This window comes from Capsicum annuum, chromosome 10 (genome assembly GCF_002878395.1).
Source record: "Capsicum annuum cultivar UCD-10X-F1 chromosome 10, UCD10Xv1.1, whole genome shotgun sequence".
NCBI lineage: Eukaryota > Viridiplantae > Streptophyta > Magnoliopsida > Solanales > Solanaceae > Capsicum > Capsicum annuum.
The window spans coordinates 73,498,171-73,642,349 of record NC_061120.1 but is presented as its reverse complement, the minus strand read 5'-3'; the positions used below and the strand labels follow the sequence as shown (position 1 = coordinate 73,642,349).

The window sequence follows — 144,179 nt, the reverse complement described above, 5'->3', positions numbered from 1 at the left end:
TTATCTTCGAGTACTACTTGACAATCAACTAAAGGTCTTGGCTTGGCTAGCTCTGCTTGCTAAGCCAACCTGGTCTCCTCAGCCTTCCTTCTCTAGTTAGTAACTTCTGCTAATATCTACTTTATCTGTCTATTAGAAATATTTTGTGGATCACCTGGACCAAGGGGAGGTACTGCATTGAGATCATTCTAAACCCCTTCTAAATTGCCTACACGTACTGGTTCCATTATTGTATGATTAGGTTGTAACAGTCTCTCATGGTTAGGATTCAATGGGAGTAAAGGATTGTCTTGACTCCTAGTGTTAGGCATACACAAGCGTATAACCAACTATGAACAAAAAATAAAAACCTAAAAACTCCAATAAACATAAATTAACATATACATAGTCATCCCCAGCAATAGCACAAAAATTTTTATCAACGCCAAACTACACTTTAAGCTAAAAGATAAAATAGTCGCAGTCGAGTTTAATAACCAACTAGGTTAGAGGCAAACCCATGAGGAATATACAGATTTGTATCTCTAGTTTGTTAAACTCAATGGGCAGAATGAAAAGTAATGGCGGTTTTGTTGTTGTAATTTCAAACAAGTAGCAACGTGATCAACACTAGGATTATGTTCCCCTTAGCTTCTCAACTCAGTAGGCTTATCGTGCTTTATTGAAACAACCCAGTACCATGCATATAGAATCTGATAAGTTATGTACCATCAACAGTTTTATGGACTAATTAACATATTTTGTCTTTTACCTTTGAGTGTTAGAATGTCGTATTACTAAACCTTATACTTTATTCCAGTTAACTATTTGCTTTTGAATATCAAGTTATCAGATGATAGATAACCATCTAACATAGAATATTGATTAGCTTAGATCAATAGTTATTCTTCAAATTACTATTGTAATTACCTTAGTCACAACCATCTCCTGGAGTAAGTAGTGAGATTCTAGGTAGGATCTTACCATTTCCAACCGCTAAGACATCTTTTAAACCAAATATAACATAATACATACAATGATAATGGTTTAAAACAACTTAGAACTTCTCCAACTTTGTCACTATTCCCACAACCCTAGCTAAAGAATTTAGCCGTCCATGCTTGTGAAATGATAAACGAAATTCATAAAGAAAAGTATTAAACAATATCATAATGATCAGCAAGTAAAACCCAAAGCCAATAACTAAATTACAAACCAAAATCAAGACCAAAGTAATCCCAAGATCAAATTCAAATCTTGGAACCAAATATAAATTTGTAAGTGTTAAGAGTGTGTAACCTAACTACAAAATATAAAAAAGGTATTTATAGAATACAAGGAAAATATAAAAATAAAAAACTGAAATTAAAAAGGAAAATTGAGGTCTATGGCCACTTAATTATACCATATATGGACCATATGTGGTCCTAAGTTAGTAATAGAACTCCTGCACAACTCCTGCAACTCTCTGGACTTGGACCTCGGTCATATAATTTGGTCACATATGAACTGTATGTACTACATACAGATCGTATGTGCCCTTAGTAAGTGATAGTTTTTTCCTACTTTTAAGCCTTCGGACTTCAAGTTATGACACCTACTGTGGTCATCTACATCGGTAAATGGCGTATATGCCCAAAAATTCCTAAGTAAGTAGCCCAAAACTTCAATTTTCATCTTTTTCTTCAGTTTATAATCCAAAACCTAATTTCCTACAAAACATACTCAAAACACATCATATCTCACAAAGCCTAAGAAACTTGCATATTTTCATAGTTTTAAGCATCAAAAGTGTTATAAATCTATAGAACATCAGACAGATAGAACAATAATTGTTGACCGAAGTAATTATAAGGCCTTTTCACCCTCTAAAAAACACAATCTCATGCAAATCATTTCAAAATACATGGGTAATCGTATCAACTATCCCTATACCCCAAAAACAACACAGGGCAATCATGGGGATAGGAAAAATGGTCAAAACACATAAAATGGAAAAATTCATTGAATTAAGTTATTATAATATCCACCACTAAAAATCTCGTTCATTCTTGAAATAAAGGAAAGGGAAATACATTAATTGGTGAAAAGTTGGTGACAACTTCTATGCATGTTAGACTCGGCCGCCCAAGTAGCCTCATCTACAAAACATTCTCTCCACTGGACCTTAACTACCTGAATATCTCTAAAATATAGTCACCTAACATTTTGAGCTAACATAGAAACTAGTTCATCAACAAAGGACAACCTCTCATCTAAGTGAATTGTGTCCAATAAATAACGTGTGACTCATCAAAATAAAACATCGTAGCATGGATACATACAAAATTGGATGAATGACTGAAAGATCTAACAGTAGTTCTAACTCAAAAGCTACAAATCTAAAATGATCTAATATACCTGGGGCTAAGCTTTCCTTTCTTCTCAAATCACATCACTCCTATTACACAAAGGAACACTCGATCACTAATACTAAATACCAAGCCACGAAGTCTACAATCTACATAGATCTTTTGCATACTTTGAGTCGCTTGGAGTCTATTCTGAATGACCCAAACTCTATTTAAAAACTCCTAAAGCAAGTTTGAACCTCAGGGTATAATATTAGATACCTCAAACCAACTAACCCGAGAGTGACAACTGATATTCCATGGAAAAATAGTATATTTCATGCATAAAAGAAAGAATTTAAGCTTGGAATTAGGCTATTTTCATTAGATATGATGTGGTTATGTATGGTATTATAGGTAACATATGTTAATAGTGGTATTGGACTAAACAGAAAAAAGAAAAGTTATAAAAAGGGAATGTACTAGTCAATATATGAGTCATCAAGTCACTATATGACTCGTATCCTGACTTATCAGGATACCAAAAGAAAAAGTAAACCAGAGCCACTAAAGAAAAAGTGAACTAGAGACACTAAGTAATGTTGACTATAACTCATAAAAAGTGGATACGGGTCATTGGGAGCACTGGTAAGAAGACCAGTGAGCTATGCCAAAGTGCAGCATTGAAGTTAAGGAAGACTACGATTCATAAGATTAGACTATGATTCATAGTGACCAACTGTAAGGAGACCACTATGTAAAGCTATAAGGTACAAGGTTCAAGTGATAATGAGTAAAGGCCACGAGTCATAAAGACAGACAATGGTTCGTGGTGATAAGTTGTAATGGCACCAAAATCTTGAAGCCTTAAAGATAAAAGTTCACTAGAATGGTTACGACTGGCAATGTTCAACTCATAAGTAAACCTCATAATTTGTAAGGATAGTCGACCTAATTTTGTTATTCAATTTTTATTAGGATTTCATTATTTTTGAGATATTATAAATACCCAAGGGTTATTCTTTTATTAGGTTATGTAATTTTACTATTTTTGTAGTTACTTTCACATACTTTGAGGACTGATACTATTATTTTAGATTTTTTGTTTAGTATTCAATTAGAGATTTTGGATTTTACTCTTTTATCATTGTGCTATTAATTACATGTGTTCTTTATTAATTGTCATGGATTGTTGCATGAACATGAGCGGATAATTTCCTTGACTAGGGTTATGGGAACTCTGGTTAATTTGCTATATAAGGGAAGTGTTAGATTCATCTAATCTACTGTAGTTGTGTGTATTGCAACCGTCTTTATTTTTATTGAACCCAAGACACTGGAAAATATTTGGAATTGCATTGAGAACGTCCTCACAAGGAAGTTTGAGATTTGGTAAAGGAGGTGACAATAATTATTTGAGGTTATCAACCCCCGTCGAATCAGGTCAAGACTAAACAGTGTTGCATTGAGGTTATAGACTAGGGACAGCAAGGCAACACCCAAACACTCACAAGGTAAAGGGTAAAATTTATCAACACATTCACAAGATAGTTGATAGTACATAGCTTGTCAGCTTTGCATATAGAATAGAAGGTTAGGTGGATTGAACAGGAAAATATTACATAGTTGTGAAGCCAGGGGGATCACAGTCCTATTGTTCATCTGTTATTGCTTACAAACTCAAGCATTCAATTTTAGTTACTTACTGTTGACTTTAAATCCCCCCTCCCCCATTTACTTTTCTACACTACTTGTGAATTTCGTTAAATTTTAGATACTATTCAACATTTTCCCTATGGGTTCAACCCCAACCTTAGTTGGGTTACTATATTTGACATCGACCACAACATACTTATTTGGAGGTTAGTTTTGAGTGATATCAAATTTTGGCACCATTGTCGGGGAAGACGATGTAAGTTATTTACTAAAGTTGGTTAAGTTCGCAAGTCTTTAATTTATAACTTTAGTTGGGTATATGTTGGTGTATGCCTACCTTTAGGAGTTTAGGTAATCCCTTACTCCATATTATTCCAAAACTGGAGAGAATGTTACAAACAAGATGATGGATGTAAGAGAAAGTTTGTAATGGTATTCCTATAGGGGTTCAATAACCTCAGAATGCACCTAATCCTCAATATACTGATCTATAAAATGTTCCAAATAGATAGATAGAACAATTTTTAGCAGTGGGAGATGAAGAGAATATCTAGATTGCCCTTAACTTAAAAGCTGAAAAAGTGTCGCCTTTGATTAAAGGTCAACCCATGACTTGTAGCCAATCCTTATGACTCATCATCATGGATCATAATTATGATAGTACCACCAAAGTACCCAAAATTTTTATCCTTAATACTCAACAACAATAATCGTAATAGGACTCTATGACTCGTAGAGTCTAGTCGTAGTCAACATAGAATCCAAGTTGAAACTTATACAGGACACCCTAAGATTATACGTAACAAGTCGTAACATATTCTTACGTCTCTTAATGAGCCACTCATACTCAGAGTAGAGTCAAGCCACAAACTTACTGATTTGGTTATGACTCCTCCCAAACACTTGTCAGGACACCCTATGACTCATAGGGTCCAGTCGCAACTAGGGTAGTGAGCTAAAAGCTCAAGAAATTTCTAATGGCCAAAAATTAGAGGTGTTTCAATTCTCCCCCACTTGTATAATTCCTTCTCGTAAGATGGGACAAGGCATTTATTAGAATGTTCTCACTCCACATACCTCTACTCTTACCTTTAACAAATAAACAAAACAACAATGCTAAGGAAATCACCTTTTCCCTTAACAAAGTCAAAAAAACAAAGATGTAATGGAATATACGTGCCTTAAGAACAATTATTCGGAATGGGAAACAAGAATGGATAATTGGAATTTATGTCCTCTTTGGCTTCCCAAGTATCCTCTTCAACCTTGTGGTTCCTCCATAGAACCTTTACCAAAGGTATTTCCTTCATCCTGAACCGATGATCTAGCCGATCTAAAATGAGAACCAAGACTTCCTCATAAGATAAGGAATCCAAAATACCCACATCTTCTAAAGGAACAACCATTGAAGGATCACCCACACTCTTCCTCAATATCAAAACATGAAACACTTAATGATTGGAACTCAAATTAGAGAGCAACTCTAATTCATATGCAATGTTACCAACCTACTTCAACACTAAGTATAGACCAACATATAGGGGACTGAGATTTCCTTTTTTACCAAAATACATCACTCTCTTTATGGGAGATACCTTTAAGAACACCCTATCACCAACACTAAACTTAACTACCTTTGCCTGACATCTGCGCAGGACTTTTAGTGACTTTGCGTAGCTTTAAGTATATCTTGAATCACCTTCACCTTCTCTCTAGCTTGGTGAACCCAATCAAGACCAAATATCTCTGCCTCACCAATCTCAAACCACCCAATAGGATATCTACACCTCCTACCATACAATGCCTTAAATGGAGCCATTCTAATATTAGAGTGATAGTTATTGTTATACGCAAACTCTATTAGAGGCAAATAATCAACCCAACTACCACCATAGTCAATCACACACGCTCGAAACATTTCTTCCAATGTTTGAAAATTCCTTTCTATTTGCCCATCTGACTGCTAGTGGAAAACAGTACTGAGGCTCACATTGGTTCCCAAATCTCTATGAAACAAATGCCAAAAGTGTGATGAGAACTGATCACCAAGATTTGACATAATAGAAACAGGCACCCTATGTAACTTGACAATCTCTTGGAGGAATAACTTTGCATAATTCTCTGTTGAATAATTAGTTATCATTGATAAGAAGTGAGCGAACTTAGTCATCCTATCCACAATAACCCAAATCAAATCACACTGACTCTAAGATTGAGGAAGGCCAGAAAAAAATTCCATATTAATCACTTCCTACTGCTATACATGAAACTAAATTTCTTGATACAACCCTCTGGGTCTCAATTGCTTAAACTTTACTTATTGACGCACCAGGCATTTAGCAACAAAACTAGCCACATCTAGCTTTATATTGTTCCACCAATAAATATCCTTCAAATCATGATCATATTCTTAAATCCAAGATAAATGGCATAACATAACTTATGATCCTCAACCAAGTCCTTCTTTTATAACCCATATATATTGGGAAACATAATCTACCTTGGTACCTTGAGATACCATCTCCACTAATCTTAAAAGCTAACATTTTATTGTCCTACATCTCCCTTAATATTCATTAAGATAGAATCCCATACCTGCTTCTTCTTTTTTCAGCAACAAGGGATGACTTTGCCAGTTGTTGCACAAACACACCACCATTCTCAGATTCTAAGAGACAAACTCCAAGGTTAGCCAAATAGTGAATATCTTTCACTAGTTTCTGCTTATCCTCATCCACATGAATTAGAATCTCCATTTATAACCTTCTAGGAGCATTAGCAACCATATTAACTTTATCAAGGTTATACTGAAGACTCATGAAATAGTATTTTATTAACCCAAGATACCTTATCTACCTGATATTCTACTCCTTCTGTGTGAACACATATTGTAGCTGATCATGATCAGAAAAGTTACCTACATGGACTCTATACAAATAGTAATTTCAAATCTTTAATCTCCCTATTAGGAGGGATACCAAGAAAATCGTCAAGGAAAACCTCAGGGAATTCATTAATCATGGGAATGTGTAATGAACCTTTATCTTATTTTCTATATTCTTTCTTATTTTATTTGTAGAGCTTATCCATAGCTTCCCCAAGTCATTAATGAATTTAAAAAACTGATATATCGGTTGCCAGGCGGTTCATTTATTTCCTTGAACAACTTTCTCAACTTGATGTCTTCATTGATCCTAATTAACCACCAAGAGAAAACCTCATAAATTGACTTTAAATGCTAAATCTGACTTTGCTAATATATCCAAAACATCAAAAAAAATGTGATTACATATCTTATTAGTTTGAAACAGAGCCTGAATATATCTCGAGACATTGGCCAAAGCTCAAAATCAAGTTCCAAGCTTCAACCATGCCTTGCATAGACTGAGATGCCAAAACTATGGAGGCTGGGGTGTGACCAAAGTATTGCGACAACGGCTAGGTGGAGGGCACAACTATTCTACCTTAGGCTAGGTTAAACCTATTTAAAGGCTCCTTTGTCCAAAAATTTTACCCATTTTTGCCTCCTTCTTGAACTTTAAAACTATAATGGAGTGTGAAATCTTTGAAATAAGTTTTGTGGATTGATTTGGATCTTAAACAACTGGTATAATCAAATCTTTCTACTAATCTAAGGTAAGAATCCATCTAGTTGGCGTTAAGTTGTTGATTTATAGACCCAAAACTTCTAAATTATGGAGGATCAATAATATCCCAATATGTGATAAATTTACTCAAATTTCTTAAGGGTTATAACTCCCTAATGATATGTGAGTAATGGGTTAGTCCCAAAAACTTAGTTTACCAAAGGTGGAACCTACTTGGGGGTTTAATTTTATTTTGAACCCATGGCAGAATGGTGCCATAATGGGAATTATCATCCTTTTTTTAATGATTAGATTGTATTATTGATAGCTTGGCTCGTGGAAGAAGAATCTTCGAGGAAAGAAAAGGAAAATCTTGTTAGTTCATGAGTTGCTTGGACTCAAGGTAGGTTAGGCTTACTTGTAGTTAGATTAAGCTTGATTGTAGTATAATTGTTTATATCTTGTGAGATTGGGTAGGGTTTAGATAATAAATGGTTGAATGGTGATATTGGGGATTATTGAATTCTTATAGGTTATTAAACTTGCAAGGAGTGATGCTTGACTTTTAGCCTAGAACCTTGGATAGTCTACTTGTAGTCTCATGATTAATATATGAATACTCTAGTTAATCTAATAGATGAGAATCATGCTACTTCTAAACCATAAGAGTATGTTAACCTAGCTATAGCTTAGTTAGGAAATTACCTTGGTGTTGGGTTAACTTAGGAGGAATACTTGAAGAAGATTTCCCCTATAGGCTTAGTATGGATTGATCGGCCCTTATGATATGATATAGATAACTTTGCCTAAAATCCAGGTTGACGTTAGTCTTATGATAGTGAATTTGGCATTCTTGGGATTTAGGAGTGGGACTTGTCTCACCTTTAGTTTGAATTACGAAACCCCTTAGAAACCTAGATACTTACAAAATGTCTACTTTACATTGTTAAAATTGTAATGGTTAAACTAGGTGGTCAGATTATGCATGTAGTCGATGGTTGGATAATATGTATACTTAATTAATTATCTCTTAGTCATGGTATAGATAGCCTTGAGAAGGGGAAGAATGTGTATATCATATGAATGCTCATGCTCATGCTTATACTCATATTTGTGTGGTTATTCTTAATAGAAAAGTAGGATGATATATGTTATTGTACATCCCTATTACTCTATTATTGTGGACTTATATATATTTATTAATTTGGCTATGTATGTGTATGTATGTTGATATCTTGGGTGGTGTGTAATGGTATGATGATGCCCAGTTAATTCAAAGAATATGTTGATGTTATAATAATACTCGATGAATCCAAAAGAGGTAATGATGTTATGATATTACCCGATGTATCCAAAAAATATGTTGATAATATGATGATGCCTGGTGAAATCCAGAGGATATGTTGTTATTATGATTATGTTCGATGAAATTTGAAGAATATATTGATATCATGATGATTACCAATGAAATTCGGAGGATATGTTGATGCTATGATGATGCCCGATAAATTTGGAGGATATGTTAATGTTATGATGATGCTCAGTAAATTTAGAAGATGTAAAGATGTTATGATGATGTGTGGGGAAAATTTACTTAAATAATTAAATACATAGTGAGGTACCCTGTATGGGGCCTACCCACTTCTGTATATGGGACATGATATTTTCCTTAGTAGATTGTTGTTCATTCCTTGTCCTTTTTTCACTAAATAAGAGGTGTGGCCCCTGTTGACTCTAATTAGTAACTACAGGTAATTTATGCCTATTATTGGGTTAATGCTAATTAGTATGCATAATCTTGTATAGAAACAAAGGCTCACCTAGTAAATCTACTTGACATGAATTAATGGTTAAGTTATTGTATTTCGCTAGTAAAGTGGATTATGTGATAACTAGTTATTTCTAATAAATGATTATGACTTGTAGGCTAGAAGCCTAGTCAACTAGTTGGTGGAACTTACTTGGTTGAAATATGAAAACTAGTCCTTAAGGTTGTAACATGCTCAATAATATTATACTTGGTATTGTTCGATGGATAGTTAAGTTGTCTTCTAGTATGTGATGTCATGGTGGCTTAATTGAGGGTTTATATAATGATAATGCTAACTAGATAATGGCCTTATAATGGATACATTAATAATATCATTTTTAATTTGTAGCATTTCCCTTAAGTGATGGCTAGTAACTATAAGACTTGTAATCTAGTGTCTTGTGGAAATGAAGGTTAACTAGTTTAGACTAATCTTGGAGTTTACTAATGAGTTAGAGAATAAGTAGCTATATAACTAGGTTATGTAGATGTTGGTTTCATTGTGATTAAATTGCGGTAATAATAGTGATTGTGAACCTCGGAAATAAGCCATGGAGGGGTTATGTTACCTGCGGCTTTGCTTACTTATGGTGTAATATTGACTTGATGTGTTGTAGTTTGATTCTTTTGGTGTACTCTCCAGTGGTATGGAATGCCGTGATGATTTATTTGTTGTGTTTTTTTGCATGTACTTCCCGACGGCATGGGATATCGTGGTAAGTTCTTGTGCTTATTATTCTAATAAAGGTTGATATTGATTATGGAAAATTCATGGTTATTATTGTATAAATGTGGCTTTATGGTAAATTTATGGTTGCTATTGTATATATGTGGATTTATGCTTCCAAAATGATTACTTATTTTTATGATGAATATGGTATGTATTTTATATGATATGTTATGCTATTGCCTTAGTAGTTTAAATATTTTATTTGGTGGTATCAAAGAATATTCAGGTTCGATCCTATACCTTGACTTTAAGTTATTGTCTTTCCTTATATCATCTTTATATTATAATTTAGCTCAGTCAGACGATGATGCCTACTGAGTACCCGTGTTTGGTACTCATACTACACTTTAGTTCCTTTTTGGTACAGACCCAAGTTCTAGTTACTATCGTAGAGTCGGGTTTGTACCACATTGACCATTTGGAGATAGGGTGAGCTCTTTGAGTTTGAGTTGTCCTTATTCCCTTCTACCTTTATTTGTCTTTTGTTTTCGAGACATATTTATGAGATTATTTAAGACATTTTTAGATTTGGAGTAATAAAAATTCTACTGTGAATATTACCAGGTCATGGGATTGGTATTTTAATATCAGTTATCTTTAGTTGTGGAATGTCATTGTTTATATTTTGTTCTATTATAAGGTCTATATTGGAAATTTCTACCAAGGTGACCCATTTTATTAGCTTCGGGTTACAGTATCGGCTTACTATGGTGGGATGTGGTAGGTGTCATTATGACTCAAAAATTAGGTGGTGACAAATTGGTATCAAAGCCTAGATTTCACTGGTATTATTGGTACAAGAGCAAATGATTAATAGAGTCCTGTGGATCAGCATATTGACATCCATTTTCTATCATCGGGAGGCTATGGGACATTCTTAGGAGTCATTCAATTATTTCACTCATATTGTCCTAAGATTCTAAGTTGGTATGTAGGATATTCTATTGACTTTACTCTTTCAAAGATGCCTAGGACACGTTCTTCAATGATATGTAAGGAGGGTCCAAAGACCTAGACTTATGATGTGTCCCTAGTTAGGGATCAGGGTGTACGTCTCCAGGATCCTATTCTTGTACCCGAGCCAGAGACTCCTCAACCTCAGCCAATGGTGGGCCAAGGACCAACCCAGGCTCCACCAATATTCATCCCCTCTTCTTTGCTTAGGGATGCTTTGGTTCAGCTGTTGGGTATTGTTGATAGTTCACAGTCCACGGGAGCCAGAGTGCAGCCGGCAGCTGTAGCTTCTAGAGTTGAGGTTCCTCCTACTCCAGCTGTTTTTTAGTTAACAACTGTTCAACCAATTATGACCAGCCTGCTATGTCTTCTAAGGAGCAGAAGACGCTTGATAAATTATTGAGGTTGGCTCCACCTAGATTTGTTGGTGCTCCTGGAGAGGATGCATTTAAGTTTTTAACTACTTGTGAGGGTAGGTTTCATGGGTTAGGTCTTGTAGAGACTCGTGGTGCAGACTATACCACATTCTAGTTAGACTTATCTACTAGACACTGGTGGAAAGTTTTTATGAGTTCTAGACCAATTAGATCTTTCCCTCTCTTGGGCTCAGTTCTCCATGAAGTTCTTAGAGAAGTTTATGACGTGTATCCTTAGAGTTCGTCTATGAGATTAGTTCTCTAGGTTGGAGTAGGGTTCTATGACAGTCGCCAAGTATAAGGCTCATTTCCATAAGTTGGCTAGACATGCGACATCTATATTGGAAACTTGGTATGAGAGAGTTTGCTGCTTTATGAGAGGATCTTATTTGAATGGCTACTTAAAGTATGGTTCTTGTGGGTAGCAAGTTTTCTGAGGTTGTTGATCATGCTAGGGTGTTGGAGGACATTTAACGTGAGGGTCATGATTAGAGGCTCAAGTATCAGGGTAGATTTGGTAGGAGCCGTAGTAGTTCCCAATTCAGAGGTAATACTCCATATGTTGGACGTCCTCCGCATCCCTTTTTTCAGCCTCAGGGTCAGATCAGTCGACCAATGCAGGTAGCTCTTCAGGCAGCAGATAAAGATCAGCTTATTTCTAGTTGGCCCCTAGTACGGGCGGTGATCAATCTGTGAGGGGTTCATCTGTGAGCCATGCTAGGGATAGTAGCTATGCCAGATCAGTCATATTTATGAATTTTGTTCATCTCATGAGTCTTGTTTTACTTTTGGACTTCCTGTTCATTTCTCTAGAGAGTGTCGTAGTCGTGGGGCATGATAAGTCATGAATTTGACAACTTACTAGCATTTTAAGCCTAAATTATCATGCTTTTTCATTGATTTGTTGTTACTTTCTTTCTTAATGCTCATTTATATAGGTAAAAGTGAAATGAAAATATGAGCAACGAGACTTGGTAAAAATAAGCTAAGGAGAAGTTAAAAGAGAAAAAATATAAGCAAAAAGAATAAAAGCCAAAATTGTAGGCCCAGGATTCAACCCTTAGTTACCGTGATCATGACCTGAGGGTCGCGATCGCGATCATTCAATAATTCAAGTAGAGTACGATCGCGATATGACTACTGCGATAGCGGTGTCGCAATCACGATCTAAAGATGGCATTCATGGTTGCTCGAAAAAGTTTCAAAGGCATTTTTGTAATATTTGGAAAATGTGGAATTGGGGCTTAAATAGGGGTTTTAAGTTTATTTTTTACATCATCTTTTATCTTACATATTGTCCTTTTCATAGTTTAGGGTTTTGAAATTTTCTTGGAGCTTGGTGCCTAAATTTGTACTAATTTGAGATAAACCTTAATTAGAGGAACTCCAAAGAGTGGATTTGGCATCTTCCATTGAAGATTCATTGGAGCTTAAAGTTTTGTTTGCCTTTTCTTTATTTCTTTATGAATAACTTTGATGGAAGTTTTGGTTTATATGTGTTTATCATGTGTATGATTTGCAAGATCTACCTCTTGGGGTTATGTTTGAATAGGGTGCAAGTGTGTATGGGCAGTGATATATTTGTGTAGATTCTAGTATTTGATGATGGGTTCTATCATGTTTTCATGTTAAAGAAATGCATTAGTGATCCCGCATCGATTGTGCCCTTAGAGTGTGTGGGTGTGAACGCTAGTCTACCTTATGATAATGTCTCAGTTGAGATTCTTGACTATCAGGTTCATAAGTTGAGAAATAAGGAGCTTGCTTTGGTAAAGATTCTTTCGCAAAATCAGTTAGTTGAGGGAACTACTTGGGAAGTAGAGGCAGATATGATGACCAAGTACCCCTATCTTTTCTCGCTGAACTCAGCTCCAGTTTGAGGTAATAGCTTCCTCTTAGTTAATTAATTCTTTAACTCATGTCACCAAGCTATTCTTATATCACAACATGCATTCATGAGTTCCTCTCAGTCCATGTTTCAATTATAGACTCAGTATCATGTCAGTATTGAGATCTTAGAGATTCAATATTGGGATTGTAGCTCTTTCCCTAACTTTTCATCTTGGTCAGCTTTCATTCAGAGACGAATGAGCCCCAAGGGGAGATATTGTAACACCCCAAAAATTTAAGATAAGATTAGAATCATAACTCAAGTACATATGGAATCGAATATCATATTTTTCTAGTATGAGTAGTGATTTAGAAATGTATTAAGTCCTCATGTAACTCCTATCTCATGGTCAAGTCCAAACATTCCTTATCGATTGATTTCTTGAGAAGAATATTGTTATAGTAAACTACAAATGAGAATAACTCCTAGATTATGAAGCATTTTTGCACTCAACATCTACCAAATGACAGATATTTGAATTATCTTTCTAACACATCTAGTTTTACCTTAATTCAATATCGGAGTATGAAGTTATGGATATTTTTGTGAAGCATTATCTAGTAGTGAAATATCATGAGCCAAACCATGACCGTGGTTATGTTGTACAACTGTAACGGTCTATTCTGGTCAAAATAACCCTAAAAACCTGAAACTTGACAAGTAGACCTTCCAACCACGAGTGAAAACCATGACCATGCTTTGAAACCACGATCTTAGGTACGATCGTGAGTCTTAAAGATGATTCAATTTGAACTCCAAGCTATGAACTAAGGTACGATCGTGGGGATGGATCATCTAATCATGAACAGAGAACCTCCAGTTCAGCCTCTCAACCACGACACCACCCATGATCATAGGTGGATCCCACGATCATGGGATGGTCCGTGCAACTCACTCTGCAGCTTTTTTAGTTATGAATCTAAAAGGGCACATCATTCGTTTTCCACTTTTTTAACACAAAAATTACATTGTTTAAATTATTTCAGGGGTGATTATTAAGGTTAGAATTACCCTAAGCCGTCACTACTCATAAAAACATTTGGCACTTAGTTTTAACGTAGAGTAAAAGGTGATTCCTTTTCCCAAGGCAGAGCTAGGGTTACTTCCAATTTTAAAGATTTATTCGGGTTGTCATCTCCAACTATGTGGGATTTCATCAATGGGTTTTCATTTTAACCATTGAGTCTTAAAGTTAATTCCTTAGTTTACTTCCTTCTCAAAGCTTAGGTTTCATAAATGTTGTAAAATCCTAGATATCTCAGTACCTTGGTATTATTGAGTTGTAACTCATGTTTTACCATGAATTTCAGTATAATTACATGTCCATGATCATAAATTCTATTTATATTATGAAATTCTATATTTTGAACTTCAGTTATTAAATTCTTTAAATTTACTCAGTTTATAAAATTGTAATAATAGTTGAATTCTTTTGAGATGGCAAATTATGAACACCCGATGACCAAGGATATCATGCATTGTTAGTTGAATACTCATTTTTTTATCTTCATAATTTAGAAATCATTCAGATAAAGTATCTGTCTTTCAGTTTCAGAATATCAATATTGTTGAGTGTTTCAATATATCAATTTATTTTCAGTCGGGAGTAGTACTTAGCATCGAGAGGAGACGGGTTCAGATAACCCAAATCTCAGAACTACATTAACATTGTAGGTTGGCATTATAGTTCTTTGGACATTAGATTAACGAATCCGCATCATCCAGTATTTGTACCCTTGACAAGGTATTGAACACTTATCCAATTGGGGTTACTTGTTGGGGCTAGTTATCTCAGATGGGATATGTCTATTAATAATAGCTACCATTGTTCATTCTTAAACCCATATGACCTTATATTTATTTATTTCAGTACATATTATTATTTCCTGATTATTATTGGATTATTGCATTGGTTTATAGTTTTTAGTTCATGTTCAGCTCCTCATGTTATTTTCAGCATTCTTAGTTTACATAGTGTAGTGCATATCTCACATGCTCAGTACATTTAGGGGTGGTTTGGTAGAGTGTATGGAAAAACTAATTCATGCATTAGTTTGATGTGTATTATTAATACCTTGTTAGGTATACTTTTGCACCCTATGTATAACTAATGTTTGCATTAGTTATGCACTCTATTGTGTATTAAGGTGTGTATTATTAATACCTCACAATTCAAGGTATTAGCAATGCAATGGATCCAATACATGCATTAACATAATTAAAGACACTATTATCCCTTAAAAAAAATTCACATTCTTTCCAACATATATATGGAGGATGTTTTTGTAAAAAAAAAAAAAAAAGAAATTATTTAATTCATGTTATTTTTTAATATATCAAACCAAACACTGCATGAGAAAAATACAAGCATAACTAATGCTAGCATAGCTAACACAAGTATTACTAATACAAGCATTACTAACACAGCATATTTTGATTATTCTTATACACTCTACCAAACGACCCCTTAGGGGTCGTTTGGTAAAGTGTATTGGAAAGTTAATGCATGTATTAGTTTAATGTATACTACTAATACCTTTTTGGGTATACTTTTCACCCTATGCATAACTAATGCTTGCATTAGTTATACACTCTATTGTGTATTGAGGTGTGCATTAATAATACCTCAAAATCTATGATATTATCAATGCAATGGATCAATTGCATGCATTAACATAGTTAAAGACACTATTATTCCTCAAATAAAAAATTGCATCCTTTCCAACATATATATGGACGATATTTTTGTAAAAAAAAATTTATAAATTATTTAATTCATATTATTTTTATTATATCAAATTAAATACTGCATAAGAAAAAAACAAGCATAACTAATGCAAGCGTAGCTAACACAAGCATAACTATTACAAGCATTACTAACACACCATATTTTGCATTATTTTTATACACTCTACCAAACGACCCCTTAAAGTATTGATCGTATGCCTTTCTTTGTGCTAAATTGTCTTCTAATATAGGTTAAGAGCTCAGCATTCAGACCAAGCATAGTACGATACCCCACCATATCAGTAGCAGGACATTGGTGAGTCCTCATCATTCGAGGACTAGTATCAATATTTCATTTTTCTTATTATTTCAGTTTTAGACGGTTAGCGTTAGCTAGGGGCTTATTTCAACAACTCATCTTATTTAGAAACTTTCAGACAGTCAGATAAATTATGTTTTTTACTTCATGGTTTCAAAATCAGATAGCGTATTGGTTTTGATCACTACTATATCATTCAGTATTGCTTCCCCACAGTATTATATTAGTTATTTTAGTATTGTTAGTGTCATGTAAGGTCATGCGTTAGCTTGGGATTACTTGTGACTCCAAACATCGTGTTATGACTAGGAGGTAGTCTCGTGTCGTGACACATTGTATCTTTTCTATTTTTATTTTTTAATATCTTCCTTTCTCTTATCTTTCTAAAATAATCCTCCATCGTAAATACAACTATACAAGCTACTTCTCCCCATTTCTTTTATTCCTTTCCCCTGTCTCTCCTCTGTGTGAAATAACAAAGTTTTGCTGAAAAAATAAATTAAAATAATAAGAATTAATATTTTTTCACATAATTTAAAAAGATTTATTAATAAATATGTAAAATAATGTCTCTCCAATAAACAATTCTAATAGCAAAATATGCTATGATATTTATCTATTTTCATAATTTGGTACTCAAAAAAGCTTTCTTAAAAATTGATGAAACATTATCTTATATGAAAAAAAACATTTCTCAAAGGAACAGATCAAAAACACAAATTATTATCTTCGAAAATATTTTTGAAAAAAATACTTCTCAAAATAATATACATGTTAAACAAATTGTAACAGGTAGATGAAATAGAAACAAATGAGCCCTAGATTGATTAATGATCAAACCGAAGGATGAACATGTTTCTATATAGGATCTGTTGCCAACATTAGGATCTGTTTTGAGTTTCTCCTCTGGGAAAAATCATTATTTTCACCCTAAACTATACCCAAAAATTCGAAGACACACCTAAATTATTGAAGTGACCAAATACACACATAAACTATTTAATACTAAATTTTTTTACACCCTAATACACATACAACCAGTCTTATGATGGTAGTTGTTCTGCACTCACCACACATCATCAACATGTCACTGCAACATTAGATATTATGTGAAAATTACAAAAAGTAAATTTCATGTCATTATTATTGCTTTTTCTTCACTATAAACCATGAATTCACCATTAAACAACCACCATTGAAGCTATCATCACCCACATATCCATCACAAATATTTTCGCAAAATATCATCAAATTCAAAGTTACATCAAAATATTGTTACTATTGAAAACTGCAGCAACGTTTTTACTAAATTTCTTAGATTGTGAAAAAAATTCATTTGGACCATAATTGTAGCTCTTTCATGGGAGACAACTTGTTTACATTTATTTTTCTCCTTTTATTAATAAATTAATTTTTTGTTCCATCACTATAAAATATACACAAATTTACTTAACAACTCCCATTTCTACCATAATAATGCTAAAAAGGCTCAAATCTTTACAAGAGAATTTTGAGATGACCCACAAAAAATGGGGATCAAAAGTCACATATAAATTTTCTTCACAAGATCCACCCCAAAAATTACACCACCACCATTGATATTATAGAAATTCACAACAACAATCACCACAAAGTTTTGCATTCACGATCAAAATCACAACATTATCATTTTCAATCATCAAAAACAAAAAATACTCACTACTAATTTTTTTTGTCAATCACTAATTCCACCACCAAACAATAAAGAATATGCACTCAATGGTGATATGCATATGTCCCAGACCTGAAGAGAAATCTTATTTCCTTGAGTACCCTTGATTCGAACAGATATAGGTACTCTGGTGAATGTGAAGTCCTGAAAGTTACTAAAGGTGATTTTATTGTGATAAAGGGATAGAGAAAGTCTATAAATTTATATGTCTTTCAAGGCTCTATAGTTATAGGTAATTCAGTTGTTTCTACCTCCTCTCTATCTAAAAGTAACGTTGCTAAACTTTGGCATATACGCCTGGGGTATATGAGTAAAAAAAGGATGAATGAACTATAAAGGAGGGGATTTCTTGATAGGCAGAGTATTACCAAACTGGAGTTTTGTGCGCATTGCATTTTTAGGAAGTAGAAGAGAGTCAGATTCACTAAAGGTATCCACTCAACTAAAGGCACACTTGATTATATTTATTCTGATCTCTGGGATCCTTCTAAAGTACCTTCTTGAGAAGGTGTGAATTAATTATTGACTATTATTGACGACTATTAAAAAAAGTTTGGGTGTTCTTCCTGAAGAAAAAGAATGATGTGTTTCCTACTTTCAAGGAGTGGAAGATTATGATTAAAAAGAAAATAAGGAAGCAGGTAAAACGCCTTCGGACTGATAATGGTCTAGAGTTCTATTCTAATGAATTTAATGCTCTATGCAAGTTAGAAGGAATTTTGAGGCACTTGACAGTTTGTCATACTCCACAGCAGAATAGTGTGGCTAAACAAATGAATAGGACTATAATAAAGAAGGTTCATTATACGCTCTCTAATACTGGTTTACCTAAATTTTTTTAGGCCGAAGTTGCTTCCACTTCTTGTCTTCTTATTAACCGTTCTCCCTCAATCACGATTGATAAAAATAATCTATAAGAGGTATGGTCTGGTACTCCTGCTAGTTATTATAATTTGAGGATATTTCGATGTCCTGTGTATGCTCATGTTGATAATGGAAAGTTGGAGCCTAGATTTGTCAAGTTCTTATTTATAGGTTATAATCCCGGTGTTAAAGGTTATAATCTTTGATGTCCAAAAAGTAGAAAGGTTATAATAAAAAGGGATGTTATGTTTGATTCAACTGCCATGCTGCTCCCTCCGAATCTAGTTCTTCACCTTCAGATAAGCTTAGTGACATGAATTAGCAAAAGTCAAGCAACCATATTGAATTTCAATTGGAGAAGAGTCTACACTAAAGCCTACTTCTCATTATAGCCTAGATATACAGAGTGGTACTATTTTTTCTTTACCACCAATGATGCCACAATATTCTATTACTAAAGACAGGCCTACAAAAGATATTAGACCTCCTCAAAAGTATGTTGAAGCTGATTTGGTTGCTTATGCATTGAATGTAGCTGAAGGTATTGATTCTAGTGAAGAACCTTTTTCTTACTCAGAGGCTATTAGTTGTGATGATTTCGGCCAATGGATGATTGCTATACAGGAAGAGATGGAATCACTTCATAAGAATGGCACATGGGATTTGGTGAGATTTTCTAATGATAAGATAGTTGTCCATTGCAAGTGGATATTCAAAAAGAAAGAAGGAACATCGGGAGTTGAAGATGCTAGGTACAAAGCAAGACTAGTTGCTAAAGGCTACAGTCTAGTTCCAGGTGTTGTTTCATAGATGTGTTTCACAAGTTGTAAAGAATAGCTCGATTCAAGCCTTTCTTGGTATTGTGTCCATGCATAATCTTGAGCTTGAACAGTTGGATTGCAAAACTGCATCTAACATAGAGAACTTGAGGAGGACATCTACATACACAACTAGAGGGTTTTATAGTTTCAGGAAAGAAGGACTATGTATGTTTGCTGAAAAAGTCTCTTTATGGCTTAAAATAGTCCCCTAGGTAGTGGTATAAGAGGTTTGACTCTGTTATGACCTCTCATATATTTCGGAGTAGTTATGATAGCTATGTATACTTCAAGTAGGTAAGTGATGGTTCATTCATGTATCTTCTTTCGTATATTGATGATATGTTGATTGCAGCAAAGGATATGAGAGAGATAATAAAATTCAAAGCCTAGCTAGCAAGGAGTTTAAGATGAAGGATCTAGGAGTAACAAAGAAGATTCTTACAATAGAAATTATGAGGGATAGAGATAAGTGTAAGTTATACTTGAGTTAGAAAAGGTATATTGAGTAAGTGCTTCATTGGTTCAATATGGAAAATGCCAAACCTGTAAGTACTCCATTGGCAGCTCACTTCAAACTCTTTGCCACTTTATCTCTAAAGACAGATGATAAGCGTGACTATGTCTTGAGTTCCATAATCTAGTGTCGTCGGGTCTCTTATATATACGATGGTTTGTTCCCGACCAGATTTATCTTATGTTGTCAGTGTAGCTAGAAGATACATGGAAAATTATAGCAAAGAATATTGGAAAGTAGTTCAATGGATTTTCAGATACTTGTATGGATCTACTGATATTTTTTTGTGGTTTGGGCAAAATAGAGATAGAGTAATCGGGTATGTTGATTCTGATTTTGCAGGATATCATGATAAAAGTAGGTCCCTTACAGGCTATGTTTTCACCATTGATGGTTGTTCTATTAGTTGGAAATCTACCTTACAGACTACGGTCACTTTGCCAACTACTGAGGCATATGGCTATTACAGAGGCTTTCAAGGAAGCTATTTGGTTGAAGGGTCTGTTTGGTGAACTTAGTACTAATAGATTACTACATTCTTTTACGACAGTTAGAGTGTTATATTCCTTATGAAAGTTCAGGTGTTTCATGAGAGGACAAAGCATATCAATGTTCAGTATTATTTTGTGCGTGAAATTATTTCTCATGGTGTTATTGTGGTGAGAAAGATTAGTACCCATGATAACCCTGCTTATATGATCACCAAGAAACTACCAAGTGCCAAGTTTGAGCATTTCTTAGACTTGGTTGGTGTTAGATGTTGAGATGTGCCCTTAGGGGCTTTTGTGGAAGAGGTGGAGAGTTTGTCTTGAAATAGATTTGAGTTATGAATTAGAATTCATGTCAAGGTGGAGATTGTTAGAGTTGTGACCCAAATTTTGTTGATCCGACCAAGAAAGTTTTACAGTGCGACCTATGTTTATGATTTTAATAGGGTCTGTGGTGGTAGCGTAGGGATTGGGCCAATAGACCCGATCCCAGAGCCCACCACTGATCCTGAAGAAGGTGCGAGGGCAAAACCCCTACGATATGGAGTTTTATGTTTTTGGCCCTAGGACTTATTTGTATGCACGTATTATATAAGTGCATTTAGTTGGTTGTTTTGGTGAGTCCTCATCATTCGAGAACTAGTATCAGTATTTCATTTTTCTTATTATTTTAGTTTTAGACAGTTAGAGTTAGCTGGGGGCTTATTTCAACAACTCATCTTATTTAGAAGCTTTCAGACAATCAGATAAATTACGTTTTTCGCTTCATGGTTTCAAAATCAGATATCATATTGGTTTTGATCACTACTATATCATTCGGTATTGCTTCCCCACAGTATTATATTAGTTATTTCAATAGTGTTAGTGTCATGTAAGGCCATGCGTTAGCTTGGGATCACTTGTGACTCAAAACATCATGTTACAACTAGGAGGTAGTCTCATATCGTGACACATCGTATCTTTTTTATTTTTATTTTTGAATATCTTCCTTTCCCTTTTCTTTCAAAAATAATCCTCCACCGTAAATACAACCATACAAGCTACTTCTCCCCATTTCTTTTATTTCTTCCCCTGTCTCTCCTCTGGGTGAAATAACAAAGTTTTACAAAAAAAAAAAAAGATAAATTAAAATAATAAGAATTAATATTTTTTCACATAATTTAAAAAATTTTAATAATAAATATGTAAAATACGTTCTCTCCAATAAACAATTCTAATAGCAAATTATGCTATGATATTTATCTATTTTCATAATTTTGTACTCAAAAAAGCTTTCTTAAAAAATAGATGAAACATTATCTTATATAAAAAAAAAAACATTTCTCAAAGGAACAGATCAAAAACACAAATTTTTCTCTTTAAAAATATTTTTGACAAAAATACTTCTCAAAATAATATACATGTTAAACAAATTGTAAAAGGTAGATGAAATTGAAACAAATAAGTCCTAGATTGATCAATGATCAAACTGAAGGATGAACATGTTTTTGTATAGGGTCTGTTGCCAACATTAGGACCTTTTTTGAGTTTCTCCTCCGGGAAAAATCATTGTTTTCACCCTACTATGCCCAAAAAATCGAAGACACACCAAAATTATTGAAGTGACCTAGTACACACATAAACTATTTAATATTGAATATTTTTACACCCTAACGCACATACAACCAGTCTCATGATGGGAGGTGTTCTGCACTCGCCACACATCATCAACATGTCACTGCCACGTCAGATATTATGTGAAAATTACAAAAAATAAATTCTATGTCATTATTATTGCTTATTCTTCACTATAAACATGAATTCACCATTGATCAAGCACCATTGAAGATATTATCATTCATATCTCCATCACAAATCTTTTCTCAAAATATCATCAAATTCGAAGTTACGTCAAAATATTGTTACTATTAAAAACTGCAACAACATTTTTACTAAACATCTTAGATTGTGAAAAAAAAAATCATTTTGACCATAATTGTAGCTCTTTCATGGGAGACAATTTGTTTGTATTTATTTTTCTCCTTTTATTAATAAATTATTCATTTTTTGTTCCAGCACTATCAAAAACACACAAATTGACTTAACAACTCTCATTTCCACCATAATAATGCTAAAAAGGCTCAAATCTTTACAAGAGAATTTTGAGATGACCCACAAAAAATCAAGATCAAAATTCACATATAAATTTTCTTCACAAGATCCACCTCAAAATTTACACCACCACCATTGATATTATTGAAATTCACAACAACAATCACCACAAAGTTTTGCATTCACGATCAAAATCACAACATGATCATTTTCAATCATCAAAAACAAAAATACTCACTACTAATTTTTTTCGTCAATCACTAATTCCACCACCAAACAGTAAAGAATAAGCACTCAATTAGTGAAAAAAATATATATATCTAACGAAGTAAAATGAAAAAATAACAAATAGGGAGAAGAAAAGTGGGATAAAATGAAAAAACAAGAGTAAAGGTTGTCAATAGAGGAGAGGAGGCTATGAATTTGTCTTTCTTTTTTCCTTTTTTGTTTTCATTTTATTCAAATGGGAATAAACAATGTTCATGGAAGATCTATAACTAATACTCTCCAACAATATCTATCAAACAACAAAGAGATAAAATTTCAAATATTGAGCTTAAATTGATTTTATTATTTTTTAGAAGATGAACTTTATCTAGAAACTTCTTTAATTTTTTTTTTGTTGGTAAAAAAGTCCATATGGCTACTTTTTAAAAGAAAAAAATAAAAAATGCACATGTTTTTTCTTTTTAGTTTTTCGCCACATCAACTTTTGGGTGTAAATAAATTTAATTTTAAATAGCATAATTATGTAATCGGTTGTCTCAATAGTTTTGGTGTATCTTTGAATTTTTGAATATAGTTTAGGATTGAAATGATGACTTTTACCTTTCCCCTCCCGGATTTCTCCTATACGGCCGGGTTCTAAAAGAAAAGAAGACACTTGAAAGAAGAACATATATTAATAACGTAACAAAAGGCCTTCCTTGATATTAATATCTTTGCTCGCGATAATTGTGCCGTACAATAAATAGCAGGAGAAAATAAGTAAATATATCGATGGTTTCAAATAATGAAGATTTACTGTAAGGAATGGTGAAAAAATGTGGTGGAACACGATACGTTAAAGTGGGTATTTGTAGGAGGAAAAGGTGGTGTTGGAAAAACAACATGTCGTTCCACATTGGATATTCTTCTTTCTCAGGTTTGATCATCAGTTCTCATCATATCTACTAATCCTGCTCATAATCTCAGTGATGCTTTTCAATAATGTTTCACCAAGCCTCCTACTCTTGTCAATGGATTCAGCAATTTATACGCCATGGCTCTTTCTTATGCTATAAACATATGTCTTTCTGTGATAACTGTGGTGTCCAATTGAAAATGTTGATTAGATAAAAGAGGTTAGCTACTGTGAGTATGAGGAGAAGTAGAGGTACAGTGAGTAAGTACCAAGAAGAGTTGATTAGATAAGACATGACATACCTATAGCTTATCGATGACATGATTCTAGATAGGAGGATCTGGAGGTCGATAGTTGTGTACTTTCTCTTTTTTTATTATTATTATTATTACTCTTTTATTATATGTAACCTTTGATTTTATTATTACATGTTTTTTCTTTTTCTATAGTGGTTGCTTTGGTTACTATTTGTTACTGTTGCTATTGTTTTCTTCTTCGTTCTTTATTTTAAATATGACAATTTGTATCAGAGCCATGTTATTTAAAAAATGTACAAGTAAATATGTGTTAATTATGAGAAATGTTGGAAATGTTAACTTAATTGTTAAAAATTATTAATTACGTTATCCTGTTAACTATGTTGTTATTTATTTGTTAAATATGAGAAGACCATTTAAAAATACACAAGCTTTTAGAGAAACTAAAGGAATTTTAACTAGTTATTACACAAAATATAAGCAGTTAAATAAAACAAAAGAAAACCCCAATAGATTAGCTTACTTAATTACCTTAATATCTAGCAATGAAGCAAAATTAATAATTCATTTAAAATCTAGAAGAATGAGATACATACCACCTAATTATGATAAAATTAGATTTCGGTATCCACCAAAATATTATAAATATTGTACAAATGAATAACATAACAAAATCACAAAAAATATAAAGAACTAAAACAATTAATATCTGAAAATCGAAGAGAATTAAAAATAAGAAAAGAAAGACTACAATATAACATGATTGTTGGAGTATGCCAAAAATGAATAAAAGCACAAAAAGAAGACATATCATACTTAGAATCAGAAATAGATAGTCTAGAATACATATATCAACATGATCTATACACTATCAAGTAGATAAAATGAACAAAGAAGAATTTATAATAGATGAAAAAACATATGAAAATCATGAAGGATTAAAGATAGAAATAGTATTTTCTAATCTAGGAAGACGATATAAGAAAATAGGTGAATATTTATATTTAATGTTAGAAAAAAGAATTAAAATTAAAAGATGAATTAACAGCTATGGTAAGAATAACAAGCGAAAACAAAGATATATATAGGAAAAAAGAAATAGATAAAATAAAACAACAGACTACAGAACAAATATGAAAAATAGAAGAAACTAAAAATAATTGGATTGCTGAATTAGAAAAAGAACTGCAAATGCTAAAAGAGTTGTATGAAAAAAGACATAAAGAAAAAGAAGAAAAAGATAAAGAACAAAAATTATTAATTGAGATAAATCAATTTAAAAAAATATGGAAAATAAAGAATTAGAAACTGATGAAATAGAAATAAATACAGTAGATGTTGAAGAAATAGATAATTATGATTCAGAAGATAGTGAAACATATACTGAAATCTTAACAAATATTGAAAAACTAGAAATTAAGGAAAAACAAGAAGTAATTAATAAAGAAAACTTAGAAAATGCAAACACGAAAATAAACACTCTTGATAAAAAAGACGATGAAAATATAATACCTAGTACATCAGAAATAAGAAAACCTACATTTTATTATAATGATAAGTTTCAAAGATACAACCTAAGGGATGAATATAACAAATGGACACCAAAACAAATAATTAATAAAAATTATAACTCCTTAGACTTAGACTGTGTAATAGCTGCAGATAAAACGATACAATTATGAATGAGATATATAACAAAACAATTATTAGATATTGGTATAAATGCAACAGATGCACCAGAATATATAGAAAGAACACTAATAGGAACAACAAAATTATGGTTTCCAAATTTAACTTAAGATAGTAAATAGGTATTAAGGGCTGATAAAAAAACGGAAGGAACAACAGTAACTAAACTAATACCTATAGACACATTGAACAAATATGAAATAGCTATAAGAGATGAATTTAGCAGTATGGCAACAGAAGAAGAAGAATAAAACAAAGAAAAAGATACAAATAGAAATTTAATGTTAAAACTAGCAATATGTAATATGTGCTATATAGATAAATATACGTGTGCATTTCAAGAATACTACTATAAGGGAGCATAAAATACCGAAGAAAGTAAAGAAGTAAGAAGATTATATTTTAGTAAATTACCTTAATCATTTAGTTCAAAAATAATAAAGATTTGGGATGAAGCAAAAATAGTAGATACGCTAGGATCAAGAATAAAATTTCTACAACAATGGTATAGAAATCTATGTGAAAAATACATACAAGAAATAAAAATAGAAAAAAACATTAATAAGGAATTTATCATGTTGCAACGATAAAATAGCACCCCAATTTGGATATGAAGAAAAATATTATAAGAAAAGGAAAAGACATACGAAATATAAAAAGTACAGAAAGTCAAAATATAAATATAAGAAATCAAGAAAAGATATTATGTAAAAAATTATAAATATAAAAGACCATATAGAAAAAAGAAATCTATAAAAGAATGTACTTGTTATAATTGTGGAAAACTAGGACATTTAGCTAGAGATTGTAAAATGCCTAAAGACCCAAAAAAGAACCAAATATCAGAAATAAAGATAGAAAATGCAGAATATATGCAAATAGATTATATAGATTATGAATTAGAAAGTGACGATAGTATATATGATATTTTGGAAAATGAAGCAGATAATGAAATAAATAGTAAATCAGATGAATCAATGACTGAAAGAGATATAAAAATAATAACAAAGGAAGAATATTTAAATGAAGAAGGAACAGATCAGAAAATAATATTTGATAATAATATATTTGACGAGACAAAAGGAAAATAATTAGATTTAAGTGTAGAAAAATATTTAAAATACCAACAATAAAAAATTTATTTAGTAGACAAAAAGAAGAATACTACGTAGTAAGCAAAAAAGAACATGTAATAGACTGTAGATATGCAAAAGGTAGAGCTAGTATACCACTAGTAACAAAAAGAATAATTAATAAAAAAATAAATGATATAAAAATTAAAGACCCAATAAAATACGTGCACCTTGGTGGAACGGAAATATTAATAAAAGCATGTTTTAGAGAAGGAACAGATACACCAATAGAATTATATTTAGCAGATGATAGAATTATAAAACCTATAGAAAAAAGTACAATAACTGCTATAATAGGAAATTTAATATACCAAAAATTTTAATTTATAATAAGTGCGAATTATTCAGTAGCAATAACAGATAAAAACATAGATAAATCATTAGTATCATATTGGAAAATATCAGGAATAGAACTAACCCCAAGAAGTAACATATTTACAGTAAGATGTAAAAAACTATATGTATTAACAATAAAACATAAAATAACGGCAAAAAATAAAATTAATAAAATACAAATAGAAAGTCCTTTTGAACAATTTGTACAAACAATTGATAACAATGATTATAGTTACAAAGACATGGATATAGAAGAAGATTTAGAAATAATAAATGATTAAATAAGTACAACAAAAAGGATAGCTTTTGAAAAACCAGAATCATCAGGATCATCAAAAAGAACAAATTATCAAATAACTTAAACAGTTAATTTAACTCAATACTATATAACAGAAACAATAATGAAATAGAATATTTAGTACTCCTAAATACAGGACAAGAAGAAAATCATAAAGCAAAATACCTAGTGAAAAATGAAGAAATAAAATCTAATAGTAATATATGCCCAGATCTACCAAGTAGTTTAATAACTATTAAAGATTCAGCAGAAAAGAAAATAATAATAGGAGTTAGAAAAATAAAAATAGAATTTGAAATAAAGGAAGATATGCAAAAAGCAGACATAATATTAGGAATAAAATGGTTAGAATAAGTAAAACCCTACAATATAGAACATACACAATTAACCATAACCTATAATAAGGAAAGATTATTAATAAAAAGAGCTTCAACATGAAAATATATGTACTTATGAAGATAATAGTAGAAGGATATTATAATAGATATTATACACCTATGATAGAAACAGGAGCAGAAGCCAACTTATGTAGATATAATAGTTTACCAGAAGATAAATGGGATAAGCTAAAAACACCAATAGTAGTCAAAGAATTTAATAATGAAGGAAGCTTAATTACCTATAAAGCTAGAAATATAAAAATACAAGTATAATTTAAGATATTAACAATAGAAGAGATCTATAATTATGAACTTACATCAAAAGATGTGCTTTTTGAAATGTTGTTTTTAGATAAACTATACCCACATATAATAACTAAAACACACTGATGGTTTTACAACACCATGTAAACGAAAGGTAAGAGCAAAAAGAGTTATTAAATAAAATAAGAAAGAAAACTGATTGGATAAAAGAAAGTGATAAAAACACACAAAAATTAGAAAATATAAAAAATACTTAAGACACAATAGAACTAGTTATATTTTCAATAAATAAAGAAGAAATGACTATATTTTCAATAGATAAGGTAGAAATAATAAAGAAAAAATTAAGACAACTATATAGTGAAGATCCATAAAAAGGATGGGAAAAACATAAGACTACTGTAAGAATTGAGCTAATAGATAAAAATAGTATAATAACCCACAAACCATTAACATATAACTTTGATGATTTAAAAGAATTCGAAATGCATATAGATGAATTATTAGAAAAACAATACATACAAAAAAGTAACAGTAAACACAATAGCCCAGCATTTATAGTAAATAAACACAACGAACAAAAAAGAGGAAAAAGTAGAATCATTATTGATTATAGAAACCTAAATGCAAAAACTATGACATATAATTATCCAATACCAAATAAGATATTAGAAATAAGACAGATACAAGGATATAACCATTTTAGTAAGTTAGATTGTAAATCAGGATTTTACCATTTAAAGCTAGAAGAAGAATCTAAAAAATTAACTGCATTTACAGTACCACAAGGATTTTACGAAAGGAATGTATTACCATTTGGATAAAAAAATGCACCAGGTAGATATCAATATTTTATGGATAACTATTTCAAACAGTTACCTAATAGTATAGTATACAGAGACAATATATTATTATATACATAAACTAAAGAGGAACATTTAAAATTACTAGAACAATTTGCAGGTATAATAGAAAATTTAGGAATAAGTTCAAGTGAAAAGAAAGCCGAAATTATGAAAAACCAGATAGAGTTTTTAGGAATACAAATTGATAAAAGTGGAGTAAATATACAACAACATATAGTACAAAAAATAATAAATTCAAAAGAAGAATTAGAAACAAAAAAGAAATTATAATCATTTTTAGGATTAGTAAACCAAGTAAGAGAATATATACCCAAATTACCAGAAAACCTAAAGCCATTACAGAAAAAATTAAAAAAGGATGTAGAGTATAATTACAATGAAGAAGATAAAAAACAAGTTCAGAAAATAAAAATACTTTATAAAGAATTACCAAAATTATAATTTCCAGACGAAAATAAAAAATTTACATATATAGTAGAAGCAGATGCAAGTGAATATAGTTATGAAGGAGTACTTAAATATAGATATGAAGAAGAAAAATTAGAACATCATTGTAGAAACTACTCAGAAACATTTAATGAAACGGAAATAAAATGGGAAATAAATAGAAAAGAATTATGCTCATTATATAAATGTTTATTAGAATTTGAGCGATATATTGTATATAAAAAATTTATTGTACGAACAGATAATACACAGGTACGATGGTGGTTAATAAGAAAAATACTAAATTTAGTTACAACGAAGGAAATTCAGATATTAGTATTGAATATAATAAATTTTATATTTACAATTGAAGTAATCAAGACTAACAAAAATGTTATTTCAGATTACATAACAAGACAAAGCTACCCAAACTGATGTTACAGAAGACTATACTCTAGAAAAGATACTTAAAACCCTAACTATGCTTTCACTGAAAGTGGATAGTATGGAAAATGAGATAGAAAAGCTGAAGGCTAATGAAGTTAAACTGAAGTCTAAAGCTATGACTCAGATAACTCAGCAGTTTGCAAAGCTATGTCGATCGGAAGACAATAAAATTTCAGAGATAAAAGAAGACGTTGGGACAATCCAAAAACCCATAACATTTATCAATCTACTTCTGCAGGTACAGGCAAAGGAGTTAGAAGGAACCCAAATATGAGCCTAACTAAAATATTTGATAAGCCATATATACCAAAAGTACCAAAAGACCCTTTGTTCATACCCCCACAAACTACCACATATCTAGAAAGCCTAAACCAAAAAAAGAAAGCCTATAATCACATAACCAGATCATATACTGAAAACATCCACAAAATACAAACACATTTAAACCTTAGACCTAGAGAAATAAATACAGATTATATAACCCAAAAGCTACAAGGATACAATAAGTTAATTTCATTATAAAAAATGAACCCAAATCTAGTTAAAACCTATTTCAGTTATGGGATACTCAATACTATATATACCCAGGATGAAAGTGAATTATCTGTTATACCATAAATATATAAAGAAATTACCACTTATAAAAAGATAACCAAAGGCAACCTATTTTTTGTAAAGTTCTATACGGCACCAGCAGAGATATTGCATGATGAAATTAAACCAATTATACATATTGTGAAGATAGGAATGACCCGAGATATGATCATACCTGAAGATATTAAATAGCAAGCTAACATACCCAAAATAGATATACCAGATTTTTATGATAATAAAAGAATTATTAGAATATCCACAATTATCCAAGAATTAGCAAATAACTACCTAAATTGGAATCCGATATGGAGTTATTATTCAAGAGATCATCTAATGATTTATTCAAAATCAAGAGATTTAAGACAAGCAAATATGGAAGAAGTTAAGCAATGGATTATCGCGTTGCTCAATCCAGAGAAAAAAAACAATTACCAGAGCAATTAGAGAAAAATTTATTTCAGTTGAATTATTGACTAGATACTGTAAAATGATAGGGCATAAATATCCAGATCATTTATGTTCAAAATGTAATGGAGAAAATAATGTAATTCCAGAAGTTCAACTAGAATAAAGGAGATAAGGACACCAGCTAAAAGAAAGACGAAAGATAGAAGGTAACGGAGCAATGGAAAAATAAAGACAAAAGAATAGAGATAAGATAGTAAAAGTTATGAAAGAAGAGTTATGAAAGAAAGTGACATGTGAATAGTTTTCTTGCCGTTAGACACGTAAATTATAGCATTTATTAGTTTTTGATAAGCTTTTTGACTTTTCTTTGGCAAAGTGCCATTATTGTACAGCTTTAGTCTTTATTAATTTTGTCTTTTTGTAGACTAGTCTTAAGATTTTTTGTAAAGTCTTTTGTAAAGATAACAAGTGTAAAGTAGGAACAGTATAATAGTATACAAGTTTTCTCTTTTTTAGGTTATAAATAGCAGAAGTATTTGCTAAGTTAAGGAAAGACTTTCATGTGTTGAAAGCAAGCCTTCTTGTATACAAAAATTATTCTCTCATATAATTAATAAAGATATTCAATTTTACACTAAGCTATGGATGATCAAAGCACATATTTATCAAATCTACCCGAAAAGGTATTTTCATTTACAATTATAAATAGCTAAATTCATAAATTCCTGACAATTATGATATAATAAAATAAGCTCATGTTAGTTACTTTATAGTAGAATTATTCAAAGAATAGCATGTTAAGAAGTTTATTAGCAAAGTGGAAAAGGAGAAAAATTCTCAAGAACTATGCCATCCTAAAAGTGAAACCGGTGAGGCAAAGAAGTCATGATGGGGGAGTAACCAGAGTAGAGGCGTTGTTTAGGAAAAAAGTATCCAGATTACCATCCTAATAGTGACCGAAGAACAGGTTATTTAAGAATAATCTAGTATATAGTGATCTAAAATGACTATATTTTGTTATGTATATGATTGGAGGGAATATTTTGAAAATAGTATCATATGAAGAATGAATATTTACTTATGTGATGAAATGATAGATAAATTTAAAATACTTGTTTTGTATATACTTAAGGATATAGAAATAGTAGATATAAGAAAAATTATGTACAAAAAGGTATTTCATTTTAATGAAGAGTTATTAAGTTCTATAGAAAACTTACACATATATAATGATAGCTACTGCTCATATTTAGATAGTTATTAGTCAGATGGATATTATACAAATTAAAAAATGTTAGAATATATTAAAAGAGTTAAAGAAAAACAAAGTTATCTATATGAAGAATTAATTACAGGAATCAGCTTAAAAGAGAAAAAAGACAATTAGAAGAAAGATTATTTAGAATAAAATTAACCTTAGAAAAAATATATACAAATGATAGTTTATATAATATTATACATGAACAACAAATGTTAATGAATCGCATAGATAACATAGAATCACATGTTAGATATAGTATGATTAGAATAAATTATTACACATAAATTTGTAAAATTACAACTACTATAGGATAAAATGATAAACTACGAATACTTAGAATCTTGGAGAAAAGATATGGAGCAAATAAGATTAACATAAATACTTATGAAAAAGAATCTACTTGACTACATAAAGACTAGAAATATGGAGCATATAGTATACCTTAAAATAATGTAGAATAATTAATAAGGTTAAAACAAATAACTAAGGAATGCTATGACATAGTATTATCAGAGCTATGTTAAGTTACCCGCACTATCCGCACCCCCTACAATTGGTATGACCCAAATTTTGTTGATCCGGTTCAGAAAGTTTCGTAGTGCGACCCATGTTAGTGATTTTCAATGCAAAGCCCCCGTGGTATGGAGCTTTATGTTTTTGTGCCTAGGACTTATTTGTATGCATGTATTATATAATTGCATTTAGTTGGCTGTTTTGGGAATTCAAAGAATACGTCATTGAGACAATTCATCTCCACGTTGTACCCTCTCTCTCCATTATAGTTAATTCCTCTACCTCTACCCGTGGTTTTACCCGCAAGGGTTTTCACGTAAATCTGTGTGTTCTTGTATTTCCTTTAGCTTGTGGTTTGCTTAATCTTCTTGATTCATAAAACTTTACTTGATCCAAGTATATCGGTAATAACCTCTCTACCTTCACAAAATAGGAGTAATGCTACACATACTACCCTTACCAGATCCTACTTGTAACAGTATACTTGGTATATTGTTGTTGAATTCAGATACTCTGGTATTTTAACTTTTATGTCTATATGCTTGTGAATATTAGTAAGTCAAAGAGTAGGTATAACTATGAGACTTTATAGAACTACTGGTTTTAAATGACCACTAATTTGTCTTGAAAAACAAATTGTTGATTATTGGAATGGGAAGGGCAGTGAATCAGGTTCAGAATAACTCCTTTAGCATTTTTAATGGTGTGCAATGACTTTAATTTTATGGCTTCAGTGTTTACTCCCTTTGAATTATGTGCAAGATATATCTTATTCACAGAACTTTGTATAAATATGCGTTAATCTATACACTTGGGTTCGTTTGGTGTGAGGTACAAAAGTAAATAATCCCAAGATTAAAATTTTAATGCATGTTTGGTTGGAAATATTCGAGATAACTCATCCCAAGACTAATAAATAGTACCGGGATAAATTATCCACACATTCAGTGGGATAACAATCCCACTATTATTTATTCTTGGGATAAAATTAGAAAAGGACAGAATTACCCCCAAACCTTTTGTCTCACATACAAGAAAATATCTAGGATTTTTCGGCTTATAGAGACAAATGCGTATAATTAAAAGAAATGACATATTTTATGTGGTTAACTTAACTACTTAATAGACAAATGAGAACACATGTAAAAAAAATTGAATGAAAAATGTATAATTGAATCTCTTTATCAACAGTTGAGGTATTGAATTAAGCGAATTGCGTTATATTTGTCTTGTAAAATATGTTACTTTTTTAAAAAAGATTATTGTGATTTTCTTCATTTTACTATTACAATTCAATCTGTACTGTGGCCTTTACTATATCACCCTTCAAAGAAAGTTTTTATTATATTTAATAACTATAAAAAAATATAACAATGTTGTAACGCCCCAAAATTTCCATCCCGAGACGACACATGGTGCTTAGGGCTACACGTAGCCCTAAGCTAACCCTCGGAGCCAGACACTACCTTAAGGAACCAAATTCAACAATAGTCATGCATAATAAAGAGATATATCACATTGGGTTCAAGAGAGGTACTGGAGAATGCTAAATTGTACAACCAAAATATATATTGAATGTTTGTACCTGCTATTCTTCTAGTCTGACAAAGCCTCTATACATTAAAATCAAGGAGCCTTTGGGATAAACCCCCAACTGACTCAATAGTACTAAAAGCCATAACAACAAAATGATATCACAAAAATATAGACACAGTCCTCGAACCATGAGGACTCAACACTGAGGAAACATAGTGAGGCACCGGAATATCACTAACGCGGTTTTGGCTGAGTACCTGAACCTACATTATGATAAAATATATCCCATAGGAAAATATATGGTTCAGCACTTTGGAATGTACTGAGTATGTGGTGGTGCATGCAACAATGTAAATATCATCATCAATTTCATGAAAATATGCATATGTACAATGATGGCTCACTTGGCTTGAGTTAAATTGAAACATACTTTTCATGATCTCATAGTAAATAAATCATATGATAAAAACTTCATAAATCTTCTTAAACAACTCAACTCTTCACAAGACTCGAAGTGACTCGGTAATTCAAGAAACTCAACTCTTATGGACATGGGAGGTTCTTATAAACGACATAAACCATGTGAGCTACATGGATTCCAACATTTTTCCCTCCTAAGGAGAGAACCCCACATTGGCGGGAGCGTTGTACTCTTGTCAGGGAGTACAATCTCAATTTAGTGATCACAATCTCATACTCGACCTCTGGCCCACAAATATCAATTCCAATCCTACGGTGGCATGTAGTTTTGGGGGAAATACCACATTTCCTGCTCGGTGCTAAATACTACTCTCAGACACAAGCTCAGAACGCATTAGGAAATCCACCATAAACATCACAGGGGTCTATCATGAAGACCAAATCAAATCTCTTTCTCATTTGTCAAATCATAATCAATTTGTGGATTCCTAACTCAACTCAAATCAAATCAATCTTTCTCAATATCAAAATGTATCAATTCATTAAATCATGGCAACATCTATAACTTTGAGGAAATATCAAGAATCATTGTAATAACTCAATCTCATGAATCAATATACTCAATAATCCAATTTGTCATAAGGAAGCTTAAAGCTTGACACATATCCTGAAAGCACTTGAAATATCAACTCATGGTAGAAATATGAAATTCACAATATTAAATATCAAGTCATAACTTGGGAATAGTAAAATAATCATGTATAACAAATCTTGTTCTTGATAGTTACCGTGTTGAGTTTATGGTAGTCAATGCACATACACAATGTACCATCTTTCTTATGCATGAATAGAACAAGTGCACCCCACTGGGAAATACTGGGTCTCATAAAGCCTTTGTGTAAGAGATCTTTAAGTTGCCTATTCAACTCTTTAAGTTCTACGGGAGCCATACAGTAGAGAGGAATGGAAATAGGTTGAGTACCGGGAAGGAGATCAATCCCAAATTCTATTTCTCTATTAGGTGGGACCCCTAGGAGATCTTTTGAGAAAACATTGGGAAACTCATTAAGAATGCTAACTAACTGAATAGTCAGAGTCTCGGACTTGAGGTCTTTAACTGAAACTAGGTAATAGATACAACCCTTGGAAATCAACTTCCTAGCTTTGAGGTAGGATATGAAATGGCTCTTCGGAGTTACAAAACTCCTGGACCACTCAAAAATGAGATCGTTAGGAAACTAAAACTTGACCACTCAGGTACTACAATCTATAGATGCATAGCATGACTGAAGTCAGTCTATACCCAGAATGACTTCAAAATCAACCATATCTAGCTCAATCAAATCAGCACATATGACCCGATAAAGGACACTGATAGGAAACTTCTTACACACTCACTTAGCAATAATAGATTCTCCTACCGGGGTAAAAACAAGAATAGGCTCAGGAATCCATTTAGGGTCCATCTCAAAATTTACAGCAGCCAGAGGTGTCACATAAGAGAAAATCAAATCGGGGTCCATCAATATATACAAATCAAAATGAAAGACACGGGGTATACCAGTGACAACATCTGGAGAGTCCCCCTTCTCCTGGCGAGGTGGTATGGCATAGAAGCGATTCTGGCGCAAACCGCCAGTAGTACTAGAAGAGGCGCCCTAAGGGGGAACTGGGTGGACTACAGGAGTGGGGGCACTAGTAGCCTGACTCTAGGGACAATCATCTCAACTCCTCTGTCTAGCATATGGGCAATGTCTAAGTCAGTAGCCCAAATTTCCACAACCAAAGCAACCCCCTGGTCAATAAAACACTTGCCAAAATGATCTCTACCACACTTGGCACATGAAGTAGAATGAGGTTTGTTACTTACACTTTCCTAAGACATAGATGGGATAGGCCTATTCCCCTGATCCTGACTGTTTCTAGGTCCAGGAGCAATAACTGAGAAAGGCGCAGGCATAAATAGACGTCTCTGGAATTAAGGGTGGTTCCCTCCATAGAATCTGGACTGACCGAATCCCTGCTGCTCTTATCTAGCTCTTTTATTCCCTTTTACTCTCTCCCTCTCTTTCACCTTATCAGCTTCAATCTGTTGGGCATATGTCATCAATCGAGAAAGGTTCATATCTTGGTGATCTTTCTCACTTCATCCAAGTACATCTATGGGTCTTTACCTACCTTCGACCCATAGAACTCAGGCGGATTCATCCGCATAAAGTCATGAACTCAAGATGTAGTAGACTTATTCTTTTGCAGAGGTAGAACAGTAGCCTGGGAGTTAGCTTGAGCAATGGTAGTAACTGCCTAGGCTAGCGCATGAAAAGCTACCCAAAATTCCGTATGAGACACATGCTCATTCAAAGGATCAATGGGTTGAGATTGATCATTATTTCTACGATCTTGACGAGGAGGCATTTTCTATTATAAGAAAGCACAAGTTAATTGCAGATAAAGAGACAGTTGTAGGCATGATAAACTTTAGAAAGAAAGAAATGACTTTTCCTAAAATGTCCCGTAGCTTCTTGTTCATAGATACGGCGCGCTACACACCGATGATCAAGACTCTACATAACGAGGCTTGTCAGACTCCCTAGGACCTAGGACTCCTTAAACCTTAGGCTCTGATACCAAGCTTTGTAACGCCCTAAAATTTTCATTTCGAGACATCACATGGTGCTTAGGGCTGCACTTAACCCCAAGCTAACCCTCCGATCCAGACACTACCTCAAAGAATTCAATTCAACAATAGTCATGCATAATAAAGAGATATATCACATCGAGTTCAAGAGAGATACTAGAGAATACTAAATAGTACAACCAAAATATATATTACATATCTATACATACCATCCCTCTAGTATAACAAAGCCTCTATACATCAAAATCAAGGAGCCTTTGGGATAAACCCCCAAATGACTCAACAGTATTGAAAGCCATAATAACAAAACGATATCATAAAAATATAGACATGGTCCTCGAACCATGACGACTCACCACTGAGGAAATATAGTGAGGAACCTAAATATCGCTAATGAGGCTACGGCTGAGTACCTGAACCTACATTACGAGAAAATGTAGCCCATAGGAAAATATGTGGGTCAGCACTTTAGAATATACTGAGTATGTGGGAGTGCATACAACAATATAAATATCATCATCAATTTCATAAAAATATGCATATGTACAATGATGGGTCACTTGGCATGAGTTAAATTGAAACATACTTTTCATGATCTCATAGTAAATAAATTATATCATAAAAACCTCATAAATCATCATAAACAATTTAAATCTTCAACTCAAGACTCAGAGTTACTCCGTAATTCAAGAAACTCAACTCTTATGGACATGGGAGGTTCTAATAACCGACATAAACTATGTGAGCTACATGGATTCCAACGTTTTACCGTCCTAAGGAGAGAACCCCCTATTTACAGGAGCGTCGTACTCTTGCCAAGGAGTACAACCTCAATTTACTGATCATAATCTCATACTTGGCCTCTAACCTACAAATATCAATACCAATCCTATGGTGGCAACTAGTTTTGGGGGAAATAAAATATTTCCTGCTCGGTGCTAAATACTTCTCCCAGACACAAGCTCAGAACGCGTTAAGAAATCCACCACAAACATCACGAGGGTCTATCATGAAGACCAAATCAAATTTTTTTCTCATTTATCAAATCATAATCAATTTGTGGATTCCTAACTTGACTCAAATCAAATCAATCTTTCTCAATATCAAAATGTATCAATTCATTAAATCATAAAAACATCAATAACTTTGAGGAAATATCAAGACTCATTGTAACAACTCAATCTCATAAATCAATATACTCAATAATCCAATTTATCATAAGAAAGCTTAAAGCTTGAGACATATCTTGAAAGCATTTGAAATATCAACTCATGGTAGAAATATGAAATTCACAATATTAAATATCAAGTCATAACTTGGGAATAGTAAAATAATCATGTATAACAAAGATTGAACCATTTATATTCTCATATTCTCATGATGAAGTAATTTGGGTATAAACCAACTTGCAAAATCATATAAATCCATAATAGAAATCAAAGCTTTGGGCACAAGAACGAAAGAATTGCTCTTGTTTAAAACCCCGCATACCTTAATGTTTGAAATTGGATGAATTATAGTGCTTGAGACTCTATCTGCACTTGTAATAAATGATTCTTGAAGCCCACACTATGAGGAACTTAGTTCTTTAAGAAATCTCAGAGGTTTATGGATGATTTTTGGAAGATTAATATTCTTGAATGAAACCCTAGATATATTTTCTTAAGAGAAATTGAAGAAATTGGGGTTTGGATGGGGATTCTCATATATATAGGGATGGGAAAAGACCAAAATACCCTTGAAAAAATGTCCTTTAAGTGCTAAAAAAAATAGCTGACGACATTTGTGACAAATCGTCAGACTTATGACAAGTTGTCACGAAATGTCATCACAAAAGGGTAGAATTTATGACTTTCTGCTTAAGGTGGCGACATTTTGTGACAAGCCGTCAAACTTGTGACAAGTCATCACAAAATGTCATGACACAGTTTACAGGCTGACACACTGGAGTAAAATAGGCAAAACTTTTCACTTCGATACCGGATTTGGGTGAAATTGGTACCATTAGAAAGCTAATTCAATTAACTATATGTTAGTGGGTCATGAGCTCAAAATTTCATAGTGTAAAAATAGATATGCTCATTTGAAGTTGAATATCCCAAAATCCTTCTCAAGAATTCAATCGGTATGGGAGGTTTTGATTTACCTAATCGCTAGGACATCTTTGAGGCCTTAATACACATCACCCTTGATCAGAAAACAACCAAAGAACTATAATTTATTTCTCATGAGCTTGAGTCATGATGGCACTATTGGTTAGAGTTCTTGGGGTATTATAAATGTATGATAAATGTGCTTCAAAACTATGTTGTTATAAAAAATTCTCTTATTTATTTTCCATGAACATGGCTAGTAATATCCCCATCTTATTTGACAAAAAATAAATTTAGAAGTTAAATGTAGTAATTGTTGTCAAATATATTTTGTTAAAAAAACATTAAAAGGAAAAATAAAAAAGGCAATTCTACGTCAAATGACATCCTAAAAACATACCAATACTTTTACCAGTACAATTTTCATAAAAGCTAGTTTAATAATTATTTTTATCGATACAATTTTCATAAAAATAATGATTAAACTAAATAAGGTATGGTTTATTTTTTATAAACACACAATCTATTCTTAAAGGGATTCCCATGTATATTATTTTTAGTACCACAAACCAAAAATCGATTAAAAATAATACCAAGATAACTAATCCCAGTACAACTAATCCCAGTATAACTAATCCCAGTATAACTAATCCCAGCATAACTTATCCCAGCATAACTTGTTTCCCAACCAAACGACCCCTAAAAGAACTTGGAATTCTCTTCTAAGTATGATCCATCCATTTCACCTCTGTACTAAGCAATTATAGTCTTTCATAACATGCATCTAGAAATATTTTCTTGAAAGGGGTATTCTCTATCCACTGTACAGCCATTATCTAGTTTTTCTTTTGCCAGCTTCTTTATTTTCACTATATTCTGAATCCTGCTAATAGTTATCAATGAAAAGTAATCCAATGTAATCCTAAGACTGGATTAGTGCACCATTAATCTGCAATACAACAATTCATCATAAAAAACCACCTTGCATAATCTTGATGATTGTGAAACCTCCACTACTTGAATGATAAACTCTTCTATTGCAACCTGAATTTCTTGATACTTAGTTCCCCTTTTCCTTTATAAGTTGGTAGTTCTAACAATTTTAGACAAGTTTATTTTTCTTTTTTTCTGCATTCCTTCCCATAAGATGTCTCATAAAATCTGTCCAGTTTGTACTTGTTAGGTCAAAATAATGAATTGTGTTAACTCCTTAGTTTTGATTGACAAATTCATAGTTTAGGACCTGTTCCCTGAGTTTTTGTGTTGACAAAAGCTACTACGCATTAGGGAATAGGTTGGGTTCACCTTCCGCTGTCACAATCAAATTGCCACGGCTGGCATATAGTATAAAAATTGGTAAAAAATTGTCTTCCACCTTTTTGCCTAAACCAATAGGATCTCTCCAAGGTTTTGTTGTGTCACAATATATATTGCTCTTTATCAACAAGAAAACCAACACTTCTATATCTCACAACTAAATATCTTTCAAAAGTGGTGAATCAAAGGCTACACAATGCAGCGTAAACTAGTTATTCATCGAGTTATATTTTTACTTGTTGTAGTTAAGTCTTTGTAATTTTATACTTAAATGCTTGCCTACATCTACTCATGATTGTCGATAGGTCTTGAGGTACAAACCTTTATTTTTTAATCATCTAGAGTTAGGTGATTGTTTCAAGCTAGAGTTAGCTTGTTAAGTCCAGTTTAGTTAGTTGGGGTGAGAAGCAGTAGAGTTACTACTTGGGTTTCCTTTTAGTAGAGTTATTAATATGAAACAAAGGATGAAGTTAATCCTTGGTGTCTATATTAAAAAAGTTGCTTGATTATAGTGGAGCTTAGAAATCCTGGAGGTAGGTTGTGGTTTTTCTCTCTTGAGCAAGGAGTTTCCACATAAAAACCTTGTGTTCTTTATTTTACTGTATTTCTGCACTTCTTTCTTTATATCTCCTAGTTTTTGTTGTGCGAGTGTATCAGGGAACAGGCCCCTGAGTTGAAGAGCAACCCACCCCAACCCTACAATTGGTATCAGAGATGGGTCTTCCATAATAAGGCTAACACCTTGGAAGTATCCTGAGAAATGGAGGTTCCACCAAAACTAAAATTTGAAGGCTTCACGAGCTACTTACAATTTTGAAGAAAGTAAAATAGCTCGCATTGCAAAAAAGGTTCTTAAAGACTTGGAAATGTTTGGAGCTTTCTCTAAAAGAGGATAATCTAGCAGGGGATCAAAGGCAGGAAGGGGAAATGACACTTGTCACAAATATGGAAAGCTTGGTTACTACATCAAAGATTGTCCAATGCATAAGATATATAACAGGAATATGTTAAGAAAGATGAAAATATAGAAAGAGAGAAGGTTTGGGCTCCTGTAAGGCTTAGCAAGAAGGATAAAGCACACAAGGTAGTTAATCAAGTGTTGTCAGCTTGTTAGGGGGACTCCTCAAGTGATTCTAAATAAGGAGAAAAATCTTACATGTTGGTAATTGTAAAGAATGGATATTAGGCCTAACTCAACCTCAAAAGCTAGCTCATGAGGGGAGGATTGTGTAAGTCCATTCAAGGATACCAACTACCCATCCCTTTTTCGACGTTGGATACTTAACACTCCCCCGCACACCCAAACCTCATTAACTGGAGCATGGACAATATAATATGGGGGGTCAACATTGATGAACAAAGATTTGGGATGGGCATGGCTCTGATACCATGTAAAGAATGGATCTTTGGTCTGACTCAACTTCAAAAGCTAGCTCATGAGGGAAGGATTGTCCAAGTCCATATAAAGAATCCAAGTACCCATCCTACTTTCAATGTTGGACTCTTAACACTCCCTCACACTCCTAGACCTTATTAACTGGAGCATGAATAATATAATATGAGGACCTAATATCGGTGAACAATGAATTTGGTTGGGCCTGGCTTAAATACCATATAAAGAATGGATCTTTGGCCTAACTCAGCCTTAAAAGCTATCTTATGAGATGAGGATTATCCAAGTTTATAGAAGGAGACCAATTACCCTTTTTTTTCAATATGGGATACTTAACACTCCCCTATATGCCCAATTCTTATTAATTGAAGCGTGGGCAATATAATATGGGGTCCCAACATTGGTGAACAAAGATTTGGGATTGGTCTAGCTCTGGTACCATGTAAAGAATAGATCTTAGGCCTAACTCAACCTTAATAGCTAGCTCATGAGGGGAGGATTACCCAAGTCCATATAAGGAGACAAAGTACCCATCCTACTTCCAAGTGGAACTCTTAATAGTAATGGAAGATAAAATATCAGTGTTTGACTCATTTTTTTCCCTAATGGCAAAGACTAATAATGAGAAAGAGAAACTTATCACTCTCCTTTATATAAAGGATATTCTAAAGGACTATTCCATGAGTAAGTTGAGTCTCTTGCCTTTGCATGGATTTACTCTCTAAATGATCTTCCTAGAGACAAGTAAAATCTTAAGAAATCCTTGGAAAATAGTGAGCAAGAAGAAACTAAGATGAATATTCAAGTGCCTGAATTTAAAACGAAAAGAGAAAATTGAAGGCCAAAATGAAATGGTGGAACTGAATGTACAAGTGGTTGAGCATTTAGTCACCTGTAAGACTCTTACCTGTGAAAATGATCTACTAAATAAGAGAGTAGATAAAACATCAAGGCAAGATTCTAAGGGTAATAGTGAAGGGTGTAGAATGCAGCTTTAGATGAAAGAAGAACTAACCAATGTCAAGGATGACCTGATTTCCTCAAATTATACAAACATAGTGTTTGAGAATGAACTGATTTGGGTAAAGACTAAGCTTGAGAAAGCTCTTAAGTGGACTATATCTTCACAACCATTGATTGTCTTTATTAGCCAAGAACTTTGGGATACAATAGTCAAGAAGATAGACACAACTCTTCAGTCATGTATGCAAAAAGAAAATATGATGTTTCATGTATCCATTATGGAAGGAATAGTCACTCCAAGGATATATGTCCTTTCAAAACCACAACTTCAGAAAAAGGGAGGAAACAAAGATTGCCAACCTGGATAAGAAAAATACTCATTTTTCCTCTATCACCCTTTTAAAATTTTTTATTTAAATGAGTTCCTAAGAATAACAAGTGATTAATTATGCAGAGAAGGTAAGGGGGAGCAACCAGCACAAGGATGATAACTATGATTGCTTAGAGCGCTTGATTAAATATCTGATAACTATGATTGCTTAGAGCACTTGATTAAATATCTAAAGACTACCCATTACTAAATTTCCCTTAAGGGAGACATATCATCTCGGTGATGGAATTAAAGAATAAAAAGTATGGTTGATGCTGATGAAATAAAATAGGAACTAATCAAATGACTCAAGAAAGGATAGATCTTGTAAAATCATATTGATATAGGTGACTCTCATGATTCTTCTTCTATGACTATAAATTGGTAAGCAGGTATCCAGGTTGAATAATGTCTTATGTGTATAATTCTGCCTCATATAGTTGAAAATATAAACCTATGGAAAGAAAGGAAATATATGAAGAGAAGTTGTAATGCAGTATAAGTTCATTAAATTTTATCTTTGCTTAGGGACCAGTTTCCTAATCAGGTTAGTGCCACTCGTTATTCATAAGATAATGACCATTTTAAAAATATTTAATGATAGTGCTGCATACTCTCCCACCTTTTCAAAAATACTGTCATCTACACTCTAAACTCAATAGTCATGTCTTTTTAACTAGACATGTCCCATCAGAAGCATTGCATCTTTCAATCTCAACCGTTCTTTCATGCCTAATACATAACCTAAAATCAATCTTATTTTCTCTATCGTTTTGAAAATTCTCTTATATAAAACCTCATCAATTCCCCAATAGCTCACAAGGAAAACAAAAGGTGTGATCTTCTCGCCTCTCATTAGCTTATCAAAACCTTGCAGAATGTTTAACTCCTTTTGATCCTCTCAGAAAGATGAACCTCTTTCATTGAAAGTAATAGATACCTTTTTAATTCGTTGAGATTCAAAAGAACACTTTTCTATTATTGAATTTACTCTTCCTTTCATACTGAAAACTGCAAAGGATTACTCCACTCAGTTAAAAATAAACTATCCCAGTACTTTATCCTCCAAAGGGGATGATTATGCAAACCTCAATGAGGCCTCAAATAGCAATCCTCCAACTCTGTCTACCAAAAGACAAAACAATCTTCCTAAAAATGCTGAGGATAACATCCTCGTGATTCCATCTTTTCTTGATCCATCTAGTGAAAACAAAAGCAACGTGGATATTTCTAATAATGATGATAAGGAGCCATTGTCCTAGAAAATATCCAAAAAGAGATCCCTTTCTTTCTTATTCAGGACATCCTTTGTTAATCTAAAACCCACTGGAACTAGATCATGTATGAGAAACTTAATGAGGGAGGAACTGGAAGAAAGTAAAGAGAACACAAAAAGACAAAGAATTCCAAAAAAGAATGGTCTAGATTTAGTTGAACCTAATTTTGAAAAGATAGTGAAAATTGTTGAGTCTAATTAAGATACTGATAGTGAGATTGAATAGATGTTTGAAGGGTCAAGTGAGTCTGAATATGAGTCCCTTTATACTAAATTGGAGGAATATATTGATGACACTATTTAGAGAAAGAGAAGGAAATAATAATTCTATCACCAAATAAAGGAAAAGGGTTACTAGTGAGAATCCAGAGTCCAGCATCACTACAAAGAGAAAAAGATAAGAGTGTGCTGACGATAAGGGACCACCTTCCAACTCTAAATCTGCCAAAGTCTCGACTGCTCCCTGAACTTCTGGGAAGTGTTCTGGTTTATTAAAGCAAGTTTCTACATTGTAAGAAAATATATTTTCTCGTGATGCCCAACAGGAAATTCTCAAGACACAAAAAGTCTTATGTAGAAGAGTTTTTGACCCAAATATAGCTGACATGCCAAGAATGAGAGAACAACTTGACTGGGTGATGTATTAGAATTGGGAACACCTATTTGATTTTTAGATTCCCTTGTTGCATGAGGAAGAGGTAATAATGCTCTACCATAGCATAATTATCTATTATGATGGTTTGTATGTTGACACACAAGTCAATGAAGTTGATATAGGTCTAAATTAAGACACCCTTTTTGAGATCCTTTGTGCTCCCACTGTGGGGATTAGGTTTATTAGATCAAGGGAGGGGTCTCCATAGTTTTTGAGAGTGTGAACTGAACATGATGACTTAAAATACAAGAATGTAAACAAAAGGGATCTCAAAGGAGAGTATCAGTTGATATTTGAATTAGTGAATAAGGTACTTCTTTCAAGGACTGAAAAAAGGTCTACTATAATAAAACCTGATTTGTACCTTATGTAAATGTTGTCTACACAGCCAAAGGTAAACCTTGAATCCATTGTACTTGAGCATCTTAACACAGTCATGTCTGCAAAAGATGGCAAACATAGTTTAGCTTATAGTTTTTAGTTAAGTAGAGTATTTTCCTATTTTAATGTTGAGTGTGACAAGGGTGAGGCAAGATCTATAAAATAAGTGTTTAATCTCCCCACCTTGGAGGACAATGAATGCACACCTAGGAGAGAAAGTGGGAAGTCCAAGTCAATTCTATGCAAAAGGCTCGAGGTTAGAAGTAGCTTTTCTAATAGCTTTAGTTGATCAAAAGGATGATGTGATTGCTTCCTTAAAGACTGGATCAGGTGCACAAGAAGAAAAGGGAACTAGCTTTGATGGAAAATTAAAAAAATAAAATGTTACCCTGTATGAGAGGTTAAAGAAGTTGAAAAAAACAAGTTGAAGCTTTGACTACAAAAATAAAGTATTGACTCAACAAATTCTCAAGACACGTGTTGCATAAGGTAAGAGAATGACTCTACTTCTTAGGCAGCTATCCAAAGACTGTTCCTTCTTCCTAGCTCCCTTCCATCCTAGTATCTTACCCTTTCTTTTAAGTCTTCTTATCTTTGTCTCTAATGTATGGCAGGCACAATTGTTTGAACATTTTATGGTTATTATTTTAGTGAATGATTTTTGGTGCTAACTAATGAATAAAATAATGCCCTTTTTTAATGTTATCACTTCTCCTACTTCTATATAATTCTCTCTTACTCATGTAAAGGTTGCCTCAATAGCCATAATTAGCATGTATGTTTATCCATACCTGGTTTACTGTTTGACCTCTTTGATGATGCCTAAAGGGGGAAGTTATGATGGGTATGTAGCCTGTATATGTAGGATGAGATATATGTTTAGGAGATGTAATTGTGTTGTAATAAGGTATAGATATATAGTTTGTATTGATTAAGATCAGGGTTCTCTCATCAGGGAGAACTTGATGTTCATTGATAGAGGGAATAAGGTGTAGGATGTTAATATATTTATAGGCATCAATGATAGGGGGAATTGGTTGGGCAAACTAGTCTGACATGCGGTCTTGTGGCTTATGGTATGTTGCTGAGGTGTAAGCTATGTTGTCTGGAGATGTTGAGTATGTTGATTTAATTGTATAGGTTTGTCATCATCCAAAAGAAGAAAATTATTAAGTCCTTAGTTTTGATTATTGAAAAAGTCATAGTTTGGGATCTGTTCCTTGGAGTTTTTATGTTGACAAAAGCTACTACACATTAGGGAATAGGTTGAGCTCACCAGCCACTGTCACAGTCAAACTACCACGGCTAAGACATAGTATAAAAGTTGGTGAAAAGTTGTCTGGCTCCTTTTAGCCTCAACCAATAAACTCTCTCCTAGGTTTTTTTGAGTCACAATATATATTTCTCATCTTCCTCTACAAAAAATCTGCACTTTCATATACTCATAACTAAATATCTATCTAAAGTGGTGAATCAAAGGCTACACGCTACAATAGGAAACTGGTTGTTCATCGAGTTATATTTTTACCTCATTGATGTAGTTGAGTCTTTGTATTTTTGTACTTAAATGTTTTACTACATCTGCTTATGATTGTTAGTAGGTCTTGAGGTGCAAACCTTCATTTTGTAATCATCTAGAGTTAGGTGATTGTTTTAAGCTAGAGTTAGCTTGTGAAGTCCAGTTAGAGTTGGCTGGGGTGAGAAGCAGTAGAGTTACTTCTTAGGTTTCCTTGTAATAGATTTATTGATAAGAAATAAAGGATTAGGAGATTAATACTTGGAGTCTATATCAAAGAAGTTCTTGAGTATAGTGGAGCTTAGAAATCCTGAAGGCAGGTCATAGTTTTTCTCTCTCGAGCAAGGAGTTTTCACGTAAAAACTTGTGTCCTTTATTTTACTATATTCTTGCAGTTCTTCCTTTATATCTCCTAGTCTTTATTGTGCTAGTGCATCAGGGAACAAGTCTCTAAGTTGAGGAGAAACCCACCCCAATTCTACAACTTGAAATATTGAAGTTGGTATGTCATTAGTATTCCTTATTTAATTCTTTATAAAAAGAAAAGCTCATTATTTAACAAGAAATTGTTAGTAAAATCGGATTTGTTGGTGTCAGAAATTGTGACATGATGAATAATGTACAGGGTTCACAAGATAAAAGATCATCATCTCTAACTGTAGCAACAAATAGGCCAGTGATTCTTTTTTATGAGAGTGCACTAACCTATACTTGTATTTTGAATTTACCATGAAATAGAAAAATAGGACTTGCGGTAACTGATAAAAAGATGCAATATGGATAAGGCTTCTATTGCAACTCCCTTGGTTTGAGTTATATAACCCTAAGTATTTCGTACCTATAGAAGGTGAAACTAATTCTTAACACGCTACATGTTTGTCAATATTAAGCTTTTTATTGGGGATTCTAGTATATTTTCTATCTGCTCTTGATCATGAATAATTATCTTCAACGTCGATCACATTAAGATATCCTTGTAATCATTTTCATCACTGATGTGTGCTGAGATGATAGAGAACCAACAATAATGGAAGGTCTTGAGCAACTTTAGTTGCAAGGTCTTAAGCAACTTTAGTTGCAATCCTTGTAACACATTTGAGGCTTTTAACTCATAATAATTACAAGGTCTTGAGCAACTTTACTTTTTTTTATTAGTTTACTTTGATGTTTTATTTTAAGCTGAGATGATAGAGAACCAACAATAATGGAAGCAAAAAGGTTAAAATTGTAAGAAATTTGAAGACAAGTGTGGCTGACGACATTTATGATAAGTTGTCAGCCCTGTGATAAGCTATCAGGATGGTCGTCATCAGTAGATAGAGAATTAGCCTAAAGTAGAAGTTGAGATGACATTTTATGATAAGCCATCAAGGGTCTGATAAGTCGTCAAGAATGCCATCAGCCTTAAACAGGAGATGAGTTTTAGCTAGAAGAGTTGACAACATTTTGTGATTGGCCGTCAGGATGGTGATAAGCCATCAAGGATACCGTCAGACGTGGACAGGACATGAGAATTGGAGAAGGAATATGATGATGTTCTTAATAAGCCATCAAAATCCTGATAAACCATCATCATCGTCATTGTCAGTCTCAGACAGCAAGAGCAAAAAGTGAAGAGGAGATGACGACATTTGTGATAAGTCATCAGACTCCTGATAAGCTATCACGGATGTCGTCGTCTATTCTGAGGAAAAGCTGTAACCTTGATTTTGTTTCCATAATTAGGGTAAACTTTCTAAAGCTTTTTTTTAGGGTTTCCTGGGGGGATTCCAGACATTATTCGACACTTTGAGTTTTGACAACATACTCTGATATTTTCTCTCTCTACTCCTAGACTTTAACAATACCACTATTTTAAGAGATTATTATCAGTATTTTTGGGATTTTCATTTGTGATCTAATCTACGATTCACTGGTTATTATTCATCTTTGTAAGTTTATCTTTTAAATCATGAATTCAATTATGTGTTTCATTTATTACATCATGAGTGTCTAAACTCCCTTAACCTGAATTATGAGATCTAAGGTCAGGTCTTGATGAGGTGCTAAGTATTCAAGATTCAATAGATGGTAGGATCTCTTGATAATTATAAAGTTTTAATTAATGTCTGTTGGTTGCAAATAGTAGACACACCTTCTTTGATTTGCTTGAGAAAGAAATCAAATATAGTAGGTAGTGAATTATCAACAGGGACTCAAAAATACTTCGTTTAATAATCAGCGTTGTAATAAGGTTGGTTAACCTGAGGTAAAATTTGGGCAGTAAATAGAAATTCCCTAAGTTCGAGAGGATTAGGGAGTTAAACGCTTAAGTAGGTTAAGAGACATTTAAGCATAATATCGATAAAGATAGCTTGTTATCCTACCCATCATGAAAATCTTGAACCAGTTTTACCATCTGCCATGTAACGGAAGCCCTAGTGAACATAATTTTTGTTTTTTTATAAACTCTTGATTTACAAACACTGAAAGTAAAGTGACAAATAACAACTTGTTAAACCTAAACCTCCCATTTCAGGAAACATTAAACTATCAGTGGACTAAATTGCAAACAACTAGAGTTCACACCATATTCCTTGTGGGATTCGACCCCAACCTAGTTGCATTTTATATTGACAACAATCGCTTACACCCATTCAAGAGTGTAATTTGAGAGTTATCAAAAATGGCACCGTTGCCGGGGAGTATGGATGTAAACTAAAGTTTGTGTGCACTAATTGACTATTAGTTAAGTTTCCTAGATTTATATTTATTTGTTGTTTTTGTTTATTTAAGGGATTTTTTATAGTGTATGCGAAGTACCAGAAGTTTCGGAGAATATTTACTATCACCAAATTCGAAACCGCAACGAATAGAAAGAATGGCAAAATAGCAAGAGGCTGATAGACTAGTAGCCTTAGCTAGAGATCAGGTGAATGTGCAAAATGTCAGGCAACATGCACGACATCCAAACCCTAAGGATAATGATTTAGGGGACGAGGAGTTATTGAACCCTGGTAACCCAAGGCGTATAGAGCAGATAGCTGCACAAGTGCCATGTAATGTTAACCGGAACTGTCCATTCTAAAGAAGACAAGAGTACCAGCCGGTCCAGTATGATTTGAATGATAATGATGATGGTATGGATGGGGCAGGTGGAATGGGTGCAATCATTCCTTCACCATTGGCACCTGGAGCTAAATTAAATATTACGAGCACTATGATCCAACTCCTTAATTTGAAGGGTTTGTTTGGAGGCCTTCCTGGGGATGACCCCAACCTGTATCTGGTGAATTTTGTCACCATTTACAAATCTTTTGATAACATAGGAGTGGGCCAGAACACTATCCAGTTGAGTTTGTTCTCGTTGTCTCTTTCTGGAGAGGCAACATTGTGGCTGAATGAGCTTACACCTAATTCCACCACCCACTAGAGCGAATTAAAAGAAGCATTCCTAGAATGGTTTTTTCCACCGTCCAGAAGGGTACAGTTGAGAGACAAGATCATTAACTTTAGATAGCTCCCTACTGAAGCTTTGCATGAGACATGGGAGAGATTTAAGGAGAAGCTAACACAGTATCCGAACCACAATATGACAGACTTACACTTGATGGAGACTTTATACATGGCCCTCAACTTTGTAATAAAGTCGATTGTAGATAATATTGCTGGTGATTTATTTGTTGATATTTTTCAAAATGCCTCAGATATGCTAAATAAAATAACCAAACAGAGTCGAGCTTGGAATACGAGAGAGTCTGTGGTAGCAAGCCCTGCTGTTTCTATTTGTATGTCTGTTGAACAATGCAGGAGAGATAAGGAGCGGGGATCAAGATATGGACCATCTAAAGACTCAGATGGACTTGCTCACCAAACATTTATTGTCAAGGAAGACTGAGAAAGTAAAAGTTGTAATGACTTAAAACTGAGTGGATATGGAGCCTGAAGAAGAGGTGAATTATGTTGCTAATCAAGGGGTTTCCGAGGCAATAGCCAAAGGAAGCAAGGTCAGAACATTTATGAAAAGCCTGGTTATAAAGATAGGGAGCAAGGAAGTTGGAGAAGCAATAATGATAGGAATTGTTTATATGATCGAGAAGCTGCTACAACTAGCTCTGGAAAGATGTCAATGGAGGACATGATGGATAAGTTGTTGAAGTGAGTTGATGCCACCAACTCTGGTGTAACCACCATGAAAACTGATCTAACATTCATCAGTCAGTTGGTGCACTCACACTCTACTACCATCAATTAGTTGGAGTAGCAAATGAGCCAACTTTCCTCTATATTTAACCAGAGAAAGAGCGGAACATTACCAAGCCATGCAGTTTAGAATCTACAGAATGATGGCTCATGTATGGCGATTACCACTAGGAGTGGTAAGATATTACTTGGCCCTTCTGTGGGCAAATCTGTAGATGGTGAGGTAGTTGTTTATGAATCTGAAGAAAGCAATCTGGTGGAGTCTTAGAAGCTGGATAGTTTTGTTAATGCTTTGAATAAGGAAAGAAATAAAGAAGAGGAAGTGGTGTTGAAAACTATCCCAAGACCACCACCTCCCTTTCCTCAACCATGTAAGAAGAAGGCTGAGAATGCAAAATTCAGCAAATTCCTAGAAATGCTCAAATAATTGGCAATAAATGTGCCTTTGGTTGAGGCACTTGAGCAAATGCCAGGATATGCGAAGTTCATGAAAGACCTTGTGACCAAGAAATGAAAGGTTAGCCATAAGATGGAGGATAACCTTCTCCATTGTGGTGCTATCTCTACAAGGTCTTAAGTACCAAAAAAGCAGATCCTAGTGGGTTAACCATTCCGTGTACTTTGGTTCCATGAAATTCAAAAAAGCACTATACGATCTACGAGCCAGTATAAACCTAATGCCACTTCTTTTGTACAAGAAACTGGTATTGGGGGATCCTACCCCAATGAATATGCGGTTGTTAATGGCAGATAGGTCTGTGAAGTGACCTGTGGGTATATTAACGATGTTTTGGTAAAGGTAGTTGGCTTTATTCTACCTGCTGATTTTGTAGTCCTCGATTACGAAGTGGATTTTGAAGTGCCTATCATTTTCAGTAGGCCACTACTTTCAACTGAGAGAGTGATAGTAGACATGGAGTGGAACCAACTAAAGTTTTGATTCAATGACAAAGAAGCATACTTCAAAATACACTCATCTATGACTCATCAAAAAGAGATGAGTATTTTCTCAATCATTGACGTATTCTATGATGATGGTAAAGGGGTATCAACAGGTTGTCATTGCAAAGTCTGAGTGGTTAAGACAACCAACTCGTACCGCGACAGTAAATTAGGCGCTATTGGGAGGCAACCCAAAATTTTTATATTCCAGTAAAGTGTTTTTTTTTTGTAGTTAGGATTTAGTAAAGAGAAGGTGAAAAATGAGGAGGTCAGCTAAAAGGTCATGATGGCATTTCTGATAAGCCGTCACAACTGTGATAAGCTATCTAAAATATCATCAAAGAGGCCAAATTTGAGGCATTTTCTGTTAAGGCTGATGAAATTAGTGATAAGCTATCACACTTGTGATAATCCGTCACAAGATGTCATCAAGAAAACCTTGAAAGCATTGTTAGACCATTTTGGGCCGAGTTCAGAAAATTCGACCTGGCCTACAGTCGAACCTCCTCATGTTCCCTCCTGTCTTATTTTCTTTCCTACCTTAGTTTATTTCTTTCTTTACTTAGTTTATTTACTTACTCCTTTCAAATAATTTTCCAAAGTTAATCAAGAAATACATCTCCCTTGTGAGTACGGGATTTGAAAGCAACATCAAGAACCTTTTCCATTCTCCTATTACCCTCTCTAAATCGTGTGAACAAGTGAAATCACCTACCAGGTATGCCCAAAATTCAACTTTTCTTTTCAAGTGGTAAGTGATAGTTGATGATAACCTAATTTCCCAAGAATCTTGAACCAAGTTCAACTTGTAAAAAAGGGCTAAAATCGGAACTAGAGTTTGCTATCCAATCCTAAAGCTTTTAAGTTCAGCTTAAAAAAATGGAATTCAAGTGAATTTTGGGAAATAATTAGACCAAAAATTAAGTTAAAATCAAATGTGGGATTCCTATAAGAGCTGACAACATTCATGATAATCTATCACAACTATGATGGATTATCAAAAATATCATCAAAGGCTACTATGAATGAAGTGAGTTCAGTTTAGAGCTGACGACATTTATGATAGGCTATCACATTTGTGATGGCTTATCAGAAATGTCGTCAGAAGTTGATAAAGTTTTGCAGGTTCTATCTAAGGCTGACGACAATTGTGATAAGCTATCACAGTTATGATGGCTTATCAAAAAATGTCATCACACCTGGAACCTGAAGCATGAATGAGCCTTCTCAAAGGATGTGAAGCTTAAATGATTAATGTGTTTGTGTTTAGGCTCTTAAAGATTGACTAATGGTTTTTATATTACTACAGAAACCCTATAATGGCACCCAAAAGAAAGAGCCCCATGCTTACAAAGAAGAAATAATACAAAAGTGTACGCTGGAAGCTCATCGATAAGGAGTCTGATTATGAAGAGAAAGAGCCTCTGCTCTGGAAGCGAAAGAAGAAGCAAAGTATAAAAGTACCCACCCTTACCACCAAAACCAATTGAGGTGGAGGATAGTGAGGACACTAAAACAACAACAGCTTTTGAGCAAGAGGCATCTAAATATTCTGAACATAAGCAGTATAAGTCTGAACATGCTGAATCTAAAGAGAAAGAACATGAAGAGCCTGAGGAGCTTGAGTCTAATGGAACAGCATATGAATCCCCTTTCACTGAACAACAAGATGATAAGGAGTCTCCAATTTAGAGAACACTTATCAAATGTAAGAACCCCAAAGTTCAAGACAAAGCAAGATGGAAAATTTCCAAGACAGAGGGCATCTTTACTACTGGGCTCTGCAGAACTGATAGAAAAGGACTAAAAGGCCGATTCAGGAAGAAAAGAGGATTATCACCAAAAGTCTGCGTAGGCATCCATAAAGTGGAATAGAAGTTCCAAGAGTACGGCTTGGGAAAAACTACTAAAGGGGAAAGCTCATTTTTCTTTCACTGGTCCAAGAGTTTTACACGAACTACCCAGCTCAGTTGGAAAACATATGTAGGTCAGGAGAAAGAGTTGCAGACTATCCCCTATTGGAGAGAGTTCAGGTAAGGGGCGTAAGGGTTGATATCTCAATCAGAACTATCAGCAGGTTCTTGTATGGCCCCAACTTCACTCCTCAAGCCACTTCACCATTAGTCTATGCTCGAATTAAGAATCAGGAAAATCAACATTTGTAATTGGCCAATATCATAGACGAAGAGGAACCAGCATGGGTGACCGACCTAAATGAGAGAATCTATAAGTCCTCTTTGACTCAAGAGGCAAAGTTTTGGTTGGGGATAGTGCATATCTGGATGATGCCCACTGATGGAGACAACATTCTGGGTGATGACCGAGCTATCCTAGTAACAAGCACGGTGTAGTAGCTTTCTCTAAATTTTAGGGAAATCATTGCTGATGAGATAAAGATTAGAATATTAAGAACCGACACTGCTTATCCTTTCCCTTGTCTTATCACAGAGTTGTGTCGAGCTGCTAATATGCCAGATATTTCAGGGGTCGATAATGACATTTCTTCTCAAAAAACTCACAACCCCATACGGTATGATGAAAATCAGCCAGGACTGAGACTTGATAAAGGTGCAGAGTTAGCAGCAGACCCTCTAGTTACAGATGTCGGTTCAGTACCTAATGTGGAAGTGCAAGATTCTGAGACTGCACAACTAACTTTTTAGCACAGGCAAGTTTAGTGCCTGAGAATAAACCCAATCCCTCAGCTCCTACAGTATCAATAGGATTTCCATTTCATTTGATCGATATCAGAAAAGTGTCCAAACAAGCTAAATGGTATAAGGCACAGCTACATGCCTTTGCCAAGCAATTTGCTCTGCAGTAGACAAGAGAATCAAGACTGCTCTTGAGCCTTTTATGACTTTGCCTTGATGGGTTGCAGGTTTGGAGAACCAATTTGATGCACGAGCAATAAAAATATCATAGGATGATCTAGATAAATTCAGAGCAGATTTAAACAAGGTAAAGGTAGATGTTGGGGTGTTGCAGCAGCACCAATTTATGGTACCGACAGATTCGGCTATGCATAAATCAAAGAAAGAAATTTCAATGCTTGACCTCACTGGAGATTCACCAAAGAAAAAGAAAAAGAAGAAGGGTGAGAAGATTGGAAAAGATAAGAGAGAAGACGCTGACAGTAAGGAAGAAAGAAGAGTGAAAAAGAAGGTAAAAAACAAGGCCAAAAAAGAGGAATTTAAGAAAGCAAGAATGGAGTTGCTAGCGGATAATAAGAGATTGGAGGCTTTGAAAGCCAGGGCTGTAGGTGCCTCATCTAGCAAACCCCCTACCACTGTAAGGCCAAAAGCACTCGATGGAGAGAAAGTAGCAGATGATACAGTAGCAGGGTCATAAACCCATGACCCTCGAGCTTAAGTTATTCCAGGTATACTCTAACCCTTAGTTTATCTTTATTTTCAATTTTAAGTTGAGGGTGTAGGGTAGGATGTTAGTGTAACAATTTTTGGTAGATAATTAGGAGTAATACAGGTACATTTTGTGACTTTTGAGCACCTCTCCATTGATCTGAGTTTATAATTGTGTGAATTGCATTCATCTATGACTGCGATGCATCTTTTTGTGGCATTAGTCTGGCAAGTTGATAATTATTGCTGAACAATTTGCATGAATCGAATAAGTAGTAATATGCGAGGTACTTGTGTGCCATGTGTGTGTGATGTCTTACTCAGCTCCTGCTGTGTGCCAAATCTAGAACTTGCCATGTTAGTCCTACCAAGGTTATAAGATAGGGGTTAGGAAAGGATCATAGGCCATGTTTGATTGTAACCCACTTTCAACCTAAATGACCTTCCCAGTATGAATAATATCCCATGATCCCTGATTTATTCCTATATGCTTGTTTCTTTCTGTGAAACCTCTCACCTTCCTATTTACCTTAAAATGAACCTGTTTTACCCTTGGTCCTCCTTAGATACTATGCACCTTAACTTAGGCAAATAGCCTAAGTTGAGGGTAGCTATTATAAGGGTACATTATGCAAAATGAGCATGAAGAGAGGTAGAAAAAGAGAAAAGAATAAAAAGTTGGGTGCGGTGAAAAAGGAATAAAAAAAGAGAAAGTTGTGTTAAAGATGATAAAAAGATAATATAATGATTGAAAAGACCGATCCATCTTGAGCATGTGTGATCAATGAAAGAGATGAAGAAAAAAAGATTGATAAGTGAAACCCTAAGAGTTTAGTGTAGTGTCAAGGAGGCATAGTCAGTCTAAAATATCCATGAATATAATACCAGCCCCTAGCCTATATTACAAGCCTAAGAAAAGCCCTAAAGTGATCATAACTGACCTACCTGAAGATTTGGGTACTGACTATAAGGGCAAGCCTATGGCATTTGACATGGAGTGTTTGGAACTTCATTCTGAGAGTGAGTCTTGTGATTGTCCCTATGTTTATCTATGTGAATTCTAATATGAGTGAAAAAGGGATTTCTTTATTGTTAGGGAACATTGGGTATGTTGTTAAGTCACTGACTTGTTCAGATAGTGTGATCTTGGTATGGCATGATTGTTATTGCTAAATTTTTGCTGTATCTTGAGCTTGTTAGTTGCATGGTTGTTTTTCAAAACATCAATAGTGAGTTTTAAATTGGCTAACCTTGGAGATGGTGAAATTGTTTTGAACTAATATGAGTAGTTAGCTGCCAAATTGTACTTTGTATTCTCTTAGTTATGTTTTGGTTTCTTGAGGACAAACAATTATTTTAAGTTGAGGGTGTTGATGTGTGAGCATATGCTAACACATTTGAGGCTTTTAACTCTAAACAATTGCAAGGTCTTGAGCAACTTTAGTTGTTTTTTATAAGTTTACTTTGATTTTGCAGTTTAAGCTGAGATGATAGAGAACCAACAATAATGGAACAAAAAAGGATAAAATTTAAAGAAATCTAAAGACAAGTGTGGCGGATGACATTTATGATAAGGCGGCATCCTGTGATAAGTTATCAGGATGGTCGTCATCAGTAGACAGAGAATTGGCCTAAAGTGGAAGTTGTAACGATATTTTATGATAAGTAGTCAAGGTTCTGATAAGTCATCAAGAATGTCATCAACCTTAAATAGGAGATATGTTTCAGCTAGAAGAGTCGACAATATTTTATGATAGGCCATCAGGATGGTGATAAGGCATCAAGGATAATGTCAGACGTAGACAGGACATGAGAATTGGAGCAGGAATATGACGATGTTCTTGATAAGTTGTCAAAATCCTGATAAGTCATCGTCATCGTCGCCAGTCTTAGACAGCAAGAGCCAAAAGTGAAGAGGAGCTGACGACATCCGTGATAAGTTGTAACCTTGATGTCGTCGTCTATTCCGAGGAAAAGCTGTAACCTTGATTTTGTTTCCATAATTAGGGTAAACTATTTAAAACTTTGTTTTAGGGTTTTCTGGGGACATTCCAAACATTATTCGACACTTTGAGTTTTGACAACATACTTTGATATTTTCTCTCTCTAATCCTAGACTTTAATAACACCACTATTTCAAGATATTATTTTCAATATTTTTGGAATTTTCCTTTTTGATCTAATCTACTATTCACATATTATTATTCATCTCTATAAGTTTATCTTTCAAATCATAAATTCAATTATGTGTTTCGTTCATTGCATCATAAGTGGCTAAACTCCCTTAACCTGGATTATGGGATCTAGGGTTAGGTCTTGATGAGGTACTAAGTATTCAAGATTCAATAGGTGGTAGGATATCTTGATAATTCTGAAGTTTTAATTAACGTCTGTTGGTTGCAAATAGTAGACACACCTACTTTGATTTGCTTGAGAAAGAAATCAAATATAGTAGGAAGTGAATTATCAACAGGGACTTGGAAATACTTCATTTAATAATCATTAACCTGAGGTAAAAGCTGGGCAGTAAATAGAAATTCCCTAAGTCCGAGAGGATTAGAAGGTTAAACTCTTAAGTAGTTCAAGAGACATTTAAGCATAATATTGATAAAGATAGCTTGTTATCCTACTCACCGTGAGAATCTTGAACAACTTTTAGCATCTGTCATGTACCGGAAGCCCTAGTGAGCATAATTTTTGTTATTTCATAAACTCTTGATTTACAAACACTAAAAGTAATGTGACAAACAACAACTTGTTAAACCTAAACCCCCCATTTCAGGAAACATTAAACTATCAGTGGATTAAATCGCAAACAACTTAAGTTCCCACCATATTTCCTATGGGATTCGATCCCAACCTAGTTGAATTTTATATTGACAATGATCGCTTACACCTATTTAAGAGTGTAATTTGAGCGTTATCAATCACTGGTCAGTGGTCATTAACATCTTGTCAGTTGCACTCACTATTATTTTTCTTTCAATTCCTAAAATATTCTTCTTTCCTCTTTTAATCCAATTTCATGCCAATATTTTAACATTTGGACTTGCCACTAGTCTCCCAAAAGTAACTCGATTACTAGTCTCTTTTGATCTGGTACTAGATGTTTGCCTTTCTTGTTTTTGATAATGTCGAATGTATTTATGTTTCCTAGAAGAAATTCAAAATATGAGGACGGGAAAGTACTAGTAGCATATTTTACCTAAGTTACTGAAATGGATGCTTTAAATTTCTTGGTTACCGTATCTCGTCTTGTTTCTTAATGGTATTTGGAATGGTTTAATGATATTGAATTAAGTGTTCGGAGTTTGAGCAGAAAAATCTTGGATATCAGACTATCTTTTCACTTGCAAGCTTTGGAGTTGCACTAGGCCCGAACTAGGATTCTAAATTAGTTATGTATTTTTCAGTGGTTCCAGAATATTTATCACTATATATACTTTTTAGCCTGTATGATTCGAAACATTAATTTACTTATGGTACATTCATATGGCTCAAAGGTTATGTTACTGTCATTATTTTATAGTCTCTAGAGGCCATGAACTGTCCTAGGCTTTTTCTAATATTTCTGGTATGTGGTCATTATCAGTTAAGACTAAAATTCATTTGTATTTGTTTCTTTATAGATTGGTGCAAACAATGGACTACTCTATCATAGTGTTTAATAGGCCCCAACTGGACATAGTCTACGGTTATTACAATTCCCGTCAATGCTACGAAGGGGCTTGCCAAAGCGAAAAATTTGAGGAATAAATTTGGCGGTGTTATAAGTCAAGTAAATCCCCCACCCCCGCCTAAAAAAAAAATTCTACTTTCCCCCATTGATCTTGTAATATGATGATTTGGGGCCAGGGTAGGGGTGGAGTAAATTTCATGGATGATCATTTAATTTTGTGTTCATTATTTGAAAGTCATTATTCGTTGTTGGTTACACAAAAGTCATTTAACTTTGTTTCATTTTTTACAAAAATAAATTGGACTAAATTTGAAAAAAAAACTCTACCTTAAATGTGCGAGAAAATAACAAAAACACTCCTTATGTTTGAGGATAAATTAAAAATTATCCATAAAATATAATATTATCAGTTTTGATCCACTATTTTGCTAAAAATGAGCCTATTTATTTTTTATATATTTGACAAACTCCATCTACTCAATTTCATGAAATTGAAATAAAGTAAAGCCAAAAGAAAAACTTGAATTCTATTTATCATAAATGTAAAAGTAATTATATTTACATTTACTTACCCTTTACTAATATATTATTTTGCTTAGTTAATTTATAGACACCTCTTCTTTACTTTTGTTAAATATATTTGTTTATACTATCAATATATTATTAAGTAAATAAATATGATTTTCAAATTATTTTGTAATTGTTTTTATGAATATTACTATCAATCATTGACTATGAGACCTAAACTGTAACATTTTTTAAAAAATAGAGTCATCAAAAGAAAGCAAAAAATAAAATAAAGTCACTTATTAGGAAATAAATAGAACTTCAAAAATTTTGGACGGGAGATTTTCTGGAGAGGCCGGGGATGGATCTAAAAGATTGGTTGAAAGTTGAAAATGATGATATGATGAAAATTTTAAAAAATTATATAAGTATTTTATTTCTTGATATTTTAATTATTTTATAAAAAAAGTTATTTCTACTAATCTTAATATTCCTTTCTAACAACAACAAAGAGGGAGAATTAAACACTTACTCTTTATTTTTATTTTATTTTAATTAACAGTAATAACGAATGAAATAACTAAAAAGACTAAAACTAGTAAAAAATGTTCGTTTTATATTTATTTTTATTTTTATTATTTAACAATATTAACGAATGAAATTACTAAAAAGAGATATTTTAATTATTTTATTAAAAAATTATTTCAACTAATCTTAATATTCTTGTTTAATAACAAAAAAACCAAACTTTCATGAGCGGCATGCTTTCTCTCTCGGCGCACGTTAACTAACTTGCGCTGGCCATAGGGAAGAGAGCACACTTGACATCTTAGAATGCACTAGAGTCAGATGATGGTTAAATAAGAGCAATATCAATGAGGAAAGCAAAGCAAGAATGGGAAGGTAGTCGAGATTGAGAATGATCTATAGCTGGAGACGAAATTCAATGGAAAAATCCCTGGTCCTTCATCACCCCACCAAATTCCACAATCACATGCTTTGAATTAGTGGGAGCAGCTAATTCAAGCGACTACCAGCTCAGCAGCAAGAAATCAAACAAATAGTGGGTGTAAATCCTAGGAAGATCAAGTTGAAGAAGAGAGTGTGAATCCACTTATGAAGGGTCCAATTTGGGAAAACTTCCACATTACTAAAATCACCAACGCTGAATTTAAATTGGAGCATGTAGAACCGGAAATGCATGGTAAGTCTCATGTAATTGAAATAGAAATAGAAGATATCAGCTCTGAAGTTGCTTATTGGAGATCTGTAGTAGTTTGTTATGTTTTGGAAGCCCATCCACCATTTGAAGTTATGAAAGGATTCATCCAAAGACTCTGGTCTGATTTTGGAATTAATAAAATTGCAATGTTAAACAATAGGATCATTATAGTACGGTTTGATATAGAAGCTAGGAAGCAGGAGGTGTTACAAGGTAGTATATACCATTTTGATAACAAACCTTTCATCGTGAAGGCATGGAGTCCAAAAATAGAATTCACAAGAGATGAGCTACACCACTGTATTAATTTGTATTATGCTTGCCGATCTTGATTATAAATATTGGAGTCCTAAAGGTTTGAGTAAGATCGGAAGCTTGGTTGGGAAACCTTTAATGGTAGACCACAATACTGAGAGGAAAATTGGTTTGAATTTTGCTAGAGTACTAGTTGAAGTGGGAAGGGACACAATACAACCTGATATGATACTATTCAGAACTGAGTATGGTACATTAGTAGAACAAAAGATGAACTACGAGTGAAAGCCAACACTATGTAAAGTGTATGATAAGTATGGTCATTCAATTGATAAGTTTAGTAAGAATAAAAAGAAGTCGATGAAGGCAAGAGAAAGGTAGAAGCAGTAGACCAACAAGGTAAAGAAGATGCTTCAACCTCCAATCACTAAATCTCCTCAAGAAAGTCCAGTGAAGGTGAATCAGCAAGATGCTCAACAGATGCAAAAAAAATTGAAGGAACATGGAGGTATTTTTGTCCAAAATGTGGACACTAAGACAACTTCAACAAACAAACAAAGGACTAAGTCATAAGATACAACTGTTTGGACTACTCCTAAATGAACATGGAAAGGTCAAGCAAAACAGCAGCAATAAGTAGAGCATTCCAATACTTTTCAGATACTACATAGGTTGAAAAATCTTAGTAAAGGTAATAGTAATGCTAGTACAAGTTTGGGTGGATTGCCTATTCCCATACTTGGGAATGGATAGTTGTCTTTGTTGGAATGTTAGAGGGCTCAATGGCCCTAATAAGCAAAAGAAAGTAAAGTTCCTTCGCAATAATGAAAATGTGGGGCTAGTAGGATTACTAGAGACAAAGATAAAAGTTAATAACATTATCAGGTATCTCAAAAGATATTTGGAGGATGGTACTTTGTCACAAATATTGGCTCGCACTAGGATGGGAGAATTTGGATAACTTAGAGATCAAACTATTCTAATGTAAGTGTCGTAGAAATAACTGCACAACTGATAATATGTACAGTAAAGAAAATCCTTATGCATACAACATTCATTGTGAGTATGGTTAATGCTTATAATACTAGAGAGGGAAGACGAGAATTATTAAATGATCTCATAACTTTTAGCTTGAATTATCAGTCACCTTGAGTAATCATAGGTGATTTTAACTCAGTTCTTAATATGGATGACAGAATTGGGTGGAACCCAGTGTCCTGGACAGAAATAGAGAATTTTCATTAATATATGAATGCTTGTGGGTTCATGGAAATGCCTTTTCAAGGACAAAAATACACTTGGAATGATAAAAGTGGGGGTCAGAGAATTTTCTCAAAAATCTACAGGGTCTATATTAATAATAAGTGGTTGATAACTATGCCTACTAGGTTAGTTAAATTTTTGCCTAAGAATATCAGTGATCATTGTCCCATTAAGCTGTCATTATCTACGTGGGGGCTAACAACAAGGAAGTCATTTCAATAGTACAATGTTTGATCAAATCATTCTCTATTTAAGGTGAAGGTTAAAGAAGTGTAGAAGACTCATGTAGAGAATTGTAAGATGAAGCAAGTTACCAGCAAATTAAAACTATGAAAAAAAAGGTTGAAGGAGTTGAACTCTTAAACTTTTAGTAGTATTGTTACAGAGGCTCAAAACAATAGGGAACTTACGTTGCAGGCTCAAAATTACTTCAATAGAGACCAAAAATATACTCTACCAAGTAGATGAATTGGAGAAGTATAAGAAATTCAGGCTATCATCATATAATGTAGAGATGGTCCTCCAACAGAGGAGTAAGTCTAGCTGGAAAAAACTTTAAAATGATAACAATAAATAATTTTTTCTATTAAAAAACATAGAAACCTACTACAAGCAACATAACAACTGAGAAATGAAGTTAGTTAGTGGTAATATGATCTAGAGGTGATAGCAACCATCACTGTTGATTACTATAAGGTGTTATTTGGTAACAAGGTCATGGTCAGACTACAATTTTTTAATAGATTTCTAAAGAATGGTTCATGTCATAATTTAGATCAGCAAGTTGAACTTATTAAACCATACACAAGGATGTAAAAGTTTTATGTTCCAAATTGACAATAATAAAAGCCTTTGCCCAGATGGTTATGGGAGTGGCTTCTTTAAGATTACCTGGTAGATAAGAGGAACTGATGTCACAGATGTTATACTTGAATTTTTCAGTAATAGAAAGTTGTTAAGGAAGATTAATACCACTAATATTGCTCTAATTCCGATGGTTACAACTCCTAAATTTGCCATTTAATTTAGGCCCATATCTTGTTGCAATGTGCTCTATAAGTGTATTTAAAAAATGATATGTTCTAGACTGAGGAATATTATTAGTGGAATAGTGGCAGCTAACCAAACTGCTTTTATGATAGCTGGATCTATGATACATAACATACTGGTGTGTAATGACTTGTTAAGATATTATGGGAGAAATACCATATCAAGATGTTTGTTGAAAAAAGACCATAGAAAGACTTAAGACATAGTAAGTTGGGAATTTATGGGGAAAGCACTAAGAGGTTATGGTTTTCTTGAAAGTTTTACTCAGATAGTCATGTTTTATGTTTCATATCCTTACTTTACTGTCAAAGTTAATGACGTAGGTCACAGATTCTTTGCAAGGATGAGAGGACTTCGGCTAGGGGATCCCATGTCTCCTTTGATATTTGTTTTGATAATGGAGTAACTCACTAGAATATTGAAGTGTATGAGTCAGCTTTCTGAGTTTTAGTATCATCCCATGTGTCAACAATTTAACCTAACTCACTTGATATTTGTAGACGACCTGATGGTCTTCTGTAAAGGTGATATTAATTCAGTCACTAAATTTATAAAAGCACTATCCCACTTAAGCTTAGTCACAGGTCTTAAGGCAAATACTAAAAAATTTAACATCTTCTTAGCTGGTATGGATGATAATACCAACGAGAAACTTCTTGCCTTGACATGTTTTTCTAAGGACAATTCACAAGTAGGTACCTTGGACTTCCCTTATTATCAAAGAAGTGAAAAAAGGTGGAATGCTAACAGTTGATAGATAAGATTACACATAGAATTAGCTCTGGTTATGCCAAAGTATTGTCTTATGCAGGTAGACTTCTAGTGGTGAATGCAATCCTATTTTTAATACATAATTTTTGGGGTTATGTCTTTATTCTTCCCCAAAGTGTGCTCAAAGAGTTTGATAGAATGTGCAGGGACTATGTATGGGGGTGATGATGAGAAGTGAAAAATACCATTGGTAGCATAGAAAAAGATTTATTGGCCAAAGAAGGCAAGAGGTTTAAATGTGAAGTATTGTAGAAGCTGGAATATTGCCTCAGTAGGCAAACTATTGTGGCAATTATCAGAAAGCAAGGCTCATTATGGGTCAGTTGGGTACATGCATTGTATATAAGGAATGGTGATTCAATTTGTTCTCACAACCCTCCAGCAGATTGTAGTTGGTATTAGAAGAAAATCAATGCACTTAAGGTAGACATGGCTCAATAGTATACACAAGACAGATACACATTGACATACTTCGGTCATTATTCAATAACTGCTAGTTACATGGTGTTTTTGGGTATTCAGACCACGCTAAGAATTGCTTGTCTTGTTTGGACTTTTGTGGCTTGGCAAAGACATAGAATGATCACATGGCTAGATATGCATGGTAGATTAATAACAAAGGCAAGACTGATGTATCTACATATACATGTGGACCATACTGAGTGTTGTTTATGTGATAGTAAATGAATTAAAACATCTCTGCACTTATTTTCACAATGTGAGTGGATAGATAGGTTGAGGATTGATCTGCAATCATAGGTAGGCATCCAGTTCCATAAAAGAGAGGTAAGATAGGTACTGAAAGCAATCAAAAGGAAGCACCAGAAACAATTTTATAAAAAAGTGGTTACAGCTTTATGGAGTGTTTTCATCTATCATGAATAGAGGGCAAGAAATTGGAAAATCCATAGAGGCGTTACTATTAGAAGTGATACAGTTCTAGCACAGATTAAATCAGAATTTATAAAGAGAGTAGGGTTGTTTAGGGATGCCAAAAAGGCTCATAGTTGTTATAGTTTGATTTAGCATTTTTTCTTGTAACTAGTCTGATTTAGTTGGAGGCCTAAAGAAATAGCAGCCTTCTTACAAAGGGCTATGGATTCTAGGTTCTCTATAGGTGTATTGACTTGCTTGTTAATGGTATTTATATTTTACCAAAAAAAAAACTAAAAAGACTAAAACTAGTAAAACATGTTTGTAAAATTTATCAAGTAAAATAGTATTAATAGGAAAAAATAAGTTTAAGTATGTATTTTTGCATTAGTGATAAATACGTTAATGAAATGTTACAAAGAAATCAAAATAACCAACGTAAATGAGGGCTTTGGGCTGTTGGTGACAAAAGAGTTTTAAAATGAGGTGTAGGTGATACAAGTCTTAATTATTAGGTGGAGGTGACAATTACTTTATTATGGATTAAGAAAGTTTAAGAAGTTTAAAAATAACCCATAAGTTTTTAAATTTATACTTTGATCCAAATGTTAGTTAATATAATAGAAAATGGAGGGGAAAAGGCATGTTTTTCTCTCTTCTCATCCGTTGTTGTTTTCTCTCTCTTCACGATTATTGTTGTTCATTGTTGTTGCTGCTGCTTTATTCATCATCTTTTGCTTCATTATCATCATCTTCTACTACATTATCATCTTCATGTTCTTCTTGTCGACCATTATTGTTGTTGTTACCGCTACTGTTGCTATTTTACCAACTTCTTAGATCAAATTTTATTTCGAACATCACCACTTTTCACTTTGACATTACTTCATATGAACCTTGGTAAGTTAAATTATTATTTTTAGTCGAATTTGTCATCTGGGTTGCAAAGTTAGTGCTGTTTTTTCCAACAATAGATAGAAGTCGATCATGAATCCAACATAAGTGCCCATAATTTAAACAAATCACTCATCCAGTGCATCAGATAAGTAATCTGTTGCAACAAAAGATATATCTGTTGCAACAGACTAGTTATGTGTTGCATCAAACTGATTATTTGTTGCATCAGACTTATTATCTGTTGCATCAAACTAATTATCTGTTACATCATATTGATTAATTCTTTTGGAACAATACAAATCAGCTCCTTCCATAAATCCAATAGATAACCAATATTTTTTGCTATTACTATTGGATTTAAAATTATTTCTTACGTCCAATCATCGACATATTTGTTGAGAATATAATAGACAGAATGAAAATTAAAGACTCCCTCCGTCTCAAATTACTTGTCCCAAATTTCCTAATTTGATTTCTCATTTTACTTGTCCTTTTTTATTAATCAAGAAGAGATTAAAAAAATTCCATGTTTTACCCTTTGTATTAATCACTTTTTTCTCAAATTAAAATGTAAACATCATTTAATATGGGTATTATGGTAAAATAGGCATGTTATTAATTATTTTTCTTAATCAATGTGCCATCTCAATTTTAGACGAGTAGGGTAATTTGAGACAGTGGGAGTTATCTGTTGAAACAGACTAGTTATCTGTTGCAACATAGTCTGTTTCAACATATGAGTAATCTATTTGGAACAACCTAAATCAACCCCTAACATAAACCCAATAGATAAATCTTAAATCTTGCTATTTCTACTAGAATCAAAATTACTCCTTACATCCAATTATCGATATGTTTGTTGAGAATATAATTGACAAAATGAAAAATTAAATATGAATTAAAACGGTTAAAGTTGATCAAGCATAATTCTTTTATTAAACTAAAACAAATAAAAATACATATACAGACTTAGAAAGAAAGAAGAAACAAAATAATATTATTATTATTAATAGACTCTTCATCATTATTATTAATATCGTCAGCTGGATCTTCGATGGGCAGCAGCAGTACCCTTTTTATCCTATGGATCTCCTGCAATATCCTTATTCTGACAGCGGCCAACTCCCACTGTATATCATGTACCTGCCTCTGTAGTTCTCGTATGTCGTCTCATAAAATAGCGACATCCCACACTAGATCGCCCATATCTAGAACACACATAAATTGATAAAAAATGCGAAAACAAAAGTAAAGAAAAGAATCCGAAAGTAATACAACATCTATTTACACCAAAAGCAAGAAAAAAAACCTTACCAGAGACAGGAAAAAACAATCAAGTTCTTGAAGAGAAAGTAGTTTAAGGTGTAATTTGAAATACAAGAGCAAGAAATAAATAGATATGTTTATTAGAATAAACAAGTAAAGACGGACCTATTTATAGAGGATTGAATTTGAACAAGTTAGGCAAAAAGGAGCGACTGTTCACCTCCATTTATCAATACTGGTAACTTTTTGATTGCTTTGGAAAGTTGTTACATGATAAAATTCTTTTTAGTAACCTTTTTTGAGTTGTGGCAACAGATTATATATTTGTTGCATCAGATAACCCATTTGTGACAACAGATATAAAATTTATTACAATAAATGTATGATCCGTTGCAACAGATAATATATCTATTGCAACATATATCTTTTTAATAATCATCATATCTTTATCTTTAATACAAATTTGGTGACTTTTTTATTATATAAATTAAAAAAATAGATTTAAAAACAAAAAAGTGTGACTGTTCACCTCCATTTATTAATACTGGTGGCTTTTTAATTACTGTAGAAAGTTGTGACTTGATAAGTTCTTTTTAGTAACCATTTTTTGAGTTGCAACAGATATACCATTTATTACAATAAATCTACAATCTGTTGCATCAGATAATATATCTATTGCACATATAAGCTATCTTTTTTAATGATCAGCATATCTTTAATCCAAACTTGGTAAATTTTATTATATAAATTAAAAAAATAGATTCAAAAACAAATATGTCAAAGAGTCACGATCAGTTATTAAAATTAAATAATTGTTCTGTTAAAGTTATAAATTATGTTTATCATTTATTTTCTTATTATTTATTTATGAATTGTTCTTCATATTAAATAATTGGAAAGTCATGTCATGTCTTTTCACCCTCTCAATAACAATAACTCTCTTTTATTAATAACTATCTGTTGCAATATATGATTGATTTGTCGCATCAGATTAACCTCTATCGACATGTTGAGAATAAGGAATAAGCAAGAATGATAATTAAATACTAAATAAGAATTAAAAATTCAAAGTCGACCACCAAACATAGATTTTTGAATCACTTGATTTGATCTGATATACAAAAGAGGAAAATACATACATATGCTAAAAGAAAAAAAAAACATAACGTAATTATTATTACTATTATTATTATTATTATTATTATATTATTAGTATTGTCAACAGAACAATTTTTATCCGGCAGCAGTAGGGCCCTCCTCAGCCTTGCTCTGAAGTCGGCCAAATCCCTCTAGTGTTTATCAAACTGCCATTGAAGTTCCTGGAAGGACTCGATATGAATCTTTTTCTGCAAATCTGGATCATCCATATTTGTAAGTGTAGTGGAATGAACGAGTAAGGAGAGACCTATTTATAAATGATTGAATTAGAAGGGGTTAGTCAAACAAAAAGCCACGATTGTTCATATACCTTAATTAAATAAAACTGGTGACTTTTCGAATATGTAAATTAAAAAATCGATCTAAATACAACATTTTATCTTTTTATTGTATTTTGGAAAGAAAATAAAATTGCTTTAAAATAAATCTAACAGTTGGGTAATCTATTGAAAAATATATTCCATCTGTCAGATAACTTACAACATATTGACAATCTGTTGCAACAGATGGATATATTAGTTTGCTTTTCCAACAAATGTGGTGTCTGTTGCAACTTGCTAGTCATCTTTTTATTCAATTTAAGCCATAGATGGGCTAGGAAGAATAAGGTGTGTGTAGATGGATCCACTATCATATGTGTGTGAGTTAAGAAGTATTGCTGATAAGGTCACCGGGACAACACACACAAAGTACAATATTTTTGTGAATGCAGTTTTTAACCCATTAGGCACTGATCATTCAAACAAGATCCTGCATTGTACAGTTCAGTTTAATGGGTTCAAATTGATAAGGATGAGGGCCTCATGAAGATGGTGCAGATACCCTATTAAGAATTACTGACGGTTGGTTCTTGCATTTATGCATGTCAAGTTTTGAGAAAGGATCAGTATTTGGTGTCATTACAGAGAACCAATAGCGATTGGACTTAACTTTAACTGTACATTGGACTCTGGGAATATCTTTGAAGCCTCGCACTGCATCAAATAAGAATGGAAATCCAATAGAAATTCCCCTGACCTAAATTTATCTGGAAGGGTTGATCGAGAAGATAATTATACTCTAGAAGGAGATGAAGGAGAATGCCTATGAGGGAAAGGGGAGTTGATGAAAGACAATATCATCTGGGAGCTAATTAAAGATGATACATAGGGTAGAAAGTAACTTCTAACGAATCTGGCCAATGGAATTGTCTTAAAACATGAGAAATCTAAATCAAGTGCAAATATGAAAGTGTATCTAGTAGGGAAACTTCATTTTTTGTTTCTCTGAAAGAAAAATAATGCATATGGACACTTTGCTAGGGAGCTGCGACTAGGTAGCGTGGTCGGGATTATCACCTAGATAAAAAATAACAGAAGATGAAGAAAGCATACTTGAGGGCATCGAGGGTTGAAATGATGTACAGTAAGTATAGAAAACTTCCGCCAATAGCAACTGCAGTTAAAGTAAGGAATCTAAGCAAAGGCAGCAATTTTTGAATTTTACATTGCATCCCATGCCTTCTTATTTGTGGTTCCGATTGGGTCCACTACTATTGACCTGATCGAAATCGACCTATTCGGAACCACAAACGTGATTGAAAGACAAATCGAGTATCATCACTTTGATAGCAATATGGTTATAATTGATTGTGTTTTATAATCTTAGCATGATTTCAACATTTCTTGGAGAAGATCAGAGACTTGCTCTAGTTTGTGAATTTTGATAATTTTCAACCTTGCCTCCAGCTTGCTGATTCTGTATTCAAGCTGGTCATTGTCATCTTCAAAGTTGGTATAAAGTTCCTAATCTCTTTTGAGCTCAATCAAGAACACTACCTTCAAAGTTGTGGCATTAAAGAAGGCCTTCAAAACACTTTCTTCAGAAGCCTTAAAGGATACATAGAGGGTCGTTTGTTTATTTTAGGTCAAAATGTGTTTATGCACACTGAAGATGGCATCCCAATAGTTGAACAACACACTTTGATCGAGCGTTGTTCAATGCAGCTTTCTCAACCAATTTGATAAATTAATAAGCAAGGAGTTTTGTAGCGTGTGATATAAACCGACTCTATCAAGCCTATCAAACGCTACGTAACTCCTGGCTCATTACCCTATCGAAAGAATTTGACAGAGTTAGTGCATAAATCAAATGAGCTAAATGTCTCAGCCTTTCTATTGATCTCTTATCTCCAATTATATATGATAAGATATCTACTATGCAAAAGTCTACACCATCGCCAGAAACGCTTGCCAGGGCATAATTCTTCAGATGGCATCATCAATAATCTCTCAATATCAAGTGATATTGAGAGATTCGTAGTCATTCCTTCTCAAGACGTTCGCTACGACAAGAATTTCTGTTGATAATAAGATATCTGGCATGTGAAAGTCTACACCGTCGCGAAAATTCTAGCTAGAGAGAAAGTCTTCAGAAGACATTATTAGTAATTTCTCAACATCAAGGAAGTTTTGTACGAAAGTCTTCAGAAGACAATCAAAAATAATAAAGTTTTAAGCAATGACAATACATAATTTCAGCATCAACAAGCTTACCAGATTCACTCCTCATACAAAAGAAAAGGAAAAAATATTTTTATTTGCATTCGTATGTTATTTATTTAACAAACCAAACAAAGATGAATAAAATCTAGCATTTAATTCACCTTTTTTTGGTTTTTTAAATAAATAACATACAAATGCAAATTAAAATATTTTTGCCTTTTCTTTTGTACGAGGAATAAATCTGGTGAGGTTGTTGATGATAATCAGCATGTATGCATTGCTGATAACTTCCTTATTTTTTAATGTCTTATGAATACTTTCGTAAAATAATTCGTTGATATTGAGAGATTATTAATAATGCCTTCTGAAGACTTTTGCTCCGCGAAGAATTTCTGCTGACGATGTAGACTTTTGCATAGTGAATATTTTGTCATCAGTAGAAATTCTTTCCGTAGCAAAAATCTTGAGAAGGTATGACTAGGAATCTCTCAACATCACTTGATATTGAGAGATTACTGATGATGCCATCTGAAGAGTTGCACCCTGGCAAGCATTTCTGGCGACGGTGTAGACTTTTACATAGTAGATATTTTGTCATCTATAATTGGAGAAGAGCGATAAGCAAAAATGCTGAGAGATTTGGCTCATTTAATTTGTGCACTAGCTCTGTCAAATTTTTTTGATAGAGTAATGAGCGAGAAGTTACGTAACAATTGATAGGCTTGGTAGAGTTGGTATAGATCACACGCTATGTAACTCTTTGCTTATTAATTTATCAAATTGGTTGAGCAAGCTGCATTGAGAAACACTCGATGAAAGTATGTTGTTCAACTGCTAGGACCACATTTTTAGTGTGCCTCAACACATTTTGACCTAAAACAAACACAACGACCCTCTGTGTATCCTTTAAGGATTCAGAAAAAAGTGTTCTGAAGGCCTTCTAAAATGCCACAACATTAAAGGTGGTATTCCTGATTGAGCTCACAAGAAATTGGTAAATCTTGACCAATTTCAAAGATAGCAATGACCAGCTTGAATACATAATCAACAAGCTGGAGGCAAGCTTGAAAATTATCGAAATTCACAAACTAGAGCAAGTTTCTGATCTTCCCCAAGAACTGTTGAAAGCATGCTAAGGCTATAAGACACAATCAATTATAACCATATTGTTATCGAAGAGATGATACTCAATTTACCTTTCAATCACGTTTGTAGTTTCGATCAGGTCAACAATAGTGGACCTAATCAGAACCACAAACAAGAACGCATGGGATGCAATTTAAAATTTAGAAATTGTCGGCTTCGCTTAGACTCCTTACTTTAACTGTAGTTGTTGATGGTGGAATTTTTCTAGACTTACTGTACAACATTTCAACCCTTGATGCCCTCAAGGTGCCTTTCTTGGTCTTCTGCTATTTTCTATCTAGGTGATAATCCCGACCATGCTACCTAGTCGCAACTCCCTAATAAAGTGACCATCTGCATTAGTTTTCTTTCAGAGAGACAATAGACGGATATTTCATTACCGGATACACTTTCATATTTGCACTTGATACATATTTCTCATGTTTTAAGATAATTTCATCGGCCAAATTCACTAGAAGTTACTTTCTACACTATGTATCCTCTTTAATTAGCTCTCAAATGATATAGTCTTTCATCAACAACCCATTTTCCCTCGAAGGCATTCTCCTACTGCACCTACTGGCGTATAATCATTACCCCAAGCAACCCAACCATATAAATTTGGGCTAGGGTAATAACTATATTTGTTTTCCATTTTTTTAGATACAGTGCTAGGCTTTAAAGGCCTTCTCAGAGTCTAATGCACCTTAAAAGTTAGTGCAATCGCTATTAAATCTCTTTTCAATGACACCAAAACTAGATCCCTTCACAATGCTTGAAAAATAAACATAAGCAATAACCAACATTAAATCTTAACAGGGTATCAAAACCATATTCATGGCCCCTCAGCCGTATCAATTCAGACCTACCAAACTTAACTGTAAAATTATAGATATCTTGTTTGAATTATCTATTACTAATCGGTAAAAATAGCATTCACAAAACCAGCATACTCTATGTGTGTTTTTACGATAACATTATCAATAATACATACATCCTACATATGAAGTGGTTCCATCTACATAAAACTTATTCCTCCGAACCTATCTCTACTACAGCTTCTTATAATGGTCGGACAAAATTTAATCAACTGTCTGTTCCTTATATCTACAAAGAAGAGGAAAAAAATTGATGTTACAGAAAGAATATTGTTCATCTGGTCAACAGATGTAGAGTCTGTTGCATTAGATGTGGAGTCCGTTGCAATAGATGTGGATTCTGTTACAACAGATTTGGAGACTGTTGGAATACATCAAACCAGCCTTGTTGGTGGTTTGATTTATTCCAACAGTTTCTCCGTCTATTGCAACATCAGCATCAACATAAACTACAAAGAAACAACAAATTAAAAACATCAACAACAAAGAAACAACAATATTTGTTCCAACATCATCAACAATAAAAAGCAACATCCTTTGTTCCAACACCATCAACAACACAACACCATAACTTCCGACAACGCCAAACCCACCAACATCATCATAACAACATAAACAATAAATAAACAAACAAAATACATACAAAAAGAATGACACTTCCAACAAGGCTTTTAAACTTCTCCCAACAAAATACTTTTTTCGCATATTGTAATAAAAATTCTTGGTTTGTTTATTCAACACTAAAAAGTTCCTTTAAATTTTATATATAAATATAATATGGGTAAATAGTAATTAAATAAAAAATCAATATAAATAACTTGCTAAGAAGAAGACAAGAATGAAAGAACAATAGTGAACCATACCTTAACGTTAAAAGGGGATTAAAACAACAATTTTAGTTGAGGAAAGATATGAATCAGTTTAGATCCAAAAGGATAAAGAGAATAGAAAAGATATAACAGAGAAAAAAGGTTGTGATAACCCTAAGCTAAGAGAAGAAGAAAAAATGAGAGATGAATAAAATAAATTTAGGGTTGAAGCTGAGGAGAGATGAGATAATTCTAGATGTATCATGTGTGTAGACATGGGTTTTAATATTCATTAATTAATATAATTAATAATTATTAATAATTTGAGGGGCATGAGGAAGACTAGTGAAATTAAAAAGACAAGATAAGACTACTCAATGAACACATTTTTGAGTTATCCAAGAAAAAGAAAATCTTTATTTTTTACCGTATTCTGTAGACTTACTACTTTATCTACTTGGACAGAAGTTTGCTTTAAAATTGCAAGAAAAAAAAGATTTTCTAATAGATATATCATCTGTTGCAACAAATAGCAATATCTATTTAAAAATCCCAACAACATAGTCATTTGTTACAACAGGTACAAATATCTGTTTAAAAATTCCTTTCTATTTGATAATTAAATATGCCAACTATTACCATAGATATCAATATCTATTTAAATATTCCAACAGCTCAGTCATCTGTGACGACTGATGCAAAAGTCCATTTGATAATAAATCATATATATCATCTATTACAATAGATACCAATATTTGTTAGAAAATTTCCAACTGCTCAGCCATCTATCACAACAGATTTAAATGTCTATTTGATAATTAAATCAGTTATGTCATTTGTTGCAACAGATGTGAATATCGGTTAGAAATTTCCACCAGCTTAGCTGTTTATTCCAACAGATTTCATTGCATTTGATTTAGGTGCAACTAGGGATGAATGAATAAGCTCATAGGTTCAACTACAACTTCAATTGAGTTTTTGCAATTACATGGCATTGGTATTACGTTCATCCCGACCTGGGTCATTGATCGATCAATTTGAGTTGAAATGAGCTCTCATTAACTTAATGTTAGGATTAATAGTACCTAAATTGATTTAGATGAAAATAAGGATGAATGAATAACCTCATAGGGTCAAAAATAACTTCAATTGAGTCTTTGTAATTTCAAGGCATTGGTATTACGTTCATCCCAATCCAGGTCATCAATCGATCCCTCTATGTTGAAATGAGCTCTCATTAACTTAATATTAGCATTAATATTACCTAAATTTATTTAGATGTAACTAAGGATGAATGAATGATCTCATAGGGTCAACAACAACTTCAATTGAGTCTTTGAAATTATATGTCATTGGTTTTTATATTCAACCCGACCCAGGTTGTTGATCGATCACTTTATGTTGAAATGAGCTCTCATTAAATTAATGTTAGGATTAATATTACCTAAATTGATTTAGGTGGAACTAGGCATAAATTAATGAGATCATAGGGTTAACAACAACTTCAATTGAGTTTTTGTAATTGAATGACGTTGGTATTGTATTCATCCCAACCTGGGTTGTCGATCGATCACTCTGATTTGAAATGAGCTCTCATTAACTTAATATTAGGATTAGTATTACCTAAATTGATATAGGTGGAACTAGGGATGAACGAATAAGCTTATAGGTTCAACTACAACTTTCATTGAATCTTTGCAATTGCATAGCGTTGGTATTGCGTTCATCCCGATTTAGGTCGTCGATCGATCACTCTGAGTTGAAATAAGCTCTCATTAACTTAATGTTAGGATTAATATTACCTAAAATGATTTAGGTGGAACTAGGTATGAATGAATGAGCTCATAGGGTCAAGAACAACTTTAATTGAGTCTTTGCAATTGCATGGCATTGGTACTGCGTTCATCCCGACTCGGGTTTTTTAAAAATCACTCTGGGTTGAAATGAGCTCTCATTAACTTAATGTGAGGATTAATATTAACTAAACTGATTTAGGTGGAACTAGGATGAATGAATGAGCTCATAGAGTCAACTAAAACTTCAATTGAGTCTTAGCAATTGCATACGTTGGTATTGTGTTCATCCCAACCCAGGTCATCGATCGATCACTCTGAGTTGAAATGAGCTCTTATTAACTTAATTTTAGGATTAATATTACCTAAATTGATTTATGTGGATCCAGGGATGAATGAATGAGATCATAGGGTCAACTACAACTTCAATTGAGTCTTTGCAACTGCATGGCATTGGTATTGTGTTCATCCTGACTCGGGTCATCGATCGATCACTCTGAATTGAAATGAGCTCTCATTAATTTAATGTTAGAATTAATATTACCTAAATTGATTTAGGTGGAACTAGGGATGAATGAATGAGCTCATAGGGTCAACAATAATTTCAATCGAGTCATTGCAATTGCATAGCATTGGTATTGCGTTTATCCCAACTCGGGCCGTCGATCAATCACTCTGAAATGGAGAGTGCAGTCCTTAGGATAAACTACTATGGTGTGATGGTTTGTTTTGGGTTGAAAGAGTTTTCCATAGTGATGGGCTTGAAATATGATCGTCCAGAAGAACCTCTCATCAAGGAAATACCCCACAAAGGGTCCAATAAATGCAAGGGAAAAAAGATGGGTTGTTGGGCATTGTTGAATGTAGTATCTACAAAGCGAAATATTTGATGGCAGATCTCGAGGATAAAGACATACCAAAGCACTGCAGGGAGAAATTATGCTTAGTTTGGTTTATCTATTCCGTTTTATTGACAAGAGACATCAGGAAAGTCATAAAAGATGATTTGTTGGTGCTTGCTGATGATGTTGACAAATTTAACGACTATCCCTAGGGATATGACAGTTACTACTTGACTATCGAATATTTACTGACAAAGCTATCCCCAAAGATGATCACATTATACGGCTCTCCCTGGGCTTTCATGGTAAAATTGATCACTATTTTTACTCATCCAATAATTTATAATGAATATACTTATTATGAACTTTTTTTCTTACTTCCTATTTACATTTTTTAGGCTTGGGTATGTGAAGCCATTTGTCCCCTCCAAAAGCAGATCAAGGATTACCCAGATTAGGTTTCTCATCCAAGGATCCTTAGGTGGTTGGCGGCTGCAAAGGGCAGCAAAAAAAATATTAAGGAGTAAGAGGTTGATCTATTTAACCCTATGGATGATGTAGTATGTCTTATTTTAACAAAAATAATTTGCCTCAAAGAAAGATATTGAAATAGATGTTCCATCTGTTGCGACAGATGGGTCGTCTGTTGCAACAGATTACCCATCAACAGCAACTTATGCAACAGATGGGTAATTTATTACGACAGATGAACCATATTTTAATATAGATTAACCATTCATTGCGCTGGTTCCCTGAACCCGACTCAATAGATTACCTATCTGATGTAAATTATACGACAAATGTGTAATCTGATGCAATATATTGTCAATCAGTTGTGACATACAGATCAGCTATTACGGCAGATAGATTGTCTGTTGCATAAGTTGGCTATGTTAACATCCATGTAACCCAACTGACTCCAAATTATTATTATATAATTTAAATATCTCCTATTTTTTTATAGGTTGTGCATCCTCGGATCGTGCCTACCGTTGATGAGCTTGGGATGACTTCTTTTCTTACTCTGGGTCTTGCTGATACAAAAGAAGACCCAACAGTGAAGTTAATAAAGAAGGATTTGGTTAGAGCCACATCCACAAGAAGAGTAGTTAGGCAAGGTCAGCCTAAGGTTCAAGCTCTTCACGACCAACCTCAAACTGCAATAGATTCGGGTGCTTCTTATGGGGGTGTTGCTGGTGGAGTTATTTATAATGGTAGAAGCCATCCTGATGCTGCTACTGCTGCTAGTCATGATTATGATCATGTTGGTGATCAACAAAAAATAAATACTTTTGAAAAAACCCCTTACATAGGTCCCTCTCACACCTACACGGGTCCCTCCCACCCTTATAATGGTTGTCTCACCCCTCCTCACCCTTATGTTCTTATTGCAAATGCAAAGTGTTCAAGGACAAAGAGGATAAACTTCTTAAAAATCTATAGGCTATTGTTGAAGTTGTCGAGCATTTGAAATCCAGGAGCGGGGCTGTACCATCCAACGAGGTGAGAGAGTCATGCACTTCTATAGTGGCGGTTAGGAGGTAGAGAAGAAAAAATAGATAAATTCTCTATATTCTGAAAACAACAAAAACTATAACTCCTCCCTCTCTAAGAGTTGTTTAAGTTTAGAGGCTGCTAAAAAAGGTGGACATATTCACGGCACTTAGAAAGAAGAAGAAGAAGAAGGAACTGCAAGAAATTATGAATGGAAGGAAAAAGGTTCAAAAAAATACACTATGCATTCATTTGCCGCCAAAGACTTCACGAATATGACAAATATGGGTGTGTGGTACGAGGACAATGTAAGTTTAATTTTTCTAACCTAGCCTTCCAATATACTCCATGAAGAAGAATCTACGCAGTAGATGTGTAATCTACTGCAACAACTGGGTATTGATAGCGCTCCAATTACACTCTTGAATGGGTGTAAGCGATTGTTGCCAGTATAAAACCCAACTAGGTTGGGGTTAAATCCCACAGGGAATAAGGTGTGAGCTCAAGTTGGTTATGATTTAATTCACTGGTAGTTTACTGTTTCCTGAAATGGGGTTTAAGTTTTGCAGATAATTGATTGTCACTTTGAATTTGAGGTTTGTAACCAAGATTTTATGAAATAACCTGGATTATGTTCACTAGGGCTTACGGTACATGACAGATGCTAAAATTTACTCAAGACTCTCAGGGTGGATAGGATCACAAGCTATCTTTATCGATGATATGCTCAAATATCTTTCGACCTATTCAAGTGTCTAATTTCCTAATCCTTTCAGACTTAGGGAATTGCTATGCACTGTCCAGATTTTATCTCAGGTTAATTAACCTTGTTATAGTGCTGATTATTAAACAAAGCCTTTTTGAGTCCCTATTAATAATTCACTTCCAACTATTTATGATTTCTTTCTCAAGCAAACCAAAGTAGGTACGTCTACTGTTTACAACCAACAGACGTAAATTATAATCTCAGAATTACCAAGAAATCCTAACACCTATTAAATCTTGAGTATTTAACACCTTATCATGACCTAACCCTAGATCCCATGATCCAAGTTACAGGTGTTTATCCACTCATGATGCAAGAAACAAGTATGCAAATTCAATTCATAACTGAAAGGATTAACTTACAATGATGAATAAAAATAAAAGTATACTTTGAATTGAATCACAAGGCAAAGCTCCAAAATATTGGTCTTAGAGAGAGAAATCGTATCTTCTATCTTGTGGGATATGTCAATCGATAATAGAAAACCATCAAACAAGGCTTTAAATAGTTAAACCTCAAATAAAGAAATAAAATTAAAGTTTTAGATTTTCCCTCGGAATAGACGATGGCGCCCGTTACGACCTATCAGGAGTTTGACGGCCTATCACAGACGTTGTTAGCTTCTTCTTAAGTTTAGCTTCTACTACCTAAGATTGACGAAGATGATGACACCTTATCATCATCTTGATGGAGTGTCATGAATGTCATCACAAAACTTCCTACAACTTCCATCTTCTATTTAAGGTTGACGGCATCCTTGACAGCCTATCACCAGGCTGACGGCGTGTCATGGATGTCGTCAGCAACCTTTTGTTCTTTATTTGCTTCCGATTTCATGCTTTTTTCTTCCTTTATTTGTGGTTCCCCTTCTTCTCTACTTTTACTGCAAAATCAAAGTAAACTAATCAAAAATGGCTAAAGTTGCTCAAGACTTTGCAATTATATAGAGTTAAAAGCTTTAAATGTGTTAGCATAGGATCACACATCAACACCCTCAACTTAAACAATTGCTTGTCCTCAAGCAACCAGAATATAACCAAGAGTATACAAAGTGCAAGTTGGCAGCTAAACTACTCATACCAGTTCAGAATATATGCACCATCTCCAAGGTTAGTCAAATTAAGAGCAACCGTGTCTATTATTGAAAATACTCATGTAACTCACGAGGATCAAGATATGGCAAAAATTTTAGCAATAACAACCCAGCACATACCATAATAACACTATCCAAACAAGGCAATAATTAGCAACATACCTAGTGTACCCTCAGAACAAAGAAATCCCTTTTTCACTGATGTCAGAATTTACATACATAAACACAGGGATAATCACAAGAATCATTCTCAAAACAAAGTTCCAACATTGCGCATCAAATGCCATAGGCTTGCCCTTATAGTCGGTACCCAAGTCTTCAGACTGGTAAGTTAGGATCACTATAGGGCTTTTCTTAAGATTTTAACGTAGGCTCGGGTCTGGTATGATATTCATGGATGTTTCAGAGTGACTATGCATCCTTGACAATACTTTAACTCTCAGGGTTTCAACTCTTAACATTCTTTTATTCTCTCTTTTATTGATTATGCATGCTCAAGATGGATGCGGCCTTTTTCAATTATCAGATTATCTTTTTATCATCTTTCACACAATTTTCTCCTTTTTAATTTCTTTTTCACCGCACCCCACCTTTTTTTATTCATTTTCCTTATTCTACCTCTCTTCATACGCTTTTTGCATCACGAACCCCTATAATAGCCACCATCAACTTAGGTTGTTTTCCTAAGTCAAGGTGCATAGTGTACAAGGAGGACCAGGGCCAAGACAGGTTCATTATGATGTAAACAGGAAGGTGAGAGGTGTTAAAGAAAAAATTAAGCCATTTAGGCTCAAGAAGGGATCAAGAGATATTGTTCACATTAGGAAGGTCATTTAGTCTAAAATAAGTTAAAATACAAAAACGGCCTATGATCCTCTCCTAATGCCTATCCTATGACCATGGAAACACTAGCAGGGCAAGTTCTAGATTCAACGCACAACAGAAACTGAGTAAGACCGTACACATGGTACATAAGTATCTCGCATATCATTACTTATCCATTTTGTGTACTTGTTTAACGTAGGTCATTCGGTTTCCATACTAATTCCACAAAAAGATACACCGTGGTCACAATGGATGCAATGTAGACAGTACACAATAGATTATACCAGTGGAGAGGTACTCAAAAATCACAACATAAGCTAACTACCTCAAGTACTTGTACTACTCCTAGTTATCTATAGAATATGTTACAACAATAATCTACCCTACACCCTCAACTTAAAATTCAAAAATAAAATACACTAAGGGTGAGGGTATACCTGAAGACAGTCAAGCACGTGGATCCTGGGTCTCCGACCCTACTATTGCATCATCTGTTGTCTTTTCCCCATCAAGAGCATCTAGCCTAGCAGTGGTGAGAGCCTGGCTAGATAAAGCACCTATAGCCCTAGCTTGGATGGTTGTCTCCCATTTCTCTGTATCAACTAGGGACTCCAATCTTGCCTTCTTCAACTCCTCCTTTTTGGCCTTCTTCTTGGCCTTCTTTTTCACTCTCCTTTGTTTCTCATGGATAGTGTCTATTTCGGAAAACCAGTTTAGATTTATGCCCGGCCGCTCGACGACGGAGGCAATCCACTTGGTGCGGAGGTTGGTAGAGCAATATAGGGAGAGGAAGAAGGATCTGCACATGGTGTTTATCGACCTGAAGAAGGCTTACGACAAAGTCCCCAGGGAGGTGCTTTGGAGATGCTTGGAGGTGAGTGGAGTACTGCTGGCATATACCAGAGTAATTAAGGATATATATGATGGGGCGAAAACCCAGGTGAGGACGGTGGAAGGAGACTCAGAGCATTTCCCTGTCCTGACAGGATTGCATCAGGGATCTACTCTTAGTTCCTTTTTGTTTGCGTTGGTGATGGATGTGTTGACGCGGTGCATTCAAGGGGAGGTGCCATGGTGTATGCTTTTTGCAGACGATGTAGTTCTGATAGATAAGACTCGAGGGGGTGTGAATGACAAATTAGAGGTGTGGAGGCAAACTCTTGAGTCTAAAGGGTTCAGGGTGAGCAGAAGCAAGACGGAGTATGTGGAATGCAAGTTCAATGACGTGAGGCGGGAGAATGAGGTAGTAGTGAAGCTGGAAGCACAGGAGGTATGTAAGAGGGATAAGTTCAAGTATCTTGGATCCGTGATCCAGAGTAACGGTGAGATTGACGAGGATGTCTCACACCGTATTGGGGTGGGATGGATGAAGTGGAAACTCGCGTCAGGGGTGCTGTGTGATAAGAAGGTGCCGCCCAAGCTTAAAGGCAAATTCTACAGGCTGGTAGTCCGTCCAGCCTTGTTTTATGGAACGGAGTGTTGGCCAGTTAAGAACTCCCACATCCAAAAAATGAAGGTGGCAGAAATGCGGATGTTGCGCTGGATGTGTGGACTGACTAGAGGGGATAGAGTTTGGAATGAGACTATCCGGGAGAAGGTTGGTGTGACTTCAGTTGAGTGCAAGATACGGGAAGCAAGATTGAGATGGTTCGGACACGTGAAGAGGAGGGCCATGGATGCCCCGGTCCGTAGGTGTGAGAGGCTAGCGTTGGATGGTTTTAGGCGGGGTAGGGGTAGGCCGAAGAAGTACTGGGGTGAGGTGATTAGGCGGGACATGGAATAATTACAGCTCACCGAGGACATGACCCTAGATAGGAAGGTCTGGAGGCGCGAATTTTGGCAGAGGATTAGGGCCAGTTTGGGTCGCTAGTGTAGGGAACTACTTGGTGGGGGTGTTATTCCTGTTATGATTCCGTGTTCCGTGTTCCATGTTTTATTACAAATCTGTGTGATTTTCCTCTGTTTTCCTCTGTTTTATATTACTTATGGGTGCCGTATTTATGTTATGTAATCTGCTTCTGTGCTTTACTATGTGTTTGTGTGGTATCTCGTGCCTTGAGCCGGGGGTCTATCGAAAACAGCCTTTCTACTTCATCAGAGGTAGAGGTATGGACTGTGTACATCTTACCCCCCCCTCCCCAGACCCCACTAGGTGGGAATACACTGGGTTTGTTGTTGTTGTTGTTGTTGTAATCTGTGGTGAGGTTAAGATGGGAATTTCTTCTTTAGATTCAGGCAAGGACAGACCTGTTAGCATCTGAATTTGGTGTTTTTGCAGCACCCCAACATCTGTTTTTACTTTTTCCAATGCCGCCCTGAATGTAGCAAGCTCAGCACCAGTCATCTTTTTTACCCGGGCATCAAATCTGTTCTCTAATTTTGCAACCTGCCCAGGCAATGTAACAAAAGGCTTAAGTGCAGCCTTGATTCTTTTGTCCACAGTAGCAGCAAACTGTTTGGTGAAAGCATGTAGTTGTGCCTCTCACCACTTGGCTTGTTTAGCCACCTTTCTGATATCAATCGGCTGAAATGTAAGTCATGTTGCTATTGTAGGAACTGAAGGACTGTCTTTAGTCTCAGGAACTGAAGCTACCTATGCTGAAGAATCCTGCAATTCCACATGAGGTGCTGCACTGGCATCTGAAACTGGATAGTCTACTGCTATATCTGCCGCCTTGTCAAGTCTAAGCCCTGGCTGAATCTCATCAAACCATATGAGGTTATAAGTCTTCCGGGCACGAACGTCTTCATCAACTCATGCAATCTTTGGCACCTCAGCAGCTCTACATAGCTCTATAATAAGATAAGAAAAAGGATAAGCAGTGTCGGTCCTCGATATCCTGATCTTCATCTCATCGGTAATGATTTCCTCAAAGTTTAAGGAAAACTGCTGCACCAAGCTTGCTATCAAAATAGCCTGGTCATCGCCCAGAATGTTGTATCCCTCAGTGGGCATCATCCAAACATACACTGTACCCCACAAAAATTTTTCCTCCTGAGTCAATGAGGACTTATAGATTCTCTTATTTGGGTTTATCACCCATGTTGTTTCTTCATCAGCTATGATATTGGCCAACCACGGGCGTTTTTTGTCCTAATTCTTTATCCAAGCATAGAATGATGGTGCGGTGGCCAGAGGAGTGAAGTCGAGGCCATGCAAGAATTTGTTGATGGTTCTGGTTGAGATATCAACTCTTATACCCCTCTCTTGAACTCTATCAAGAAGGGGCTGATCTGCTACTTTGTCACCTAGTCTTCATAAATTTTCTAAATAAGCTTGGTAGTTTACGTAGAACTCCCGAACCAGTGTGGGGAAAAATAAACCACCCTCTTCTGTGGTCCATCCTAAGCTATACTCTTTGAACTTCTTCTCCACTTCAGGGTACCTATTCAACCCTTTAATGATAATCATATTTTTTGCCTGAATTTTCCTCTTCACATTCCTTCTATTAGTTCTTCGAAGTCAGCGATGTAGATATCCTCTACTCTAGGGATTTACCAACAGCATTATTTCATTCTTCAGGGCTCTTATATTTGATAAGAGTTACCCGAGGAGGAGACTCCATCATTTTGTTGTTCAATAGACGGGGACCCAGAAGCTTTTTCCTTGAACTCAGATTCTTTAGACCCTTCTTGATCCTCTTCATCAGAATCAGCATGTTCAGACTTATGTTGTTCAGAATCACCCTTTTCAGATCCCTCCTACTCAGAAGTTGTAGTCATCTCAGAATCATTACTGTCCTCTACCTCAATTGGTGGAGGTAGTGGAGGTTTCTTTGGACTTTGTTTTTTCGCTTCCTGAGCAAGGGTTCCTCCTCCTCATAGTCAGATTCCTCATCAATGAGCTTGCGATGTACACTTTTTTTGGCCGCTTTCTTTGGTTCTGTGGGACTCCTTATTTTTGGTGCCATTTTAAAGTACCTGGGGACAATAGAAGAATATTAGTCAACCCTCAAAAGCACAAACACAAATACATAAATCATTTAAGCTCATTCATGTTTCAGGCTCCAGGTGTGACAATTCTTGATAAGCCATCACAATTGTGATATCTTATCATAGTTGTCGTCAACCTCAGAAAGAACCCACAAAAGTTTTTTGACTACTTTTGATGGCATTCAGGATAGGCCGTCATAATTGTGATACCCAATCACGATTGTAGTCAGCTCTATTTAGAACCAACTTTATTTTTGTCAGCTTTTGACGACATCCATGATAAGCCATCACGATGGTGATAGCTTATCATGGATGTCGTCAAAACTTATCAGAACCCACTTTTGATCTTAACTAAGTTTTTTGGTCCCCATTATTGCTCAAGATTAACTTGAATTCACATTGTGATCTATTTTTTCAAACCTTGGGCTTGCACAGCAAACCCTAGGTGCGATTTTAGTTACTTTTCAAGTTGAACTTAGTTCAAGCATATTAGGGACATTGGGTTATCATTCATTCATCATACATCATAAGAAAAGAAGAGTTAAAGTAGAGTATACCTGATTGAGCTCTTAAACTAAAGTCACACACAAGAGGTGTAAAATAGGAAGATTTTTGTGATTTTGAATGCAAACCACACACAAAGCTAACTTGTTTTACTTGGAGTGTTTTGCAAAGGATGGGAACTAATTTTAACTAAGGAAAGAAATAAACTAAGGAAAAATACTTAAAAGCTGCGAAAATTTGAAAAGGTTTCGCTATTGGGCCGGGTTGGATCTGATTTAATTTAGGCCCAGATTTTAGCTTTTACATATTTGGGCTATGACATTTTGTAACGGCTTGTCACGATTGTGATAGCCTATCATGAACGTCGTCACCCTTAGGCAGAGAATTCCTCAAGCTTGGTCTAGCTGACGACAATCATGATAGCTTGTCATAGTTGTGACGGCTTATCACAAATGTCGTCATGACCTTTCAGCTGACCTTCTCATTTTTCCACCTGCTCCATACTAAATACTAATTTTAAAAAAAAATAAAAACACTTGCTTAAACATAAAAATTTGGGTTGCCTCCCAATAGTGCCTGATTTACTACCACGGCACGACTGGTTTATCTTGAATACTCAAACTTCACCAAGACAACCTGTTGATACCCCTTTTCCATCATCATAGAAGACGTCAATTGTTGAGAAGACACTCATATCTTTTTGTTGGGTCATGGGTTGATGCATTTTGAATTTTGCCTCTTTTTTACCAAGCCTAAACTTAAGCTCATTCAACTTGTGTTAACTATTACTCTTCCTGTTGCTAAGAGTGGCCTCCCAAAAATAATGGGTACCTCAAAGTCTACATCACAATCCAGTACCACAAAATCTACAGGAAGAATAAAGTCTGCTACTTTCACCAACACATCATACAAAATTCCAACAGGCCATTTTATAGACCTATCTGCCATTACCAATCGCATGTTAGTGGGTGCTGGAGCTTTTAAACCGAGCTTCTTATATACATCCAGTGGCATCAGATTCACGTTGGCACCCAAATCACATAATTCCTTTGCAACATCCAAAAACCCAACTTTGCACGGAATAGTGAACGCTCCTGGGTCAGCCTTCTTTTACACTAAGAATCGTATGGAAACCGCGCTGCAATGGTGGAGATTGTCCACCTGCTCACTGTTAACCTTTCTATTCTTTGTGCCGAGGTCTTTTATGAACTTTGCATAGCCTAGAATTTGATCAAGTTCCTAAATTAAAGACATATTAATTATCAATTGCTTAAGCATTGCCATGAACTTGCCGAATTTTGCATCATCGACCTTTTTCTTCAATCATTGAGGAAAGAGAGGTGGTGGTCTAGGGATATTCTTTAACACCACTTCCTCTTCCTTCTTATTTTCCTTCTCTGAATCATCAGCAGAACTATCCATCTTCTCAGACTCTACTGGATTACTTTCTTTGGGTTCATCAACAATTACCTCATCTTCTATAGATTTTCCCACAGAAGGGCAAAGTAACATCTTACCACTTTGAGTGGTGATCGCCATACATGAGCCATCATTCTGCTGATTCTGAATCATATCACTAGGTAAATTACCATTTTTTCTCTAATTTAGTGTAGCAAAAAGTTGGCTTATCGGCTGCTCTAACTGCTTAATAGAAGCAGAGTGCGAGTTAACCAACTGACTGAGGGTAGAGAATTCACTCTTCATAGTAGTTACCCCTGAGTTGGTAGCTTCCACTCCCTTTAACAACTTTCCATCATGTCCTCCATAGACATCTTGTTGGATCCAGTTGTTGTAGCATCCTGACTTCCAGGAGGAACATATAAACCACTCCTATCATTATTGCTTCTCCAATGTCCCTGCTCCCTATCTTTATAATCAACCTTGTCATAAAAGTTCCAACCTTGGTTCCCTTGGATATTGCCTTAAAAACCCCCTAATTGCTCACATAGTTTGCCTCCACATCAGCACTCGCAGCAACAGTACCCTAAGATTCCACAGCCTTAACCATTTCAGTCTTACCTGACTATAATTTCTTGGTCAGCAAGTCCATCTGTGTCTTTAAGTGGGCCATGTCTTGGTCTCTCTCCTCATCCCTTCTAGCTGCTTCACAGTCATGCCACCAGAAACAGTTAGGCTAGCTACCATAGAATCCCTAGTGTGCCAAGCCCGACTTTGCTTAGTCATTCTACTCAGCATGTCTGAAGCATCTAGAAAAGAGAGGTCAATGAACAAACACCTGCAGTATTGTCTACAATTGTCTTTGTCATAGAGTTGAAAGCTTTATACAAAGTCTCCATCAAGTGCAAGTCCGTCATATTGTGGTTTGGATATTATGTCATCTTCTTCTTAAATCTCTCCCAAGTTTCATGCAATGCTTTGGTAGGGAGCTGCCTTAAATTACTAATTTTGTCCCTCAATTGTACCCTCCTAGAGTGTGGAAAGAATCGTTCTAGTAACGCCTCTTTCAACTATCTCCAGTTGGTTATAGAATCAAGCTCTAACCTATTTAACCATATTGTTGCCTCTTCAGATAGAGACAAAGGAACTATCTCAACCGGATCGCATTCTGGCTCACTCTCGAATTATCAAAAGATTAGCAAATAGTGATGAAGTTCACCAAATGCATGTTTAGGTCATCAACAGGTAAGCCTCCAAACAACCCTTTCAGATTTAGGAGTTGGATCATGGTACTTGTTACACTGAATTTTGCACCTGGTGCCAATGGTGGAGGAATGATAGCACCCGTTGCACCAGCTCCATCCATTCCTTCATCATCTTTATCAATCTTGTATTGAACAGGTTGTTGACCATACCTTCCTCGGACTAGATGGTTTCTATTAACATTTCACTGCACTGGTACGGTAATTTGCTCGGCTCGCCTTGGGTTTTGAGGATTCAAAAATTCCTCATCACCCAAGTCTTCATCAGCAAGGTTCTGGTGACGTACTTATTAACCTAAATTCTATATGTTCACCTGAGCCCTGGCCAAAGCAGCTAGTCTTTCTGCCTTCTGTTGTTCAGCCATTCTCCCAATTAGCTGAGGTTTCGGATTAATTGGTAATAATTGTTCTCTAGGACTTCCTATTTTAGGATAAATAACTAAGAACCTGCAATAGACAAAAACAACAAATAAACGTAAATCAAGAAAACTTAACTAACAGCAAAGTAGCGCCCATAAACTTTTAGTTTACAACTATATTCCCTGGCAATGGCGTTATTTTTTATAACGCTCAAATTACACTATTGAATGGGTGTAAGCGATCATTGTCAAGATAAAACCAAACTAGGTTGGGATTGAAACCCATAGGGAATAAGGTGTGAACTCAAGTTGTTTACGATATAATTCATCGGTAGTTTACTGTTTCCTGAAATGGGGTTTAAGTTTTGCAGATAATTGATTATCACTTTGAATTTGATGTTCACTAGGGCTTACGGTACATGACAGATGCTAAAATTTACTCAAGACTCTCATAGTGGTTAGGATCACAAGCTATCTTTATCGATGATATGCTCAAATACCTCTAGACCTATTCAAGCATCTAATTTCCTAATCCTCTCGAACTTAGGGAATCACTATGCACTGTCCAAAATTTACCTCAGGTTAATCAACCTTGTTACAATGCTGATTATTAAATGAAGCCTTTTCGAGTCCCTGTTGATAATTCACTTCCTACTATTTATGATTTCTTTCTTAAGTAAACCAATGTAGGTACGCCTACTGTTTACAACTAACAGATGTAAATTATAATCTTAGAATTACCAAGAAATCCTAACACCTAATAAATCTTGAGTATTTAACACCTTATCATGACCTAACCCTAGATCCCATGATCTAGGCTATAGGTGTTTAGCCAATCATGATGCAAGAAACAAGTATGCAAATTCAATTTATAACTGAAAGGATTAACTTACAATGATGAAGAAAATCAAAAGTATACTTTGAATTGGATCACAAGGCAAAGCTCTAAAATATTGGTCTTAGAGAGAGAGAGAAATTGCTATCTTGTGGGATATGTCAATCGATAATAGAAAACCCTCAAATAAGGCTTTAAATAGTTAAACCTAAAATAAGGAAATAAAATTAAAGTTTTAGATTTTCCCTCGGAATAGATGACGGCACCCGTGACGGCCTATCACGAGTTTGACGGCCTATCATGAACGTCGTCAGCTTCTCTGCAAGTTTAGCTTCTGCTGCCTAAGGTTGACGATGATTATAACGCCTTATCATCATCTTGACGATGTGTCATTAATATCGTCACAAAAATTCTTACAACTTCCATCTTCTATTTAAGGTTGACGGCATCCTTGACAGCCTATCACCAGGCTGACGGCATATTATGGATGTCGTAAGCCACCCTTTGTTCTTTATTTGCTTCTGATTTTACGCTTTTTGCTTCCTTTATTTGTGGTTCCCCTTCTTCTCTACTTTTACTGCAAAATCAAAGTAAACTAATAAAAATGACTAAAGTTGCTCTCGACTTTGAAATTATTTAGAGTTAACAGCTTTAAATGTGTTAGCATAGGCTCACACATCAGGTATTCTGTTACAACATAATACAAATCTGTTGCATAAGTTGCGTTAGCTGGGTAATCTTTGAACTAATTCAGAGAACCCTTTGCATCGGATTCTTTCCACTGTATCTTTATTCTTTACAATTACTAACCTATTTAAAAATTGTCTTCTTATACCACAATATGTTGATGAAATTCTCTGCCTTATGAGGGGCAGGAAATTAGCGTACCCGGATGCTTATGATGTTGTCAATAGGATAATAGACCTCAACTTCTACAATAATTTCAAGGATAGGTACGTTAATATCCATAATCTAGTTGATTCTGGTGGCTTGGGATTTGATAAGTTAGTTTCTACATTCCAATAGAATGAAAAAGCGATTAAATATATTAGAGGGAAGAGGCCATATCCACACGGCAAGAGCTGGACCAAGGCAAAGACAATCCTTACAGTCATGAACATTAAAGTCAAACATTTTCTCACTGTTGAGATACTACTCTATGAGGGAAATATTAAGGTTTATGACTGCAACTTACCTATCTTCAGCGAGGACATATTTTTAGCCCACATACATACACTTTTGAAGTCATTGCCCAAGTTATTGACGCAGAGTAAGTTAATGGATCATTTGTTGGTTGAAGTCTTGATGAAGGAATCATGGAATTTTGAAGGTCAAAATAAGAACATCAAGCTCCAAAAAACAAAACTAGTGGAGCGTGAGGGCCGTACTCGCATACGTTCATAGAGTGTTTGCTGACCGGCACAGAAATGACCGGTATGTGTGACGCCATTATGGGAAAAATGCAATGGGTATGGGCTTATAGGGTACTAACTAAATTATTAAAGCCCGTGTATAAAAAAGAATATGTACAAAGATATAAACGAACACGATAATATTTTTTCATTTCAAGCCACTTCACTTTACTTTACATGTAGTGGCAATAATTTTTATGTCTGCGGATAGTTGAATTTTTATAATGCAACAGATAGTATATCTATTGTAACAGATATAATACCTATTGTGACAGATTGATTATCTGTTGGAATAGGTTGGTCATCTATTGAATTAATAGATATTTTCTAGTCTGTTTGTCGTAATAGATATCCAATCTGTTTTAACATATAATTTATCTGTTGCAACTGATAGGTAATCTATTGGAAAAAATAAGAAAGTAGGAAGACTTGTTATAGAATTTCCAGTAGATGTCCTAACTAAATGGTTGGAGGCCGTGTATAAACAAGAATATATACAAAGATGGAGACGAACATGATAACAATTTTTTATTTCAAGCCATCACAATTTACATATAGTGACAATAATTTTTATGTCTGTGGATAGTTGAATTTTTATAATGCAACAAATAGTATATCTGTTGTAATAGATATAGTACCTGTTGTGACAGATTGATTATCTGTTGGAATAGGTTGGTCATCTGTTGCATTATGCAGATGTTTACCCATCTGTCTATCGCAACAAATATCTAATCTATCACAACATATAATATATCTATTGCAACTGATAGGTAATCTATTGGAATAAATCAAGAAAATAGGAAGACCTATTACATAATTTTCAGCAGATGACCTACTATTGCATCTCATGTTGTAATATATGTCTAAATTTGTTTGAGAAGATACGTCATCTGTTACAGTAGATGTATTATCTATTGCGATATTTGAATATAGTATTCCATTTTAATTAACATGTTCAAAACTAAGGATTAAATTATATTCATAGACAATATAAAATAAGTTGAAGCATCTGGAAATTACATGAAATAACTTAACAAATAAATAAAATGTAAAAAAATACTATAGGTACAAATGATCTACTCTACAAATAAATCAACGAGTTAAACCAATGAGGATAGGTTATTACATTGACAGACTCAAGCTATAAAGATATACTCAATATGGATAAGTTTTTCTTTATCCGGTGCTGTGAAATTCAGCTTTGGTCATCGTGGGCCTTTAATGTCGCTTACGTACAGCTTCTGAGCTTTTTCTTTTTTGTATTTTCATAAAAGAGCAGCATATCTTTTGTGGTGTAATCCGGCATGAAATCCATCATTTAGTACTTGTAATCCATCGCTCAAATACTCGGCATGCGACAACAAAAAGTCCTCAATTTCTGCATTTTAAAAAAATAGATAATCCATATTTTATAGTTCATGCCAGCATTGTGAAATTTATGGAATGAAACTAAATCATGACACTTAAACTTACAGGCTACCAATGGTTTATTGAGCAATTCCTTCAACATATTGTACATCAAATGGATTACCCATTTTATCTCAGTATGCTTCAATCATCGACCAATTAGTATGAACCTTTTGGTCAAAAAAGCCACTCATATCAAGGTAAGTAGGCAATATTTTGGCCAGCTTTTGTATCTCAGACGATGGCCTGGAATGTCTCCTTTGCAATATCAAGTCATAAACTCGGATGCGCCTCTTTTTTAGAACAACGACAGCCAACATCCAATGGAATTCATCACCGTAATTGATTAGGATGTACACTTAGTCGACCAAATACCAAGGTAAGCCAACTGGAATGCTAAAACCTTTGATGATGTTGATTAGGCATTCGTCATTTCAAAAAACTTTCGGCTATTGTTGACAATACCCATCGTAGGCATTATTGATGTAAACTTTGTACAAATAATTGCCAATCGTATATCTGTATTATTCTTGTATTTGCAACTTGGCCTTCTTTCGGAGGTAGTAAAAAAAGACATCGATGTGTTGTGCATATTATCAAACATTTCAGATTACGTGATAAAAAAATTAATACGCAGATGTAATTAAATAAAGTATTAATTAATAGTAATATGTATGGCATTTAAACCTCATCATTCCAGTAAGTTTAGGGTTGTGATATCCAATAGAACCAATTCTTTATTTTGGGATGTGTAATAACAAAGTCAAACATATCAAAACCAAGAATCAATTCGTTCACTTTGTAATATTCGTCATTTTATTTTCTACATAATGATTTATATATGTTAATGCCACATTCTTATAACAAGAATAGTATAAACCAATATCTTTAAAAATTGATTTATGTACCTCTTGGAATAATACTTTAATAGCCCATCGAAAATCTATTCTGAATAGTCTTTGATCAACTGTGTTAATTTTTTGGAGCCTCGTCTGATATGTTGAACCCTTCAAACAAGTAATTTTTTCGTTCTCTCGAACATATAGGCTCCACTTTTTCTTCTTCTTTGGAATCAGTTGATGGATTATCAACTGTGATATTATGCTCTTCAGCAGTGGCTTTTACTGTGACATCAACCTGGAAAGACAGAATTTTCAATGCTAATTACGCATATATAATAGATTGTCCATCTGTTGAAATAGATGAGCCTTATGTTGCAACAGATAGATCATCTGTTGGGATAAATTTAAATAGGTAAATCAAAGCATTACGATAATTTTGAATAGATGATCCATCTATTACAACATAGGACTCATCTGTTTTAATATATAACACATCTAATACAAAAGGTTAGAGAACAGTTGCAACAGATGTATATATCTGTTTGATAATTTTTAGCAGATGTATCATCTGTTGAAACAGATAGGTGCTTATTTGTTTGTTGGAACAGGTGATGTACATTTACCTTCTTTGGTTTATGCTGCTCTCCTGTGGCCCTTGCACACTGCACATCAGTGCAAAACAAAGATAGGGACATTGCAATTTTGCCCTTTTTAATGCTTGATGATACCTTGGAAGTGTCTTTACTTCTCCTCTTAGCCGCCTTGATCTCTAGTGGAGCGTAAGGATATGAAATCCTCTTTGATGGAATGACACCCCTCTTAGATGTCATTTTCTTTATAGAAGCAGTTAGTGCATTAATAGCATTAATCACTCCATCGTGTTTTGTCTTGCAGTTTTGATATTTACATACAGAACATTCCCAAGATGTGGCAAAATCTAGAGAAAAATCTATACAACTAGTATCATCATAATTGTAATAGATTGTTGTTTTAAAAATGATAAGATGGGCATCATTAGCCCCAACAGCAGCACCACTACCACTACCACTACGACTACCATCGTCAACAGAAATAAGCCCACCCTCCAAAATTATTTTTATTATGATGGTTATTGCTCCAAATAATTCCATTTTTATTCCATCAACGACCTTAGGGTCTGGTAAAGTTTGCACAAACCATAAAGTAAGAAAAAAATGGTGTAACACCCTGCATTTTGGGCTAGAACATAAACCGTTATTCTATCACATAGAGGTTGCAAAATTCATGAATCTTATGCAAATTTAGTGTGTAATCAATTATGTAGTGTGTGAATCTAGTTGAGCATGAATTGAGATCATAGAAGTCCCTTAACTCAAAGATGAGTTAAAAACTTTCCTATCGTTCAAGTTTTAGTAAATACTGAAACTTGGGTCAAGTTCAATTGATCATAACTCATTATATATTATGAACTGGGTGGCCTACTATATATCAAATTAAATATATTTGAATTAGCTTTCCATTGATACTAAATTTGCCTAAAATGGACACTTGGTGAAGAAGTTATGAATAATTTAAAGTTCTAGTCATAAACATCATCATTTTGGGGTCTAGCGCATCACGGAGAGGGTCAAATTGACAATCGTCAAATTCCAGTGGGGCTCCGCAATGGTAGCGCATCGCGGAGGCACCCAATTTCCTACTCGTCGAATTCCAGTGGACCACCTCGATTGTAGCGTGTCGCGGTGGTACCCAAAATTATTTTTAAGTTCAAATTTCTAGTTTCGTTCAGGAGTCATTAAGGGTAATTTTGAATTTTCCTTAGCCTTTAAAAACGTCCAAACAAAGCATTTAGGGTATGTTTGAGCAACTTAACCCTATTTTCATTAAAATCATCAAGAATCCTCTCTAGGGTTTCAAACAAAAACTTCAAGAAACCCAAGATTCAACCGTAAGTTTTTGAAGATAATTAGAGATTTGGAATCCCCAATCCGTAAGCTTCAAGAATCATTCATTATTCTCTGAAATAGAGGTACGTAGGGTTGTCCAAAACTTCATGGGTATGTTTTCAAAAAGGAATTTATACAAGACTTTAAATTTATACAAGTATATATATGTCTTTACAAATGGGGGTTTTCAATTGATACAAATAACATGTTTTGATATATGATTTTGAAAGAATTATTGAGATATCATGGGGTTGTTTGTTTGAATGTATTTAAATGGTTGAATTATGAACATATGACCTAAAATTTCATAATAGTGCAATGTACATGATTTATGAATTTTCTAAATTGCCTATGATAATATTTATACCCCATATTATAATAGTGTTAAACCATTGAGAGCATGAGTTTTGCAATTGATATGACATTACTCATAAATGGTTAAACTTCTTGAATAATTGCATGTTAAGAACCATGGTGTATGTGTTTTAATGGTGTGAAAGTCATACATATGTGCATATGATAAATGGTATGAGAAGTTGGAAAATTAATGTGATATTGATGACTTGCAAGTCAGGTATGACGATACCCTACAGAGTATGACATGTGATTGATTAAAATAAGTTTCATGCACTGATTTTGTGAGATAGGTGGTTACCCAAAGAAAGCATGGGTCAAATGACTGTACACTAGAAATCGTGTTTGCTACCCTACTGTGTGATCTTGTGTACCTGATATTATGTCATCCCAAATTGGGACTATGTTTAGGAGCCCTACTTTGTGATATTGTACACTACCATACTTGATTAGGTCGAGACACCCTTTTGTGTGATCTTGTGTGTCTTTCTCTCACTTATACTCTAATCTCAATGACAACCGAGATTTGACAGTTGGTGAAAATGTGAAATTATAGGGTGTACCACCCAGCTCAGATGTGTTGCATTGTTGTTAAAAAATTAGTATACTATGCTTATGTATTTTCGAAATTATTTTGCAATAATGTGCTTTATAACAGCTCTCATTTAGTTTATATAAACATCTCTACTTTGTTTTGGATTACTCTGCATACCAGTACTTTGTATTGACCCCCTTCCCTCCCAGGTTTGGAGGCACAGTCTAGGGGTCCAGATAACCAGTAGATTCTTCAGACAGATCTACAGAGTAAAGTGGTGAGCCTTATATATTCTAAAAGGCCTGATGTTTGGCAATTTATTTATCATTTAATAGTTTTAAGTCTACCAGGGGCCTTTTCCTAGTTTGCAGATAGTTGTTTATTTTAGTCATATAGTAGAGATTTTGCAAATGGTTTTTAGATGTCGATAGATATTGTGGGACATTATTTCCCATTATTGATTTTATTAAACTCGTGACCATATTTTTGTAATATTGTGTATTCTACCGTATTTCTTTTTATCATATGAATTCTGTGCATGATTACCAGATAGATAGAGGTATTTTGGGCCTTCATGGTTTGGAATGCTCGTTATGGCCAGGGCCTCGATTTGGGTCATGACAAACTTGGTGTCAGAACACGGTTTATGGTCCCAGGATATCTGCGAAATCACGTCGGGTAGAGTATTATTTATGGGTATGTAGCGCACCATACTTATAAGCAGAAGGCTACAAGGCATTTAGGAATGTCTCTCTTTCTTCTTGATCTAGTGCTATAGAGTCATAATATTTCTCTTCCATACTTTAATTTGTGCTATGGTGTTGTCCATACGAAAGTAAAGTCATCCCAATTCTTTTCTTTGATGTGCTCAGATATGTATCATTATTGGGGTGAATCAAGTACAGAAGTTCATGATCTAAATGGTATGGTTCTTTCTAATTGAGCCATAAAGATTATAAAAAAAATATTGTGCAAGGACTTAAGAAGAGTCCGTTAGTGCTTCAGAGTATATTGATTATGGTGTAAATTTTGATATTGATGAAATTATGCTTTCCAGCTTGCGATATTAAGTGTATTCAGTCCCTTTCAGAATTTATGTTGCAGATGTCACGCTTAAGGGGGATGATGTGTAACAGAATGTTGGAATTGTATTTCCACCCGAGTAGTAGTAGTATAAGTAAAGTGTCGGTGTTGTGACCTATTGGTAGTGATGTTGGACCAAGAAGTTGGTGATGTGAAGTCATAAATTTTGAAGTTAGAGTGAGGATGACTTTTGTGTAAATAAATATTTTAGTTGAACAACTGATGTTTGAGGATGATTTACCCCTTTTATGGTGATAGACTAATGTGGTAGCTAGTAGCATGTGTGGATTGTATGGTAGTCCATGGAGGAAGTGTTTGACTCAGAATTTTATGTATACAGAGTAAGATATGTATTCTTGGGCCATTGAATATTGCGTGTCAAGTTTTTATATCTTGAAATATTGATATCATGGTGTTGTTAAAAATAAAGTCTAATGAAGCTGTGTGAGTCCTATTTCGATCCACTAGCAATTTATTGTTCTTCCTGTTGTTCTTGTGTTGGTTGGAACTGGGGGTTTAGAGGAAAAATGGCAAGAAAAGTGGTAAGGGTAATTTATTAAATATATGTATAGCCAAATCTGATTGCAAGAGATTGAGTTGGTAAAAGAGGTGAATTGTTGTTTACTTGAAGCATAAAAATATCTAGATTAGCCAGTAAGTTATAATTATAGACTCATGGTTGTTTGTGGAATTGGAAGGTAGTCTAAATATGCATTTGAGTAAGTAAGTATGATGTGAGGAACCCTTATAAGTAGATAAAATTGTATGGGATATGATATAATATTAAGGTTAAACATGTTTATTATGTGATTTTACCCCCCTTGATCTTTTTTTCCTTAGTAAATGTAAACTAGTGCTTCATGTGAGAAGGTATAAAGTGGATTTTGAGCTATAATAGTGATGTCATGGAAGGGATTGTGACTGTAGGTAGTATTTGAATGAAATAAGTAGTTGGAGTTGATTTCCCAATTTGATGGACTAGTATATTATGTTGCATACTTTGCATTATTAGTGGTAGACGATGGATGCTATACTATTGGCTTGAATTATAGATTGTAGAATATGGTGGCGAGAATAGTATTTTATGATTAATGATGTATGATTTATGGGAATGAATTAGTAGTCTTGATAAGATTTGTAAAAGAGCCCAGGTTGAGGATTTATTAAAAGGTTAAGAGGTAATCATGAGGGACATGTGTACATGAGGACTAGTGTTAAAATGATGAATTGTGGTTGAATCATTAAGTGGTTAAGAACATGGGTATATTGGAATAAGTTGAAACCCAGGTAGCAGGTTGTTAATAAAGTCTTATGTGTATAAATGTATGTTGTACCTAGTCTGTGTTTTTGAAATTTGGAGTATGGGGTGCATCTGAGGAAGACTCAGGGGTTGTTGTTGTATGGTGTTCGTTATAGTTGAATTCAAGAAATATAGGTAAGAAATATGTGCCTTCAGTATAGTTTTACATATTTTGTTAAGTTGTTGATTATGTGATTTGAGGTGTAATGATAGTATCCTAAGGAAATTGAAGATGGAGTGTTAAGTGTTTAAAAGTGTGGGTGTCTATGCACATGGAAATATTAGTCGTAAGTCGATGACTCTGAAAGTTAGAAGAAAATGTCCAAGAAAATAATGTAGTGTCCTTGTATTAAGGATTAATGAGAGAAGTTTGAGTTCATGTATATACTGCTACCCTTTTTATGATAAGGAGTGTGGATGCATGCACTCACGAGAGTAAGAGTTGTAGAGTGCTGGCTATTGACGCTAGCGAATATTAAGAGTAGCATTTTTTTCGAAAAGCAAGTACTTCCGAGTATAGTTCATCAGGGAGAGTTTAGAGTTAAAGTTTATGGTGATGTCTCATTCGCATGGAGGTTGTGGCTACAGATTTTGATGTGAGGTTATATCTGTAAATCTAGAGGTGTGACTTTGATCTAAGGGGGAGATGGGGAATTAAGTTAGTTCCCAAATTTTTCTCAATTCGAAAAGTTGCGGGGAAGAAATCATGATAAGTCTATTCTTACTCAAGCATACTTCTCCTACTTCCATTTCCGAGATTATTCCGCTAATGTCTTACTTCATCTATTCAAGTTATGCCTGTGCCTATGATTCGAGTTTCCTATGGACTTATGTCTATGATATGACCTCCAAACTAGAAGCAATTATGTCTCTCAGTAATCCAGTCATTCATGTATTCAGGCCATATGTTATGTTGTTCATGATCCATGATAATCTATGTCTCTCAGAATGCTTGGTCTTAAGGAAATATGATTCTGTATATCATTGATTCATCCTATGTTGGGTTCAGCTAAAGTGATAAGTTTTATGCAAACTTATGGCAAAAATCTCAGTTCCTTAAATGAGGAGCAATTGCTTCAAGCGGAAATCCTTGTCTTAGTTGAGATGTAGCAGTCCATAGAATTCTCGACTCAATACCACTCTTAGTGGCACGTATGGAGAGCTTGTAACCTAAAAACTTTTCTAATGGTTAAAAGATTTAGTCATATTTATGATCTCTTAACTTCCATGATTTTAAATTGATCTTCTCGACCCCAAGGTGTAAGTTTTTGAGTTGATTCATGTTTAGAAGTGTAAAGGGGTGGTTCGAGTAAAGTTTTAGATTTTTTGGACCACGTTTGAGATGCGTTTAAGTAAGCAAACCAGTGGATCAATATGATATCGACGCGCCACATCGGTAATCGTGTTGACCAAACCAGTATCTTAACGCATCTTAATGCGTCGCATCTCCTATCGCATCGGGTGCCTAGTTTATCTTATCGATTTTTCCAAATCCAGCAGGGGAATCCCGTCTCTTTCCCCCATTTGTCTTGATATATACACCAATATTTCTCCCTGTGCTCTGTCCTGAGAATTCATATTGTATTGTGTTTTTTGAATGACTCTTTACTTATAATCTAGAGACTTGTTATATGGACCACCTTGTGGTTATTCTATCATATCTTTATTTCATGTCCTTTCTTGAGCAGTGCAATGAGTAGAAGTTATGGTTTAGTGGTGTTATTTCCATTCTTGACAATTATGCTTGAGTCTCTTAATGACCCTCCATATGATAGTATAATGTTGGCTTTAGAAAAGTGGTGATGTGTTAGGTAGAGGAGTAGATGTGTTTGAAGGTTAAAAAAATTTGATATGAATCTCGAGATGAGGTTATAGGTGAAAAGAAAAAAGAAGGAGGTGAATTTTTTTTGTGTGAATTAGCTAAGAAGGATGAATGTGGTGAAAAATATTTGCAGAGTGATTGAAATTGTTGGTATTAGTGTGCAGATCCATGAAGTTGGTGTAGTTGATTAGTCTTGAACGTTGTGACTATTAAAAACGCAAATCTATGTGCTATGTGGTTAGTACCCTACCTATCATTCGGGGATGAATGATCCCGAGGGGGACATAATGTAACACCCCATATTTCGAGCTAGAACATAAACCATTATTCTTTCACATAGAGGTTGCAAAATTCATGAATCCTATGCAAATTTAGTGTGTAATCAATGATGTAGTGTGTGAATCTAGTTGAGCATGAATTGAGATCATAGAAGTCCCTTAACTCAAAGATGAGTTAAAAACTTTCCTATCGTTCAAGTTTTAGTAAATACTGAAACTTGGGTCAAGTTCAATTGATCATAACTCATTATATATTATGAACTGGGTGGCCTACTATATATCAAATGAAAGATCTTCGAATTAGCTTTCCATCGATACCAAATTTGCCTAAAACAGACACTCGGTGAAGAAATTATGAATAATTTAAAATTTCAGTCGTAAACATCATCATTTTGGGGTCTAGCGCATTGCGGAGAGGGTCAAATTGACAATCATCAAATTCAAGTGGAGCTCCGAGATGGTGGCGCATCGCGGAGGCACCCAATTTCCCACTCGTCGAATTCTAGTGGACCACCACGATTGTGGCACGTCGCGGTGGTACCTGAAGTCGGATTTTTAGGTTCAGATTTCCAGTTCCATTCAAGAGTCATTAAGGGTAATTTTGACTTTTACCTAGCCTTTAAAAATGTCCAAACAAAGCATTTAGGGTATGTTTGAGCAACTTAACCCTATTTTCATTAAAATCATCAAGAATCCTCTCTAGGGTTTCAAACAAGAACTTCAAGAAACCCAAGATTAAACCATGAGTTTTTGAAGATAATTAGAGATTTGGAATCCCCAATTCATAAGCTTCAAGAATCATTCATTATTCTCCAAAATAGAGGTACGTGGGGTTGTCCTAAATTTCATGGGCACATTTTCAAAAAGGAATTTACGTAAGACTTTAAATTTATACAAGTATATATATGTTTTTACAAATGGGGGTTTTCAATTGATACAAATAACATATTTTGATATATGATTTTGAAAGAATTATTGAGATATCATGGGGTTGTTTGTTTGAATGTATTAAAATGGTTGAATTGTGAACATGTGACCTGACATTTCAAAAGGGTGCGATGTATATAAGTTGTGAATTTTCTAAATTCCCCATGATAATGTTGATACCTCATATTATACTATTGTTAAACCATTGAGAGCATGAGTTTTGCAATTGATATGACATTACTCATAAATGATTAAAATTTTTGAATAATTGCATGTGGAGACCATGGTGTATGTGTTTTAATGTTGTGAAAGCCATACTTATGTGCATGTGGTAAATGGTATGAGAAGTTGGAAAATTGATGACTTGCAAGTCGGGTATGACGATACCCTGCAGAGTATGACATGTGATTGATTAAAATGAGTTTCATGCATTTATTTTGTGAGAGGTGGTTACCCAAAGAAAGCACGAGTCAAATGACTCTACCCTGGAAATCGTGTTTGCCGACTCGAGAACTTGGTACCCTGCTGTGTGATCTTGTGTACCTGACATTATGTCATCCTAAATTGGGACTATGGTTAGGAGCCCTGCTTTGTGATCTTGTGCACTACCATACTTGATTGGGTCAAGACACCCTGCTGTGTGATCTTGTGTGTCTTTCCCTCACTTATACTCTAATCTCGGTGGCAACTGAGATTTGACAGTTGGTGAAAATGTGAAATTGTAAGGTGTACCACCTAGCTCAGATGTGTTGCATTGTTGTTGAAAAATCAGTATACTACGCCTATGTATTTTCGAAATCATTTTGCAATAATGTGTTTTATAATAGCTCTTATTTAGTTTATATAAACATCTCTACTTTTTTTTGGATTACTCTGCATACTAGTACTTTGTATTGACCCCCTTCCATCCCAGGTTCGAAGGCACAGTCTAGGGGTCCAGATAACCAGTAGATTCTTCAGACAGATCTGCAGAGTCAAGTAGTGAGCCTTCTATATTTCGGAAGGCCTGATGTCTGGCAGTTTATTTATAATTTAATAGTTTTGGGTCTACTGGGGACCTTGTCTTAGTTTTCAGATAGTTGTTTATTTTAGTCATGTAGTAGAGATTTCGCAGACGGTTTGCAGATGTCGATAGATGTTGTGGGACATTATTTCCCATTATTGATTTCATTAGACTCGTGACCATGTTTTCATAATATTGTGTATTCTTCTGCATTTCTTTTTATCATATGAATTATGTGCATGATTACTAGATAGATAGGGGTGTTTTGGGCCTTCATGGTTCAGAATGCTCATCAAGGCCAGGGCCCCAGTTTGGGTCGTGACAAATGGCATCTTCAACTCTTAGTTGGTCGGAACAAGCCATGGATGGACAATCTAAAATAAATTGATACATATATTAGAATGATGATAAAATTATTTAAAATAATCATTAATTAAAACAAAAACTTGATTAGAATCTTACTGCTTCCTTGGGGGAATGAAAAGATCAAGAAATTTTGCATTTTTATCGATTTTGGCCGACAACCACCTTAGGATTCTTGGATAGGAAACTTCTTCCTAGTAGTTCACTTGTTTTCTCAAATAAGGAATGGCTTCAAATGCCCAAGCCTATAACATAACGTCAACAAATCAAAAGCATTATTGAATATAAGAATGATGAATCATATCATAATAAAAGAAATATTTACCATGAAGGCCCATGGAAGGCCATATAAGTTGACTGTCTTTGGCGTCAATGGAGTTAACAAAAATTGGATAGTCATTTTGAAACTTTCATAACCCCAAGAATAGCTGTTAAATGCCTTAAGATCCTCGAAGAGATTTATTAAAACAGGGCTTATGTTGTTGTTAACGTCTCTTGCCCAAAGAATATTATGTATAAACCAAACCAAGAACAATGATTATTTGTGCTTCTTTGAGAGTCCTTTACCTTTCAATGCTTCTATCAAATTTTTGTTTTTAAAGCTTGGACCAACAACGGACACCAGGTCTTCACGATCACTCGACTTGTCTTTGCCTTTTTTTGGGTGTGAGGGGTGCTTTTTTGAGTTAGAGTAGGTATAACTTGAGAAGGAGAAGGAGGATAACATTTTAGTCTGGTAACTATGGCAAACTCTTTTCAACTAAAACAAACAGGCATGCCACAGTAATTTATCCACACCTCATCCATCTTGTCGTTGTTTTCATACATAAACCTACTCTTGAGAAGATTGTATACTATTTTTATCTAGAAACAAGCATTGTTATTCTCCGGCAAATCAAAATATTTCCCAAAGCATCCTTCCTGAAATAAGCATTCAATTTTTATTCTCGAAGTATTTTTCTGAAGGCATCGAAAGATTTTCCCATTGTTGACTTAACCACGAAATCACCCGTTAAATCTGTGGCACCATCGTACTGCATTCTCACAGGATAGCAATCAATGCTGAAGGTTTTTACCAACTTTTCGGCGGAAGGGCTATTATCATTTGGATCATCTCTTTTGAGACATTCCTCCTTCCCATGTTCATTATCTTCTACTCCTGATTGAGATAACGCTTGTAAAGCAAACACATAGAGCGGTAAATGTAGCCGAGCTGCTGCACTTGCTCCTTTACTTAGACTTGATTCAATTTCTTTTCTTTTGGGATTCATATTATCTTAAATTAACAGGAACATAAAATATATTATAATTGATTACTGCATTATTAAAAAGGGATAGCCATAAATCTAACAAGCACAATGGTAAAATAACAATTCCAATAGACCACACATCTGTTGCACCAGGTATGCCATCTGTTGCACCAGGTATGTTATCTATTGCACCAGGTATGTTATCTGTTGCAACATATAACCGACCTATTACAACGAATGAGTGAACCATTGAAAATAATAAAAATAGATCACTAATCTGTTACACCAGGTATTTTATCTAATGGAATATATAACCGACCTATTGCAATGGATGAGTAAACCATTGGAAACCATAAAACAGATCACTAACCTATTACACCAAGTATTTTATTTGTTGCAACATATAACCAACCTGTTGCAAGGATGAGTAAACCGTTGGAAACTATAAAAATAGATCACTAATCTGTTGCCCCAGGTAGTTTATCTATTGCAATATATAACCTACTTATTGCAACGGACGAGTAATCCATTGGAAACCATAAAACAGATTACTAATCTATTTCACCAGGTAGTTTATCTGTTGCAACATATAACCAATCTGTTGCAATGAATGAGTAATCTATTGAAAACCATAAAAACAGATTACTAATCTGTTGCACCAGGTATGTTATCTGTTGCAACATATAACTAACCTATTGTAACGGATGAGTAATCCATTGGAAACCATAAAAATAGATCACTAATCTATTGCACCAGGTATGTTATCTGTTGCAACATATAATTGACATGTTGCAATGGATGAATAAACCATTGGAGACAATAAAAACAAATTACCAATCTGTTGCACTAGGTATGTTATTTGTTGCAACATATAACTGACCTATTGCAACGGATGAGTAATTCGTTGGAAACCATAAAAATAGATCACTAATCTGTATCACCAGGTATGTAATCTATTGTAATAAATAACTGACCTGTTGCAACGGATGAGTAAATTGTTGGAGACAATAAAAATAGATCACTGAACTGTTGAAACATATCACTTATCTTTTGCAAAATGAGTTATCTATTGGATCAATATTGTTTAGATTTTTCCAAACAGAAGATTTGTATGTCACAATAGATGAATTATTTGTTAGATTGTTCATCTGTTGCATTAGATTTTCGTAGTTGCATCAGATTTTAAGCTGTTGACGATTGTATCAGATGTTTCATCTGTTGCAACACCACTTTTATCAGGACAAACAACAAATCAATCCAGCAACACCAACACATCACATATACACACTAAGAACATCAACTGTGAATAAAAATTACCAATAAATCTGAGTCAACAGTACGACAACAAGAAGAAGAAATGCCAGAAATTAAGATTTTATTTAGTACACATTTCTATACTAGAAGAGTAGTTGGGTCAAGTTTCTCTGTTTCTTCATAATTTTTTACCTGTGAAAAAAGAAATGGGATAGTGAAGAACTCGAAGTTATTATCGCCGGAGAAGTCTTCACGCCGATTGACGGTTGAAAGTCGAAAGGGAACTCGCCCAACTATTTTTCGCCGGAGGTTGAAGTTGCCGGGGATTGAAGGGAGAATTTTGCAGAACTATTAATTGGGAGAGAGTTGAGAGAAGTTGTGGGGAGAGAGAGAGGAGAGAGACTGGTAATTTGGATTAAAGAAGGGTGTGGGTTGATTTGTATATTTGAAAAGATTAGAAAGTTTTAAAAATATTAATCAAGTTCATAGTTAACTTAATCAAGTTTTCTAATGATGTTTGACCCTTTAAGTTAGTTAATGTCACTAATCCTTCATTCAAGACTTAAAAGACACCTTTTCTTCAATTGTCTCAAGTAAGTGTGGTATCATATGTAACATGAGATATCAATGTTATGAAGCGAAAATTATGAGAATCGATGAAATTATTCTAAAACAGATAAATTATGTCTAGAAATTAGCTATCCAAATCCTGCAATAAATCAAAAAAATAAAAGTGCACAGAATACACCTCTAAATGTGAGTTAATATTAAATATTTTTTTTACAAATCTGTAAAATTTATCACTCAGAGTTTGTTAAGTATTTGATGTAGTTAAATATACTCATATTTATCAAGTTTATAATATCAAAATTATTCAAAACTATATTTGAGGGGTCATTTTGAATTTACCCTAAAATATACAAAAAAAAATAATTTCATCTGGGTTTTAACTACATTTTATTGAAGTTACTTTTAAAAAAGATAAAAGAAAAGTCAAATAATTTTTGTGTAACAAAATAAAAATAATAACTTTTGGCTAACAAATGCAAAAAGCTAAATTAAATTTACTCGATGGAGGTGGGGAGCTTGCTACTTTTACAAGCGAAAAATCATTTGAAGTGTTCCAAAAAAAAGATAATTCAATCTTCATTTGACAACTTGAATTTACTAAAAGATTACATATCTATTGCAGCGTATCTTTGGTGTCGACACTGAATTTGGTGAGGATGCGATCCTAGGAAAACTTGAAGGCATGAAAGATATAATAGAACAAGTGAACAGACAGTTCAAGTTCTGATCAATAAAAAAAAAACAGACAGTTCAAGGATCCAGTAAGATTTTTCCCTTGAAATGGTCTTCGTTGTAATGAAAAAGTTGCTTTTTGGTTGTTGTGCTGCCACTGTGTGATTAGTAATGTTCAAAGGATCTTTGTTTGGACCTGGGAAAACTGTTAATAAGTTTGAATAAGAAGTATCAATAAAATCAGGAAGCTGCGGCAGAATATCTCTTTTAACGGGACCTGAACAACTTATATGTCTTATGCTTTAGTGAAAGTAGTGTTATTTTTCGGGTTAAGTAAAAATTTGTATTTTTTCAACTTAGCTTCACACACATGATATGATAAAATAAGTTCCATATTGATTACTTTATAATAGAATTATTCGAAGAATAGCATATTAAGAATTTATTAGCAAAGTGGAAACGGAGAAAAATCCCTAAGAACTATGACATCCTAAAGGTGAAACCAATAAGGCAAGAAGCTGTGGTGGGAGTAGCCAGAGTTGAGGCGCTGTTTAAGGGACAAGTATCTGGATTACCATGCTAATAGTGACCAACGAACATGTTATTTAAGAATAATCTAGTATATAGTAATCTAATATGATCATATTTTGTTATGTGTATGATCGAAGAAAATATTTTGAAAACAGCAATTTTATGAAAAATGAATAATTATTTATCTGACGAAATGGTAGATAAATTTAAAATACTTATTTTATATGCACTTAAGCATATAGAAGTAGTAGATATAAGAAAAATCATATTAGAAAAAGCATTGATGAATATTATATGACTAGAATAAATTACAGACCACAAATATCTAATTACACTTACAAACACATATATACCAAACCTACATGTCCACCAAGATAAATTACGTATATTTAAAATTTTGGGAAAAGGATATGAGAAACATACAATTAGTAGAAAAACAAATGAAAACAAATTTAGACAAATACATGAAAACTAAAGATATAAAATATCTAGAATTCCTTACTGAAAATATGCAAGAATTACTTAGACTAAAACAAACAACTAAAAAATATTATGAAAAAACATTTAATCTAGCTTAAATGACAGGTGATATTAAAATATTTGTTTTATATATACTTAGATATATAGAAATTATAGACATAAAGAAAATAATATGGAAAAAATTACAAGATTATGAAGAGGAAGAATTATTAAACAGTATAAAAAAATTATGCATATATTATGAACATCAATATTATTTAGATTCAGATGGATATTATACAGACTAAAAATGTCAGAATATATTAAGAAAATTAGAGAAAACCAAGAAGACCTACATAAAGAAATTAATTATAGAAAACAAATTAGAAAAATAATGGAAAATCTAATAGAAAAATTAAAATGGATAGACGAAACCTTAAAAAATCTAGAAAAAAAACAAAGATAAAAGTTTAGATAGTTTAAAAAATTTATTAAAAAGAGAACAAGAAGAAATAGTTACAAGATATTAAATATAGTACAAATAGAATAGATTATTATACATTTACTTTAGAATAAAATGATAAACTACGAATATCTAAAATATTGGAGACAAAAAATAGAAGAAATAAGATTAACAGAAAACCTTATAAAAACAAATTTAATTGAATACTTTAAAACAAAAGATATAGAATAGTTAGAATATCTTAAAAATAATATAGAAGATTTACAAAAACTAAAAAATATTATAGCAAAACATTTAATCAACTACCATTTAATCACCCCCTCCCCCAAAGTATGAATATCAGTAAAATTGAATATATTAATAAAATATATGAAAATAAAAAATATAAAAACGAAGAAAAACAGTTAATAAATATTACTACAAAGAATTTAACAATTACATAAATTAATGGATACATCTTACGAAAAGAATAAATCATTAAAAGAAATCGAAACCCAACTATATAGTTTATACCTAAAATACAAAAGGTTACATAATACTAACGAGGATCCTAGAACACTAGATAATTTAATTACGATAATATCTAATCTAGAATATGAATTAATAAAACATCTTAAGTCAAGAAGATAAAAATAAAATTTATTTCAATCAATAATATTCAAGTATTTATTATTTAGTAAATTTACCGCGCCTAATCTGCACCCCCCTACAATTGGTATCAGAGACTTATTATTTAAAAAATACAAAAATAGTATATATATGGATTTATTTAATTAATTCATTAATTATGATGAGATTTAGATATTTCCCAAAATATTATTTAAATAGTAAATGAATATACCTGTTCTGGTAGTTTTATTAATAAAAAAATAGATAATTAAGCTTCTTGGTAGATCTGGGCATATATTATTATCAGATTTTATCTCCTCATTTTTTACTAGATAATTTTCTTCTTGTCCTGTATTTAAGAGTATTAAATATTCTTTTTCATTTATTGTTCCTGATATGTAATATTGGTTTAAATTAACTGTTGAACTTGTTTCATAACTTGTTCTTTTTTATAAACTTGATGATTCTAATTTTTCATAAGTTATTCTTTTTGTTGTACTTATTCTATCATTTATTATTTCTAAATCTTCTTCTATGTCTATATTTCTGTAACTATAATCATTATTATCAATTGTTTTTACGAATTGTTCAGAAGGACTTTCTATTTCTATTTTATTAATTTTATTTTTTCTGTTATTTTAGGTTTTATTGTTAATACATATAGATTTTTACATCTTGCTGTAAATATTTTACTTCCTGGGGTTAGTTCTATTCCTGATATTTTCTCATATAATACTAATGATTTATCTATATTTTTTATCTATGATTGCTACTGAATAATTCGCACTTATTATAAATTTAAATTTTTGGTATATTAAATTTCCTTTTATGGCAGTTATTATACCTTTTTCTATAGGTTTTATAATTCTATCATCTGCTAAATATAATTCTATTGGTGTATCTATTCCTTCTCTAAAACATGTTTTTATTAATATCTCTGTACCTCCAAGGTGTACATATTTTATTGGGTCTCTACTTTTTACATCATTTATTTCTTTGTTAATTATCCTTTTGTTACTAGTGGTATAATAGTTTTACCTTTTGCATATCTACAGTCTATTACATGTTCCTTTTGACTTACTACGTAATATTCTTCCTTTTTCCTAGTAAATATATTTTTTATTATTGGTATTTTAAATATTTTTTCTACACTTAAATCTAACTCTTTTCCTTTTATTTCATCAAATATATTATTATCAAATATTATTTTTTGATCTATTCCTTCGTCATTTAAATATTCTTTTTTTATTATTATTTTTATATCTTCTTCAGTTATTTTGGTTTATTTGTATATCTTCTTCAGTCATTTAATTCGTCTAATTCACAATCTATTTCATTATCTTCTATTTCATTATCTGTTTCATTTTCTAAAATTTTATATATACTGTCTTCACTTTCTAATTCGTAATCTATATAATCTATCTGTATATATTCTGTATTTTCTATTTTTATTTCTGATATTTGTTTATTTTTTGGATTTTTAGGTAATTTACAATCTCTAGCTAAATGTCCTAATTTTCCGCAATTATAACAAGTACATTCTTTTATAGATTTCTTTTTTCGATATGGTCTTTTATGTTTATAATTTTTTACATAATATCTTTTTCTTTGTTTTTTATATTTATATTTTGATTTCTTGTATTTCTTATATTTCTTATGTCTTTTTTTTCTTATAATATCTTTTTTCGCATCCGAATTGAGATGATATTTTATCTTTGCAACATGCTGAATTTCTTATTAATGTTTTTCCATTTTTATTTCTTCTCTATATTTTTCACATAGGTTTCTATACCATTGTTGTAAAATTTTATTCTTGCTTCTAGAGTATCAACTATTTTTGCTTCATCCCAACTTTTTATTATTTTTGAACTAAATGGTTCAGGTAATTTACTAAAATATAATTTTCTTATTTCTTTACTTTCTTCTATATTATATGTTCCCTTATAATAATATTCTTTACATGCGCAAGTATATTCATCTACATAACACATTAAATTCCTATTTGTATTTTTCTCTTCATTTTGTTCTTCTTCTGTTGTTGTCATGCTACTAAATTTGTCTTTTATAGTTGTTTCATATTTTTTTAATAATTCTATAGGTGTTAATGTTGATGATGTTCCTTCTATAGGTTTATCAGTTCTTAATACCCTTTTACTATTTTCAGTTAGATTTAAAAACCATAATTTCACTGTTCCTATTAGTGTTTTTTTTATATATTCTGATGCAGCTGTTATATTTTTATTATTATCTAATAATTGTTTTTTCATATATCCTATTCATAATTGTATTATTTTTTCTGTATTTATTACACAATCTAAGTCTAAAAAGTTATAATTTTTATTAACTATTTGTTTTGGTGTCCATTTGTGATATTCATTCTTTAGATTATATCTTTTAAACTTATTCTTATAATATGTAGGTTTTCTTTTTTCTAATGTTCTAGGTATTATATTCTTTATATTTTCATCTTCTTTTTTATCAAGAGTGTTTATTTCCTTGTTTATATTTTCTAAGTTTTCTTCATTAATTACTTCTTATTCTTCATTGATTTCTAAATCTTTTGTATTTGTTAAGATTTCTGTATATGTTTCACTATCTTTCGAATCATAATTATCTGTTTCTTCAACATCTATTGTATTAATTTATAATTCCTTGGTTTCTATTTCTTTATTGTTTATTTCTAATTTTTCTTTAAATTAATTTATCTCATTTAATAATTTTTGTTCTTTATCTTTTTCTTTTTTTTCTTTCTGTCTTTTTTCATACAGATCCTTTAGCATTTGTAGTTCTTTTTTTAATTCAGCAATCCTATTATTTTTAGTTTCTTCTAATTTTCGTATTTCTTCTGTAGTTTATTGTTTTATTTTTTCTATTTTCTTTTTTCTATCTATTTCTTCATTTTATTTTTCTATTATCACCATAGCTGTCAATTTATCTTCTAATTTTAATTCTTCTTTTTCTAACATTAAATATAAATGTTCACCTGTTTTCTTATACCTTCTCCCTATATTAGAAAATACCATTTTTATTTTTAATCCTTCATGGTTTTCATATTTTTTTTTCATCTATTATAAATTCTTCTTTGTTCATTTTTTATTTAATTGTTAATAGATCATGTTGGTATGTATATTCTAGACTATCTATTGTTGATTCTAAATTTGATATTTCTTCTTTTTGTGCATTTATTGAGTTTTTACTAACTTCGGCAATTATATTATATTGTAGTCTTTCTAACCTTACTTTTAATTCTTTACGTTTTTCAGATATTATTTGTTTTAATTCTTTCTATTTTTGTACGTTATTCATTTAAATAATATTTTGGGGAATATCTAAATCTCATCATAATTAATGAATTAATTAAATAAATCCATATATATACTACTTTCATATTTTTTAAATAAGAAGTCTCTGATACCAATTGTAGGGGGTGCGGATTAGGCGCGGTTAGTTTACTAGATAATAAATACTTGAATATTATTGATTGAAATAATTTTCATTTTTATCTTCTTGACTTAAGATGTTTTATTAATTCTAGATTATATATTATCATAATTAAATTATCTAGTGTCCTAGGATCCTCGTTAGTATTATGTAACCTTTTGTATTCTAGGTAAAAACTATATAGTTGGGTTTCGATTTCTTATAATGATTTATTTTTTTCGTAAGATGTATCCATTAATTTATGTAATTGTTAAATTCTTTGTAGTAATATTCATTAACTATTTTTCTTCATTCTTGTATTTTTTATTTTCATATATTTTATTAATATATTCAATTTTACTAATATTCATATTTTGGGGGTGGGGGGGGGTGGGGTGATTAAATGGTAGTTTATGAAATGCTTTGCTATAATATTCTTTAGTTTTTTCACTTAATTTTTGTAAATCTTCTATATTATTTTTAAGATATTCTAAATATTCTATATCTTTTGTTTTAAAGTATTCAATTAAATTTGTTTTTATAAGGTTTTCTATTAATCTTATTTCTTCTATTTCTTGTCTCCAATATTTTAGATATTCGTAGTTTATCATTTTATTCTAAAGTAAATGTATAATAATTTATTTTATTTGTACTATATTTAATATCTTGTTTGAGGTTATTTATGTCACTAACTATTTCTTCTTGTTCTCTTTTTAATGAATTTTTTAAACTATCTAAACTTTTATCTTTGTTTTTTTCTAGAGTTTTTAAGGTTTCATCTATCCATTTAAATTTTTCTATTAGATTTTCTATTATTTCTCTAATTTGTTTTTTATAATTAATTTCTTTATGTAGGTCTTCTTGGTTTGCTCTAATTTTCTTAATATATTCTGACATTTTTAGTCTGTATAATATCCATCTGAATCTAAATAAAATTGATGTTCATAATATATGTGTAAGTTTTCTATACTGTTTAATAATTCTTCCTCTTCATAATCTTATAATTTTTCCCATATTATTTTTTTTATGTCTATAATTTTTATATCTCTAAGTATATATAAAACAAGTATTTTAATATCATCTGTCATTTAAGCTTGATTAAATTCTCTTTCATAATATTTTTTAATTATTTGTTTTAGTCTAAGTAATTCTTGCATATTTTCATTAAGGAATTCTAGATATTTTATATCTTTAGTTTCCATGTATTTGTCTAAATTTGTTTTCATTTCTTTTTCTACTAATTGTATGTTTCTCATATCTTTTTCCCAAAATTCTAAATATACGTAATTTATCATTATGGACATGTAGGTTTGGTATATATGTGTTTGTAAGTGTAATTAGGTATTTGTGGTATGTAATTTATTTTAGTCATATAATATTTACCAATGCTTTTTCTAATATGATTTTTCTTATATCTACTACTTCTATATGCTTAAGTGCATATAAAATAAGTATTTTAAATTTATCTACCATTTCGTCAGATAAATAATTATTCATTTTTCATAAAATTGTTGTTTTCAAAATATTTCCTTCAATCATACACATAACAAAATATGATCATATTAGATTACTATATACTAGATTATTCTTAAATAACATGTTCGTTGGTCACTATTAGCATGGTAATCCAGATACTTGTCCCTTAAACAGCGCCTCAACTCTGGCTACTCCCACCACGGCTTCTTGCCTTATTGGTTTCACCTTTAGGATGTCATAGTTCTTAGGGATTTTTCTCCGTTTTCACTTTGCTAATAAACTTCTTAACATGCTATTCTTCGAATAATTCTATTATAAAGTAACTAACATTGAACTTATTTTATCATATCATGATTGTTAGGAATTATGAATTTTACTATTCATAATAGTAAATGAATATACCTGTTCTGGTAGGTTTATTAATTCTAAGTTTTGTTCCTCCATAGATTTTTCCATTGAAATATACATTTTTTTTAATGAAAAATCAAAATATTTATTGTAGACAAGAGATAGAATTTTTCACTTTAACGCATGAAGGCTTATCCTTCATCTGATAAAATTCTCGTTTTTTTATAATCTGAAACTTTACACGTACATGTCTAAAAAACTTTGTAAAAAATGTCAAAAAGGCTAGGCTATAGGTTATCAAAAAAGTCTTCATCTTAAACTACTAAAAGACAAAAAATTGTTAATACTTAAGACTTTTTCTATACAATTTTTATAATTTACGTAAAGGAAATTGTGAAAGTTATCTACATGTCACTTTCATAATTTAATTGCTTGTTTCCATTATTTTGCTCCGTAGCTATCTCTTTTTTGTCGTATCTGCTGTTTTTCTATCTTCTTTTCAGTGTAGCATCACATCTGGAATAAAGTTGCGCTTGCCACTACATTTGCTGCATATGTGGTCTTTGTATTTTTGGCCAACTTTTTCGCAAAATTGATCCATAGCTTCTTCTGAAATAATTCCCTTACTGATAGATCTTGTTAATGGTTGTTCTTCTGGTCTGAGGAGTGTCAATCCCCATTTTCTCACTTCTTTCATATCATGGTCTCTAACTTCTTTGCAAGTTGAATAAATTAATGCTTGATTCCTTGAATTATATATCCAATCTTCTTTTTATTTGAATAATTATTAAGTAATTCTGATAATATATTGCTTATTCTAATAATTCTTTTGTTGCGGTAAAATGTTGGTATCTGCGTTTTTGATATCTCGGTCTGTTCACATATTTCTTTTGGAATAATATAATCTCTGGTCATACCCATTTTGACTACATTAATATTTTGTTTAATTTTGTCGAATAATATTTCTGTTGGTGCGGAATAAAAATATAGAATAATCGTTCGTTGGTAATTCTCTTTTAAGTCATAAATTCTTTGTGAATTTCTGGGATTCCTGCTAACTCTTCTCCATCAGTTGTGTAAACCATAGATAATAATCTATAATAGTAACATGAATTAATAAAATGTGGGCTTGTACCTGGTAAGGAAATAAGTTTATTGTAATTTTGGCATTTCTGGGTAATATATCCTTTTTGTTGTGCGGCTAGCTCTTCACTTTGAATAGGTGTGGTATTTAATAAGGCTTGTAAGGTGTGTATATTTTCAATGTATTTACGAGAATAATAGTTGTATAGCTATTTTTCTTGGTTAAGTGATTCAGAATATGTATATATCTGGGGAAGTGCAAATGCTTCTAAATTTTGTATATTTGGTGTATATGGTTTTAAAAATATTTGGCTGAGGTTATAATTCTTTTTCTTTGGTATTTCAGGTCTATTTTTAGTGACTATATTTTTCCCTTTAGATGTGCTTGCAGCTGTAATTGAAGTTACGTCAGTAATTTGAGTTTTAAGGTATTTCTCATCATCACCTTCTAGGTCTGTTTCTTTAATATGCTCTTCCTGCACAGTATCTTATTTTTTATAGTGCTCGACTTGCACTTTTAGATTTGTAACTTCAGTAGTTAGTGTAATAACTCGTTCTTATAATAACTCCATTTGTTTAAACATTTAGAGTAATAAGTTAGTTTGGGTATCTTTGGCATCAGCCTCTTCCATTGGTAAATCAGTTTGAGTAGCTTTGTCTTGATAAGTAATCTGAAATGATATTTTTGTTAGTATTGATTACTTCAATTGTAAATGTAAAATTCAATATATTTAATGCTAGTCTCTGAATTTCCTTTGTCATAACTGAGTTTTGTATTTTTCTTGTTAGCCACCATCTTACCTGTGTATTATCTGTTCTAATAATAAACTTGTTATACACGATATATGGTTCAAATGCTATTAAACAACTATCAAAATGAAGTTTTAAGAACTTCAAACACAAGTTCAGACGGTTGAAGAACTATGAAGTTCAAACTATTTTTTGAAAAAACAGTAAAATCAACTTTAAGAAAAAGAGATGAAACAGAAAGATTTAGTCTAGCAAATTCACAGTGTGTCTTTAAGGAAATTATTCCTCTCAAGTATCCGAGTTTATGGAATATATCCTCAAAGGATAAAATGAATCACTTCGACGGAATAACAATACCTCAAATAATGTGGTACTATGAACGCATTCAATGGGTGCAAATCACACTAGTTTTTTCAAGAAAGAAGAGTATTTTTCTTTAAAAATTCATGTTTATATCTGAGGAAAAAAACAAGTATTTATAGCCATTAAAGTGTTGCTACATGAAGAGAAGTGGTGGTTCAGAAAGGTTCACCCCTTCATAATGGTGCAACTCTTCAAAAAAGTTATAATGCATTGGAAAGGTCATAACCATCAAAACCGAAAAGGTGTTTATTCAAATTGCATCCTTTCTCTTGGTGTCTTTTAGTAAACACACATATTCATTTTTCATTCACAACTCTTAAAAACCCAAAAATCCACCACATGAATTGGGAATGACTATTTTATAAAAAAAAAAATCGAACAAGTGTGTAACTTACCAGCAAAGACTAGTTGCATCTAGATAAATAGGCTTTTCTTTGAACTTTCCATAGTGAACTTGCATCGAATGCACTCGTTCAATTTGTAGATGTGATATATTTGGACCATTGAGCTTTGATGTACACCTAGATAACACAAGTCACACGACCTAGTTTCATGAGAGCTTAGAGAATAGGCCTTTACCATCATTCTCCTTGAAGCAGCTTTTACTTCACCCTATCATAGGTGATTCCTAAATGTTTAATCCTATAGATCAAACTATTTGGTCAAACCAGAAAAACTTAAAAACTATTAAAAATCTTCAAACCATAGGTCTTATCCTTATTTTCTAAACATTGTCTTCATCATGACAATGAGTGAAGTATATTGACAATGTTGAATCATCAATCACAACTTTGTTTTATTTCCTTGAACCTAACTCTTTGGATCTCCAGTTTGCTAAATAGAGTTACTGTTGTGATAACTTGTCCTTGGTCTTAAACTTATTTCCTTCTATTTTCTCTCGACTCCCTCTCTAGCTAGGCCTTTTGTAAATGGATTTGGTATATTATCCTTTGACTTTACATAGTCAATCGTGATAATTTTACTCGAGAGTAGTTCTCTAATAGCATTATCTCTCCATCCTATATGACGAGATTTATCTTCATACATCATGCTTTTTGTGCTACTTATTGTCATTTGACTATCACAGTGTATACATACTGGTGCCAAAGGTTTTGGTCAATAAAGAATATCCTCCAAGAAATTTTGGAGTCATTCAACTTCTTCACTGGCTTTATCTAACACATAAAATTCAAATTCCATTATAGAGCGGGCAATACATGTTTGTTTGGATGATTTCCAAAGGACTGTTCCTCAACTTAAAGTAAATATATATTCACTAATGGAATTTATTTTATTCGATTCAATGATCCAATTTGCGTCACTATATCCTTCAATTACCGATGGATATTTGTTATGATGCAAAGCATAGTCTTGAGTATGTTTTAGATAACCCAAAATACTTTTTATTGCCATCTAGTGAATTCGATTGGGATTACTCGTGTACCGACTCAATTTACTAATAACGCATGCTATATCTGGTCGCGTACAATTAATGATAGACAACAAATTTTTCAACACTCTTATGTAGTCCAACTGTGAGACACTCTTACCTTTTTTTTAGTGCAAAAATTACGTATAATGGAGTCTTGACAATACTGAAATCCAACTACTGTAACTTGTCAAGTACCTTTTCAATATAATGAGACTGCTACAATGACAACCCTTGTGGATTCTATGAATTCTTATTTCTAAGATCACATCTGCAACTCTAACGTCTTTCATATCAAACTTGTTCTCAAGCATTCATTTCATAGCATATATGTCAGAAATGTCTCTACTTATGATCAATATATTATCCGTATACCAACAAACAATGACATTATGATTTAGAGTATCTTTAATGTAAACACATTTATCGCATTCATTTGTCTTGGAGCCGTTTGTGAATATGGTTAGGTCGTACTTTGGATGTCACTTACCAAGTTTGCATACTTTTCTTTTTTACCAGGAACCACAAAACCCTCAAGTTGTTTCATGTAAATTTCTTCCTCCAATTCTCCATTTAAGAATGTTATTTCCACATTCATTTGATGAATTTCAACGCCATATACCGTTGCTAATGCAACCAACATTCGGATGGACCTTTTTCTTGTTACAAGCGAGTAAGTGTTGAAATAATCAAGAACTTCTTTTTGTCTAAAGTCTTTCACAACAAGTCTTACCTTGTATTTGTCAATAGTACCATCAACTTTTATTTTCCTTTTAAAGACTCATTTAGAATCTAAAGATTTATTTTCTGGATGAAGATCATCCAACTCATAGGTTTAGTTGCTCAAGATTGAATCAGTCTAACTATTGGCTTCCTCTTTCCAAAAAGATGAGTTCAAAGACGACGTCACTTCTTTAAACGTTTGGCTCATTTTTAAGAAGAAATTTTACAAAATCTGATTCGAAGGAAGTTAACGTTCTTTGACGTGTACTATGCCTTGGATTCTCATCAGTAAGTACATTCTCGTTTGGTTCATCTCGAGGTCGTTTAAACCTTCCATTATACAATTCATGTTCAGTTTTATACGGATAAATATGTTTACAGAATTCAACATTATCTGATTTAATTATCATATTTTCATAAATATTCGAATGTTCAAATTTATAAATCAAAAATTGACATGCATTACTGCTTATAGCATATCCGATGAACACACAGTCTATAGTCTTAGGTCCTATTTTTACCTTTTTAGGTATAGGAACTTGAATTTTGGCTAGACATCCTACACTTTGAAATATTTCAAGTTGGGTTTCCTTCATTTCTATTTTTCATAGAATAGAATATATTTTGCTATGAGGCACTGTATTAAATATTTGATTTATTGTAAGGATAGCTTCCGCCACAAGTTTTGCGGTAAACTTAAACCTATGAGTAAGATATTCATCATTTTCTTCAACATTCAATTTTTTCTTTTTGCAGTTTCATTCGATTAAGGTGAATACGATGCAGTAATTTAATGGATAACTAAATTTTCAAATATATCTCCATAAAAGGAGATTTATTCTCTCTACCTCTATCACTTTTTATCATTTTGATCTTTTTATCCAGCTGATTTTCAACTTTAGTTGATATTGCCTAAACACGTCTATTGTTTTCTCCCTACCATTTAGCAAATTAAAATAATAATATCTAGTGGAATTATCAATAAAATTTATGAAATTCTTTTTTTCACCACGAGATGGTATTGACTTCATATCACAAATGTCAGTATGGATTAAATCAAACAAATTGAAATTTCTTTCAACAGACTTATACAGATGCATAGCATATTTAGATTCCACACATATTTGACCCTTCAATTTATTGCACTTAAAGTTAAGCAACACTTCTAAACTAATCGGTTCTTACAAGGTTTTGTAATTGACATGTCCTAAGCTACTATGTCGTAAATCATTTGACTCTAGTAAGTAAAAAGCAGCATTAACTTTCTTTATTTCAACAGTCATTACATCAACTTTGAAAAAAATCCTCATTTGGGTAGTCCTTTCCTACATACTTTTCATTCTTACTTATTACAACTTTCTCTGACACAAACACACACTTAAATCAATTTTTATCAAAAAGTGTTGTCGATACTAAGTTTATCCTAATAGTAGAAAAGTGGAGAACATTGTTGAGAGTCAACATCCTATCGAAAGTCATTTTTAGGAATATCTTCCCACTTTCTTTAACCTTAGCTGTTACATTATTTCTCGTGAAGATCACTTCTTTGGGACCAGCGGTATCATAAGTAGCAAAAGCTTCTTTGTCCATACAAACATTTCTAGTGGCTCCTAAATGAAACCACTATTCATTTAGATTTCCTACTAAATTGCATTCCGTGATCATAACACATAAATTTTAAATTTTTTCAGTTTCTTCCAACATGTTTAATGATTGGTTTTCTTGTTCTTTTTTGAAACTTAACTATTTAGAGCTTTGTGGCCAACATCACTACAATTGTAGCACTTGTCTTTGAACGTTTTCTTATTCTGCTTTTTCTCTTGTTCAAATGACTTCTTTATCTTCTTATTATTTAGAGCATCATCCTTAGAAGGATTTGTAACCATCATTGATGATTTGTCATTTAACTCATTATCTTCTTCTATCTTGAATTGACTCACAAGATCTTTCAAATTAGACAATTACTTTTAAATCATTATTTTTTTCTGAAATATGAGGATTTATACTTGTGACCATTTGCATTTCAAGTTTGGCCAGCAAAAATGTCATCATTTGCTATCATTCCTTAAAGATCACACCAGAATATTTTTTGGTTGCTCTGTCATTTTCATTGCTAGAGCAATACCTGAACAACTTAATGATGCAACATTGATTATCGTTAGGACATCACCATTCACAACCGAATCAATTTGTTGTTTAGTTTCATTTGTCATTTTCCTGATAATCTTTGATGCACACTTTAGTATTTTAGAATACTAACTATGAAGAATTTAATCTTTAATCAACTTATTTCTAGCCAACGATGAAATTTTTATCTCTTTAAATCATCAACCGAATGCACTTTGAAACCTGACGAAGTTCTTATGACTTCAAATCAGAATCAAATTCAAATAGTGTGAAAAACTATAGGTTTTAAACTCCAGAAACCAACATAGAGAGTTTACCGAATCGATGAAGTTTTTATACTCTTCAAACAGAATTTCCATACTGATTTCTTGGTGAAGCTTTTTACATTCTTCTAAACGAGGGAGTAGAAAACAAAAGATTTTTTTCTCCACAAAATCAGACCCAATACAGATTAACCAAGTACTTGATTTATAAATGGTGATAATTTTTTTTTCATCAAACAAGCACAAAAAAATCTTTTATTTAATTTCCTTAAGATTGTTGTTTTTCGGGTTTAGTAAAATCTGTATTTTTTCATCAATAACTTCACACACATGATCAAATTAACATATGAATAGTCAAATGAAATTTAAACTCTGTATTTACAACTTTGAACCTTTAACAATAAGTTCAACTCAACTTATTAATAACCAAAAATGAAGTTCAAACTATTTTTGTTGAAAACAGAAAAATTAAATGTTAAAAACTTTAGCACAAGTTCAATCAACTTATGACCTATCAAAATGAAGTTTCAAGAACTTCAAACATAAGTTTAGACAGTAGAAGAACTATTAATAAGAAGCTCAAACTATTTTCTGAAAAAACAGTAAAACCAACTGTAATAAAAAGAGATGAAACAGAAAGATTCAAATCCACCGAATTTGCGACGTTCCCTTAAGAAAATTATTCTCCTCAAGTATTTGAGGTTATAAAATATAAAATGAATCACTTCAATAGAATAAGAGTACATCAAATTCAGTCGAACTACGAACGCATTCAACGGGTGCAAATCACACTAGTTTTTTTCAAGAAAGAAGAGTATTTTTTCTTTAAAATTTCATGTATATATCTGGGGAAAATTATGAAAAGGTCATAAACATTCAAATCAAAAAGATTTCTATTTAAATTTCATCATTTTATTGGTGTCTTTTAAAAAAAACAACTATTCATTTTCCTTTCACACCTCTTAAAAATACAACAAGTAGTGTGACACATAATATCTCTATATTGATGAGGTGTTATCAGCTAGCACTATAAATCTGTACGACTGAGCATTCGGGCCTTTGCTTTTTCATTTATTATACTCCTGGTTGTACACCCCAACCCCTATCCAAAAAAAACCCACCTAATGCAGTTTTATTTTCAGTCTGTTGTGTTGGTGAAGGGAGCTGGCAGTGGTACGAGAGGTTCTATTTGACTTGAATATGGACTAAAGAGCCCTGGAGCAACTCGTAAAGTTGCTGCAATGTGACTATGTCATGACCCGAACTAGGGCCTGGCCGTGACGAACATCCCAAACTATGAAGGCCCAGACGTTCTACTCTATCTGGTAGTCATGCATAACATTCATATAATAAAAAAAATAAAGAATTTATGATCTAATACGGAAACATGGTCACACTCTGGATTAAGTTTAACAATAAGGAATAAAATCTGAATATCATTAATAACATCTGAAACAGTCTGCAAAATCTCTACTACATGAAAATCTGATAACTATCTGAAAACTGGAACAAGGCCCCAGTAGACTAAAACTATAATAGATGACATAATCTGAAAGGACAGGCCTTCTGGAATAGAGAAGGCTCACCACTGCACAATCTGATCTGTTGTCTGAATTATCTACTGCTTATCGGGACCCCAAGACTGAGCCTCAGAACCTAAGAAGTAGGGGAAGGGGGGTCAATACAGATGTACTGGTATACAGAGCAAATCCAATATAGTAATTTGTATTCAACATATATGAGAGCAATTTAAAATAGTTCATAAACATATCATATAGTAAGAAATCTCATGGGTATTTTTGAGAGACTCTGAAAAATCATCTGAACTCTGTGACACTCTTTGTTTTACTTCTGCACTGGATGGTATACCTTACAACTCTAAAATTCCACAGGTTATATGGAATCTGCCATTAACTCGGCAGCCAAGCCCCCAACCCAAGTGTGCTGCAAGGGTCGGAGTCTCTGAATCTACTACGCCACATGGTTGTCGCCAGTATACAATAATAATCTACCCTTATCGACAAATACGATTTTAGGATAAGAGTTACTTGAACTCAAACCTTCTTTGGGTAACCACCTAACCCTCTTTATACCCATTTTTAAATCTTTAAAATATGCATTATCTGAAAACATATTCTGAAAATATTCTCTGAAGACATACGCTGAAAACATACTCTGAAAACATACTCTGTTATGGCATACATACTTATGGTATAATCATACCATTAACTTGCAAGTCACATTTTTGAGCCATTATTAGTATACTAGAATCTCTGTTTCCAAAATATAAATGTGGGACCACTATATCAATAAATCAGTTCGAAGAACCCTTTCTTTAATTACTCATGTAAACACATGTATGCAACTCTCTTTGACAATATTTCAAATGATACAAGGTGGTCATGTCAAAAGCATTAATCTTATGCAAATCTTTCTCTCTTTATCAAAACACATTTATATCAAGAAACTCCCTCTCAAAATCTCTAAATCATGCTGAAAATACTATGGTATTTGATTAAACTATTTTCAAGCCATAAATCATGCATATCAAATCATTCTCAACAAGACCACAAATTTAAAGTCATCACAAAAGAGGAATTTCATAAATTATGCTCTCAAACAATCTTCAAATCTGATTTTTTTTCATACATATACATGTAAATCAATTTAAGGGGGAAAGGCCTAAAGACCAAATCATCAATATCTTTAAACATTCGTAATGCATAATAAAATCATGGATCTAAAAACCCCTTTATAAGTTCATGCTTGTTAGATCTTTAAATCATACTTCAACAAGCCCATGTAGTTTAGGATAAACTCCACGTACCTAAGATTATTTAGTTTGAAAGATGGAACCCGGATCTAGATACATGGAACCCGAATCTAGATCCGTTTCTTGAACATGTTCACTTAGGAGGATGAATTCTTGATCGATTGAAGGGAAGGAAACTTAAATCTTGGTTTTTTTTCTTGGAAATCTTGAACTGAAGGATTGATTTTCTTGATTTCTTGATCTTAGAGGAAACCTTAGTTTCCATCTTGTTCTTGAGAGTAGAGAGGATTGAGATGTTGTAAAACTGAAAATATATGGATTAATAACATTTAAGGGGTGATTTAATTCGTGTGAAAGTTTTTGGAGTAAGGAAAATACCAAAATACCCCTACGAAATCACTTTCCAGTTGCTGAAATTTTCAGCTGACGACCAAGGCTGATAAGCCGTCAGATCTGTGATAGCCCGTCAGCCCAGGTCATCTAGGATCTGAAATTTATGAGTTTCCACCTAAGGATGACGACATATTCTGATAAGTCGTTAGATTTGTGATAAGCCGTCAGAATTGTCGTCACTCATTTGCCAGGCTGATATGCTAGAGTAAAATGGGCATAACTTTTTGCTCTAATATCGGATTTGGGCGAAGTTGGTATCGTTGGAAATCTAATTCGTAGATCTTTCATTTGATATATAGTAGGCCACCTAGTTCTTCATATACAAGCAGTTATGGTCGATTGAAGTTGACTCAAGTTTCGACGCTCGCTAAAACTCGAACGATAGGAAAGCTTTCAACTTGACCTTGAGCTAGGGGACCTCTATAATCACAATTCATGCTCAAATAGTTTTCCACACTACATAATTGATTAACATACCAAATTTGCATAGGATTTATGGCTTTTGGAACATCAATGCATAGAAATGATGGTTTTCATTCTAGCCCAAAATGCAGGGTGTTACAGACCAGGAGGTCACGGGTTCAAGCCTTGGAAACAGCCTCTGGCAGAAATGCAAGGTAAGGCTACATACAATACATCCTTGTGGTGAGCCCTTCCCCGGACACCATGCATGACGGTAGCTTTAGTGCACCGGATTGCGCTCTTAAGGTCTAAAGAACTATACAACTTTCAATTACTATCAGAAACATTCACCGGAGTTTTGAATAAATTGATTGCACTGAATTTTTTTTACAAAAGAAAAAAAGGAAGTCTCTCTTGGGAAATGGTACATGACTCCAAACTTTCTCTCCCTTTCACTTTGCTCCGGCAAGCTTCGTTTCTGATGATATCTTTTTAATAAGAGGTTATGGAAGAGAAAATCTTCCTCATTTCTGGTTAAGCCCTTTGAGGTAATTGATCCTAGCGATGAGCCTATGACTATGATAGGAGAAAATCTTTTTATTTCTTGTTATAAGTCCTTTGAGGGTAGTTGGTTTCTTCTGAATTCTGATAGAGCGCATTAGGATATTTACAAGTAAAATTAAAATAGATGAAGAGAACTTGCATAAGAAAGCTTCAGTGTAGGACTGGGATCGTTTTAGGAGATGGGGAAGGAAAATTCCAGAATATATATACAGAGTTCAAAGACTTTCAACAACTTTTGTCGTTATGTAAGAATCGGATCTTGGTTGGGGGAGAGGAAATCTGCAACTATATCTGTCCCCTGTAAATTCCACTAATAATTTTTTGGACTTTATTAGCTCCTGAATCTTAGTATAACGTATAATATATTGGAGCTGACATACTCTATTTTGTACATAATCTTTGGTACTCATGCATCTGCTTGATGAACGCCAATGAAACAATGTACATCAAAAAAAGAGCAGAAAGTTATAGCTTTCACATGAATGTGACCAAGTAATGGGATTAAGGATAAGTCTTGTGTTTCTTCCATCTGCGGCTGCTGCTGGTCTTGCTGTTAAGAGGATCCTTCACAATTCTTGAAAATCATCATTAGAATTTAGAAGTATTCACCAATCATCACGGATACAGAAGTCACATAATTGCAGGAAACTGAGCTATGTAACTGATGTGGTGTCTAGTTCCCACTCTTTTCCTCGCAAAGACCTGCATTTTCACAGAAATGAGTTTGAATAGTTCATTAGTATTTCTAGCAACTATTTATCTGATCAGTTTCGTTTTGGTAAAAACAAATACACAATGTGTTCTGAATGTTTTGTTTGATTGTGGAGGTGGAGGAGTCTGTTGATGTTGCCTGTTGATCCATTTATTTTGTTTTTTCATCTTATTTTGCTTTCTGGTAACCTACTACTTACCCTGGCCATGGCAGGGAATGGCTGAATAAATTCCTTCTTTCATTGCTTACCTTCTGGTTACTTTTCAAGTTCTCCTGATCTTTAATGCCACTTCTTTTAACAGGACTTAATGACATTCGTTTGTGTTTGCATTCCGAAATTCCTCTCTATGGGACTGAAAGGCTTGTTCAGGAACTCACTAAATTCGTGATTGATACACATAACATTATAATTAACCAAGTGTTTTTCAATGAAGAAGGTACAATTCTCATATCTTTTCTGTACATAGTATTAATTCCTTATAGTTTCTTTTCAATTATGTTTGGTGTTGTCTGTATCACCTTTTCTTCCTAAGTTGTTTTCTGTGAGAGAAAACTAACTCTTGGACCTTGCGTCTGTTTCTAGTTGTTGATTCCAAGCTGCTGAAGGCTAGGATGCGGATGCAACAAAAGTACTTGGACCAATTCTACATGTTATATGATGACTTCAATATTACCAAGCTGCCTTTGCTGCCACGAGAGGTTTGAAGATGCTGTTGCATATATCCTGGATATCTTCCCCCAGCCAAAAACAAAAGAAAAAGAAAAAGAAAAAAGAAATGAGTTCTTTATTCATGGGAGAACATGATCATAGTTTTTTAAATATATTCAAGAAACAGAGTTTCGCCAGTCTGGTAAGTGATGTACTACTCTCTGATAGGTTTGCGGTGTTGAAGCGCTGAAAGCATTTTCACATATTTTTCTGACACTGTACCAACCTTCACTTGTTCGCGGTTTAGTAGAGGAACTGGAAATACGAATAGTCACAGTGAAAGAACAGTTGAAAGATGCCGAAGAAGAACTGGCAAAACTTCGAGCAGGCCAACAAGAAAGTATAATGTAGAAATACTTGGCGGATGGAGGACATTATGTTGCCTTCACTTTTTCTTATTCTTTTTTAGGAAATAGCATATCTGAAAACTCATATTTTTCTTGAGAAAACTAATCTTTTTTTGTTTTTAACTTTTTTCATTTTTTTAAAGTTCTTTTGTACGTTCAAGAAGACAATAAATGACGTTATAATATTCATGAAGTAAACTTGACCACCATTATAGTGTATTTTCAAGTGGAGTTTGATCCAATGCCAGCGATTATCAGTGAGAGAAAAAAAAAAGTTATTTTCTGTGTAATTGACGTGGTGCATTTACCAATTTCATCTATTCATTGCTACCACTATTGCCCTCCATAATAGCTATTGTAGTTGTCGCCAGCACCCACAGTTGTTGTCAATCACTACAATTAGCCATTATTACTGCTAGTCACCATTTAGAATTATCCCATCAATCATCAATTACTATCTACAACAACAACAACAAACCCAGTTTATTCCCACGAAGTGAGGTCTGGGGAGGGTAAGATGTACGCAGACCATACCGCTATCTCCGAAGAAGTAGCACCATTCACCACCACAATTACTACCATTTCCATCTGCCACCACCACCAATTGTTATTTTTCGGGTACAAAATCTGTATTTAACAATATGAACTTTAAAACTAAGTTTAAGAACAACTTCAGGAACTACAAAGAAGTTCCAACAACTTCAAACACAAATTCAAATGAATTATCAAATGAACTATCAAAATGAAGTTTCTACTATTTTTGGAAAAAACAATAAAACCAACTTAAGGAAATCAAGATGAAGACAAACAAATTGATAGAATCAAGCCCACTGAATGCACGGTGTGTCCTTAAGGAATTTATCCCCCTCAAGTACCCAAGGTTAACAGAATATTTCCTCCTAGGATAAAATGATTCACTTCAGAAAATAGTGGTACCTCAAATTTTATGAACCACAAACTCACTCAACAGTTTGAACATCACACTAGAGTTATTATAAGAAAAAGTTGTTTTCAACTCAATTTTTTTTTATTTTTGCACCTGAGAAAAAAATCAGGTATTTATAGTCATCAAGGTGTTGCTTTATGAAGAGAAGCAACAGTTTAGAAAGGTGTACCTCTTCATAAAGGTACAACTCTTCGGAAAAGATGTAACTCTTTAGAAAAGTCACAACCCATTAGAAAGATTATAACCATCGAAAGTGAAAAGATGCGTATTCAAATTGCATTCTTTCTCTTGGTATCTTTCCAGAAAAAATACTTATTCATTTTCATTCACAATTATTACAAACCTAACAATTCCCACATGAATGGGGAATGGTTATATCATGAAGAAATATACGGACAAGTGCGTGGTTTATAAGAAAAAACTAGTTGCATCTAGATAAGTAGATTTTCCTTTGAACTTACATCGGATTCACTCGGTCAATCGGTAGATGTAATATCTTTGAACCGTTGAACTTTAATGTACACCTAGACAACACAAGTCACACAACCATCCTTTTATCATTTATGGCTCTCATGGTTTTATTTATTTCATCCATGAACACATCCTGATTTCATGAGATCGTAGAAAATAGGCCTCTACTATCATTCTCCTTGAAGCGACTTCCATTTCACCCTCATATAGGTGATTCCTAAATGTTTAATGTCACGACCTGAACTAGGGCTTGGCCGTGACAGACTTCCCAAACCATGAAGGCCTGGAACGCACTTTTCTATCTGGTAATCATGCACAATATTCATATAAATAAAGAAGATGCGGAAAAATAATCATCTACGGAAACATGGTCAAATTCTAATTTCAACATAAGTACGAAAACTGTAGTTCAACTACATCTAAATAATATCTGACTGAGTCTGCGAAATCTCTACTATATGAAAATCTGACAACTGTCTAAAAATTGGGACAAGGCCCCCAGTAGACCAAAACGATAATAAGAGACATAATCTGAAAGACGGGCCTTCTGAAATAGAGAAGGCTCACCAACTGAACACTGCAACTCTGTTTGATGAATCTACTGCCTTTCTGGACCCCTAGACTGAGCCTCAGAACCTAGAGAGAGGAGGGGGGGTCAATACAGATGTACTGGTACGCAAAGTATTCCAAAATAAAGCTTTTATATAAATAAAATAGTTGAGAGCAACTTGGCAAAACATTATACATCAAGTGGTTTTCAAAACCATGGGCACTTTCTGAAAACATGTAACCTTTTCTGGCAATGCGAATTCTGATCTTAATATTACTTCTAAGTTAGGTGGCACTCTCTTACATTTTCTAATATTCCACGGGCTATATGGAATTCGCCATTGACTCGGCGGGGAAGCCTCCAACCCGAGTATACCGCAAGGGTTGGAGTCTCTGATTCTGATACGCCATACGGAAATAGGCCAGCGTAATATAAGATATACCCGAATCGGAAAATCATGGTTTTGGGCAATGAGTATCTGGACTCATGCCTTCTTTGGGGAACCACCTAACATCTCTTTCTGCTCAATTTTTAACTATTTCAAATCATGTAACATTCTAATCACGAAATCTGTAAATCTGATTTCAAATATGCATTCTATTCTGTTCTGAATTTATCATGATATTTTCTACATTGGTGTCGTTACACCAAGACTTGCAAGTTCTATTTCTGATCCATAATGCAATAAACATGATCTTTCATAAAAATGTAGTTTCAGACCACCCAAAACATATAATTTGCATAAAAGATTTCATGTTCCGAAAACTCAAGTCAAAACCATGCAAAAACTCTCATCAAATATATGGTGGTCACGCGCTTTTGGCAAGACCATACACTCTTTCATTATATGTATATTCAACATTCACAACCCTCTCTTTCGTATTCAAAAATCATATTCAAAACATAGAAAAAGCCAAAGTATTTCATATCATGCTCTTCAAACGCATTTCAAACAATTTAAATCGTACGAAAATGGAAAAACTCATAATAAGAGAGGGATTCATTATAATTCATGCTCTCAATTGAATAACCATTCTTGAACACATACGTACATATATATACATAATTTCAAATCAATTTAGGGGAAAGGCCTAAAGACCAAAACAATACTGTCAAAACTTCTAAAACATGATTATATTCATAAACTTTAAAACCCCATTCTTAAAACATGATTTATATGCCCATGAGATTTAGACCCCCCCCCCCCTCCCTAACCTTAATTCCAGAAGATAATAGGTAATTCTTGAAGATTACGGATTGGGGATTCCAAATCTTCAATCGCTTTTGAAAACCCACGGTTAAATCTTGAGATATTTGGGTTTTGAATTTGAAACCCTAGGATGAGTTCTTGATGAATTTTGGTGAAAGTGTATGTATTTAGGTGTATTGGGGATTAAATCCCGTGTTTGGATGGGTTTGGGGCCATGGAAAATGTCTAATTTGGCCTTGAAATTTAAAATTTGGGACTGGAACGCCGTATAAAGCTTCACCGCGATATGCTGGAAATTGCAGTGAGCTACTAGAATTGACAATTGTCAATTTAAGGCTCATTGCGACGCGTTGGCCAGTCAATCAAGAATACTGGCTCTAAAAATGCTCTAACTTCTTCACCGAGTATAGGCGAATTTGGTATCGATGGAAAGCTAATTTGAAGATCCTTCATTTGATATATAGTAGGACACCCAGTTTGAGATATACAAGGATCTATGGTCGATTGAATTTGACTCAAGTTTTGATGCTCACTAAAACTCGAATGATAGGAAAGATTTCAACTTGACCTTGATTTAGGGGACCTTTATGATCTTAATTCATGCTTAAATGGTTACCGCACTACATACTTGATTAACATGAAAAATTTGCATAGGATTTATGGCTTTTGGATCATCTACGCATAGAAATGACGGTTTTCATTTTAGTCAGAAACTTGGGGTGTTAAATTTAACCCTTTAGATCAAACTAATTGGTCAAATTTGTCAAAATTAGAAACCACTAAAAAACTTCAAACCATAAGCCTTATCCTTGTTTTGTGATTCATCATCATGATAATGGATTGAGTATATTAACAATGTTGAACCGTCAGTCATTACTTTATTTGATATCATTGAACCTAGCTCCTAGGATCTCCAGTCTACTAGGTAGAGTTACTGCCGCGATGACTTGTCCTAGGACTTAAACCTATTTTCTTCTATGTTCTCTCGACTCCCTCTATAGATAAGCCTTTTATAAGTATCCGACACATTATTCTTTGACTTCACATAGTTAGCCGTGATAATTCTCCTATAGAGTAGTTCTCTAACAATATTATCTTTTTATCTTATATGACGAGATTTACCATTATACATTATGCTTCTTGCGCTACTTATTGTCACTTGACAATCACAGTGTATACATACTAGTGTCAAAGGTTTGGGTCAATAAGAAATATCTTTCAAGAAATTTCAGAGCCATTTAACTTTTTCACCGGGCTTATCTAACGCGATAAATTCAAATTTCATTACAGAGCAGGAAATTCATGTCTGTTTGGATGATTTTCAAGATACTATTCCTCTACCTAAATTAAATACATATCCACTCATGGATGTTACTTCATTTGATCTGGTGATCCAATTTGTATCACTATATCATTAGATTACCATTGGAAATTTGTTATAATGTAAGACATAGCCTTGAGTATGTTTTAGATATACCAAGGCTCTTTTCATTTCCATCCAATGAGTTTGATTAGGATTACTCATCTATTGACTCAATTTACTAATAGCACATGTTATCTATGGTCGCGTACAATTCATGATAAGCATTAAACTTTCCAACACTCTTGCGTAGTCCAATTATGAGTAAGTTTTACCTTCATTCTTTTAAAGTACAAAGCTCACGTCTCATAAAGTCTTGGAAATATTGAAATCTAAATACTTGAATTTGTAAAGTACCTTTTCAATGTAATGATACTTTGACAACGCCAATTTTTGTGGAGTTCGATGAATTATTATTCCTAAATCACATCTGCAACTCCAAGGTCTTTCATATCAAACTTGCTCTCAAGCATTTATTTCATAGCATTTATGTCAGAAATGTCTCTACTTATGATCAACATATCATCTACATACAAACAAACAATGACTTTGTGATTTGGAGTGTCTTTAATGTAAACACATTTATCACATTCATTTATCTTGAAGCCATTTGCTAATATTATTTGGTCAAACTTTGCATGCCACTATTTTAGTGCTTTTTTTAAGTCCATAAAGTGACTTTTCATGCTACTGTTTGAGTGCTTGTTTTAGTCCATAAAGTGACTTAAGAAGTTTGCACACTTTCCTTTCTTTACCAGGAGCCACAAAACCCTCAGGTTGTTTCATGTAAATTTCTTCCTCCAATTCTCAATTTAAGAATGTTGTTTCACAACCATTTGATGGATTTCAAGAGCATAACTTCCTCTAATGCAATCAACATCAGAATGGATGTTATCCTTGTTACTGGCAAGTATATGCCAAAATAATCCAGACCTTCTTTTTGTCTAAAGCCTTTCACAACAATTCTTGCCTTGTATTTGTCAATAGTACCGTTAGTTTTTATTTTTATTTTGAAGATCCATTTAGAACCTAAAGGTTTATTTCCTGGAGAAAGATCAACCAACTCCCTAGTGTGGTTGTTCAAGATTGAATCAATCTCACTATTGACTGCCTCTTTCCAAAAGAATGAGTTCGACGACGAGATCAATTCTTTAAACGTCTGAGGCTCATTTTCAAGAGAAAATGTTACAAAATTTGATCCAAAGGAATTCAACATTCTTTTACGTGTACTACGCCTTGGATTCTCATCATTAAGTATATTTTTCTTTTATTGATCTCGAGGTCGTTTATACTATCCACTAGATAGCTCATGTCCAGTTTAATACAGATAAGTGTGTTAAAAAAAACTCAGCATTATCTGATTTGATTACCCTATTTTTATGGATATCTTGATGTTCGAATTTATGAACTAAAAATCGATATGCTTTACTGCTATTAGCATATCCAATAAACACCCAGTTCATAGTCTTATGTCCTATTTTTATTCTTTTAAGAATAGGAACTTGGATTTTGGATAGACATCCCCACACTTTAATATATTTTAAGTTGGATTTCCTTTCTTTCCATTTTTTCATAAGGAATAGAGTGTTTCTTGCTATGGGGCACTCTATTGAGTATTCAATTTGTTGTAAGGATAGCGTTTTCCCACAAGTTTTGCGGTAAACCTAAACGTATGAGTATGGCATTCATCATTTCCTTTAACGTTCGGTTTTCTCTTTTCACAATCCCATCCGATTGAGGTGAATACGGGGCAATAGTTTGATGAAAAAAATCCATTTCTAAACATATCTCCACAAAAGGATATTCGTACTCTCCACCCCTATCACTTTATATCATTTTGATCTTTTTATCCAACTAATTTTCAACTTTAGTTTTATATTGCCTAAACTCATCTATTATTTTATCCTTACCATTTAAAAAATAAACATAATAGAATCTAGTGCAATCGTCAATAAAAGTTATGAAATACTTTTTCCACAACGAGATGGTGTTGACTTCATATCACAAATGTATGTATGGATTAAGTCTAACGGATTGGAAGTCCTTTCAGCATATTTATACGGATGCTTAGTATACTTGTATTCCACCCACATTTGACACTTTAATTTATTGTAGTTAAAGTTAGGTAAAACTTCTAGATTAATCTATTTTTGAAAGGTTTTGTAATTGACATATCCTAAGTAATCATTCCACAATTCATTTGACTCAAGTAAATAAAAAGAAATAGAACTTTTATTGATTTCAAAATTCATTATATTGATCTTAAAAAAACCCTCGGTGAGGTAAACTTTACCTACATACGCTTCTCCTTTACTAATTACAACTTAGTTAGAAATTAATACATATTTGAATTTATTCTTGGTCATAAGTGAAATAAAAACCAAGTTTTTTAAAACTTTAGAACATGAAGGACTTTGTTGAGTGTCACCATCTTGCCTTATGTCATCTTCAAGGAAATCTTGCCAGTGTCTTCAACATTTGTTGTGTTGGAGTTAGCAGTAAATATCTTCTCATTAGCTTAAGCCATAGCATACGATACAAATAACTTCCTTTTGGAACATACGAGGTGGGTGACACCAAAATCAATCCACCACTCTCTACGATTTTCAACCAAGTTGCATTCTAAAATCATAACAAATAGATAGTTTACATCATCTTTGAATTCAGTTATGTTGGCTTGATCCTTTTTCTAGCCTTTTTTGGGAGCCCGACAATATGCCGACTCGTGACCAACTTTGTCACAGTTAAAGAAATTTTCTTTGAATTTCTTCTTAGGAGGATATTTTTGTTCTCCTTTTTTTTTTATTTATTGGGGTCATCCTCCACAATCTTCGCTCTACTTATTGTAGAATTCCCTCTAGAACTCTTCTCGACTGCTTTATTGTCCTATTGAATTTGTAACCTCATAATGAGGTCCTAAATGGACATATCTTTTCTCTTATGCTTCAAGTAGTTTTTGAAGTCTTTCTACAAAGGTGGTAACTTCTCGATTATAGCAGCTATTTGGAAAGTTTTGTTCACTATCAACCCTACATCAAAGGTTATATGATTATTAAGAACAAAATTAATATGTTCAATAAAGGTAATAACTAAATTTATACCTTTCTCTAGGATATCATGAATGATGACTTGCAATCCTTGAATTCGGGCTATGATAGTTTCACTGTGTACCCTTTTAAAATCTAGAAATTTTGCAACAACGAATTTCTTTGTTCCTTTATATTGTATTGTATATTTATTTTCCAAAGCATTCCATAGCTCTTTAGAGGTTTTCATATTGTTGTACACATTGTATAGATCTTCTTGAAGGCCACTCAATATGTAGTCCTTGCACAAGAAATTTGAGTGCTTCCAAGCTTCAGTTACTATAAAGCGTTTCTTTTCCGATGTTTTCTCTTGCAGCTCTGGTACATTTTCTGTGATGAATCTCTGAAGACTAAATGTGGTCAAGTAAAATAATATATTTTGCTGTCATCTTTTAAAATCCACACAAGAAAACTTTTAGGATTTTCGTCGGGGCCATGGCGGGTGCAACATTTGAACGACTTGAAATAACAATATTTGTTGCTGCGACATTTGTCATTCCATCATTACCTTGATTTTCAACAGTTATTTTGATGTCACAAGGATACAACCAGTTTAATATGTTAGAATACTAACTATAAAGTTTAAAATTTTAAACAAATTGTTTCTAGTTTAATGATGAAGTTTTTATGTTCTTCTAATCGTCAACCGAATAAACTTTAACTCATGAGAATGTTTCATATCCTTAAATTACTATTATGTTTAAATAAAGTAGAAAGTCAAAAGCTTTAATCTCTTGAAACCCAAAAATATAAATTATAATAAATTCCTTACGATTGTTATTTTTCGAGTACAAAATCTGTATTTAACAATATGAACTTCAACACTAAGTTCAAGAAAAACTTCAAGAACTACAAAGAAGTTCCAACAACTTCAAAAATAAAGTCAAATGAATTATCAAAGGAACTATCTAAATGAAGTTTCTACTATTTTGGGAAAAATAATTAAACCAACTTAAAGAAATCAAGATGATGATAGAAAACTGATAGAATCAAATCCACTGAATTCACGTTGTGTCCTTACGGAATTTATTCCCCTCAAATACTCGAGGTTAATGGAATATCTCCTTCTAGGATAAAATGATTCACTTCAAAAAATAGTGGTAACTTAAATTTTCTGAACGACGAACTCACTTTACAATTTGAAGATCACATTAGAGTTTTTTGAAGAAGAAAAAGATGTTTTCTACTCAAATTTTTTTTCATCTTTGTACCTGATGGAAAAATCAGGAATTTATAGCCATCAATGTGTTGCTTCATGAAGAGAAGCAATGATTCAGAAAGGTGCACCTCTTCATAAAGTTCCAACTTTTCGAAAAAGGTGCAACTCTTCAGAAAAGTCACAACTCATTAAAAAGGTTATAACCATCCAAAGTGAAAAGGTATCTATTCAAATTGCATCTTCTCTCTTGGTGTCTTTTCGAAAAAAACACCTATTCATTTTTCATCCACACCTCTTACTAACCTTATACCAACTACCACCATCATTCACTACTGTTAACCACCATCACCATTTGCTACTACTAACAACACCATAATTAGCCAATACCATCCTCAATTAGCACAACCACTACCGTCTGCAAGGGGTGATCAAATCAGGGGTCGTGGTTCTTCTCATGGAATCCTGGAATCTGAGATTTGATCTTAAACTAAGCTAAGTATTGAATAATCATGAGTTTAATTTATGAGGTTTTACACTTGCCACCACATCCAGATTTAGGGCATGACATTGACTCTCCACCAATGGATCCAGTGATATTATTTTCACCTCTGCCCTCGACTATGGTAAAACTCCTTTTGCGGTGCCCCAAGGCCTAGTGCAGTCTTTTCATTCTCTTGCAAACCTATTATTGATTTCTGCCAACTTGCCTGTATAACATGGATTTTTGACAAGTCGGATTCATAATTGTATCTTCATCATCACTATCTTTGTCATGTTGCATACAATTGCGCTGAGACACATGGTGGGGAAGTCCCCTACCTGTTTATGACTCGGATCTCCCTAGTTATTAATCGGCCTCGTTGTTCATGGGATTTTTCAAGAAGGGGTTGTCATTGGTGATGACGTTTGTCTGATAAGCATTTTCGTGCTAGCCATTAAGTCAATTAGTCACTTAGATTCACAAACAACTTAATTAGTCACTTAGATTCACAAACAAAATTGTTAGTATCAGTTCAGTAGGATCAAAATAATACCACACTATCTTTGGCCTTATGGTGGACACCAAATTATTTACCCCAGAAAAAGTACAATTGAATATATATGTGAGGTTTAAAGAATATGTGAATTAAATGAATGAGATAATTAAATATATGAGTAACGATGTAAATAGAGAGAAGCTATGATAAATTTGACTGAATTAAAGAATATTAAGTAAATGCAAGCTTTGTTGGCCTAATCCCCATGATATCCTCAGTGAATATATCTCCAGATAACCACAATCAATGCTCAAAGCTAATAAACAAATATTGATATTGCTACAGAGGAATTTAAGTATGGTGTAGCTTGTAGTATTTGATTCCGTACAATGTGATGATTCTGCAGCTTTTATAAGGATGAATTCTCATAATATGGTCGCCAAAAAGTATGCCTTCTTAACTCGTGATAAATGACTAATTGAGTTGCATTTAAGAATAAAAGAGTGAAGACAATGCGTTGTCTCCGGGGCAGTTTCAAAATGGCGAGGCCTCTTGATGATTTTCTCTCCGGCCACTCGAGCTTTAGGTTGGGTTATATCCTTGTGAAGTGAACTACACCATATGCTTCTGATGTATTAACATTTCCCTTGTTCACTTTCACGTGTCATCATCCAATACAAGCATGTGTTGTGTCTATCTTTACCCTAGTCATCTAGCATCTCTCCTTTCTCTCCAAAATTTTGCTCGCCTTTCTTCTATCTTTTAATCAAACTCGCCTATATCCTCTCTCTGGCCCCTCTCAATCGCACTCGTCTATCTCCTCTCTCAAACTATGCTATTAATGGTAAATGAAGAAAACTATAGCCACTAATGATAATTTATGATCCACACTAGATATTTTACGAAAAGACCTCCATGTGATATCCCCCAACAAAAAAAAATAAAAATCATGGTTAACAGCTCTTAATTCTTTGAAAAAGAAAATGATCTATTTAATAAGAAATCTGCACCTCAAAAAAGTTATTACTCCCTCTGTTTAAAACAGAATCACTTGTTTTTTTTAGTTTGTTTAAAAATGAATGACCCATTTTTTTTTTTTACAATATTTTAATTTCAACTTTCCACATGGTATGTTTAAGACCACAAGATTAAAGAGCATTTTGATATATTTTACATAACTTTAAATTTAGACTACAAGATTTAAAAGTTCTTTTTTATTTTCTTAAACTCCGTGCCAAGTCAAAATACGTCATTATTTTTGAAATGGAGGGAGTAAAATAATATTATCCAGTCTATGATATTACTATCTAATAAGATGGAAAGGCAAGAGAAACAAGCAGTAGAGCGTAAACATATCTGCTTCAGTTGCTTGCTCCGTAATTTTACTATATCACCCCTAATTAATTATTATAAGTCATTTACATATTAAAATAAATATTATTTAATAAAAATGTAAAATAGATAATTATGACATGTCTTCTTCAGCTGTTTCAATCGTAATTTTATTAAGTTACTAATAAAAAGTAAAACAGGCAACTGAATGTCAATATCTGCTTCAGCTGCTTACTCCGTGATTTTACATTTTAATCCTAATTAATTATTATAAGTTATTTATATATTAAAAAATTAATAATATTTAATAAAAAAGGTAAAATAAACATTTATGATATTTCTATTTCAGCTGCTTCAATTGTATTTTTCTTAAATATCATCCGAATTAGTTGTTTTAAGTCATCTAAGTATTGAAAAAATTACTAATATTTGATAAAAAGATAAAAATAGAAATAAAATGATAAATTAACTCTTGATATTTTAAATTAACTTGACGTCTTAAATGAGGCCAGCTGAAATTTTTTTCACAGGAATGTTTTATAGTAATTTTGCTATATCACTTCTAATCTGTTGTTGTGAGTCATTTAAGACATGTAGCTTCGCTGCTCCAATCGTAATTTTACTATATCATCCCTAATTAATTATTATGATCATCTAAGCATTATGCCACTTAAATTGGAATAGAAAAAAAGTATTATAAATTACAATAATTAAAAACTTAAATTATTTTTAAAATGTAATTGACTATCAATGTAATAAAAGTTTGCACAAGGAGAGTAACATGTATTATTTAAAAATTACATAAAAAAAAAATATAAATTACAGTAGTTTATTACTTAAAATATCTAAAGAAATATAATTTGTTATATATTTCAAAAAAAAATATGTAAAAACTACTAATAATCACAATAATTAACGACTTAAAAAATTTAAAAGACATAAAGTATTTAGTTGACTCTCGAAATTATACCAATGCCACTTAAATATGAATAGAAGAAAAATATTATAAATAACAATAATTAAAAACTTAAATTATTTTACAAATATAATTGACTATCAAAGCCACAAAAGTTTAGATAAGGAGAGTAACATATATTAGTTATAGTTAACAACTTAAAATATCTAAAAACATATTAAAAGTATGGTTGATTATCTAAATTCTATTTTTGTCACATAAATTGAGATAAAAAATAATATATATCGAGTCCGTGTTATCTGAAAAATTTTAATATATAACCATCAAATTTTACTTTTCACTCTTTATTAATTTGCATATTTGTAGAGTTTAATTTTGATCGTGACTTAAAATTTTGAAATAAAATTATATATTTGAAAAATAAATCACAATAATTGATAATTTAAAATATTTTAAGAATATATGCAAAAATTACTCTAAAAAATAAATTTATTTAAATTGCAAAATGTCATGTTAATTGATACGGTTATTGTTATAATATTAATTTAGGATAGATGTTGGGCTCGTGCTATGACGGGCTTCTCGTAACTAGTAAATTCTACTTAATAATAAGTGGCAACAAGCAGGCACGTCTTCGACATGCCTGCTTCAGCTGCTTCAATCGTAATTTTACTATATTACCCCTAATTAATTACTATAGGTTATTTAAGTATTAAAATTTATAATATATAATAAAAGAATAAAATAAAAATAAAATAATAAATTAATATTTGATTTTTAAAATTAACTTGATATCTTAATGAGGCCCATTTATTATTTTTTCACAAGTACTTCCTATAGTAATTTTATTATATCACTTCTAATTAGTTGTTATAAGTCATTTAAGACATATTTTTTTCGCATCTTCAATCGTGATTTTATTATATCACCCTAATTAATTACTATAGGTTATTTAAGTATTAAAAATTTATAATATTTAATTAAAAATATAAAATTGACATAAAATAGTAAATTAATATTTAAATTTTAAATTAACTTGATGTCTTATATGAGGCCCATTTATGCTTTTTTCCACAAATACTTTTTATAGTAATTTTATTGTATCACTTCTAATTAGTTGTTATAAGTCATTTAAGACATGTCTTCTTCACTTCTTCAATCGTGATTTTATTATATCACCCCCTAATTAATTATTATGGTCGCATTAGAAAAGTAATAATATTTCATAAAATGGATACAAAATAATATGTCAACATAAAACATTTGATTGACTATCGAAGTTATATTAGTGCCACATAGGTTGATTTTTGAAATTATATTAGTTTCACTTAAATTGAAATAGAAGAAAAACTATTATAAATCACAATAAAACATTTGATTGACTATCGAAATTATATCAGTGCCACATAGGTTGACTTTTAAAATTATATCAGTGTGACTTAAATTGAAATAGAAGAAAAAGTATTATAAATCATAATAATTAAAAATTAAAAGTATTTTAATAATTAATTATCTAAATTATATTTATGTCACATAAATTGAGATAAAAAAATAACCTATAGCACAGGCCCTTCAATGTCTAGCTTAATAACAAAGAGAGATAAGCAGACAGCGGTTCGACATACCTACTTATGCTGCCTGCTTCATCTACTTCAATAGTAATTTTACTATTTCATTCCTAATTAATTATTATTAGTCATTTAAGTATTAAAAAATTAATGATATTTGGCAGCCGTTCGATATGTTTGCTTGTACTGCCTGCTTCAGCTGCTTCATTCGTAATTTTACTATTTGATCCTTAATTAACTATTCTAAGTCATTTAAGTATTAAAATATTAATGATATTTAATAAAAAATGAAATAAAATGATAAGTTAAAAAAAGATAAAATGAAAATAAAATAATAAATTAACACTTGATGTTTGGTGCTACCTTCTTCAGCTACTTCAATCGTAATTTTATTATATCACCATTTAAATATTAATAAATTAATAATATTTAACAAAAAATAAATTAGACATAAAATGATAAATTAACTCTTGATGTTTAAATTAATTCAATGTCTTATGTGAGACTCATTTAAATTTTATTCACAAGTATTTTTTATAATAATTTTGTCTTATCATTTTTAATTAATTGTTATAAGTTATTTAAGACATGTATGCTTTATTGTTTCAATAGTAATTTTATTATATCACCCTAATTAATTTTTACCATCATCTAAGCATTAAAAAAATTAATCATATTTCTATAACACCCCGCATTTTTTTAGGCTAGATTTCAAACCGTCGTTCCTGCACATCTAGACCCAAACCGAATGATTCTCTATTAATATATGTGTTATAATTAATTCTATAGTGCGGAAATACCTTTTCGATACAAATTTAGGTCACAAATATCTCCTAACTCAAAGACGAGTTGAGAACGTTTCTATCAATTAAGTTTTAATGAACGTTTCATCTTGGGTTAACTTTTATCGAACATTACTCCATGTAAATAATCAGTTATGTGGCCTACTATATATCAAATGAAAGTTCTTTGAATCTTCTTTTCAACGCATTTGGTTTCACCTTAATCCAATATTAGAGCGAAAAGTTATGCTCATTTAACTTCAGCATGTTTGTCTGTTAACAAAGTGACAACCTGAGTTGATAGGCCATCACCTAAGTGACGACCTATCAGCCAAGTCATCACCCCAAATCAGTGAGCCATTATTTTCAGCTTCTAAGTGATGACCTGAGTTGATAGGCTATCACCTAAGTGATGACCTATCAGCCTAAGTCGTCACCCAAGACCTGCAACTCATAAAATTAGCTTTTGATTAACGACTTGGTGTGATAGGTCATCACTTGATTGACGACCTATCAACCAAGGTCGTCACCCTTGAAATTTAGAAATTTCTATTTGAATTTGGAGGGGTATTTTGATCTGTTCCTTACCCTAAAAGACACCCCACGAATATAAATCGTATCCTAAGCATTAGAGTCTATTTTCTATCAATTTTCAACATCTCAAATCCTCCCCACTCTAAAAAACAAGATCAAACTAGGGTTTTCCTCGAAGTTTAAGATTTCAAGAAAAGGGTCAAGATTTGAGTTCAATCTTCACAACTAAACAACATAAGGTACGTGGGGGTTTTTCTATACTACATGGGGATGATAAAATAGTTTTAATAAGATTTTGAATGTTGAGAAATCGTATGTTTATGAAGGGTTTCAAATTACATTACGAAGTATGCATTGTGAACGTTTTGGTCTTGAGGCCTTCCCTTAAACTTGAATTTTTACTCGTGTATATGTATATATGTGTTTTCAGTTTTGGAATATGAATTAAGAGCATGAATAACATATTTCCCTCTCTCATGGTGTTATTTCTTGTTTTACAAGTTATGGGTTACTCAATTGCATTTCTTAAAGTATGAACCAAGGGTTTTACTATCTTGTATGAACTTTATGTTGGTTGAGAATTGTAAAGAAGGATAGTTTCTCAATTTAAATGTTAAATGTGATAATCAAAGGAATTGCATGATTGTTTTGAGAAATTGACCACCATTTGTTTAAATGTTGAAAGAGAGAATTTTTGCATGGTTTGACATATGTTTTGAAACATGAATCCTATTGTACTGTTTGAATGATTTGGTGGTCTAAACATTGTTTGAATAAAAGATTTGTAAGATGATAATGTATGTCTTTGATATATGACTTGCAAGTCTTGGTATGACGATACCAAACAGATGAATGCCATAACAGATTCAGAACAGACTAAAAATATGAATTTTACTCAGATTTTTAGATTTTGAATTCAAAAAGATGCATGTTTAGAAAAGGTTAAAAATGGGCTTAAAGAGAGTTAGATGGTTACCCGAAGAAAGTACGAGTTGAAAGACATTATGATTGAAACTGTGATTTGCCGACACGGGATTATGGTACCCTGCTTTGTGATCTTTTGTACCTTGATTTATGTCATCCCAACTTGGGACTATGGTTAGGATCCCTTCTTTGTGATCTTGTGCACTACCATGACATATTGATTTGATTAGGGATTTCGGCACCTTGCTGTGTGATCTTTCGTGTCCCCCTTATAGATACTTTAATCTTTGCGTCAAACTTGGATTGGAGGCTTGCCCACCGAGTCAAGGGCGGATTCCATATAGCCCGTGGAATTACAGATTTATAGGGTGTACCATCTATCTCAGAAGTAACTTAAAAAGTAGTTCATGATTTCAAAGAAATGTTTCAAAGTCTTTAAAGTATGCCCATGTGTTTTCATATATCATATGTAAAATATTTTATGAATTGCTCTCACTTGTGTTATATATATATACATTATTTTGGATTGCTCTACATACCAGTACATATGTATTGACCCCATATATCTCAGGATCTGAGGCACATTCCCGCGGTCTCATTCAGTAGTAGACTTGTGTGTGTCAGAAGTTGCAATTGGTGAGCCTCCTCTATTCCGGAAGGCCTGATTTTCAGATTTCTTTGTTCTTTCTGTTTTATTGTTTACTGGGGGCCTTGTCCCAATTTTTTTAGACAGATGTTGGTTTTCATGTTATTAGAGATTTCACAGACTAGTGTCATGTAGTTTGAATATTGAGTAATTACTTTCGAATTGTCCAGTTACTTATGAGATTGATCATGTTTTCGTTATATTATCTTTCCGCATTTCTATAAATTGTATGATTGTAGTGCATGATTTTTAGATAGAGGAGGGCGCTCGGGCCTTCATATTCGGGATGCTCATCGCGACTAGGGACTCAGCTCGGGTCGTGACCATTTCATAAAAAAAGATAAAATACAGATAAAATTATATGTCAACATAAAAATTTATTTGACTATCAAAATTATATTAGTGCCATAAAAATTACGATGGAACAGAGAGACATAAAGTAACATATATTATTTAAAAATAAGAAGACACGTAAACTGAGAATGAGAGAGTATTAATATTTTATTAAAAAATTATGCTAAAAGCATTATAAAGCACATATTTAACAACTTAAAAATATAAAAGATATAAAATATTCAACTGACACTCGAACTTATATTAGTGTCGCTTAAATTGAAATAGAAAAAAAAGTATTATAAATCACAATAATTAAAAATTTAAATTATTTTAATGATTGATTATTTAAATTATATTTATGTCACATAAATTAAGATACTTCAATGTCTAGTCATAGAAGAAGATATTAACACGCATTTTCTGTTGGGTTCGAAATCAAGAGGGCGTTATGCGGAAGCTTTTAGTTTGCAAATCATAAGACGATAAATCAGACGACACATGAAAAATTAAACTAAAAATATATTATTGGATATGGTTTGGCCAAACGGCCTACATATTTAAAATAAAATTAAAAATCCTAAAACTTCTTGGGAAAAATCTCCCCCTAAATAAAGACTCTTTAAAGACTCTATTGTGGATACTATTATTTTATGGTATGAGAAGGGGGTCTTCTATTTATAGATGTCCAAAACCTTTCCTCCAAGAAAGAGGTTAGCCAAATATGGAAAAGAATTATATTTTTTTCTTTCAAGAAAAGTAAAAGTAACTATGGTAACTTTTATTTTCCTTTTAAGAAAAAATAAAACTTAAATATCATAAGAAAATCAGGGCAAAAACCCTAACAAATCTCCCCTTTTTGGCTTGATTTTCTTCACTTGATCCGTCTCCTCTTCATATCATGTGCATGAACTTCGTTCTTGATATAATCTTCATAACTGTTGCTTGCCATGGTTAAAAATAAGGTTTAAAATATAATGGTTAAAAATTGATTTAAAAGTAATATTTTATTTTCATTTTTAAAGATGCAGCAACAGGCGTGTTGACAATATAGTTGAAACTTGTTCTCCACATGTAGTTCGAGAAAAATCTTCATTATCGCCCAAATTGTTGCTGCTTGATTTTGAAATCGCTTTGAACCTGTTTAATCTCATCTCACCACACCATTGGACCACTG

The 144,179-nt window shown here is 33.2% G+C and overlaps 1 pseudogene; it reads left to right on the top strand.

The window, feature by feature from the left end:
- The first annotated feature begins 55,586 nt into the window (after positions 1–55,586).
- Positions 55,587–126,401, top strand: LOC107844254 (annotated as a pseudogene).
- The last annotated feature ends 17,778 nt before the right edge of the window (positions 126,402–144,179 follow it).